This window comes from Sarcophilus harrisii, chromosome 3 (genome assembly GCF_902635505.1).
Source record: "Sarcophilus harrisii chromosome 3, mSarHar1.11, whole genome shotgun sequence".
Lineage (NCBI taxonomy): Eukaryota > Metazoa > Chordata > Mammalia > Dasyuromorphia > Dasyuridae > Sarcophilus > Sarcophilus harrisii.
In genome coordinates, this window is record NC_045428.1 from 237,822,613 (window position 1) to 237,966,791 (window position 144,179).

Below are 144,179 nucleotides of genomic sequence, written 5' to 3' on the forward strand. Positions count from 1 at the left end.
GATCTGTGAATTCTTTTGATTGGCACATTTTGTTCCCTTTTTAAAAGTTCTAGAAAATTTTCTTAGCTTGCTTCTTGCACTATGGTGTTTAAGTTTTTTGATTTGTCATGTTCTTCTAGGAGACTTATGATCCTTAAAGTATCTCTACACATCTTGTTTTTGAGGTCATATGTGCTACTTGTATATAAATCATGATATCTCCTATATATTTACATTTCTAAATATAAATATTATATTCTTTTTTGTTGATATTTGTCACCTATATATTCAAGTTCATCTTCTTTTGCCAGTTATTCCTGTAGGTTATAAATTTTGCTTCCATTAATTCTAATTTCTCTTTTAAACTATTCAGACACATTCTGCTATGGTTCCATATTCTTATTAGAAATTCATTGAGTTTTCTATTTCATCAGGTGTGTTTATCCTTTTTCTTTTTGTCTTTCAATATTTATTCATAAGTGCATGAGCTCTTTTACTTGATTTGAAAGCCATATTCCCTTTTGAAATTATCTTCTCTGTTAATATATCTGCATTTGTTCTTGAGTTTCCTCTCGAGATCTTTCATAATTTCAATATTTTTCTCCTTATTTTTCTTTATTACTTATTTTTAGACTATTTACTCTTTGATGATAATTTTCCCAAGTATTGGATCTCATATATCCTTACTTGGCCTTCTCTAATACTGGGCAGTTCACAGTTCATTCAGCCTCAGTCTCTAAAGCAACTGATTTCTCAGGGGAAAGAACTGGTTCCAGTTGGATATTTGGCACTTTTCCCTTAGGCTTAGTGTAATATCAGTCACACACATTCTTTTACTACTCCCTCTGTTCCTTAGTTTTTCCAATGGTTTAGAGTGTTGTCATGCTGCTATAGCAGCCTGAGCGAAATTATGTCTTTGTAGTTTGGATAGAGATCTAAACATTAGGAGAAGGTGGAAGTTGGGATCAGGGTGTAGAATTGAGTTCTGTTGTAAGCATAGACATGTGTCCTGCCTGACCTGTTCCTTTTATTCTTATTGAACTTTCATGTCCCATGATTCTGATATGCTGTTTTTGAAACTTGAAGAAATTTCTTTTTTTTTTTTTTAATTTAATAGCCTTTTATTTACAGGTTATATGCATGAGTAACTTTACAGCATTAACAATTGCCAAACCTCTTGTTCCAATTTTTCACCTCTTACCCTTCCACCCTCTCCCCTAGATGGCAGGATGACCAGTAGATGTTAAATACATTAAAATATAAATTAGATACACAATAAGTAGCCTTTTATTTACAGGTTATATGCATGAGTAACTTTACAGCATTAACAATTGCCAAACCTCTTGTTCCAATTTTTCACCTCTTACCCTTCCACCCTCTCCCCTAGATGGCAGGATGACCAGTAGATGTTAAATACATTAAAATATAAATTAGATACACAATAAGTATACATGACCAAAATGTTATTTTGCTGTACAAAAAGAATCAGACTTTGAAATATTGTACAATTAGCTTGTGAAGGAAATCAAAAATGCAGGTGGGCATAGATATAGGGATTGGGAATTCAATGTAATGGTTTTTAGTCATCTCCCAGAGTTCTTTCGCTGGGTGTAGCTGGTTCAGTTCATTACTGCTCCATTGGAAATGATTTGGTTGATCTCGTTGCTGAGGATGGCCAGGTCCATCAGAACTGGTCATCATATAATATTGTTGTTGAAATATATAATGATCTCCTGGTTCTGCTCATGAAACTTGAAGAAATTTCTACTCTATCTCCACAGCACTACATGGAAAGGAGTGGGCTAGGGTTTAGTGTTGAATTCTGCTGACTTCTGTTGTATGTGTGTGTGTGTTGGCTTGGGTAGTCCAGCTTCTGGGAATGTGGTGGATAGTGGGATAGACAGCTCTGAGTGAGTGGGAGTTAGAGGTGAGGAATTATTTGTTTTCACTGCATTTAGTTCATTGAGTTTTTACCTTGTTTATGTTCTTGGTGACCTAGATTGAGGGGACAGCTGGAATTGCTTTATCTTGCTATATAATTCTATTTTAGAGTGATTTGAGATATTATGAAGAATGGAAAAAGTGTTTGTTGGTCACATGAACTTGAAGTCTTATATGTACTTTTTTATGCTCATTCAATAATCACCAGATGTATAGCATATCAAAATTTTCTAAAACACCATTCAGGTTCTTAATTTATTTTTGGTTTATTTTGGGGGGAAGACTAAAAGGGGTACAGTGAAATTCTTCACTATTGCAATTTTACTGTTCCTCATAATTCATTTTTTTAAGTCTTTAGATGCTATGCCATTCAGTACATGTATTAAAATTAATTTATTTTTGTGAAACAAATTGGGTAAGCATATTTTGCTAAAATTATTTTTTAGCAAAATATATTTTTCTTCTTAGTTTCTTTTTGCTTTTGCTTTATCTAAAACCATATTTGGTATTCCTGACTTTTCTGTGTGTTAAGCTGAAGCAAAATAGATTTTTGTCCAGTCTTATTTTAACTCTGTGATGGTTTTCATATTTTAAGTATGTTTGTTTAAAAAAATTGTTGCATTTTATTTTCTAATTATGGATGAATTAATCACATTCACAATTGTGATAATTAATTTTCTCTTTCCCTCCCAATTATTCTTGTAAACTTTTTCTTCTCTCTGTTTCATTTTCCCTCTCCACTACAGGTTTTTATTCTCTCTTTCTTTTAAGCTTAAAGTTACCATCTCTTTCACAGAATAAGGCTTATTCTGTGACTTCTCCCTGAATTTACTTTCTGTTTCATAATCTCTTTTTTGCTTCTTCCTTATTCTTTTTGTATGTTTATGGGAATTTGTGTGTGTGTGTTTTATCTTCCCTTGGCCAGTTTAGATGAAAATGAAATTCGGGTGATATCCATCTTCCTTGCTTCTTTCAAGTTTGCATAAATTTCTACTTGTGAACCCTGCTTATGTGCAATAAAAAGCTTTCTTATCCTTCCTGCCATTTCCTTTACTGGTATATCTTCCCCCATTTTGTTTCTTCTTTCAGTATTGTCAAAATCAAACTATTTCTAGGTACGGAGGAGGAAAGAAAGAGAGCCCAGGCAGTTTGACAGTTAATCACTGGCCTTGGAAACAGGATGATATAAACTTAGTGCCAATACACACTAAGGCTTTTGAGACATCCAAGAAAGATCTTGAAATCATCTTTGAACATGAGAACTTATGAAATTACCAGAAGAAATAGTATATAAAGAGAAGAGGCTTGCACTTTTGAGGACTGCATGGCATTCATGGACAGTGACCATGACCTCAATGAAGATCTAGACAAGTAGACTGAGTAGGAACAGATAGAAGGAGAATGAACAAGAAGTGTCATGAAAATCTAGAGAAGACATAGTATGCAGGAAAAAGGATAATCAACAGTGTACAAAGGCTGCAGAAAGTTCAAGAGGGAAAAGACATCTTCTGAAAGATCTATGAAATCAGAGGTCATGGTAAAGGTTGAGGGCTTTGGGAAAGATGGAATGATAAAAGGTTATGATCAGAAACAGCAATTTTAGAATTAGTGGCATTGGAAGGGAAACATTTCCAGTTGATCACAACAGCAAGTGTCTAGCAAGCCCTCTGATATGGAGTAAGAAATGAGTAGATCGATAAATTGGGAAATGTATACATTTAAGGGAATATGTTGGAGGTGGGATTCCAACACAAGTTTCTCTTGGCTCCAAATCAAACATGCTTTACAATATATCATGCTATGGAAAAAGTATATTCTACAGAGAAGATTTTATGATTTTGGATGCATCTCTATAGACTTTTTTAAACCTTCAGATTTTAATATTTTAAATGACTAAATGTAACTTTCAAAATATGAATTTTTAACCTAAACTATATTCTTTGGAAATTAATATTTTGACATGCTAGTCATCATAGAAGTTCCTATTGTAGAACATATCAAAGAAAATTTTATTGCATATATCAAAGGGCAGGTGCCATCATTAAAGGTGTACATTTAACTAAGGTAGATAGGATAGATATCCCCATTTTATAGATAAGAAAACTGAGGCTCAGAGAGGGTGAGTGTTTTGACCAAAGTAACATAATTAGTTGTAAATGATAGGACTGTCACTGAAGACCAAGTCTTTCCCATGAATAAGACATTGAGTGTATTTTGGAAACTGGATTAAGCAATTATACAGATGTCAGAGCAAATAGAACAATTAAGCTTTTATTTTGCTTTTTAGTCCATCAAGGAGAATAAAATTTAAATTAGAAGGGAGAGAACAAAATTGGCTAATTAAGATCCACTAAGAGCATCCAGTCAACAAGGAAGGAAGAACTTTGTATCCTTTCTGCTCCAAGTATTCCCTCTCTCACTTCATATGTAGTTTTCCTGGCAGTTCATGGCCTTTCAGAATATGGTTTTCCTTATAAAACCTATATACTACCTTGAAGGAGAATAAGGCAGAAAAAGTGGCTGCTGCCTCATAATACTCACCTGCTTCTGTAGCTATTGACTCATGTTTTTAGAAATATTTTTCCAGGAATTATTGTTTCTCTCCCTCAAGTAAGCTCTCAATTCTATTAAATATGTGATTCAAACTCCTAATTTGCACTGGCAAGAAAATTTTTAATTGTTTGCAACAACTCAGTAATATAAATCTTGTCTCCTCCAGATTGTGTTCCTTTCTTTGCAGTTTCACCATTTGTAGTAAAGTAAGCAGAATTAGTATAGATTTTTATTACAGTTAAAATGCATAACAGGAAAACCTAAAAAACAATGATTAAAGAATTAATGGGCCTGTTAGTCCTTCAGTTTGTTTTCTTTCTTCTTTACACTTTTCTTTTTTGGAATAGGTAAAACCAGGAAGTAAATAAATGTGCAATTAGCCCAGAAAGATCCCAATTTAGTTTTATCAAGATTCCACCAGGCATAATTAATGCCTTATTGACACTAGAAGTCTCCACACTTTTCCCTTCTGCAATACAAGCCCCCAGTGCTCAGGACTGTTTTTGAACATGTTGAATCAAACTATGGCTTGACTCAGGACTTGTGAAGTTCAGAGGAGGAAAAAATAAGAGAATATCTTTGTTTAAGGAATTAAAATCACCAAATCTGAAGGAACTAAATCAGAGAGTAAGTAAAGAACTGACAGATGTCATTGTTAAACTATTGTTGGTAATTTTTGAAGTATCTCATGGACTTCTTTTAATAAGAACAAAAAATATATTGTGAATCTTCAAGATGACAATATGTTACTCAAAATATTCTTTTAGATTTAAGTGATTATAATAATTGAATAACTTTTGCCTCTAAGATAAAATTTATATCATACAATTATAATTATAAAATATAAAATTTTATTCCAATTATGTTATAAAAACTCCAAATATAAAAATTATATAACTCCAATTATAAAATAATTATAAATGTATCATGTGGGACATTCTGTGTGAATTAGAAGAAATAATCCAGTAAGATCAAAGTCATATGCTTACTTTTATCTGTAAGCCTATATATAAAATTTCTTTATTTTTACAAATTTTATTGAATATAAATAAAGTTCAATTAAATAAGTTACAACTTGGAAGATCTTTTAACATGTTATAACAACCATATATAAACTTAATTTTGATGTTGCACTTTTTTATTTAAACAAAAGCTTGTAATATTTGGTTCAATACCAAACACAGTCTTAAATCTGGTCCCATATGGAATTTATGCCTGCATTTTGATTTAAAACAAGAATAATGTAAAAATGCTTAGATACACAAAGATGCAATAGAAGATGGTAGAAGGATTTTATAAGCTCTCTTGCTGTGAGATAGAAATGATTTTTTTTTTGTTTTGACCAACCCAAGATAGTTTGTTCTGATATAAAATAATTACTTTTCTACTGGCTAATGATAAATGCTGCACTAAATAACAAATATACTTAACATTTAAGTGCAAGTATTGCTTTAAATTTAAAATTAAAGTTGATATATCAACTAACCTTTATCTCAGAGAATCTCCGGAATTCAGGAATTGAGATTCAGGAATCTCAGAGATCTGAGAAAACTGACTAGTGTTATTAATCAATTTGTTTGATTATTTGGTAGATAAAATAGTAACATAAGCAGAATATAGGTTTAAATTGCAAAACAGCCTCAATACTTCAATGAAAGGGAAAAGTAGGTATGTTTCTGAAGAACATTTATGATGGGCATGTTGGTTTTAAAATAATGCATATGACCAGGGATCAGGGTTTTCAAACAATCCAATATTAGCGTTGGAAGAATGCAAATATAACAGGGAAGAATAAAGGAAGTACTCTAGCACACTATACAAAAGGCAAATGAAATTATATGTATATATCTGACCATTTATTGTTAATCAGTTTGAGATTGAATATTGAACCCTTGTGGTACTTTGAAAACAATTTGATGTCATGTCAAAATAAATAAATAAACAAACAAACAACTGCAAGAACATATTGCAGCCAGAAGCAATCATTTTGATTTAACTACTCAGAAATTCCAAAATCACTGTGGATGTGATCACATGATCATGATTTCAAATCACTACATAACTGAATTTAAATGCTTCAAACATATACATGCTTGTCATGTAAGAAAAATATATTTGTTAACATAACTGATTGTGCACTAGTTAAGATATAAAGAATTTTTAGCACCAAAATCTTCAATCATTATTGCAAACCTGAGAGGATCTGCAAACCACTAAATGGGAACCATTGAACTAGACAATGTTATAATTAGTTGAATCAATAATTAGTTGAATAACCATACCCCAAAAGCTGTCATATGATAGCTAATATGGTTTATAACTGAATCAATTCAAAAGCAAGCACGTGGAAGGAAATAGCAAAAAGAGTGGAAAAATAAGACAAGACTAGTTAGGAACAGCTTTAAATATTAAACAAAGGACCTTATATTTGATCTTAGAGGTAATTAGGGAGTGACTAGTTTATTGAATAGGAGTGGAGTATTTAACATAAGAGGTGGCTATAAAGGTAGAAAAGGGCATATATATGATATGATATGATATATATGAAGGGCATATAAGATGATATGAAGGTGGAAGTGATAAGATATGGCATTCTCCCAGTTTCACAGATTTGAAAAAAGTGCAAGGAATATAAGAGGTGTTTTCATTTGAGTTTGTCCTTTTGTAGAAGAGGAACTTGAAATTCAGCAGTGTTGTGACTTGATAGTTGGTTAGTAAAAGAGTTAGGACTAGAACTTAGGTCTTGTGGCTCATAGTCCAGTGATCCTATCACATTCTTATTCTACTTCCTCATACTTTTCCTTTTACTTCTGGTACTGTTTATCTGCTAATTAATGAAGCTTCATTAATTGATTTGATAGTTTAGCTTTACTTCTGGCATAAAACTAAAAAACAGAGATATCACTCTTTCACAAAAGTTTTGATGTAGAAATATAATAATTTATTTAGAACAAAAATTAGTTAATTCACTTTTAAGACTTCTAAACATCTCAATACCATGTAGAATAAGTCAAACATTAATTACAAAGGGCATAATGTATTACTTAATTGACATAAAACTTATTGTAAAACCACTTCAATTTAAAAAAATTATTAGTTTTCCTTGGGCTTTGGCCCTACCGAAAGTTATGGAAGTTAGTTTTCAAGAGTTGGAGTTCAAGTGTTATATACCATAATAATATATCCATATTAACTTAGTAGTTGTAACTTGTTTTAATCGCCTCTCTCCCTTAAATTCTCCTGTTTGAATTCATAGCAACCAACTTTTGCATAGCTCTCAATTCTGTACTCTTGCTTTTCTGGATTTTCAGCTAAACTGCCTTGTACTTTGGAGCAAGGTCTGTTTGTCAGCACATAGTCTAGCCCAAATCTTGTCCTAATTTAATAGCAGCCCCAATTTCTCACTGTGAATCACACATTTTATCTCAGCAGTTCTAACAACCAAATGTAGATTGAAATGAGTTAACCTATTACATACCAAAAAATAATAATAATAAAGAAAGCATAAAACAAGTTTCTTTATATTCTTCTGTCTTAATTGTATGACTCTACTGAGACTTCATAACCTCTGGTATGGATAACTGTAATAATCTTGTAATTCAACTACATGCCTCCAAGTTCCTCCACCTTTTCTTCTTTGTATCAACAAAACATCTTGCTCTTACCATTTTAACCTTCCTGCACCTTCATCGCATCATGTTCCTGATCAAGGAGCCAATGATTGTTTCTCTTGTCTGTTAGATCATCTTATTTATCCACTAATTTCCATTTTTACTTAATTCAATAAGGTTATTCTTATTGTCCCTTATCACAAATACTCATTACATAGGAATGAAAAGAGAATATGGATAATAAGGGAGATTGCCTGCTTAGTAATTTATTCTTACTACATAGAAAATGAATAGGTATATATAACAAAGGTGAATTAGCTGGGCAGTGAATTCTACAAGCCCTCTTTCAATAGTCCATCATGCGTACAATAATTTCTACAAGAACAAATAAAAAATTTGTATGAGCAGGGTGGCCAAACAACAAGTCTTTTCTTTTGATCTCCTATAGAAAATTAGTTATGGAAAGGGCTGTTTTTTAGTTATGAAATAGTGGCAGGGTAATAACATGAATGCATAGGCAATAGAGATGTATAGCAGTTGTTAGTAATATAATTCAGTAGTAGATAAATAGATTTCTTTTTTGTAAACTTTTGACAAAGTTTTGTGCTTATAAAACATCATTACAATAGTGTGCATGCTTACAGATTTGCAACATTTATTAAGTACTTATTGTGCTAAATGCTGGTGATACAAAGAAAAGCAAAAATTGTGTCAAGGTGCTCACATTCTAATGAGTAAGACAAAATGCAAATAACTACACATATTCACTACATATGATGCAAAGGTAGATAACTCCAAAAATGAATATGCAACTCTGTCTTAACCTCAAAATGTACATCTGCCTTTTAAAAATACCTCTCCTTAACCTACAGATTTCTCTTTATCCTAATACTATATAGTTCCCTATATATAGTTTTTCTTCAACTGTTTCTATCCATCTTTCAAGGCTTATTTCATTTATCCCTTCCCTTAACAACTCCAGCATATATTTATCTCACCTTTCTTTGAATTATCATAGAACTATATGACAAACTTTATTACTTAATTAATACTTTCCTATTCTGTTCCTCAGTTTTTTTCATCTGAGTTTTGTCCTATGAAAATGACTCCAATTCTCTGACCACTTAGTATATATAATGTCTATATGGATAATGACCACTTGTCACTATAGTTTTTATAATGTCAAAATCAATAATTGATTTGATAAAATATTTAGTCAATTCAATTTTTTGAAAGTCAAATTCCATAACTAATTTTTTAGTGCTGTTAGGATGTTAGTTTAATTATCTGGTTCACTCTATTTCTAGCAATACAAGTACCATTTTGTCCAACTCAGTAAAATGACCTTTTATAATTTGTCATGATTTTAAACTTAAGATGTATGTGGTATGGGGGGGAAAGCACGATTTTGGTTATAAAATTAATCATAATAACTTTTTATGTTTAAAAAATTCCTTTTGGGAAGTCAAATAATACATGTTATTGAGAAAAAAATATTTCTCCATTTTTTGCCTTTTTTGCTATCCTGTTCCCTTATGAATGTGTGCTTTGATCATTGTTCAGTGTCATTAATTTTATATTCAGAATATTCTTTTTAAATAACACAGGAAGAGAGTACTAAATAACATGTCTTCAGGAGATTTAACTCTTTCAGTACACATTTTTGGATATAGTACACAAAACTGGAATCACAACCCACAGGCATATTATATGTGATTTTCTTAGTTATTTAATTGTTTATTATTTCCATGTAATATAGATATGTAGCAAATGGCATGTATCAAGTGTTTAATTTCATCATGGAAATTAATATATCATTAAAATTATCACTAATAATATTTAAACTAAACTTTTGTAAAGAAAGTAAAATAATATGTCTCAAATGGCTCAGTTCAAATAGATTTTACCTGAAAAACTGATTGTTGAATAGTGCAAACTACATGATAGTGCTTTGCTAATTATTCATATGGGACATAAATTTAAACAGTTTAAAATTTATCAAGAATTATATACCTCTTAATTTTCCAAAGAATTTTGTTGTTGGGTCCTCTTTTTTTGTATTAAGTATAATACACAAATCACAAATAAAAAAGGAAATGTAATTTTCTGAAAGTAGAATATAACGGACTATTACCATTTTGTAACTGAAATGTAATTCTTCAATATTTTATTCTTCTGTGCAAAGAACTTTAAAGATATGTTTTCTCCTCTCATCTTTTAAATCTCAATTTGTGTTTTTTATCTTGTGAATTTAATACAATATGGTACAAAAACAAAATAATAATGTATATAATTTCTTAATTTATTCAAATTGAATCTCATTTTTTGATTTGTTTATATATTGGCAAAGTGTACTAACAAAGTACTTGCATAATTTCTACTATGTAATTTGTATAAATATATGAGCAATATTTTATAATATTAATTTCTAGAAGTGTAAATCATTGAGTTTTCTGTCATGCTTGATAAACATCTTTTCATAGAGAATATGAAGATATTTTGGTATATATTTATACATATAGGCATATATAATTATATAGTCAAATTTCGAAATTACATAAGAACTGATGTGCAATTCTAAATCTATACTGTATTGCCAAAATAAGTAGAAATTCTTTTAATTTTCTGAAATATGTCATGAATGCTAATAAATGATATGTTTAAAATATAGAAGACAAAGTACGCCAACAAATGTATTGTTGTTAATTAAAGGTAGCATTGGAATACATGGATAAATACTTAAATTTTACTCATTGATTATTCTGCTTCTCCAATTTGATCCTCCTAAATTTTCCATTCATCATACATATGTATATCTACAATAACATTTGTCTCATTCTTTAAATAAATAGGAGAAAAATCTTCAGTTATGCATATATTATGATAGCCTTAAGGACACCAATCATAGTTGAAAAGAATGTACTTTGATTAATTATGTTTGAAAAAAATTTTATAGTATCTTACATTTATTCTTACCAAAAAGAGTTATATTTGCTTTTCTTGAGGGATCACTACAAAAAAAAAACCACATATGCACATTATAGACATTTTCACTGAAGAAATCAGTGCCCCTATAAACTTTAAGATTTCTTTGTTTAAATCACAGTCTTCTATCACAGTGTTAGACTTTTGTTTATTCTGATAAGTCTTGAATAACCATGGGTAATGGACTGGAGCAAAGGACTGTTTGGAATGGGGTTGTTTGTTGGTTTTGGTTTTGGTTTGATTTTTCTATATAGTGAAACTGTAAGATTAAGACCACAAGCATTAGTCATGCTTTGTTACGACTGTGCTATTCAGCCACTCATCAATGAATTGAACTGACTTATTAAAAAATTTCATCTCTGACCTCCTCTTATGACAAAATGTTCTTAACTTATACCTAGATTTTCAGCGAGTCTTACATTGAGCATAGCTCAACATAACCAATGCTACATAATATTATTTACTGAATACATTTCCATATTAAATAAACATTTCTACAAAACTGTTTTTGGTTTCCTTATGGATTCTCAGTCAATTTATCATATATACTTAATTGCATGGTGCACAATCTGCCGACACTGGTACTTAACAGGATTATTTTTAAATGACTTTTTTTAACAGGACTATTTTTAAATGAGAAATCATTCTCATAATTAAAGACAATGTAGGGCTACTAAAATGACCATTTAAACTGACTTGAATGGTCAGTTGAGACAAGTAACTTGTCTGAGCAATGTGAACCTAGTCTTGGTGCATTTTTGGAAAATAGCAAAATTTTACATGTTTCTACTTAAATATCTAATCCATTTTGGCTTTTGGACTCGTACACTTATAGTAATCATCTAGGTAGTTATTAACATTTTGTTGACTTTTATTTAGATATGATTGATTAATATTAATAAATATAGCCATGAAGCTATTAAAAAATGTAAGTGATCATGAATCCATAAAGTAGATGGCTTATACCTCATTCCTATAATGTGAAATACTGTTCTATTTTCATTATCTACCTCCCAGGGATGTGATGAGGAAAGCATATTGTAAATCAAAAAGCATTGTAGAAGTAGGAACTAGGGAGGAATTAGAGAATTAACAAAAACTATCTACACCACTAGTACAATACTTCTAGAAAATAATGAAAAGTATTATTAGCTATATCATTACATTCAACTAATAATGAGCAAAGGCCTACTGTGAATTTTTCAGCTCTGAAGAATGTATTTATTAATTTTGATGTGACTGCAATTTGTTTTTGTTTTTTGGTCTGACATAAATTACTCCTACAGGGGTCACTGTATTTGTAAGGCACCATATCCAGGAAGTATATATATACTGTTCCTGATGCTCACCTCTGGAGCCTGTGAAATAATTCTCCCTAGCATTTCCACTCCCAGGACCTTGTCCCCTCATGATAGGCATCCAACATTTTTAGACACTGTGAATGCATTCACTCATGAAATCTGCATGGAAAAGCTCTAAAACATTCTTTTTTAACTCCTCAATAATATGGAACAGTGTTCTGAACATAATAGGTATTTAGTGTCTGTTGAAGTGAAATTAATTTTCTGCATCACATCAATGTAAGGACAACATTTGGTGAATAGTCAATGCATCCTAAGATGAAGTTTATTTAAGAGGAAAGTTTTAAGTCCTGTATTAAAAGGACCGTCATGGTAGAAAGAAAAGATGAATACTATCAATAGTAGAAAGTCAAATTGAAAACTTCTTTTAAAAAAGGAAAGATGCAATATCAGAATATGGATATACATATGTGTATGAATGCATATATATGCATGTATAATTTTTGTTGTTGTTCAGACCTTTAATTTCATCAAAGAAGATTTGATGTAAAAATTCCTTCTAAAAGCACATATCAGAAATTTACCTAGTGTCTATAAGGTCTTCCTGACTTCAAGATCAGGTTTCAATTATATCACATTGCCTTTCTTGTCTATTTTAATATATATGCAAATACATATATGTATAGGTGTGTAATAAAACAATTAAGCTTTTCTATTAAAAATACAAAAGCAATCAATGCAAACTCACAAAAATGTATTTTTACAACACATATAGGAAGCATAACTTTTTAAAAAGGGCATCTAGCAAAACATTATATATAATGTTATATATACATATATATGTATATACATATATACATATAAATTTATATTATATATAAGAACTTTCAAAATTGATATTTTTAATTAAATAAAAATAAATAATTTCATCATACAAGTTCACATACCAGGTGCAAAATAGTAAATTCTCTCTCAGTGCAATATTTTTTTTTATTTTTTGTTATTGAATTCTTATTTTTAAGTGGAATAAAATTATTTTGCTAGAAGAGTAAAGGGACTTGAATTTGCCAAATCCCTAAAACTGTCCTAACAAATACTTTTAAACATGGAAGCAAAATTAATTTAACCATTATTACTATTTTCTCTCATCCTTTTTTCTTCATAAGGAAAGAAATTCTAGGAGTTACTAATTTTCATAAATGAAATTTCATTATCATCAAACCTGAGCATTTGAACTCACCTCAAGTTTATTAGGAGGAAGCAGCCCTGAGCTTTAAGGACCCTAGAATTTTTGAGACATAATGAAACTAAAGCATGTTTATAGGACTATAGAATCAGAATTGGAAGATGCCTTAAAGGTCATCCCCAGTAAACCCTCATATTTTTACAAAATATAATAACAAAATATAGAATTATTTTTTAAAATTGTAACTATCAAATAAGGAATTTGAAACCAGGTTTTCTGGATCAGTACTTTTTCCAATGTATCATGCTGCCTCCCACTTCTAAGCAAAAAAATCCGAAATCTATAAGACTATAGATCTAGGGCTGGAAAGGTCTTCAGAAGATTGAATTGCTTTCTTTTTCACTAATATACATGTTATTCTTTAGAGATATGAAAGTGTCCATTTCTCTGAATTGCATTGTTTAATCGTAGTCATTTCATCCTTGTGCATACATTTTTAGAGTCATTCTACCCCTATCCATCAGTAATAAAAACGGATACTGCTTAGACCAAAGAAACAAGGTCCTTTAAATATAGCAATTACATTAGTGGTTTGTTTTTGACTCTCTATTTCATTAAAGCAATAAATACTAACACTGTATATTAATATTTAAGAGGAATATCTTCCTCAGAAAGAAATTGAAAAGCACCACTTATTTTTTTATATCTACAATATTTTATGGCTCCATCACAGAGAAACAGGAATGCATGCAATGATTTTGACTGAACTCAGGTCTGTTAGGAGGAGGCAGCCTGAGCTTCAAAAACTCTATAATTTTTCAGGCATAATGAAGCTCAAGCATAATGAAAATAAGGCATGTTTATAGGATCACAGACTGAGAATTGAAAGAGGTTACCCTCTTTCAATTCTACCATATGCGTGCAATGATGAACTCAATAGCTATCTTCAACATGATCAAAATCAAATAATGCAAAATTATGAATATATCTACAAAGTATCAAAACAATTAGCTAAAATGTGAGTTTTGGTTATATAAGTGAACAAGTTCAATTAGTAATTTTTTCTCAACCATGTACAATGTGTTTTAATCATGTGAAGAGATTATGTCACATGAAAGGGAATCAAGAAATGTGGTTTGAATAAATACATTGGACATTATATTGGTTGGTCTCTGAGATGCCAGAATAATAAAACAGATATTGTGCTAAAATACAATGCAAATGAAGCAACACACTCTAAGCAACTGGGACAAACAGAAAGACTGTTCAGTGAAAAGACATAAATTGAAAAGAGGAATTTAAACACAGCAGTCACAGTCTGTGTCAGGAAAACAAACTTGTCAGTTAGATTGATACCTGTTGAATGAACTAAATCAAATAAAAAATTTTGTTTTCCTTATGCCAAATTTTAAGTATCTCCAGAGTTAAATACTTCTGAACATCCATTTAAATCAATGGATTATAAGAATGCTTTATGCAAACACAATGCATAAAAATCCAAGTTATACTTCCATAAAATATGTCATAACTATCAGTACTATAACATGAGATATATGTAACTATTATAAAATTAAGATAAAAGGATACTGCGAAATTTCTCCAAATTTAGGTGTCTATGGTTCTTTAAAAAAAAATTGGCATTAGTAGTAAAAGTCTACATATTTTCAGACTTTAAGTTCATGTAACCAAAATTTGGTTAGGGAGGAGAGAAATCTGCTTTTTATGGTTAATATCACAGTTTTTTCCCTAACATAACACTATTACAACAATATGCTTTTCATTTATGTTGATTTGTGTTTGACATACTAATTATTTCTCTCTTTAGAAAAATAAATTATTAATTTCTATGTAGAAAAAGTCTTACTGACATTAATGGCAACCATATCTAGAAGTGGTTAATTTCTGAGTAACAATGTTTTTAGTAAAACAAAATATGTAAGGTAATTCCTTACATTAATTCCTTATATAACATAGTTTTTAACAAAATGAAATAGACAAACAGCCCATTGCATATTTTCTGGTAAGAGAGAGTTTAGGATAAAAGGTGTTAATGTAGAGAGACAATACTATTGGTGTCTTTCCTTATTAAGGAAAATATGACCTCTCCAATAGCTACTTTTAAGCACATCAAACTTTAGGTTTCACTTGCAAACCACTGCAAGAAAACAGTCAAGAATATAGAGCTGGCAATATTATAAAATATTTGATTTTTTTCTAAATGATAAATTTCAGCCCAACCCCTCCCCCACTGAAGTTTTTTTTTTAAAAAAATCCAAATTCTATGGGTATACATACATACAAAATATGTTCTAATCAGTTTGGTTGGCAACCTGAAAAATACAGGTACTAACATATCAGATAAAAAAGCCTTTATATATGTTTATAAGTATTCTGATAATCTCTGCTCAAGAATTTTTAAAAATTACATTGTGTCATAGAGTTAGTTTTTTAAAAATATAATGTCTATTAGCAACAATAAGCTTATTTTTCCAGTAAAATATCCACAGCTCTTTCTGGAAATTTGGTGAAACTGAAAACGGCTGTAGACCTACTTTGGTCAATCACTTTACATATAGAATGAATTCTTTTTAATAGAATCAAGATATATAAAAATTATGTATTTACAAACAGCAAAAATAAATCACGATTGAAAATGATTATGTCTTCAAAGGCATTCTTTAAGAGGTAGGTAATAGAAAGGGAAATAGTTTTGTACTCTTCAAATACCTTATGAGCTTACATTCATTCATTTTTCTAAACCTTTTAGGTTGAAAGGACTTATAACAATTTTCAAGACTGTTTTTGTCATAATCCAATGTTTGAAAAGCAGATTCTGCCCATAATTTGAATCATGAAAGCAATTACAATAAAGTTTATATTTTCCATCCAAGGTATGCCAGTGCTGCATTGCCCAATTATTTTTCTAAACAAAATCATAAACACATGCTAGCATTTTTTTAGGAAACATTGCTTGAATGCTGAGGGTCTCTGTGACAGTAGACATCCTTTTGCTAATTTCTTGTGTCCATCCTGGCATTGCACAGTTCTGGTATGCCAGCCTGTGTCACATGTTCTAGAACAGGAAAGCCATGGACCTGTAACCCACTGTAGCTGTGAGGTTTGTGATCCCATTTTACTGCTTCCATTTTGATTGACTGAGTTTGATTTGAATGTTGACTTTTTGGGAATGAAGAAGCTATAGCGGACATCTACTGTTTTGCTTGGGTCTGTTGCCAGAATCTGAACTATGAGTATCTCTTTTGTAGCTGAATATCCCATCCCATGCAAGAAGTCATCCTTGTGGCTCCAACCACTGTAGTTCATGACAGTCCCATTGATGTCAATGATAGTCTCTGATGTAGATATCATATACTTTCCATTGATCAAGTACTCACCATTTTTCTTTTTCAGGGCTAAATAAGCTGTGAATCTGTTCTGGTCTTTTGGCTTAAATTGTCGGACTTTGATATGGGTGGCGCCTTCAGGTATTCTCACTACATCTGTGTAACCCTTACTAAAAGGCAGAGATAGACAGAGGCAGAAAAAGACAAACAGAAAAGGAGAGAGCAAAACAGAGGTAGAGAGGAAGAGATAAAGAGAAAAAGTACTTGATGAAACAAATGAATATTCTTTAAAAGTTTCATTTTGACTTAGTATTACATGTTCATTTTGTCATGATTTATAGGAGAGGTCATTTAATCTAACCTTATCATTTTATAGAAAAGGAAATTAAACTCAAAGATCTCACAAACTCAAAAATTCTCTAAGATTACCAAAGATTAGGTTTTGAATTCAGATATTGTGAATCCTAGCACAGCACTCTTTCAATCACACTAACTTAGCTTTCTTTAAAACAAATTGATATAAAACCAAAAGGGACTGGTATTTCTTTGGTTTAGAGACCTCTCTGTGAAAAAATGCCCTTTAACAATGCAGGTTGGCAACTTTCTTGAAATATATAATCTTGGACTTGGAAAGTTGACTTGTGTAAGATCACACAGCCATGTGTCATGTGGAACTCAAACCCATATCTGATTTCTAGACAACTCTATCCCCTAAATCATGATGTCTTTCTATAAAATCAGAAACCATATTTCTTTTAAAAATTCATCATTTGAATAAAATATTAATTAGAGCATGCTTCATTATCATATTAACTTTTGTTCATTAAAAACTATTCAATTTTATTTAATATGGGCTATCTATGTGACCTATGTCAATATAAAAATCCTATCAGGTCCTACAAACCTGGAATACCTTTGAATACAATCTTGTAACAGACTGAGACAGATTATCTCAGAATAAGTCTAGCTAACACTGTCTTATACCAGAAAGATGGCTAAGAAATTATGATTTTTTTCCCTACAGCATTTCATGAAATCATCTGTTTCACAAATACTCTAAAGTATCAAATGATATGACAATATGCAATAATACCAAATATTTAGTTCCCACCTTTCCTTATAAAACCTAAAAAATTTAAATGGATTCATCCTTACAATTTCATGTGCTATTTCTATAAGGTAAATAGAGATGAATGCACTTTTTTATAGCTGAATGAATAAAAACACAAGTGGATGAAATGTCTTTCTCCAAATCACAACTATAAAAAAGATGTGAATAGAACCTACCTCAACTTCTAGTGTCTTATTTTGTCAATAGACAATATTGCCATTCTAACAGTGTTGGCAATTGTAAATGCAATAATTTATTCATCATTTTGCTATGAGCTGTCAAAAATAGCAAAGTTGTGCCTCAATTTTACTTTACTATATTTTCTTAGCTACAATTCCTTTTTTAAGATCCATTGTATTGGAAGAGTGGTGGAACTATAGTGGAAAGAACAATAGATTTAGGCTTAAAAACTCTAAGTTTTAATCCTTTCTCTAACAATATTCAATTATGTGACTATGGCCAGGTAATTTTATTACTATGTTCCTGTATAGTAGGAATAGTAAAACCCATACTAAGTACTTTGCATAGTTTTGTGGGAAATGTATATGTTATGAATATTAATGCTCTATAGAAATGTAAGGAGACTTTTTCATAAAAAGGTATTTGTGTAAATCCTAATGTTCCCACAGTAAAATCTCTTTGAAAAAAGGAATTCTCATTTTAAGCATTCTTATTCTGAGTGCCTAGCACATAAAAAATTTCATAATTATTTATTAAAATGAAATCGATGTAGACAATAGTCAAGACAGACTTCTTATATCAACTCTTTTGTCATAACACAGATTGTGATTAGAATCCATTTTATCATAACCTCAGAAATGGATATTTTTATTTGTTAGTCTTTGTTTTTTTTTTCCTACTATGAAATTTTTGCTGACATCAGAGAGTCTACTTGTCATTTTTCTCTTCCATTGTTGGTACTTTGTAATTTTAGCTATTTAATCTTCCAGTAAGTTTTGTTAGACATATTTAGTTTCATGTTATAAATGGTGCCATACATACTCAGATCATATTAATTTTATTAATATCAGAAAGCATAATAGATTATAGGGCTATGATTAAATATACTTTAATTTCCATAGACCCAGCTTGTTTTTTAGTCTAATGAATAAAACTCACTGTGTAATATTTTGTGTTTTAAATATTTTAAAATTTTAGAAAACACATTCTTACATTTTTGTAATTAAAGCAAACATATAATCAAAGATACTGAGAGAGTGGGTTAGAGAATCTTGGATAATAAAAATCATAGACTGTTAGAGTTGAAGGCTCATTGAATACAACTTTCAATTTTACAGACCAAAAAAAAAAAAAACAAAACCCCCCAAAAATTCCAATCCTGGTCCTAAGAAATAATAGGGAATTCAGTCTTTATTCTGTATTGGTACTTTTAACTTAATAACAGAATAATAATTTTAGCTAACTTTATAGTTTACAAAATAATTTATATCATTAAAAATGACAAAACCCCTATTTTGGGGGGATTTGCTTGGGACCCAAGCAAAAATGATTTTGTCATTTTTAATGACATAAATTATTTTGTGATATAACTATGTGATAGTTAATATAAGTATTATTTACAGAATATAGATAAATAAACTATGCCCCAGAGAGATGGTTATTTCTTTGAAGTCACACATCTAGTAAATTTCAGACTAAGGACATGAAATGGGTTTTTCACCTCATCTTCCAGTGTTAACTTTACTAAATTACAGAATACTTGGATAAAAACTAATTTTGTTTCCAGTCAGTTAGCTTAGGTTTAGAGCTGCAGAGGACTTCAGAGTTTCTTTAGTTTAATCCCTTCATTTTACAGATGAGCAAATTGAGGAAGAGTGAAGTGCACACAAGTAGACAGCACCAGAGCTGGGATTTGATTTGGCTCCTTTTGTCCCTAAAACTATTTTACTTTCTCAGTAGACACTACCGTCTTTTAATTTCTAAGTTTCCAAACATGACAATACCTCTCTCAGACTTGCTAAAATTTTCCAGTGGACTTGTTTTTTTTCCCCTGATGCAGTTGGAGTTAAGTGACTTGCCCAGGGTCACACACTTGCTAGGAAGTGTTAAGTGTCTGAAATCACATTTGAACTCAGGTCCACCTGACTTCAGGGCTGGTCCACTGTGTCACCCTAGCTGCCCCTTTCCAATGAACTTTAAAGGTAGAAGATGCATTTAATGTACTCAGGCAACAAGCAGGGTTCCCAATTCTGGATTTACAAAGACTAAATACCCAAGACTCAGGTCTAGGTCTACAATGCTGGACAAACTTCAAATATGGTCCTAGAAAAAGATAGATTCAACTGCTTAGTTAACCAGTATTAATTAAGAATGGAAAGGCTCATTGTGTAAGTGATAATTTATCCATGGCAATTCAAGAAGCTAAAAACAAACAAATAGGGTAAAGGTCTTCACTCTTGTGAGGCATTTTTTCCCCCACTTCCACAATAATGGTAGTTTAGAGATGGAGAACAAGATGAGTAATTAGAATCACAAATATCCGAATTATCTATATTTACTGCAAAGTTACCACTAGAAGAATCTACCCATATCAATATTGATATTATTGTGATAAAGAGAAAAAAATAAACAAAAAGAAATTATATTTAATGGAGGGAAGACTCACAGGTTCTCCTAGGAAAGCCAAGGACACATCCACTAGAGCAATGGCATGCCTTGCTACCTTTTCCATGATTAGCATTCCACTTAAAACTGGAAAAAAAAAAAAAGGAAGACATTCTTCCAACGCTAAAAGTGGCCAACATCAAAGCAAAGATTGAAAGAAATAAGTGGAGATGTATGTTTAGGTCTTCCAATACCTGAGTCAAAGTCTCTGAAAAGAAGTGGTTGTTCTAACCAGAATGAATTGAACTTAGTGACCAAGTTTCACATCGAGTACAAGACATCCAATATAAATAGAATTATAGGAGATACATAGTAATGATGTATATACTTTCAAATTCAAAAATAAATAATAACTTTAATAGGATATGCCATAATTTAATTGAAAATACTAATAAGCAAGAATAAGAGTGGCTAACATAAGAACAAATCTTATGTATAAAAATACATTTAAAAATCTCTCTTTTTAAAAATGTTGGCTTCATCTGAACCCAGAGACAATAATCAACCTCATTTTGTGGGATATTCTATCATCTTATCTCAAAGATCATAATAAATAGAAGAAAAAAATAAATTGTAAAGAGAATGATACCTTATGTATCAAAGTCTATTGCAGAGGTTGAAGAATGTTATGAGACCCACCTCCCTATGTGACTCAATAAATGATACTTGGTGATTTTAATATAAAAACAGTCATATAAAAAGGTTAAAAGCATGTTGCATAAGATTATGTGATGATCAACTATGATAAACTTGGGTGTTTTCAACAATGAGGTGATTGAAGGCAAATCTAATAGGCTTGTGTTGTAAAAAGCTATCTGCATCCAGAGAGAGAACTGTGGGTCAAAGGATAGCATTTTCACCTTTTTTTGTTGTTGCTGTGATTTGTTTGCTTTTTTTTTCTTTTTCATGTTTTTTCCCTTTTGATCTGATTTTTCTTATGCTTCATGATGAATATGAAAATATGTTGAATGCAATTGCACATGTTTAACTTACAGTGGATTTTTTGCTGCCTAGGGGAGGGAAGGAGGGAGAAAAATTTGAAATGCAAGGTTTTGCAAAGGTAAATGTTGAAGACTATCTTTGCATGTATTTGAAAAAACAAAAAGCTGTTTTAAAAATATGTTACAAAATGCAGCTAAGGTTTGAGGAATAAAAAGGACCAAAAGCATGAATGCTACTCAAAATCTTCCCATATATAAACCAAAAAAAATATATATCTTCATGAATTTAATTGGTAGATCCTGGAAATGGTGGGGAACAACAATAGGATAGAAAAAGATACATGACATTGATTATATCTTAATGGAAAAGAAACAACTAATTATTAATGGAAGAGATTTTTAAAATCAAAATCAGCTGTCTCTGAATAGGCAAACTCTCTACTAGTCAAAATCAACATCAAATTAGAGCTAAGAATAAAGATGAGAAGATAATGAGAACTGAAACAGTTTCAACCTGACGTATTCAAATACTTAAAAATGAGAAATGAAAATTCAACCAATATGTATCAACCACTACAACAAAGAAATTGCTTTGTCATTTCTATCATATTGGCATAGTCAATATAAGCAACTAATATCTCTCCAATTATTTAATTGTCTTTATTTTTGAAAAGAGTAGTTTATAGTAAATAAATAATGAAGAAACAAGAAACAAATATTTCTTGTTTACCTCTTCATAGATAGAGTCAAATATTTTATACATTCAGTTATTATTTTGAATGGAATTCTCTTTTCTAATTCTTCTTCCTGAGTTTGTTAGCAATATAAAGAAAGGCTAATAATATATGGGGATTTATTTTATATCCTGTAATTTTGCTGAAGTTATTGTTTTAGTTAATGTTTTGAGTGAATCTCTAGGGTTCTACAAATAAACCACTGTATCAAATGCAAATGTGATATTTCTTTTCTATCTATGCCCATTCCCCCTCCCCTTCTTTATTCTCTTGAAACTAAGAAAGTAACAAAATCTCACCCAGTTCTTGAGTATGTATGTTCCTTAATTCCCACTGTGACTTTTGGAGACAGTTGGATTCAGATGAAATACATGTCTCTTTTTCCTCATTAGATTTCATAGCACTTCATTATTTAGTCATTTCCATACTGATTTGACTTATTAGGTTTCTCTTGTCTCTCGTATAAACATTTCTGGGTCTGCTCAAGTCTGGTTTTTTCATCATGAAAGTTTAAGAGTCCTCTTTCCATTAAAAGGGATAGTTTTCTATTTCACAATTTTGCCTTACTAAGAATGTGTTCTAATAGCCATATGACTACAGAAAAATGATTCACCGGAGACTAATAAAGGAGGTTGGTTGGAGGAGCAAGAGCTTTCCCACATATCAGACCAGGGGCTCTAGAATTACAAATTGTTCTATTTTTATATTTGGAGAGACATTTCATTTCCATATTGCTAGATCCATAAAACTGGAGTTCAGCACTCATTCCCTAAAAAGGGCAGTGTGAGTTTGGAATGATGGAAGGGGGAAAGAGACTAAGAGATTGCAGGCTGGGTGCTTTCTGGCAGATAACGGAAATATCTTTGGGGAAGCCAATTTAGATACACTATACTAATAAGGCAAAGGCATCACTTTGTATATTATACTCTTTTGGTCATTAATTAACAGTGATTAACTACTTTTTCATGGACTTGCAGAAAATAATATAGGAGCCAGGTGGCTCCTATAGGTGGCTAATGCTATTATAATATCTCCAATATAATCTGGATATCCAGGCAGACCATCTGAACTAAAAAGACTATTGAGGTATATAATGGATAGGTTCTATACTTTTTAATACATTTTAAAATTTAATTTAACATATGTTTGTTATAGCTTATTATGGAGTATAGGGAAAAGCTTATAGCACACTTTGGTTGGATTGTAAATTTTATGGAAAATATCATAACATAAACTGAAAATCATGTTGTAGCCAAATTATGGAAGGTTTTAAATGCCAGACTAAGGATTATATTTTATCCTATATAAAGTTGGAAGGTTTTTTGAGCAGAAAAGTAACTTTATCTTTTGAAGATTATTTTGGTATCTGTGAAAAACATTAATTTGGCATGCTAACTTGGTCCAAGTGGAATGAACCTTAATCAGTATTAAGAAAAACATATTTTATGTAAAACTTTATATGGAGATTTGTTTAAAAAAAAAAACATTTTAGGAATTTGATTTGATAAGAGAGTTCTAGCCTGGACCATATGCAAAGAGATTTAGTGAATGAATCCCATTAACAATATTTTATGGGTAACTTAGTTCCATATACATAAAAACAAGCAACAGAGTAACAAACACTGGCAATTTTTATGTAATCATGACTTTGAAGAACTAATACATGGATGACATTGCTTTATACAGATACATTCTAAAGTGAAGTATCAAAAATGTACCATTATGTTATACAATAAGTCACTTTTTTTTTTTTTTTTTTTGCTGAGGCAATTGGAGTTAAGTGATTTGCCCAGAGTCACCGAACCAGGAAGTGTTAAGTGTCTGAGGCCATATTTGAACTCAGATCCTCTGACTTCAGGGCTGGTGCTCTATCCACTACACCAACTAACTGACTCCAATAAGTCACTTTCAGCATATGGTTGTGTCAAATTGCACAACTGGGGATTGAATTTTCAAAATCTTAAATTGATTATTTAAGGGACATCTGAAATACTGTATATGGAAAAGAGCTGTAGGTATAATACTTCCCCTCATACAAGTGAAGGCAGAGAAACTTTCATATAATTTCAAGGTCATGCTTAATGCTACCTATAATGTAAGATAATTAATAAAGGCAATCTTAAATCTAAAAGATGTCATTGAGAAAATATACAAATATGCAAAAGGAGCTCTGTACTGCTACCTATACTTTAGCATACTGAGTTTTGGATTGATAAAAATTGCATGAGATATGAAGGTAATAGGTTATGATTTAGCAGCATTGAGAAAATGCCCACATTAATAACATTACAAACCCATTAAAATATCAATTTTGCTGTTAAGTTTCATTATAAATCAATAAATATTTTGCTCAAAATATAAAATAAAACATACCTCTAAAAATAATTGAGTTGAGAAATTTTATCAAGAAAGTGCCTTGCACTATTCCACTATAATGTAGAATAATGTTGAATCATAGAATCATATTGAAACACAGAACTGAAAGGGGTCTTTTAGAGATTATTCAGTGCAACATACTCATTTTAAAGATATGAGAACCTTAGATCTCATATAATTTATACAAGCTATGAGCTATTATTACTACTGAAGATCAAAAGACTGTCCTAAGAAGTTATGTCAGTGAAGGCAGCTACATGTCACAGTAGATAGAGTACTGGCCCTTAAGTCAGGAGGATCTGAGTTCAAATGCACGCTCAGATACTTAACACATACTAGTTGGGTGATTCTGAGCAAGACACTTAAGCCCAATTGCTTCACAAAAATAAAAATAATAATAATAATAAAAAAAGACCTATGTCAGCTCTTGATGACTCTTACAATTGTGCCCTCAAGGCCAAAGAGTATCCTCTGTGGTATGTGTTCCACATTTACAGCTCTCAGAGCTTTGTGTCCTTTCTTTTTTTGCCTTCATATTTTCAATTTGCTATTAGAACAACAAAATATGTTGCCACCTAATCTCTATTAATTCATTCTTCTTTAATCATAAGTGTATATAAAATTTGTTACTCGTATCTATAGGGAAATTAAAATTTTTGAATACCAAGCTTAATTATAATAAAGGGTACTTGTATCATCACATTACCTTTTTTTGTTAAATGTTCCCATGACCTTTGTACAGCTGGAATTATCTCCTCCACATATACCACACTTATCATATTGGAGCTTTGAACCAATAATGTTGTCACAACCAGTTCTCACACATTTCCCTTGGACACATATTGAATTACTGTATGGTCTACATTCAGTTCCATCCTTTACCTAGGTAATTAAGAAAAAATTAACTTAGAATTTCAATAACTTGGTTAATTTGCTATACCTGTAATTTCTACATTGTAATTTGTTAAAGTTTGCTTAGAAGGGTAGTATGCAATCAAAACATATAGTTTCCTAAAAGCAATGAACTATATAGCTATTTGTATTTTGTTGGGCAATTCCATGTAAAACCTTGAGTTTTATAAATCTAGAAACCTTATTTATAAAAGAATCCAAAGTTCTCAATTCATTTTGTAATGTTCCAGCTAGTTTTCTGAATGTCCTCCGAATGGGCCTTGGTTTCAGCAGAATAATCACAAGAATAGTCAGGAATAAAGTCCAAAGTTTTTATTATCTCCTTCACAGTCTGTCTCCTTCACCTGGGACAGGGCTAGCTTTCTGGGGGACCTTTAGATGGGCCTTGGTCTTAGTGGAGGAATGCAGGAGGCAGGAAAGCTACCAGGATGGTGGGAGATGGAATGTCTCTCTTCCAGTCCTAGTTGGCTCTTATATACCTTATTGTAATTACATCATTACAGCACACTAATTATGTGTGAACTTAGAGAACCATTACATCACCATGCTTATTATTAAGTATATATGTAAACTAGATAGCCATTGTCTCATCAATTCCTCTGAGTTAACACCTTGTTTGAAGCATACTTCTCCAGAGTTTGGCTCTCTACACTTTCTGAAATGCTTTCTTTGTGGTCACTGTGAAAACTGCTTTATCTAGTGATGGGGAGTATCATTTAGCAGATACATATTGTAGGAAGGGAGGATTAGCTGGGGATGTGCTAGTATATGTTTAATAATTGACTGCAGCATGTTTGAATTGGATCCAGCAAATCTCTGGTGATACCTGAGATGTTAGCGTATCATTATCATTAATTTAAAAATAATCACCTCGAAGTTAAAAGTAATATCTCAGTTTTTCAGAAAGATTTATCCATTCCCTATTGAATAGTTCCAAATCTCAGTGGAAATGAACAGATGGAGGTATTCTTGGTCAATCTGAGGAAATAACCTAAAAGATAGACTCTTTATGATCTGATCAAAATACTCAGGAGAATTTGCTTTAGGGCACATTGGCAAGATTCATTAACAATTTTCACGTTATAATTCTACTTAATATATCTTTGTTTTAGTTCATGAACTTTGGGAAAAATTGCTACATTTAAAAATACAATTTAAAACTGAAGAAAATTTGATAGAGATGAATTATTTAAGTTCTCTTAAAGTTTTTTGTCTTCTAAATGGTATTTAAAAAACACAAAAAAAATCTTTGAAACGGATTTTCATATAAATTCCCATGTAATTATTATTTATATGGTTATAGTTTTGGTTTGGCTCTGAAAAAACACGTTTGTGCTCTTAGAGTAGAGGTTCCTCCTTCCAAGATCAGAAACTCATCTGAACCTTAGAGTTTGAGAGAATTGCCTAAGAGCAAATTGAAGAAATTTACCTCTTTCCTCAGGACAAAGAGGCTGAGGATTATTTGGCATGTTATCACTTCATGAGATATTTCTACTTAGCTCAAAGGATATTTTTTCTTTAGAAATGTATAAAGATAAAAGACAACTTAAAATTTTAAAGAGAGTAGCCTGTGGGATGAGAAACTAAGTGACTTGTTCACTATCCATAGCTAATATAATATCAGAAACAAGGCTGAACTCAGATACAGCTAGTTTTACCTAATTTACAATTTTGAAAATCATAATTTTTGATCTGTTAAAAAAAATCTAAACAATTAAAAAATTAGATTGGTATGAAGTTTAACAAGTTTTCCTAGTAATAAAAAGAGGTACATATTTACTGTCAAACTTATAGTTATAAAAGATTTAGAAGCTTTTGGAATAGTTGAGTTGCCATATATATGTGCATTTAAAATTATCATATCATGATACAGCAAAGATCCATAGTGCAGAAATACCTCCACCAAACACAAATTACAATTTGTTTATAATTTAGTAGATAAATGTTGGAACTGCCTATGGTTCATAGAAATTGACTTCATGGTTATAATCCAGTTCTTCATGACTATACATTAAGTGCTCAACAACTATAAAAAGCTTCTTCTAAAGGAGAAATAGATAAATATCAGAGAAAGAAAATTAGAGGTAAAAGTCTTAATCAATGAAGTCGAAAACTTCTCTTGAATATGGATTGAATTACTGTATGATCTACATTTAACTTCAACCTTCATCTAGTTATATTGAATATATTAATTTAGAATTTCAAGAATGAATATCACTTCTATTTATTTGTTATACCTGTAATTTCTTTGTAATTTTAGTTTTCTTGGAAGGGTACCTAAAAACTATGTAGTCAAAGCATATAGTTCATAAAAACAATGAACTGAATTGTTGCTGATATTTTGTTGAGTGATCAAAGCAAGGCTTTAGTTTTATAAAACAAGAAATCTTCTTAAAAGATCTAAAGTCCTTGATTTTCTTTTTGCATGTGTAACTCTTTTCCAAAATATTTTATGTACATTTTATATGTTTATGTTTAAACATTATCATGTACTCAATATTATAAGATACATTTGGTCAAAAGTATAAAGTTGAAGGTAGAGGTAAAAAAGTAAAACTCATTCATTAAGAAAATATTTGGAAAAATATGCAATAAATGGCAGCATTTACTCAATCATATATAAAGGAGAAAAGCTGTTTTATGTTTTTATTAAAATCCTTGGAAAATAGGCATGTTTATTTTCTTTACATATTCCTTAATAAATGTTTCATTATCTAATAATACTAAAGAAGGTATTCTGTGTGGTGTTTGAAACATTTGCTGCTATGAAACTCAAGAAGCAGCCAATTACTTTTTTTAAATAATAATCCCAAACAATTTAAACACAAAGAATAAATAAATGTAATTACCTTTGGGGAAAATACCACATAGTAACCTGTTCCTTTGGCTCGACATGTCAGCTTGCACACATCTGCAGGCAGAACTCCTGCATATTTGGGAACCCACTCCACGAATGTCTTGATCCCTTTTATATCTGACTGAAATCCATTTTTTGCTTCACATTGTTCCTGACGAAAGGCTTTAGCTAGAAAACAAGCATATTAGCATTCATTTCTATCTCTATGTTTTATATAAGTGTCAACATATTGGAAATTTCCTGTTGCTTAAGTCTTAGAACATTTGGAGATTTTATTTTAAGAACAAGATGAAAACATCGGTTTTGATTTTTTTTTCTTTTTCTCCTCTCTAAATAATCAGATTCTTTACTTAAAGCTAAAGATATGGTACTTTTCTCCTGGAACTTTGGCTATCATCTTCATCATTTTTATTAATGCCATGTTATTTAATTTTTATTATAATTAAATTATTTTTCCATACTGTTCAATTATTTGAATACTGCAATAATCAGGTAATCCTAGAATGACATTCCATGGTATCCTATTAGATTAATCCCTGTCTGCTATTTACAACTATTAAAATAAGAAGAATATGAGACAAATATTAAGGAACATACCATATGTTGGACAGGCTGTGACACTGCAGGAACGGTAAATGGCTCTCTTTCCAGTGCAATATCGGCCATTGTTTCTAGGTGCTGGGTTATTACAATGGCGAAAGGCAAATTGAACTCCTCCCCCACATGAACGGGAACATTGTCCCCAGGAACCCCAAGAACCCCAATTGCCGTGGTTTGATGTCTGAAATAGAAAATAGAAGATGTTTCAATGGAGATAAAAATCTTGCTACAATTGGTAATATCTTTGGGGGCAACATTTGGTAATTACTGTTTTAATTTCAGTTTCCAAAGTATTCATAGGATTTGTGGCTGGGTGGGAATTTAAGGTGTCATTTAGTAAACTCTACCTTATTCTACTGATTGGGTAATTGAGGTCAGCAGAGGGCTAGACATATATTCAAGGTCACACAGATAGTGAGCAACCAGGCCAGGATTCAAATGGGTTCTTGGACTTCAAATTTGATTTGCTTTCTACTATATAACTTCACCATGTCAAACTATGAGATGTTGCAGAGACTGCAGAGTCCAGAATGGGTGCAATGATTATCCACAAAGAATTAACTAAATTGTCACTTGATCCTTTCCTAGCACAGCAGGATGCAAGTGATTCATATTATCTAAGTGCTCATTAAAAGGAAGGCATCACCTCATGGGACCTACAGAATATCCTTCTGCCTATGAATTTTAACATAGTGGGCTTTTTTTTTTAAATAGATCAGGCTCAGAGTCATTTTAATCTTTGACAACTAGCGATTTTTTTCTCTCACCAGATTTTCTATTTCATAGCATTTAGGTAAAGCCCTGTTATTAATAATAGATTTACTTTATAGCAGGAAAATCTAAATAATCTGATAATCAAATGCAAAAACTGATTCATAATAATAACTTTAAGATGTAAAACATTTTAAATTCATTTGAGTCACATATCCTTCTAAGTTTTATATATTAAAATACATGTATATATATATATGTATATATGTTCTCTGTGTGTGTATATATATATATGTATATATAATATGTAATTATTTCCCTCATTTCAGAGATGAGATAACTATCTCAAAGATGCAAGTCACACAACTAGAGTAACTGCTAATAATGGGATTGAGTCCATGGCTCTCCTGATGTTAAGTCTTTCTTTCTACTATATTATGCTGCTTTTCTTTGTGACTCATACATTCATTCATAATTACATAATATTAAAGCTGAGCAGGATAATGAAGAAACTGAATCCTTCCTGGAAAAAATGCAATATCTACCTGTCTAGTGATACACTAAAAAATTAATAATTTCATCAGTATGAATATCACCACCATTGCAACAGATCAAAGCCACTTCATCTTTAGCATTTACCTTGGTAGTCAATCTGCTAGTGATAAGCCTCTCTATGCTTAGCCAGGCTATTCTTTGAATGACTGCTAGATGGCAAATATTGATAGGCTATTCTTATAGCATTTTAACTCAGTGAGATATGCTTTACTCTCAAAAACTATATACAAGATGTAACATAAGAGCAGGACTTTCATAGTGAGTTAAAAATGCAGACAAAAGTAAAGGCTTTCAGAAAAGAAAGAGACCCCATGGAACAGTTTAGGTTTTTTTGTTGTTGTTCTGTAACGAAGTCTGGCAATAGTCCAAATTCCTTTGATTAGTGACTTTTGTAGAAGGCTTGTAACAACTATAGAAATAACCCAGAGTGTTTCTAAATAGACATATAGATAGGTTGCATGCCTCATTGCCTCATAAAACAAAACAAAAATAAAATGCAAAATGTGATGTGTCTACCCTGTTGTGCTGAAGGATCCTAGGAGTAGATATGAGAAATAGAATACTTTGCTTCATTCCTGCAACCAAGAGTAACAAGTGTTGACCTGAACTCAGGAGGAGTACAGATAACTCTCCACTGGGAATCCTTAATTGTTTTGCTGTCACAGATTCTTCTGGAAGTCTGACTAAGTTTATGGACCCCTTCTAAGTATCTTTTGTGGCTTCTACTCATATTGCAAAGAAATGTTTTTAGTTACAGGTTTGTTAGACACATTTTTTCCCATGTAAGTTCAAACAGCTCTTGAAATCTATTTATGGGCCTCCTAAGGGGTTCATGAGCCACAGGTTAAATAAGAACTTCTGTCCTAGACTCTGTGGTTAGGACAAATCACTACTTGGAAAAAAAATAATAAACAAGAGCACCCACACTGGTGCTACCATGATTTGTAGAGAGTAAAATTTTTAGAAAGAAAAGCACTAGATTTGAGTCCTGGTCTTGTCAGATTACATCAATTGTGTGACTCCGGACTTCTCTAATATGAACTTTTAAGATTCTTGATTCATAAAGTGGGGGAGGGAGTTGGAATAGCTTTAATTTTTTTTTTTTAAACATTCTGTGATTCTGGTCTCTTAATGGCAACTCTTAAACTACCCTCAAAAAAATTTAGTTCTGTCCTGAATCTGGCTTTTAGTCTGCCTCTAACTGTGTGACCCAAGGCAAGCCATTTAATTTCTTAAGAGTTCAATAAATTATTTCATTTTAAAAATTAGGGAGTTCGACTTCAGGATATTTATAGTTCCTTCCAATTCTAAAATGCTTTGAAATGCTAATATTAAAATGTTGAAGTATACACAAAACAGGTTTCCATGTAATACTAATTGTCAATCCCAATTCCCCAGTAGTTTATTTCATTCAACAAGCATTTGCTAAGCATTTATTATGTGTAAGACACTATGCTAGACATTACATAAATAAATAAATTATCATTATGGTTTAAAATGAGCAATAGAAGATAAAATACAAATTTCCAAATTGAAAACACTTTCTTCACTGACTATTTTTGAAGATTTCTCACAGCAATCCTAGCACATGCCAAATAAATCAACATCATATTTGAACTTCTGGATGTTGTACAATATAGAAATGATGTACCAAATAATATTTTTTCTTGGTTTTGTCGACGCACTTGCCCTGAAGGCAAATCCTTCCTTTCCCACATGGCGTCCCCTCCACAGCTGGAAGCTTCTTGGTCAGACACACCATTTGGCCCTGTCGAACAACTGCACACCACAGGCGAACACAGACATCCATGCCAGGACATACTGTGTACTCAGGCCCAAATGCCAGCTTGCATTGATGGATAGCATCATATGTCTGTCCTGGGAGCTCTTCAGGGCCCAGGATCTGCTTTCTTGGTAAGTCCAGCAAACAGTTACCTGAAGGGATAATCCAGGTTTTGTTATTACATTGTTTCTAGGCGTTATGCTAAGTTAAATCATGACCTCAAAAATAAATACACAGGCAACAGCTAAACTGAAGTATGATTTTGCACCCAATAATTATATTTTGTGACTTGCAGGAGAAGCAGTCTAGAGAAAATGACTAAGGGGCTGGTTCTTCTGAACATGCTCTTGTATCTTCAAGTGCATTAAAAAGTCATCCAGTTTTTCTGGGCCTCGGTTTCCTTACTTGTAAAATAAAGGAATGGAAAAAGGCATCTGAAGTCCCTCTCTAGGTCTAAGCTTCTATAGCTATATATTTAAGAGGATTTGAATTTTAATAGGAAATTTATACAAAAAAACTTCAAGATATATAGGAACGAGAGAAGAATTAGTAATTGGGGACAAAGGTAGGCACTGATTTGGAGGCATTGAGCTGAATGGGTACTGCTTACTTATTAGCGTGACCTTTTCTCTTCTTTCTCTTTCTCTTTCTCTTCTTTCAATATCCTTTGGGTTCAACTTTTACAGGAATTTATACTTATTACACATTATTGCAAAAATAGCAAGGCCTGGATTATAATCTTGAATACAGGACCAGCTGAGGCACTTTAGCTAACTCTCAATCACTGACTGCTTTAACTTCTCCATTTCTATAATAATGACTATTGTTACATCCCTGAAATATTTTGAGGATAAAATAAATATTAAATATTCAGGGAGAAGATAAAATTACTATTCATATGGTAGATTACAAGTAACCCATTAAAATGTATTAGTAAACAATTATTAATAAAATTGACAAAGTTAGTGTTTAGTACTAATATATTAGTAATAAAATTACTAATATCCAGTTAAAAATGACACAATTTTAAGACTGCAAAGGATCTGAGAATTTGCTAGTCCAAGTCCCTAATCAATGAATGAATCTCTTTTACAGGATCCCTGACAATTAATTATCCAATCTCATCTTGGATTTGTCCTTTGATAAGGAACTCACTACACTAGTGATGTTCACACATATGGCAAGTCAAAAATAGGTTAAAAACCATCATTTTCATGTTTAAATTCAGGAAAAATCAGGAATTATTCATGTGTTTCTAGGGAAGGAAGGGAACATCCCAGCTTCCAGTCCATCTATTGAATTCCTTGCATCTTTTCCAGCAGCCTTCACACTGTTTGCTTTGCTCCAGGAAGTTTAGTTCCCTGACTTCTACCTTCCAGCTAGCAAGGCCAAATCTTTAGATAGATAGATAACAAACCTGAACTTATTCCTAAATAATTAACATACTCCCACCCCATTAAATCCTCTCTAATAGTCTGGTAGCTGTTATCTACAGACTTCCAAGAAACTGCCCTCTTCTTTAATGAGTCTAGTGCCTGGCTCTTCTTCTCTTCTCCACATATGTAATAAGGAACTTAAATCCTGATATTCTCTCAAATGCCCTAAGTTGCCAGTTTCTCAATTTACTCATTTTCCATGATCTATCCCTAACCCCTCTCTGCTACTCACAGAAATCATCATACCATCATCTAAAAAGTATTTTACCACCAGGTTTATGAACCCAGAAATTCCTTTATCTGAAAATAATCGGTTGCCCTTCCATTTCTTCTTCTGCCTTGCAACATCTAATTCTATTCTTTGTTTTCATTGTAACTTTCAAGGCTTAAGTTCTTTGCCAGACTTTCACTCCTATGTTGGCTATATTTTCCTCCCTTTCCTATACTGACCCCGATTCGAGGTCAGTATAGGACATGATCATTCCTGTCACTGATCTTTCCCAGTCAAGCCTGAACCTGAGATTGTTCTCACCATCTATTGCTTAAATTTCTATTCACATGCTGTTGAATAAGAGAATAATTAAAACATATAAAAACTATGTATACTGGGTCCACAACAACTTTGTTACATATTATCAACTAGATACTGTAGCAATCCTTTTACCCCTTCCTCATCATAGAGGCTTTCAAATCTTTTTATACCTCTTCAAAGCTCTCATGGCTCACCTTGTTTACTCATTCAGGTTAAAAACTTCATTTCATATGTGGCTGGAAAAAAAATGAAGTTATTCATCAAGAACTCCCTTTTCTCCTCTTCTCCCCATTTCATTCAGATTCCTTTGACTATTATCTGCTTCTTTATTCTTTTCTCTCAGGAAGAGATAAAACTTCTCCCAGGTAAAACTAACTCCTTGACATGCACAGTAATCCCATTCCATCCCATCTTCATCAGATTGACTCCTCTTGAGATGCATGATTTTAATGAGGTTCCTAAGTTATTCCTGTTTTAATCCAATCATTATTAATCAGTTTGGTATTATTCCATACAGTAGTGATTATAGTGATGAAGCTATCTACAAAATGCCTGCAGTCTCTTTCTTCTCACCACTTTCCAACTCTCTGCAGTCTGGCTTCTAATTTTATTAATCAACTGAAGCAAGTCTCTCCAAGGTTACCAGTGATTTCTTAATTGCCAAATATAAAAATCTTTTTTTAAATTTTCATCCTTCTTGAATTTTCTAAATCCTCTCATAGTATGAAAGAAAGACTTTTCTGGCTAAAAACCCAAAGAAGACAATTGATCCCTGCAACTTCCTTTCTTCTTACTCATTCCTATCTTTCTGTTATTCTAACTCATTACATTTCTTACCACTACTCCCTTTCAAAACACTCTGCTATCCAGTTACACTGGCCTCCTGTTATTCCTCAAACAACTCTAAGCTCTTAATTCTGCATTTTTACTGAATGTTCCCCATCATGGAACTATCTCCCTCTTCATTTCTCTTCTAACTAGCTTTCCTGACTTCCTTCAGGTCTCAGCCAAATTTCCACCATCTACAAGAAGCCTTTACAAATCCCTTTTCATGTTAATGTCTTCTTTTTGTTGATTAGGTATATCCATCCTTGTTTGTACAACATTGTTTTTATATTGCCTCCCATTATACTGTGAGCTCTTTGAGTGCAGACTTTTTTTCAATTTTAACTTTAATTTATTTTTATTTTTTTACTGAGATAGTTGGGATTAAGTGACTTGCCCAGGGTCACACAGCTAGGAAGTGTTAAGTATCTGAGACCAAATTTGAACTCAGGTCCTCCTGACTTTAGGGCTGATGTTCTACCCACTGCACCACCTAGCTGCCCCGACTTTTTTTTTTTGTATTGCATTTTGGGTTTTATTTATTTATTTATTTTTGGCCTTTCTTTTTCCTCAAATACTAGGTATAGTTCATCATACATAGTAATACATACTAAAAAATACTTAATAATATTTTTTATTTGACTTGACTTGAAATGTTTTAACTTTATTTAAATTTCTTCAGATCACATATCCATGTATTTCTGAAACTGTAATTGTAGCAATATATAAAAAATGTACAAAGAGAAAACAGTTATTCTTATGTTCTGAGCCAGAGTGTTTGAAGTAGAAAAGGTTCTTAAGGGATACCAGGAAAAGTATTAAAAATTGATATGTAGAACAAAATGAAGAATGGGACTTTGCTCCAGTTCCCATTAACTCTCAAAAGGACTCAAAAATAAATTATTATCAGATAACAGAGCAATTATAGTTTAATTCATAGGACATGAAAGAGAGAAACTTGTTGTCTAGAAGCCTGATGAGTTGACTCAACACCAGTTCCCCACCAGACTCCATATTCTCAAAAGGTATACACAAATTCATGAGCTTTTGTTTATGGGCCATATAGTGTCTCCATATGGTGTAAAGATTTTGCTTGAATATATCACTGGCACCTACTTATCACTCAAAAGGTAGACCATGATTCTTCCCAACTATGTCAGGAGAGCAGAGAATAAATATATTGCCTTATACCTGCAGTGGCCCTTAGAATACAGATTCCCAAGGCTGTAGATTTTCTTTCAAGATTATCCTTATTATATTTCCTTAACCTTTCAAAACGTAACAGTTGATGATTCATTCGGACCAGAAAAAGAAGAGATTTTTAGAAAAAAACTGGGATAGGTGAATAAGTATGAATAGATGCATCATGTCTGAAAGAAAGCATACTGAAATGTAGTTTGGGACAGCTCCTTTTTTCAGGATACTTAGGGCAAGGTTATTGGTCAATGAACCATAAATCCCCTAGCAGGAGAGGAATTTGAGGAAGTTTTCATTGTGAACTATTTGATGAAGGTATATCCACCAAAAAGTAAAATATGTGGAAATATAAAGAAAAATATAAAGATGCCAAAAATTCAAAAGAAAGAATATTCAACAACAACATAGAGCATAAGTAATTAAATTAACAGAGTGTGCTAAAACTAAAACTAGAAGGAAAGATGAGTACTAAGACCTCAAGTCGACTATGAAGCTCACTTAACAAATAAAAGAAAAATGAACCAATACCTCATGAAATTCAAAAACTTGAATGATTTTAAGAGAACTTACAACCAACAAAAAAAAAAAATTTCATAATTGTCTAAAAGAAATAGAATCTGTAGGAGAAAAATTTAGGAATGAGCAACTGTTAAGAAATTTTTAAGCCTCCAAACAGAAATAAAAGACTCAATTAGCAGCTTAGAAAAACAAATGAATCTACTGTGGAGATTCATTGAAGCAAAAGGGTAATTAATGACAGACTTGTAATACAAAAATAGCAAGTGGAGGAAAATTTCACAAAAGAGAAACAAAAGGCAATAATATTAAGGGAACAATGATTTTTAATACAAATCAAATCCATTGACCTCAAAGACAGGATATGCAGAGACAACTTAAGAATCATAATTATTTCAGAAAAAAATTATAACATTATAATGCATAATAAAAGACTTCCCAGAACTTCTGCATATAGAAAACAACGCACCAATTGAAAGAATCCATTAATTGCTTTTTAAAAAAACCTCATTCATCCAATTGCAAGATATAGTAATTAAATCTAACAATTCCAATAAGAAATAAATTCTACAAGTACCAAGGAGAAAGATCCCAATATAGAAAAGAAAGAAAATAAAATTTGAATAAAACAACACTAATAAGCTAAAACAAAAAAAACAGAAAGGAGTGAAATAACATTTTCAGAAAATAAATGTGTTCAATAAGAAATCAAAAATGAACACAATGAAGAGAACAATATATATTTTAACAGCATTATTGCTTTATGAACAATTTTGGCACACCAGCCCTAAAGTCAGGAAGATCTGAGTTCAAATTTGGCCTCAGACACTTAATACTTCCTAACTTTGTGACCCTGGACAAGTCACTTAACCCCAATTGCCTTAGCAAAAAAAAAAAAAAAAAAAGAATTTTGATCAATTAAGTCATTTTCATTATCATAATCACCCAAATTAACTACAGAACACCTATAAAGGAAGACTCTATCCACATCAAGAGAAAAAAAAAACTAATGAGTAGAAGTATATATTAAAATGATTTTACACATACACACACACATTTGCCTCTAGTAGCCATCTTGAGAGAGGGAGAGGGAAGAAAGGAAAACAGGAAAAAAGAAAGTTGCTTGATAATTTTGTTATATATTTAAAAGGAATACCAAATTACACACAATAGATGCTCAGTTTCATGTGCAATCCCCTTTCTTATTCTACAATACTATGGAAATACTTGTTTTATGTCACAAATTAAAAATAAAATATATAATTTTTAAAATGACATGCTCTGTAAATCTGAGACTAACAAAGAAATACAATAGACATTGAACAACAACCAGCAACATATTTGAACAGAATATTCAGTTTGTAAATATGTTGAATTTAGATACATAATGACTAAAAAAAAAATCATCAATGGAATAAATTACCCCAAATTTATAGCATTTTTTAAGACAAAGAAAAAGAATGATTTACAGGGTAAAAAAAATTTTTTTCCTGAGGCAATTGGGGTTAAGTGACTTGAACTGTGTCACAAAGCTAGGAAGTGTTAAGTGTCTGGGGTCTGATTTGAACACAGGTCCTCCTGACTTCAGGGCGGGTCTTCTATTCACTGTACCAACTAAAAGTAGATAAAAATCAGATAAAAAAGTATACAGGGAAATAAAGTTGTAGATGAAATTTAAAGAAATGGCAAAGTGAAAGTATAGAAGTAAAATGGAAGCAAGAGGGACTAAATTTCACAATCCCACTGCAGGTGAATCAATGCAGCTGGTGAGATGAATTTATAGAATGGAACGGGTACATAAATAAGATGGAGGTGAGAGAAAAATGAGTGAATAGTGAAAACAAGGCAACTTCGATAGTCTCCCCACAAGAAGGGGCCTCTGGGAGAATAGGCACAAGGGAAGGAATTATCCACAACTGGTGGAATTAGAAGAGTTTTGGGGAGTTGTCCCACTTGCCCCCATGGCAATTTTGGGGAAAATATGAATACATGTAATGGGAGATGGAGATTTTTTAAATGGGTTTAGGAGAGGGTATAGTGTCTTCAAGGTTAATATCCTGTCCTAGATGCAGCTGATATCCAAAGGGATGGGAGGGGACTTGAATTCAGAGATAAAATAGGTGCCTTGGCCAAAGATATAAAGAATGATCACCCACATTTAGGGTGGACAATGGTTTCACAAATGAAACCATTAACAACTCAATTAACAAAATAGCAAATAAAGATTTTAAATAATCCAATATCTGAAGACAAAATTGAATTGTAAAGAAACTACCAAAGAAAAAAATTGGAGTCCAGAATAATTTCCAGAAGAATTCTATCAAACATTTACACAGTCAATAGCCATATGATATATATGTTTTTTTAATTCTTGAAAATTGAGAAAGAAAGTACATTAGTACATTCAGAAAATCCATTCTGTCCCTGAGGCTTTCTCAGCCCTGGGCTTCTCACAGTGAAGTAAACTCATCCACTGTGGCCCTTTCCTCTGAATAGTCAGTTCTTCCCATAATTTCCCTTTTAAGGAAAGTACCAGACCAGTAATGTAATCATTATCCTTTAGGCTCCACTCACACATCTTGGATTTTTTTTCCTCTCTCACTTCTACTTTTCAGCTTCTTTTTGAATGTTTTTATCCCCCATTATAATATAATATAAACTCTTTAAGAGAAGAGAGATTCATCTTTTTTTTCTACTTGCATTTGTATTATCAATACTTAACATTTTCTGCCTATCACATAAGAAGTACTGAATAAATGTTTATTTATAGACTAAAGAAAAATATATAGACCAAAATCTTCCATAAATGATGAAACAAACTTAAATAAAATCATGCCAGACTACAGCAATTTATTTTTTAAAAAGTAATATGATCGAGTTGGATTTGCACCAGAAATGCAAGAATGATTCCATATTAAGAAAATAATTGGCATAAGCATACTAAAGAACTAAATGATTCAAAATGTCATGTTCACATTAGTAGATGAAGAAAAGGCCATTGACAAAATACAACACTCCTTTATGCTAAAAATGCTACAGCATATAGGCACTTTTTCTAATGTGATAAAAAGTAGCTAGCTGAAACAAAAAGCTGCCTTTGTGAGCATTAGGAAACACTAGAAGCTTCTCAATAAATACAGACATGAAGTAATGATGTCTCTCTGTCCCACTACTGTTTGATATAGCTCTTGAAATGCTAGCAATAGCAAGAAAAGAAAAAAGAAATTAAGAATACAATTAACAGGCAAAGAAGTCAAAATTAAATAACATTTTCTGTTAAAATGTTTTACTTAGAAAATTCTAGGAAATAAGCAAAAAAATAGTTAATTCAATTAATATTTTCAATAAAGTTGTAGGCTATAAAATAAAAACAGAAAAATCAATACCATATCATACAATATCATATTAATAACAAAATCCAGGAAGCAATAATAGAAAAGGAAGCCTAATTCAAAATAAAATGTTTGGGAGTCAATATTTACCTAGATTCAATTACAAAATATTCTTTAAAGAAAGAAAGGACAACTTAAATAGTGGGAAGAAAATTCAGTACCTCACATAGCTGGACCATATCAATGTAATAAAGATAATAATAATACTAAAGGTACTTTTTGTACTATTGTGAACACCTAATGGATAATTTACAGAATTATACAAAATCATAATGGAATTTATTGAGAAATATAAGGAAAAACAGGAAAGGGGAATACTTCCAGACCTCAACCTATTATATATATATATATATATTTTGGATACATGCATCTATAGCGTATTTATTTTCAGCAAGATTCTCTTTTTTTTTTTTTTTTTTTTATTTAATAGCGTTTTATTTACAGGTTATATGCATGGGTAACTTTACAGCATTAACAATTGCCAAACCTCTTGTTCCAGTTTTTCACCTCTTACCCCCTACCCCTTCCCCTAGATGGCAGGATGACCAGTAGATTCAACTTATATTATAAAGTAGAAATTAACAAACCCTTTTAGTACTTATTTTTTAAAAATTGAAAATTAGGCCAACATACAAGAAAGAATCAGATAATACTTGACCTTAATAATTTCACGTTTAATAAATTTAAAACAAAAACCAAAAACTGCCTAGGAAAGTACTATTTATTTGACAAGAATTTATAGGAAAAATGGAAAGCAGCTGCCAGAAATTAGGCTTATGTCAATATCTTATACCATATGCCATAAAAATTCAAAATAATTATGTGACCAAAACATTAAAAAGCATATCATAAAAAAATTAGAAGAGTACACGGGTTAATTGTACATTATTTCAAAGTCCGGTTTTTCTTATGCAGCAAAATAATTGCATGGATATGTATACATATATTGTATTTAACATATACTTTAACATATTTAACATGTATTGGTCTACCTGCCATCTGGGGAAGAAAATGGGGGGAAGGAGGGGAAAAATTGGAACAAAAGATTTTGCACCTGTCAATGCTGAAAAATTACCCATGCATATATCTTGTAAATAAGAAACTAGAATAAAAAAAATTTAGAAGAGTAGTAGATCACATATCTTTTCACAGCATTAGATAAGGAATGAATTCTTATCCAAACATTTAAAAGATAATTTTGAGAACATGAAATTGAAAAAAAAATGTTCTGAACAAAATTAATGTAACAAGAAAAGAAAAATCAACTAAAAACAAAATAAGAAGGGAAAACATTTATTTCAAGAATTTGTGATAACTTTCCTCTATATACAATCTATACTGACAATGAATAGAAAATATATATATATGACCAAAAAACTTTCATCTATGAAATCATCAAAAGATAATTTGCAAATTAACAGCCATATGAAAGAATATGCTAAGCCTAAATCACAAATAATAAGAGAAATATACATCAAAGTAACCTTGAGGTTTCACATCATATTTGGTAAATCTACAAGTATGGCAAAAGAAGTAGTTAATGTTAAAGGGTGCTGGAAAGACAATCTAATCTTCATTGCTGTTAGAGTTGTGAATTGGTAGTATTATTCTACAAAACAATTTGAAATTAAGTAAAGTAACTAAAATGTTCATGTCTTTTAACCCAGAGATTGACTCCAAGGAAGTCAATGACCAAAAAAAAAAAAAAAAAAAAAAAAAGAAAAGCCCATATATGCCAAATACTTATTTTAGCAAGCCATTCTCCAATTGATAAATGGTCAAAGGACATGAACAGACAATTTTCAGATGATGAAATTGAAACTATTTCCACTCATATCAAAGAGTGTTCCAAATCACTATTGATCAGAGAAATGCAAATTAAGACAACTCTGAGATACCACTACATACCTGTCAGATTGGCTAAGATGACAGGAAAAAATAATGATGAATGTTGGAGGGGATGTGGGAAAACTGGGACACTGATGCATTGTTGGTGGAGTTGTGAACAAATCCAACCCTGGAGAGCAATCTGGAACTGTGCATACCCTTTGATCCAGCAGTGTTACTACTGGGCTTATACCCCAAAGAGATCTTAAAGAAGAGAAAGGGACCTATATGTGCAAGAATATTTGTGGCAGCCCTGTTTGTAGTGTCTAGAAACTGGAAAATGAATGGATGCCCATCAATTGGAGGATGGTTGGGTAAATTGTGGTATATGAATGTTATGGAATATTATTGTTCTGTAAGAAATGACCAGCAGGATGAATACAGAAAGGATTGGAGAGACTTACATGAACTGATGCTGAGTGAAATGAGCAGAATCAGGAGATCATTATATACTTCAATAATGATACTGAATGAGGATGTATTCTGACAGAAGTGGATTTCTTCAACAAAGAGAAGATCTAATTCAGTTTCAATTGATCAATGATGGACAGAAGCAGCTACACCCAAAGAAAGAACACTGGGAAATGAATGCAAACTGTTTGCATTTTTGTTTTTCTTTCCAGGTTATTTTTACCTTCTGAATCCAATTCTTCCTGTCCAACAAGAGAACTGTTCGATTTTGCACACATATATTGTATCTAGGATATACTGTAACATATTTAATATGTATAGGACTGCTTGCCATCTGAGGGAGGGGTGGAGGGAGGGAGGGAAAAAGTCGGAACAGAAGTGAGTGCAAGGGAAATGTAAAGAAATTTTTTTCAAAATAAAAAAAAGAGAAAAAGAGAAAAAATTTATATTAGCACTTTTATGATAGGAAAAAAATTACAGAAATAAAGGGAATGACTGCACAAATTGTGATGCATGAATCTAAGGGAATACTATTATAATATAAAAATGATGAGCATTTTTATTTAGAGAAGCATGGGGAAAGGCCTTTCCAATAAGATTGGGGCAAAGGAATCAATAAAATTCAGGAAATAAAATTCAGGAAATAAGCATAGGCAAAGAAGAAACAAATTTATCACTCTTTTTGAATGACTACTCCTCTCAAGAGGTAAGATGTGGTGTGATGACCTCTCAGATTGGCTAAAATGACAGGAAAAAATACAAATTTTGGAGGGGATGTGGGAAAACTGGGATACTAATACATTTCTTGGTGGAATTGTGAACTGAATTCAACCATTCTGGAGGTCAATTTGGAACTATGCCCAAAGAGCTATCAAACTGTGCATACCCTTTGATCTAGCAGTGTTTTTACTGGGTTTGTATCCTAAAAATATCATAAAGGAAGGTGCAAAAATGTTTGTGGCAGCCCCTTTTGTAGTGGCAAGAAACTGGAAACTGAATGGATGCCCATCAATTGGAGAATGGCTGAATAAATTGTGGTATATGAATGTTATGGAATATTATTGTTCTGCAAGAAATGACCAGCAGGATGAATCCAGAGAGGTTTGGAGAGACTTACATGATGTGATGCTAAGTGAAATGAGCAGAGCCAGGAGATCATTATACACAGCAACAGCTAGATTATACGATGATCAATTCTGATAGACATGGCTCTTATCATCAATAAGATGATTCAGACCAGTTCCAATGATCCTGTGACGAAGAAAGCCATTTGCACCCATAGACAGGAGAGTGGGAACTGAATGTGGACCACAACATAGTATTTTCACTCTTTTTGTTGTTGTTTGCTTATATTTTGTTTTCTTTCCCATTTATTTTTCCTTTTTGATCTGATTTTTCTTGTGCAGCATGATATTTGTGGAAATATGAATAGAGAAATTGCATATTTAACATATATTAGATTACTTGCCAATTGGGGGAGAGAGTGAGGGTAAGAGAGGGAAAAAATTAGAGCACAGGGTTTTGTCTGGTGGAATATTGAAAATTATCAATGTATATATTTTGAAAATAAAAATAAAAAAATATTTTGACATCTTTTGAAAAAAAATAATTAAAAAAAAGAAAAAAGGAATTCATAACTGAACATAAATTTTAATTTAATAAAAAAAGATGTGGTATGGTGCTATATGTTAATAAGCCCTCTGGATTCATGCCTCTTCTTACTTGCTGATCCTTTATATAAATGCAACAGTTTTTCTACTCAAGGTGCACCCAAATCTGAAGCTCTTAAGTACTAATGCTAATAACATGAAATATCACAGAGCTGAAGTTTTTTTTTTTTTAACTTTGCTTTTCTGGAAAGCAAGTTGATATTGTGTTTAAAAAAAGAAAAGGAAATGAAATTGGAGAAAAACCTATATTTTTGATCCAGCAATCCTAATGCCAGGTATATGCGCTTAAAAACTTAATAAAAAAAAAAAAAAAAAAAAAAGAATTTTCACCAAAAGGTTCATAGCACCATTCTATGTGGTATCTAAGAACAAAAAACAAAATAGAAGTTCACAAAATGGAATAGCTGAAGAAAGTACAGGATATTAACATAACAAAATATTACTGTGCCATGAGAAAAGATGAATATGATGAACTCAGAGAAATATGTGTGTAGAGCTAACATTTACTAACATTTCCCTGATTCAACTTCTTTCCTCCCATGACAATATGGGGAGGCTAAGGCCCTTCCTCATTTCATAATCTTTAGAGATTATCTCTCTTTAAAATAAGAAAAAGCTGTCCAGAGGTCTGATTGTTTCTGGTTTTCCAAATTAGCTTCAAGGTCACAGAAAGGCATGAAAAAAATCCCAGCCATTTTTGAAGACTGAATTATCATGTCTTTTATCATAGTCTAATATGATGAATAGATTTGTTTCAGTGTAGTGATAGGTGAGAGGTTAGAAGGAGAGAAGGAAAGTCAAAGAAGTTAAATGCCACTTTAATTCTTGTAGCATTATCCTTGCTTTGTTAGAATGTCTTTTTGCCCCTCCAATAACAGAGTTGTTAGCATCAGAGTTAGAGAAGATTCACACAAACTTAGATAGAATGAAATAAGAAAAACCAAAAATATAGATATATATATACAAAATATAAAAACAACATACAAAATAATTATCAACAGGATAAACAGAAAAAATGAAACCAAGAAATCATTTTCTACTAGGCTGATCATCTGATTTTATCACTTTTTCTCTGATAACTCACCTTCCTACAAGACTGAATCAATTCTGAAACTGAGACCTCCTTTGTACCCCCTGGTTTTAAGATACCTCTCTCTGATTGGAGAGGCTGGAGGATGGACATTCCAGATCCTCAATTTAAGGAAGCAACCCACTATAGCCTCCTCACCTTTCTCACTCAGCTGCAGGTTTTTTTTGTTCCATGACTGTTTCTCCTCCTGCTTCCCCAATTAAGTACTCTTTTTCCTCTACTCTGTTTAGCTTCATTTTATATGTTGTCTTCCCTCATTAGGCTGTGAGCTCCTTGAAGACAGAGACAAATCCCTAACACAGATCACAGTATGTGGCACATAATATATTCTTAATAACTGTTTATTGACTGTGTAATTACAATGACCAAGTTTAGACCTAGAGAAAACATTCTAAAATGCACATTATTTTCTTTTTTTATGCCACAAAAGTGGACAGTTTTGGGTGTGGAATAATCACTATGTTAATGAATCAATCAATAAACATTTAGGCAATGCTTACTACTCTCTAGTCAGATAGTTGAAGTGTTGGTTGGTTTTGCTGAATTGCTTTTTTCCTACTCTATTCCCCACTCCACCTCTATTATAGTGAATGACTCAATAGGTAGAAAAAGGGAAAAGCATATACTTTGAAATGAAGTTAATGTAGAAATATTATAAATAAAAAGTGGATGAAAAAGAAAGTAACAAGGAGAGAAAAATATTAGTTGCAAGAGAATTGATTATAACAAACATTAAAAGACATAAATGTTCCTCTCTTAGAACTCCATAAATCCAACAACAAGCTAAATTAAAAGGACAATATTCCATTGCAAACTGTTAAACAGATTAGATTTGGATGCATTTGTGGTGACTTCTAAATTGGATTTTTAAAGAATACACTTATATCCCAGGATTCAATGGTAGATTTATTTTTTTTAATGAATAGATACTATGGTTTAAGGGAACCATAACAACGTATAAACTATACACACAATAAATAATTATATTAAGAGAATAATAACAGTGACACAGCATACCAAAGTTGCAACTAAAGCAATTGGATGAAAGTTTATCTCTAAAAAAAATAATAAAGTAGAAAAAGAGATCAATGAATATAACATTCAACCATAAAAATTAGGTAACAGACATTAAAATTACCAAACAATTTTAAAAGAAATATTTGAAATTGTAAAATCAAAATATGACAGAATTGACAAACAAAACTAAAATTTTCAAAGAATAACAAAATCAATAAGTAATTAATCTGGTGAAGAAAAAAAGAATATTAAAATTTATCAAAATTAAAGATGAACAAGATTAATTTATATCAAGTAAACAGAAAACATAAAGAATTATTAGGCATAATGCCTTGCCCATTTTAAGCACTTAAATGATTATTGACTGATCAAAACAAAATGCAACTATGTGCCAGTGATACTTAGAATTCAAAAGAAGGTGACACATATCAATTAAATGAAGAATATCAGAGTTAACCAATAAACAAAGGTCTTGAACTGTGTCAAAAAAAAAAAATCAGTCAAGCAAAGATGGGAAGAAATCCTGAGCTAGATGGATTTGCAGTTAAATTCTATCAGTACTTAAAAAGTTTCTCACTCTGCATCTCATCTTTGCTGCATTTGATACTATAGAACTCCCTCTCCAATTAGGCCCTTTCTTTTTCCTGGCTTTTCATGATATTACTTTCTCCTAACTGTCCTTTTGTCTGTCTGGCCATTCCTCAGTTTCTTTTGATGGATAATTATCCAGGACCCTGTCCTGGATTTTCTCTTTTGATAACTTCTCTCTGGATAGCATCAGCTTCCATGAATTCAACTATAATCTGCATATAACTGGCTTGCAGATCTTTATGTCCAGTCCAAGTATCTCATTTGCACTCTAGTACAATATTAACAATTCTCTCTTGGATATTCTCCCTAATTTCTCTATTTCTGTTGAGGCTATTAACATTCTTTCGAGCATCAAAGTTTGAAAACACTCTTCAATCATATGTAATTACTTGCCAAATCTTGTAAGTCAACACTCTCAATTGTCCTCTTCTCTCTACTAACATAGTAATCACTTTTTTTTTTGAGGCCATTCTTCTCCCTATATCCTTTTCTCTTCCTCTCCAATCTATCCTTCATACAGCTGCCATGTCATTTTCCTGCTCAGTAAACTCCAATGGCTTTCTCTTCCACCTAAGATAATACAAACTCTTAGTTTGGCTTTTTAAAGCCCTCTGCAATTTTGCAACAGCCCTTCTGTTCAGATTTGCCTTTAATTCCCCTTATACCTAGACCTTCTAGTCAAATAGTCCTACTTTCTGCTCCTAGTACAAAATATTTGATGTCCTACCACTATACCTTTGTACAGACTAGTACCCCTTGTCTAGAAGCCTCCTTTACCTCCTTATCTCTGCTTCATGGAAACCTTAATTTTCCTCAAGGTACCATTCCTCTGACACCATTTTTAACAGGAAGTTTATCTTGGAATTCTCAGTTTCTAGTCTTTCCTCCCCCAGATTACTTTGAAACTATATTGTATATATGTTTATTTAATTTTCTATGGACACATTATTACTCTCCTGTAGAATATGAGGGCAAATGGTTTTTTAAAATTTCTTTTTGTATTTCTACTGCCTATCACTATGCCTTGCACATTATTATTCAGGCATTGAGCCATGCCCCCATTTGGAGTTCTCAAATGTGGAGTTCTCTCTCTCATCCCTATTTCCAATGGTTTACCAACTCCTGTTTATTTTTCCTTTAAAACATATCGTATATACACTTTCCTCTCCCCTGACACTGCTGCCACCCTAGTATAATCAATTAGTCAACAAAGATTTATGAAGTACCTAATATATGTCAGGTACTGTGCTAAGTGCTGGAGATGCAAATAGGAAAAAGAAAGGCAGTACCTATGTATAAGACTCTTAAAATCTAATGGCAGAGGATAGTGGCGGAAGGAGGGAAGATAAAGAAGTTCAAGTCCCAGGGAGTGTAACCAGGTGAGAAAGGAAGAAATATAAATCATCATCATCATCTCTTGCTTGGACTATTGCAATAGTATGCTGATTGGTCTGATCTACCTGGCAAAGCGACCTTGATCCTAAAGCACAGGTTTGATTATGTCATCCCTCTAGTTCAGTAAACTTCAATGGCTCCCTATAACTTCCAGGATAAAAAATTAAATCCTTTATTTGGCATTTTATACCTTTCACATAATCTGCCTTTTTAGTCTTTACACACTTTATATACTATCATAGATCCAGTCATTCTTTGCTTCCTTGCTCTTCCCTCACACAGGGATACTCTACCTTCCAACTCTGGGGATTTCTCCTGGCTCTTCCCTATGTCTGGGAAGTTATCCTTCCTCATCTCCATCATCTGGCTTCCCTGGCTTCCTTCATGTCACAGCTAAAATCCTGTTTTTTACAGGAAGCTAATACTTTATCCCCATTAATTCTAGTATCTTCCTTTTGTCCATTATTTCTAATTTATCTGGTTTTTAATCTTGTTTCTGTGTAATTATTTGCTTCTTGTCTCTTACATTAGACTATGAAGTCCTTTCGAGCACTTGGCATGGTACATCAAAGGGACTTAATAAATGTTCATTTATTGACTTTCTGAAATCATTAATAGTGAAAGAAAAAATAATAACTTTTTTGAGATTTAATTTTTATTCCATAAGTTGGTAAAGATGACCAGAAAATGAGAATAGCTAGTCTTCTCGTAATCAATTTGGAATTGTGCAATAAAAATTACTATTCATGCCCTTTGCACCAATGATTCCATTACTGCACCTGTATCTAAAAGAAGTCAAAGACAGAAACAAAAAGCACCAAAATATTCATAGTAGCACCTTTTATGGCAGCAAAGATCTGAAAACAAGTTAGTTTCCCACCAATTGGGAATTATTGTGAGGAAGCTGTGTAGGAATGTGAGGAAATATTATTGGATAGAAATATATTACCTCTGAATAATTTAAATAAATATGAGAAGATTTGTAGGAACTAATCCAGTTGAAATAAGTGGAAAACAGAAGAACAACATACAAAACAACAACTATGTAAATTAAAAGATCAGATCATTAGGAGAAGCTAGGTGGCACAGTAGATAGAGAACCCGTGCTGAAGTCAGGAGGATCCAAGTTCAAATGTGGTCTCTGTGACCCTGGGCAAATCACTTACCCCCCAATTGCCTCAGAAAAAAAAAAAAGAAAAAAGATCAGATCATTTAAAAGGAAGTCAAACTCCCAGGAACTAAAAAACTAATAACAGTTTAGGAGTCTCTATAATGAAATTCATTTCCCTAATCTCTGGAGAACAAATGGCAATACTAGAGCAAGATTTTTTAATAATTTGTCAGACACAGTCATTGAATTAGGCTCAGAATCCAGTATCTGCCCTCAATAAATGAAGGCATTGATAGGAGTTTGCCACTCTTTAGTTCTCTAATCAGCAGGGAGAGGAGGTTGAAGAAGGTAATGTCAAGCAAAACTTGAGTTTACTGCATGGTGATGAGATTAGAATTGACAAGTTTATTCTGGGAGGGGTCATTTGTTCCTTGGAGCTAAAACTGGGTAGAACCAGTAAATGCAAAATTGAATAGTTTACTAGATTTTAATGAAGTGACATGATATGACTTTGCATCAATTTGCCTCAAGAATTTCATATTTAGCTACTAATATTTCATCATAATAATTTTTATTAACCATAGAACTTTCAGAGATCTTTTTCTTCTTCTAAATTGAGTTTGTAACTACTTTAAAAAAATTAACTAGAAGTATATTCCATACAGTGACCAAACTTGACAATGTAAACAAAATTCTGACCCATAAAGTTCCTACTTCTGTCTAAAAAGTAGAGAGTTATATTTCATTATGTTTTCTCCAATATCAAATTATTGGTTTTTCCATTGCTCAGATACTGTCTATTGTTTCCTCAAGTTAATTTGTGATAAAAAATAAATTATGAGTGAAAGCCTAAAGAGTTTTGTTTGAATAAAGCAGATGAATCTTAGTACATGGATGTTATGACACCTGTTAAAATCCTAGATGAGGTTCATTTATCATAAAAATAAAGTTTTAATATACCTCAGGACATAAATGTTTTTACACATAAATTGATCTATAAAGTATTTTTGTTTCATTTTACAAATTAATTGAAGAGAATAGTGAGTAATGGCATCAGGAATATGTCTGTTACTTTAAAATGTAAGAACACTGTATTGTGGCTATATAACTTAAAATAGACTCTGTTGCATTTCAAAATCCCTGCTTGGAATCCATTCTGAATTCATCTCACTAAATATAGCTAGTATTCAAATTAAGGTATACAAATTAGTCTTCAAATTACAATATAGTCTTCAGATTAAATCTATATAGTTAACCTGACACCTGACTATTTAAATATCATAGACTTATTAAGACCATTTTCTGAGAAACTTGTGGCAAAGTTTTTCCCCTTATTTAACTACTTCTCTTTTAATTTTAATTTCATTGATATAGTTTAACAAAAACTAATTTTAACTAATAAAAGTTATCCATTGCAATTTTTGTGAACTTCATCATTTGTTTGGTCATGGACTTTTCTCTTATCCATATGTCTGACAGGTAATTTCTTTGTTGCTCCTCTAATTTGATTGTAATATCCCCCTTCATGTAAGTCAACTACCCATTTGGAACTTATTTTGGTATACAGTGTGAGAAGTTGTTCTGAATCTAATTTCTGCCAGACTACTATCCAGTTTTCTTAATAGTTATTAAATGGTGAATTCTTATATCAAAAGTTGGGATCTTTGAATTTATTCAACACAAGCTCTTGGGCTCATTTGCCTCTATAAATTTTGTGCCTAATATATTCCACTGATTGTTTTTGATAATTATTACTTTTTAGTAGTAATTTTTTGTCAAGGCAATTGGGTTAAGTGACTTGCCCAGGGTCACATAGTTAGGAAGTGTTAAGTGTCTGAGACTGAATTTGAACTCGGGTCTTCCTGACTCCAGGACCAGTGTTCTATCCAACTAGCTTCCTTTCCTTACCACTTTAAAGATAGATAGATAGATAGATAGATAGATAGATAGATGACAGATAGATAGTTAGTTATTTCCCTTGAGATTCTTGACCTTGTCTTCATATAGGTGAACTTTATTTTTTTTAGCACTATAAAGTCATAATTTGGTAATTTCATTAGTATGGTATTAAATAAGAATTTAGATAATGGCATTTTTATTAAACTGGCTCAGTCTTTGCATAAGCAATTCATATTTCTCCAATTATTTCATTGGTCTGTATTTTTGAAATTATTTAATTTTTGAAATCAGTTTGTAGTTATAATTGTATTCTGGCAGTTCCTGGTGTCTTGGCTCGTAAACACTCAAGTATTTTATACTTCCTATAATTATTTTAGATGAAACTTAAATTCTATTTCTCATTGCTGGATTTTGTTGATAATACACAGTCAATTAATAAGTATTCATTAAATGCATCTACAGAAATAATGATTTGTATGTATTTATTTTAGATCTTGCAACTTTGTGGAAGTTTTTTATAGTTGACTCTCCATGGTTCTGAAAATAAACTATCCTATAATCAGCACCAAAAAAAAAAAAATCATTTTGTGTCACATACTCTTTCTCCTGTCTTGTTTCTAGATCTAGCCTTACTAATGCAGGTTCTTAATTTTAGATTAAGTTTTCGAAGAGGACCAATAACATCATGAGGCTATGTCTTAACTTGAGCATGAATTGCAGTAAAGGGAGTCAGTTGCACAAAGTCATCAGCCTCACCCTCTGTTCCAGAGTCATTAAAATCCAGTTGCAAGACAAGCATGATATCTATTCCTCTTTTGTTTTCTTTTTTTTTTTTTTTTTTTTTTTTTTTTTTTGCTGAGGCAATTGGGATTAAGTGACTTGCCCAGGGTCACACAGCTGGGAAGTGTTAAGTATCTGAGACCACATTTGAACTTGGGTCCTCCTGATTGAGACTGGTACTGAATCTATTGCACCACCTACCTGCCTTATCTGTTCCTCTTTTCCAAACAACTTACATAATATTGGGATTAAATGTTATTTGAATTTTTGATAGACTTCACTTTTCAATTCATCTGGTAACAGATTTTTTTTGAAGGGGAAAGGAAAAAAAATAGAGCTTTACTTATGGTTTATTAATTTTTTTTTCTGAGATTGGGTTGTTCTCTATTTTTTGTTTAGCTTATTTGGACATTTTATATTTTCATAAATACTCATTCTTTTCATATAGATTATCATTTTAATTAGCATGGAATTGATCAAAATTGTTTCTAATTGTTCTTTTTATCTTTTCTTCAGTTTCTAATTCATCTTTTTCATTTTTGATTCTGGAAATTTGATTTTCTTCCTTTCTTTTTAAAAAAGTCCAGTTAGTTGATAGTTATGTACTTTATTGAGCTTTAAAAAATTTTAAAAATACTTCTGTTAATTCAATATGGATTTTTTCCTTTCAATTTTGTTTATATCTTCTTTGACTTTCAGTATTTCTATTTGGGTTTTTAATTTGTTGACTTTTCTTAGTTGCATGCAGTTTGTTAAGCTGTTCTTTCTTTCATTGATGAAAAAGTTTAGTCATGTACATTTTTCCCTAAAGACTGGTTTACCTATATTCCCCCAATTTAGTATGTTCTCTCAGTATTTTAATAATCTTTAATGAAATTATGGTTTCTGTGATTCCCTCTCTACTCCATTCTTTAGGATGAAGTTTATTTTCCAGTTAATTGTAAATATTTGCTTTAGTAATCCTTCATTGAAAAGAACTTTATTAAATTATGATCTATAAAATGTGTTTAAATTTTCTGCTCTTCAGCACTGTCATAAAATGTTTATGACTACGTATGGTCAGTCTTTGGGAAGGCACCTTGCATAACAAAAAATATATGACTATATGATTTTTATTACCATTCCATTTTTACAGGCTTGTCATTATTAACTTTTATTTTAAATTCTATTCAGTTCTTTCTTTTCTCTTGTTCATTTTTTTTGTTAGATCTATCTTGCTCCAAAAGAGGTATGATGAGGACCTCCACTACTATATTTTTCCTAAAAGTCATTTAACTTTTCCTTTAAGAATTGAGATGCTATATTATTTGGTTTACAAATGCCCAGTGTTAATCTTCATTTTTTGTCTATAGTACCTTTCAGGAAAATATATTTCCCAGTTTATCATTTTTGTTAACTCTATTTTTGCTTTGCTTTATTTGACAATGATTGCTTTCCTGCTTTTAAAAAAATTATTCTGAAGCATAATAGATTTTCTAACAGGCCTTTATTTTAAATCCATGTAAATTTTTTTGTTTCAAATATATTTCTTTAAATAACATTTTTGGATTCTGGTTTCTAATCCATCCTGATATCTTCTGTTTCAGAGATGCAGTCATTCCATTGGTATTCATAATAATTATTGTTAATGAGATCTTTCTATCATCCTCTCATATTTTTGTCGTTAGCCTAGGTTTTGAACTTCTTTGCCAAGTTTATAATTATCTTTATATATCTTTTGTCCATTGCTCCCCTTTCTCTTTTCAAATCTATTGTTTTCCTTTGATTTGTAAATCATTTTTAGCTTTAAAAAATTGTTTCTACATCTCTTCCAGCGATTCTAATTGAATCTGAGAATAATCTATGTTTTTCTTTATGCCTTTCTTGTAGATGTTTTGGAGTCTTTCTCTTCTTCTAGCATTATATGGACCATTTCTGCCTTTTTAATAGTACTTCATATTGAGATTTACTTCCTGACTTTAGACTTTATGTTAGTGCTAGATTTTAAGCATTTCAGGAAGCAATGTTTTTGCTGAGCTTGTGTTTTGTTCACTCCTTTTGCAGCGTTCTTGGAGTATTGAGTGTTTTTCTTTAAATTTTGGATCTCAAAAATAGCTTAGGATATGGACCTGCAAATTTTCAGTGATTCCAAAGTGGTTTGATTCAAGGAAAAATCTGATCACTGACTTACTGGTCTGAGTTTTGCATATTCCTGATCCGGGTTTAGGAAATGAAGAACAAACCTATGGGCTTGTCCTCGGTTTTATTTTCAATACATTGCTGCTGATCTCACCCATAATTAGCCAACTTGAAAGATCTGGTTCAAAATCACATAACTACAACCTGGTGTGGAATACTTAATCTGGTTAGATTTCAGGTTCAGGTTAGGTTTCAGATAGACTCAGGGCTAGTACCAAGACCTTGCTCCATTGACCTGTTACACTTTCTTTGTCTAATATTCATCCTGGATCCTGCAAATTCTCACCTGAAACTTTTAAGTGTAGATTTTTTCCTGAGTCCACCCTGAATATATGAAATGGAATTGGATAGAGAGCCATAGAGTCAGTAACTGACATTTGTTCCTGTATTCTGAGTTGGGTTCCACTGTGGTTCTGGGACCATCTCTTTTTCTTGGTACGTAGTCTTGGTCCTCTTTCAGCTGCTTCAATGAAAAGCTATTAATGGTGTACTCCTTTGTAAATCTACGTCTCCAATGTCTGCAAATCTCTTTTTCTCCCTTTGTTTATCTAGCCTGGAAATATGATTCACTGTGACTTTTTTTAAATTTCCCAATCAGGTAGGTTTGTTGGCTATTATCTTTATAGTTGTGTTGGCAACCTGGACTATAGTATTTCCTGATGCTCTTGATCTTGGTTCCACTATCTTCCACTACATATTTGATCTTATTGAGTTGTTTACAGATTTTTTTCTCCTTCTTTATATAATATGTAAAAAATATTGATATATAAACTGTAATAATTTTCATGATAGTCTTCTTGAAAATGTGTATTATGGTAGTGTAATACAAAATGATCAAGTATCCACTGAAATATTTTTTTTTCTTTTTGTAATATGACAAAAAAAAAATCACACAATTCTGCCAAATCCTTTATTTGCCTCCTCGAGACTTTCTTCCTTTTAGCTATAGCTTTCTTTTGTCTTCTGGCTTCAGTTAGAGATAATGCTAAAATTGGTATGATTCAATTACTCTACTATACAAGGATCTTACATTTAAAATACCAATAATTAAGCTGACAAGAGAAACAGATTTTGAATACCTGGTATGAAAGAAAGAACTTCCATGTCCTGTCAAACAAGGAGTTCTGATCATCCTTTGCCATATGTATCCTTCACTATTGCTCTAAGTTTGAATACACTTTCCCCATAGTTTTATGTATTTGTAGGAGAAGGAACTCAAGGTTTATGAGGAAATTTTTTTTTTTAAATTCTTATGATTCTTCTTAGAACCTGCCTTTGTTGAGGCTCTTGGGAGTTATAATATTAGGAATAATTGATACAATATTCCCTCTAGAAATGAAAGATGTCATATGCCTTCAGACAATATATGATTTAGATAAAAGAAGTAACATTAAAAAAATTTTTAAAGAAGTAACAATATATTCACACATACATATATGTATTTATGTATATATATATATACACATACACAAGCATATAATGAGTAAAGAACTTAAAAATAATAAGAATAAATAATATAATTAGAGAAGTATGATTTTTTAAAAGAACATTGGGCTTAGGACAAAGGACCTCAAGCTGAGTTCAGGAGAGGATGTAGATAAAAGTACCAGAGAATGGGTAAGCAAACTGCATTGTTGAAGTGACCATCAACCTCACATATCCATGCAAGTATTTTAAAAAATGATTTCCAATAACACTTAAATTTTAAATGTTATTTTCTTAATATACTGTAATGGTTATTCATCAATTTATAACATATTAATAAAATGTTTTCTGCCTTTGTACTCAACAAGACAAACACAATTTGTTTAGAAAACTTGAAGTATTTACAATCATTCTATCTATGGATTATTGTTTTTTCCATTTCTATTCTTTAAAGCCCACAAACTTTGGAGAAGAAAATCTTTCATTTTATTTTTTATATGGATAGGACAGGAAAGAAGCTAATTCATCACTCTACAAGCATACCTGTAAGTGATTTTCTTACTAGAGTTACTGATAGAGATACTGATACTAATAATAAATGACCAGAGAAGCTAAATTGTTTCCTATTTGTAACTATAATATATGCAACAAATAGCTTTGTCATAGCAGTAACATAGCAATGTTTGCTTAGATTTTTAGATAGTATGCTTAGATTTTTCCAAAGTATTTGCCAAAGCTTCTAATGCTATCTCTATGGACTAGATGGTGTAAAAGACAGAGCTTTACTGAGCTGATCTTAATTAATCAATCTCATTTAAAGTAAGTGATAAAATATGTATCTTGATACATTTATTGGATGAGAACCTATCTTTTTTGTTCACTAGTCTTGAATAATCCCTTCCCCCCTTCCTACCTAATAAATAAAAAACAGGTAAGACAGAAAGTCTGTTCTAATTTAGTAAGATACAAAACCTCAGAGATTCAAGCAAATGAAGAAGTATTTCTAATTAAACCTGAGGAAAAAAATGATTCCTCTCAGAGGCCCAGGCTCTTCCCCTTTTCTTCCTGCTATTTCCTTGACTAGAATAGGATTTTTTAAACTCTGGGAGTCTGGAGGATATCACTTTCTTATTGATGTCTTATCAGAGTCACTGGACCATATCAGCAGATAGCAATGTCTGCATCAGCAGTCAAGGACATAGTGGATGTAGATTCAAGCCTCTGAAAAGAGCTGATACAGAAAATCTATTTTGAGGACTCCAGCAAAAGGACTTCTAGGAGCTGTGTTACCCTTTTGCTTGATGTATACTCCAAGCTCAATTCTACTTTCTCCTAGACACAGTATGTATTTGTGAGAGAATATGTTACAGACTTTTTTGGGAGAAGAGTAGGGGAATTTTTTTAAAAGTAATACTCTTGCTATATCATCTTAGTAAATATCTCTTTATAAAAAGCTAATTAAATTAAATTGAATGCTGATTATAGACATAAGTACATAGGTGAGAACTTGAACTGTATAGCATTAGAAAACATATCCTATAACCTTTCAAAAGTATCCCTTGAGTTTTGAGACTGCATTCATTATTTGAGATAGCAGCTTCAAAGCATATTTAATAATGGGTAGATGTGGTATCAGTGACAAGTATACTTAAGTAGATTCAGAACTGTTGAGAGACCATACCTAAAACATAGTTATTGATGGATTAATTACTTCAGTTCAATTGAATGAATTTATATTAAGTGCCTCATTGGAACTCTTCAAACAAAGACTAAATGTCCACTTATCTGTCATGCAATAAAATGGATCATTACTTAGAAATAGGTAGAGCTACATAGTTTTGAAAGTCCCTAGCAACTTTTAGTTTATGTGATTCTCTGATATCTGCAAAAAGTCTCAAAGGAAGACAGTGGTGAAGATGAGAATAAAATCCAATCTTTTAAAGTAATATTGAGGTATTTACTGATTACTTTCAAATTTTTCAACCCAAAAGTAAAATTATCATCATTATATAACTAATGAAGTTAGTATTTTATGTTTCCTCCATTATCCTCTTTTGTAATGATTAACTCAAATTGAATTTATTGAAAATTTTAAATTACATGGACATAAAATAATAAATATTAATTGGAACTAAATGGGTTTAATTGAAACAATACATACCATGACCATCATCCAAGAATTCTGTAATGGTTGCTGAGGTACATTTGGACCAGGGTTTGGAAGCATCAATACTAGTTAGAATAGAAGACATTAAGCGTTTATCTTCCATGGAACCATAGTTGTCTTCACAGAATTTAGAATCATCATGAGATAGTCCAAGTAGGTGGCCTATGAGAATAAAAAATAATGATAAATTCATTTTATAGATTCTGAAAGTATAGGAAATATGTGTGATAGTTTATTTATTTTTATGAAGCTTTTTATTTTCAAAACATGTTCATTGTTTCCAAAATATCATCTCATTCTCTGTTGTCTCTTTTTTTTTTCTTTTGCCTTCAATATTTCCTAATAAGATCTTTTTCAAAGAGTGCCATCCTCTCCTTATGTGTCCAAAGTGTTTAAGCTTCGGCTTCAGCATTTGATTTTTTCAATTAATTGCCTGCATTAATTTTTTAATTCTTTAATTTAATTTAATTCTTTAGGTATTGACTGACGATCTCTTTGCTGTCTGTGCAAAGGACACCAAAATTTTAAAGTGTTGATTCTGCATAGTAAGGACTTAATAAATACTTTTCCACTTATTCAATCACAAATCATAAATAGTGTAATTTTAAAAATAGCTGGATACAAAATTAGGTTACAACTCAACTAAAAAAAAAACCAATTGTTAATTACTTTGTTATGGACACTATGCTAAACGCTGGAGATACAAAGAGAGATAAAAACTAGTCCTTCAAGGAGTTTACAAACCAGTGGGGGGCATATTTGTAAATAACTAGGTATATGTATATAGTTAATGTGACATAGGGGAAGGCATCAGTAGTTGAAAAACCTGGAAAAATCCTAATATAGCACTTGAGATTTGAACTAAAACTTGAGAGAAGTAGAGAAACTAAAAGGCATAGGCAAAGAGAGAGAGAGCTTTCTGAGTATTGGCTGGGAGGCAGAAGATAAATAAATAAATATATGTATGCATATGTATATATATTGATATATATAAATAATACTCCATTGTTTATCTGTATATATTGATATATATCAATATTGTTTATCTGTATATATTGATATACATACATACATGTATGTATGTATACACACACACACACACAGATAAACAATGGAGTATTGTGCTGAGAGGAGCAAATAAGCCACTAGACCTGGATTTTAAAATGTATGGAGCGAAAAATAAGAAAATAGAAAAGATAGGAGGACACTAGATCATTAAGAATTTTAAATGTTAAACCAGGGACTTTGCATTTGATCCTAGAGGCAAGAGGGAGATGCTAGAGTTTCTTGAGAATGATAAACATGGCTTTTAGTCAGCGTTTGATGATGTGAAGAAATTAATCAGTCATGAGTCACTGAACATTTAACAATGATCCCTAACAGAGCAAGGACATTCAGTGGTAAATAACTTCTCTGGACACAATACTCCTCATCTATATCTGGAAACCTATCTAGTCAGTCAGTCAACAAGTATTGTGACTTGCATGATCTTGGGTCACATCTGAGAGACCCAAATAGAACATGATTTAAGTTTTTATTGGCTCTAAGTGAGGAAGCTAAATCAGAGAAGCTGGAACTGATCAGATTTTGTGAGGAAGGAAGCTTTATCCAAAAGATTATTAAGGAAGAAAATGTGTGGGGTTTGTGTGTGATAAGAAAGCTATGTCAGGGTAAAAGAAGCTGCTTCAGGAAACTGATGTCATACCACAGAAAGGAAGTCATCAAACCTATGCTTTCAGAATGTCAGCAGGGCAGTAGATTGGAGGATTTTTTGAAGTAAGGAAAAACTTGTGGCACATACATCAACTGGTAAGCCATTGCAATAATTGAGAGAGAGGTGATAAAAACTTGAAGTGGGGTGGTAGTTATGGTAGTATATATGTGTGTATATATACACACATATATAGAAGTATATATATATATATATATATATACTTCTACTTATATAACTACCACCCCACTTCAAGTATATGTATATATGCATGTATGTGTAGATATGTATAGATATATGTGAGATGTTGTAAAAATAGAAATAATAAGATTTGTCAATGGATTGGACATGTGGGGTGACAGTGGAAAATGGCACCAAGTTAACATTCTAGGTGAACAGTAAGATAGTGATGCTCTAAACAGTAAAATATAGATGTTTAGGAGAGGGGGAAATTGAGTGTGTGTGTGTGTGTGTTTGTGTGTGTGTGTGTGTATAAATGATGAATTCTGTTAGAGATATATTAAGTTTGAGAAAATGTTATAGGGCATTTATTTTAAAATGTCTGATGAGCAATTTATGATTCAGGATTTTAGTTCCATATATATGTATGGGTACATGTCTATGTGTTTACACACACACACACACACACACACACATACACATATATAGGTCAAGATCAAGATTAATAAAAAGTCATTCAATTCAGTAAATAAGAGATCCTTGGTAATTTTGGATAGATGAGTTTTGGTTGAATAATGAGGTTAGAAGTCAGACAGCAGATGATTTACAATGAGGGGTCGGTCCATAAAATTTTTTGTGCCATAGATTTCTTTAGCTATGAAGCATATGGATGCCTTCACAAAATAATGTTTTGAAATGTATAAAATGAAATATGTAGGACTAAAAGAGAAATTCATTATATTGAGATAGTGATCAAAATGTTAAAAAGAAAACCAAGTTCATGGACTCCAGTTTAAGAATTACTGGTTTGAGAAGAAAAAGTGGAGAGGAAATAAAGGCATCTAGTTTGACTGCTTTTTGTTTTTCCACTACCACTATTAGATTGTGAAATTCTTGCGAATATGGACTATCTTTGCCTTTCTTTTTATCTTCAATGTTTAACATGTCATACATGGCAATTCATAAAATCTTAGTCATGGAGTATAACTTAGAAATGGAGAAGACATACGAGGGCAATGGGACTGGTAGGATCAATTGATGAAATCAGGAAGATATAATGAAGGCAGAGGAAACTATGCTGAGGTGGGTGTGGGAAAATATGTACATTAGTGCACTGCTGGTGAAATTATAAATTTATATGCTCATTTTGGAAAGTAATTTGGAATTCTTTCAAAAAGTTGATCAAAATGTTCGTACCCTTTAACCAAGAGTATCCACTAACAGCTTATATCTCCATATGCACTAAAATATTTATAGCATTATTTTGCCTTATAGCCAAGAATTGGAAACAAAATAAATACCTATTGATTGAGAAATGGTTAAAAATTACATGAATTCAGAGGGGGGTGAATCCAATGACTGAAAGTAGACAGGTCTTTATTTGTGTTCTTCCTGATTTCTCTCAGATCAATACCAGAACAAACTTCTGAACTGGTTTTGGATTAAAAGAACCCACAAATATTTGGAATGTAACAAATTTCCAGCAGAAGATATTTTGGAAGAATCGAGGGGGATAGGAGGAAGTGGCCAAGTACAGGCTCAATGAAGGGACCCAGGGCGGTGAGTCTTCCCTGCACTAGGGAATCTACCAGGAGGAGCTTAGCTAACATACAAGGGCTATTGGCTATGCTATCCTGGTTAGAAGTCAGTGGATCGGTAAATTAGCTGTGAGACAACCAACACAAATACAAAAAGCAAATAGTGAATCTCTGAACCCCAGAATAACACAGGACTAGGCCACACCCACTCAGGGCTGGAAGGAAGTCAGCATCACTGGTCCAGGGCAGTGTAAAGCCACTATCTCCTTTACAGGCAGCTTGGGACAATGTAATGTCTGGACTAGCTTTCTGGAGGATCTCTAGACAAGCATTGGTCTTAAGTGGAGAAGTGATGAAGGTAGGAGAGCCACCATGAGGCTAGTCAAGGATGGAGTCTGGAGTCTGAGAGGATGAGAGTGTGGAGCATGAGATCAAACTCAAGTATACATTGATCTCAAGTCCTCTAAGCCCTTAAAAACCTTAGTATGGTTATATCACTACGGCACACTGAGCATGTGCCAACTGTAGAACCATTACATCAACATACCATACTGAGTATATGCCAACTAGAGTGATTACATCATTACATCACACTAAGTATATGTTTACTAGAGAACCATTATCTCATCAATCACACTGAGGAAACTTCCTGCTGTAAGTATCTTTGCTTCAAGTATAACTTTCCCAGAGTTCCCCACTATCTGTGGTCCTCTACAGGACAATCTCCCCTATACCCTAAGAGCAGACCTCAACCTTTAAAAAAGTAAGCAAAAAAGCAAAAATAACTCTGACCTTAGATAGCTTTTAAGGAGACAGAGAACAGACCTCAAATCCTGAAGATACTAAAGGCAAATCATCTCCAGATGAAGCCTCAATGGGTGAAATGAATTGGTCCTCCTTTCACAAGGTTCTCTTAGAAGAATTCAAAAAGGATATTGAAAGCGAGTTAGAAGAAAAATAGGAAAAGGAAATGAAAACTTTGCAAGAGATTTTGGAAAAGGAAAGAGAATAAAGCTCCTTAAAAATTTTAAAGCTCCTTAAAAATAGACTTAATGAGATGAAAAAATCATATAATTTTTTACAAAATAGATTTGAAAAAGAAACCAATTCATTGTAAAACAGAATTTGTAAAGTGGAAAAAAATCCAATGAACAAAACACCTCATTTAAAAGTTCAATTGGACAAATGCAAAAGGAGGTTCAAAAAAAACTAACTGAAGAAAACAATTCACTAAAAATGGAAGTGGATGACTCAATGAGACTTCTCTCAACCTTGCTTTCTCAGAACTAGGTAAATCAAACCACAAAATAAATCAGAAAGAAATTAAGGAAGTAGAATTTTAGAAAAGTTAGGTATGATAAACCTTTGGATAAAATTGAATGGAGACAGAAAGGAATATACTTTTTCTCAGAAGTACATGGAATCTATACAAAAATTGATGATATATTAAGGCATAAAAACCTCAAAATCAAATGTAGAAAGGAGGAAATAGTAAATGCATTTTTTCAGATCATAATGCAATAAAAATTACATGTAATAAAAGGCCAGGAGAAAATAGACCAAAAATTAATTGGAAACTAAACAATCAAATCCTAAAGAATGTGTGGGTGAAACAACAAATCATAGACATTCATCCAAGAGAATGACAATAATGAGACAATATACCAAAATTTATGCGATGCAGTGAAAGCAGTTCTTAGGGGGAGTTTTATATCTCTAAATCCTTACTTGCATAAAATAGAGAAAAGAAGATCAATGAATTGGGCATTCACCTAAAAAAAGTTAGAAAAAGGACAAATTAAGCCCCCCCTCTTAATTATCAAATTTGAAATTCTAAAAATAAAAGGGGAGATTAATAAAATTGAATGTAAGAAAACTATTGAATTAATAAATAAAACTAAGATTGGTTTTATAAAAAAAACAACAAAATAGATAAACCTTTAGTTAATTGATTAGAAAAAGGAAAGAAGAAAGTCAAATTGTTAGCATCAAAAATGAAAAGAGAGAACTTTCCATCAATGAAGAGGAAATTAGAGCAATAATTAGGAGTTATTTTGCCCAACTGTATGTAAATAAAGCTGATAATCTAAGTGAAATGGAGGAATGCTTAGAAAAATATAGATTGCCCAGATTAACAGAAGAGGAAATAAATTACTTAAATAGTCCCATTTTAGAAAAAAGAAATTGAAAAAGCTATTAATCAACTCCCTAAGAAAAAATCTCCAGGACCAGATGGATTTACATGTGAATTATATTGAACAATTAATTCCAATACTATGCAAACTATTTGAAAAAAATTAGGGAAAGAAGAAGTCCTACCAAATTCTTTTTATGAAACAGATACGGTGCTGATACTAAACCAGGTAGGGTCAAAAAAGAAGAAAAAAATATAAACCAATTTCTCTAATGAATATTGATGCAAAAATATTAAATAAAATATTAGCAAAAAGATTACAGCAAGTTATCCCCAGGATTATACAACATGACCAAGTAGATTGAATACCAGGAATGCAGGGCTGATTCAATATTAGGAAAACTATTAGCATAATTGACTATATCAATAATCAAACTAACAAAAATCATATGTATTTCAATAGATGCAGAAAAAGCATTTGGCAAAATCCAACACCTATTCCTATTAAAAACATTAGAGAGTATAGGAATAAATGGAGTTTTCCTTTAAAATGATCACTAGCATCTATTTAAAACCATCAGCAAGCATCATATGTAATGAGAATAAACTAGAACCATTCCCAATAAGATGAGGGATGAAACAAGGTTATCTATTATCATTATTACTATTCAATGTTGTATTAGAAATGTTAGCTTTGGCAATAATAGAAGAAAAAGAGATTAAAGGGATTAGAGCAGGGGATGAGGAACCCAAATTATCGCTCTTTGCAGATGATGTGATGGAATACTTTGAGAATCTTAGAAAATCAACTAGGATTCACTACTTTAGCAAAGTTGCAGGATACAAAATTAATCCATGTAAATCATCAGAATTTTTATATATTGCCAACAAAGTCCAGCAACAAGAGATACAAAGAGAAATTTGATTTAAAATAACTGCCAATAATATAAAATATTTGGGAGTCTACCTGCCAAGGAAAAATCAGGAACTATATGAACACAACACTTTCCACACAAATAAAGTCAGATCTAATAATGGGAAAATTCTATCTAATCAATGTGTCTGTATCCCAAAGAGATCATGAAGGAGGGAAAGGGACCCACATGTGTAAAAATGTTTAGAGAATGGCTGAATAAGTTATGATATATGAATGTTATGGAATACTACTGTTCTACAAGAAATGATCGGTAGGATTTTTTCAGAGAGGCCTGGAGAGACTTACATGAACTGATGCTAAGTGAAGTGAGCAGAACCAGGAGATCATTGTATACAGCAATAGCAAGATTATATAATAATCAATTCTGATGGACATGGCTCTTTTAAACAATGAAGTGATTCAGGCCAGTTCTAATGGTCTTGTGATGAAGAAAGCCATTTGCACCCAGAGAAATGACTGTAGAAACTGAGTGTTGATCACAACATAGTATTTTCATTCTTTTTGTTGTTGTTTGCTTACATTTTGTTTCTTTCTCATTTTTTCCCTTTGTGATCTGAATTTTCTTATGTGGCTTGATAATTGTGGAAATATGTATAGAAGAATTGCACATGTTCAACATATATTAATTACTTGAAAGGAGACAGGGTGGGAGAAAGGGAGGGAAAAAAATTGGAACACAAGATTTTGCAAGGGTAAATGTTGAAAATTGTCTATGCATGCATTTTGAAAATAAAAAGCTTTAATAAAAAAGGATAAAAAATCCAGAATTGCCTAATTAAAAATTACATGAATTCCATTTATTCCTTTAGAATATCACTATGTTGTAAGAAATTATGAATGTGATGAATATGGAGAAGCATAAGAATATTTACATGAATTGATGCAGAGTGAAGAAAGCAGAGCCCAATACACACACACACACATGCACACACACACACTGACTTAAGAACAATCCAAATAGAAAAAGACACACACAAATAAATAAAAAGTGGATATTGCAAAATTGCAAAGAACATTCATGGGTCAAAAAAAAAAAATGAGAAGGCATTCTGAATAACATCCCCTTGCATAGGTGAAAGGTCCACAAGGCTGGTACATTGCATATATTTTCAGACTTTTCTGATATATTGACCTGAAATGCTATTCTTGTTCTCTTCTCTTTTTTCTTTAACTGTATTATGGTTTGAGTCAAAGCCAAGATGGTGAAATAAAGGCAGAAACTCAGCTAAACTCTTCCAAGTTTTCTCTAAATAAAAATCCTTTAAAATAACAGCTCAAATCAAATTTTGGATTGGCAGAGCCAATAAAAGGTCAGAGTGAAACATTTTTCTACTGTAATACAATTTAAAAGGTTGTAAAGGGAAGTCTGTTAAACCAGAGTGGAGGCCTGTCTGGAGCACATGCATGTAGCAGCAGCAACAGAGGCAGGCCTTGAAGGCAGTTATAGCAACAGTAGAAGCTTTGGTAGCTCTCAGCCTACAGATGGTAAGGAGGTCACTGATCAGAAAGAGATTACAAGTAATCCTTTGTTGGCACTGAAAGTAGCTGGCACTGATTGACTTCTCTATTGACCATAAGCTGTTGTAGGTTATCATTCCAGGGTAGATAGGAGTGCTTATGATCATTTGCAAGGGAGAAAGAACTCTAGTCAAACTTTCAAGGTAAAGAGGAACACTAGCACTTGTAACTAAAAGGGAGAAAGGGCCCTTCCTGGGTAAGGCCAAAGGAAAGATAAGGAAAGCAGTTAGCACACCTCTCTCCATATCACACCATATTGGAAGCGCTGAAAATTTGCAGAATCCCAGATCTACCTTTGAAAAGAGATAGCTTTGAAAACAAAAAAGTCTGAAGCTTGGCACAATGTTCCCCCACAGCCAGGTAAGTAGAGCCCAAGAAAAATCAGCTCAGAAGCCCAACATAAAGTTCAAGGTCAAGAAATAGGCTGGAAAACTGAGCAAACAACAATAAAAGAACTAGATTATAAAAATCTACTATGATGGCAGAAAAGACCAAGCCATGAATTCCTAAAATAACATAAAAATATCTACAACCAAAGCAGTCAAGAAAAATTCTGATTGAACCCAAGCCCACTAAGAATTTTTGGGAGAGTTAAAAGAAGGAATATTAATGATTGATCTATTATAATAGATATTTTACTAAAGTAACTAAAGTCTTGGCACTATTTCTTGATGCCTTTCAGGTTGATTGCTTAAAAGAACTAGTTTTAATTTATCAACTAGCAAATAAATGATCTTTTTCTTATTTTATATTCAGGTCCAGCCCCTTCTGCCACTGAGGAATTAAGAAAAACAAAAATCAATACAAACATACAAAGTCAAGCAAAACAAATTCCCCTATTGGCCATGTCCTCCCCTCCCCATATATATATATATATATATATATATATATATATATGTATATATATGTATGTATATGTATATGTATATATGTGTAAATTTCTGTGTATGTATGTATACATACATGTTTATGGGTGTATATGTATCTTCTTGAGTGCATATCTGGTCTCAGATACTTATTAGCTGTGTGACCCTGATCAAGTCACAGAACCCTGTTTGCTTCAATTCCTCATCTATAAAACAATCTGGAAAAAGAAAATGATAAACTACTTCAGTATCTTTGCCAAGAAAAGCCAAAATGGGGTCACGAGGAGTAGGATACAATTGAAACTACTGAACAAGAACGATAATAACACCATAGGAATTGGGAATCTTGACCAAAAAAGCTGTTAGATTGGGTACACTTTTATTTTTGTAATTATTAGTGATTTGGAGGGTTTTTTAAAATAGTGTTATTGATACTTTGGATTTTTTACTCTGAAAACTATTTTTCACATATTTTGATATGCTTAATGTTGTAAAATGTTGGGGGATTTTTCCAGTTACATATAAAAACTTTTTTTTTAATTTGAGTTCCAAATTCTCTCCTTTCTTCCTTTCCCTCCCTCTCTGGTCTTTGAGAAGGCAAGCAATTTGATATAGGTTATTGATATGATTAATATTTCTGCTTTTTTAACTTGTTTGTGAAGATTTTATGGATCAATATATGCTCAATTTTTGTACAGGTGCTATGCATGGCAGAGAAAAGACATATTGCTTTCAATTTTCATTCAATATTTTCCAGAGATCTATCATATCTAACTTTTAAAAAATTCTGTTGACCTTTGTTTTATTTTTAGTTAGATTTATCTATGTCTCACAAGAAGTAAATTGAAGTCTCCTACTACATTAGTTTTACCATCTATTTCTCCCTGTAATTCATTTACATTTTTCTTAAAAAAAATTTAAATCATTTAATTTTACATATGTTTAGTGTGGCTATTAATTTATTATCAATGGTACTATTCTGAAAAATATAGTGCCCATTTATATTTTTAATTAGGCCTACTTTTACTCTTTCTTTATCTAAAGTCAAATTGCTATCCTAGCCTTTTTGTAAAAAACTTCAGTTAAAACATGAAAAGTATAATTTTTTGTTTGAGCCCTTTTATTTTATTTCTATATGACTCTGTTTCAAGTGTGCTTCTTGTAAATAACTTTGTTGAATTCTGGTTTCCAATTCATTTTACTATTATCTTCCATTTTATGAATGAGAATGTGACTATATTGAAGATGTTATTGAATAAGCTTTGCACCATGCTGAAAACATGTTGAGCTATGTAACATATCAGCCAAGGAAAGAGGAAGAATAATGATATTATCTATGCTTCCCAAAACAGTGATACAATCTAACATTAACACAAAAGCAACTTTTTTTTGTTTAGAAATCTTTTGTTCCTTGACTAATGATTTCCTTCAACTGATGAGTTACAGATATGACAAACATCAGGAATGAGAATTGTAAGTGATTATTGAAATCCTTAGAGGTTGGATAAATATAACAATTTTTTTTAATTTTTGAAAGTGCTGGATAGCCAGTTTGGCAATGTAAAAAGTACTTATGTGAAATGGCTCTCCCTGAGCAAGAGGGTATGATGATCTTTAATTTTGTGTTAAGTTTGGAGAAGCTACTACAAAGGAAAATGCAGTGCATGTAGAAGGCATGTGCCATGTCAAGGTGATTCAAGTATTTATGGAGACTGTGTATTATGGTATATGATACTAAAAGCACAATAAAGTTCATTCCTTTCTTTCCCCCTGACTTTTCATAAGATCTAAGAAATCATATTTTTTCAGTCCTTGATGTCATATGAAGAAAAACCATCTTTACTTTATAATTCTGAAGAAACACTGCCCTACACTGAAGTCTTTTTGCTTCATCCTTTTTTTTTTTTAAATTATTATTTAATAGCCTTTTATTTACAGGTTATATGCATGGGTAACTTTACAGCATTAACAATTGCCAAACCTCTTGTTCCAATTTTTCACCTCTTACCCTCCCACCCCCTCCCCTAGATGGCAGGATGACCAGTAGATGTTAAATATATTAAAATATAAATTAGATACACAATAAGTATACATGACCAAAACGTTATTTTGCTGTACAAAAAGAATCAGACTCTGAAATATTGTACAATTAGCTTGTGAAGGAAATCAAAAATGCAGGTGTGCATAAATATAGGGATTGGGAATTCAATGTAATAGTTTTTAGTCATCTCCCAGAGTTCTTTTTCTGGGCATAGCTGGTTCAGTTCATTACTGCTCCATTAGAAATGATTTGGTTGATCTTGTTGCTGAGGATGGCCTGGTCCATCAGAACTGGTCATCATATATATATAATAATGATGATTGTTAGAGGGGATGCGGGAAAACTGGGACATTGATGCATTGTTGGTGGAGTTGTGAATGAATCCAACCATTTTGGTGAGTAGTTTGGAACTATGCTCAAAAAGTTATCAAACTGTGCATACCCTTTGATCCAGCAGTGTTACTACTGGGATTATATCCCAAAGAGATTATAAAGAAGGGAAAGGGACCTGTATGTGCACGAATGTTTGTGGCAGCCCTTTTTGTAGTGGCTAAAAACTGGAAACTGAATGGATGTCCATCAGTTGGAGAATGGCTGAATAAATTGTGGTATTTGAATATTATGGAATATTACTGTTCTGTAAGAAATGACCAACAGGATAATTTCAGAAAGGCCTGGAGAGACTTACACGAACCAATGCTGAGTGAAATGAGCAGGACCAGGAGATCATTATATACTTCAACAACAATACTATTTTTGCTTCATCCTTAATGAAAGCTTTTCCAAAAAAGGTTTGATCAGTCCAAGAAGCCATCCTAACAACTGCTCTAAGTTAATCCAACAAAGAGTGGTTGTTCTTTCTTTGCAACATACTCTTCAATGCAATGACAAGGGCCTTCTTGTTTTCCCATGAACAAGGCACCCCAACTCTTACCTTTGAATATTCTGTCTGTTCCCATACTTAGAATGATTTCCCTCCTCATCTCTGCCTACTTACTGGCTTCCCTTAAGTCTTGACTAAAATCTCATCTTCTACAGGAAGACTATTCCTATCTCTTAATTCTAGTGCCCCCCATTTCAGTTATTTAATTTTTATCCTACATGTAACTTGTTTGTCCATATTTTTGCTTGCTATTATATTTCTTATTATATTTATATATATTATGTTATTATATATTATATTTCCTAATTTCCTCCATTATATTTGTGAGATCCTAGAGGACAAGGACTGTCTTTTGCCTCTTTTCATATCCCTAGCACTTAACACAATGCCTGGCACATTGCAGGCACTTTATAAATGTTTATTGATTGAGTTTCCCCAACTTTAACCAGATTGAATAGTTTTAGGAAAATAATTCTTCAGAGTTAACTGAATGTTTGAATTTTTCTGTTTGATGAATCTAAACTGATATCTAACTTTGTAACTCCTTTAAATTTTGATTGTGCAATTTTATACATAATTCATATGGAGTCACATAAATTATTACTGGGCAATGGTTTGCAAGGGTCAAAGAAAGTTTCAAAAACAGAACATATTTCTGATCTTTTGAATCTCTTTTTTCTAAGTAGAGATGCTTAAAATATTATAAATTTTTCTCTAATGAATTTCTAGCTTCAAAATACTGAATACTTTCACTCCACAATGTCTTGTTACCAATGCAGCTGTAGCTTTGCCAGATGAAGGACTAATCCCACCAGTAAAATAACTAATATAACTGATTTGGCAGAGAGATTACTAACAACAAGAGGATCATTCTGAAGTAAAATAAAACAATCTCCTAAGATTCCAAGAGTATGGAACTATAAGCCTAGTCTTCCTAAGTATGAGCCTCTGAAGTCAAATGAAAGGATACCCTGACCACTAAGACTCTACTTCAGAAGTTTTATTCAGGTCTTCTATAAAATGGACTTGTGGGCAAATCTTCCCTTCCAGAAATGGGAAATAGGCTTAGAAGTTGAGGTCAAAGCACCCTCAATTCAAAATAACTATTACAGAGCCCATAAAAGAATTACCTTTTGATGGCTACATAGGTGACTTGAATAATTACAACACATTACACATCCTTGATTAGGCAATCCCACTATAGTTCCTTTATCAACTCACTATTTTAACTTTCCATAGTGGCTATTCCAAACCTTTTCATTTTTGCCTAATACTTTACAAAAAAAAAAATTGAGGACATTCAATATGAGCTCTCTCTTCATCTATCACTTAGATGATTTTTGCCAATTCATCCACTTTCACTCTTTCTCATATGATGAAGTGGCCTTATTCCTCATCAAAGCTAACCCCTCTACTTGTTCAAGTGAAACATTTGCATCCTGTCTCTTCCAACAGATTGTCCCTTCCACAATTTCACTTATTTTCAACCTCTTCCTGTCTAATTATTCATTCCCTCTTGCTTAGAAACATGCTCAGGTCTTTCCTGTCCTCACTGTATATTTCTATCCCCTTTAACTATTGTCTTACGTCTCTTCTGGCTTTTGTAGCTAAACTACTTAAAAATATTGTCTAAAATAGGTACCACCACTTTTTACTCTCTTCTTAACCCTTACAATATGGCTACTGACTTTATCATTTCATTAAAATTGCTTTCCTCAACAGTACTATTGATCTCTTAGTTGCCAAATCCATTGGCCTTTTCTTTATTCACATTTTCCTTGACCTTTCTGAAATCTTTAAGACTGTCAATCAGTCTCTTCTTCTTGATGTTCTCTCCCTTTCTTTTAAGTTTTTAGACATCATTGTCTCCTGGTTCTTTTCCTATCTACCTGACTACTACTTCTCTCTCCTTTGCTGGATCCTCCTTTACATCACACCCTCTTATCATAGGTGTGTCTCAATATCTTTCCCTAGTCAACAATTCCCAGTCAAATGAAAAGTAAGTCTATTTCAGAAGATACAAAAACTCTGATACAAAAGACCTCAGAAATCCTTTGAAACAATTAATAAATGGCAGCATCAGAGTTGAAAAGTCTACATGTCCTACCTCAGTGGTTTTACTAAAGAAGTTTAGTGAAGCCTGAGCAACTAGAATGTACCCGTACAATGTGCCATGATTCAGGATCTGTTTGGATCAAGTACTTCGCAGACAATAGTTTCCAGTACTGGACTTATAAAGTCCTACAATGTCTTAAAGGCAGAAGACAAAGACAACTTTATCTGGCTAATCTGGTTCTCTCATTTTAAAAATATACCTCAAAGAATCTCAAAGGCACCAAAAGACATTTCAATTACTTATGGAGAAAGTGGTGGCAAATATGCCACCATATTAGAAGTGCTGGTGTATTTAAATGACCTCATTATATTAAAAAAATTTTTTTTAATTTCTTACATATATTCCCTGTTTTCTCTGACACTGTCAACCACCCTGCTGCTGCAGGTCCTTGTCACCTTACTCCTGGACTATTTCAGCAACCTTCTAATTAGCTTCCCTGATTTAATTCTCTTTTCATTCAGCTATAATATTTATCTTCCTAAAATGCAGATATTATGTCACCTTTTCCCCCCAGTCAATAAACTCTAGTGGCTCCTTATTATTCTAGGAACAATATAAAATTCTCCTTTTGACTTTTTAAAGTCTTTCATAATCTGACTCTTATCTACTTTTTCAGTCCTATTATGCCTTGCTGTAAGTATGAGTAAGAATCTATATAAAGACTCAAGCACAGAAATGAAATGTTATGGCTGGTGGAAAGCAAGTGGTCCAATTTACCAAGAAATAGAGTGTATGAAGGAGATTAATGTTTAATAAGCATGAAAGGATAAATTGCATGTGAATTGTGAAGGCTTATGGTAGTCAAAATATTTAATGCAACATTAGACTACCAGTAATTATATATTTTGTTTAGTTCTAAATATCAGATATTAGGAAGGATATTGAATTTTGGACATCAGATATTAGGAAGAGCATTGAATGTTATCCAGAGGAGGGAAAGCAGGATTATGAGAATCTCTTAAGTTTCCTTGGCGGCATCTTCCCCTGGTCATATGCAGCCAAAGATACATAGCAGGCTCTAGATAACAGGTTTTCTAGTGGTTAAAATTGTAATGATAAAAATAGAGGTATTTGTCAGCTTGCCAACTAATATTTCCTTTTTTAAAAAATCTTATTTTTATTGATTATTTGTTTCCTTATCATCTTCAATTCCAAATATGTCTCTTCTCTCACCCCTCTCCAGAAAGCCATTCACAGTAGTAAATATTTAAAACAAAACACAACCCAAGGCTCTCGGACCCTTTTCTCTTCCCCCTTTATAATATTTTGTTTAGTGAGCTCATCAGTTTCCATAGATTCAATTAGTATTTCTATGCAGATTATTCTCAAATCTATTTATTCAACCCAACTTCCAGCCTGCACCACCATCTGCTTATTTGATATTTCAAACTGAATGTTCCACAGATAACTTAAACCTGACTTGTTCAAAACAGAACTCTAACTTTCCCCTTCCCGATCCTCCTTTCCTCCCTACTTCTAGTTATTATTCACAGTACTACCAGCCTCCCAAGATTATGATGTGATACTTTCATCCTCTATGGTTTATTCCTACTCACTCCTCAATCCAATCTGTTGCCAGATACTACCATGTCTACCTTTGAAGCAGGTTAATATGTGTATTTTCTCTTCATTCACATATTCACTTATGATAGATTCTTATCACATTATAATTTGGCTATTACAATAGTCTTTTGGTTGGCTTCCTTTATTCAAGTCTTTCAATTGAATAGATTCAAGTCTATTCAAGAAACAACCCACTGCTTTTAGGACCAAATATAAAATCCTATGATTGCCATTCCAATCATTTGATAACCTGACCCCTTCTCTCATTTCATATGATCTCTCACCTACATATTCTATGATTTAAACACTGGTCTATTTGTTTTTTATCAGAAGAGAGTCCATCTATTGGTTGTAATTGTACTGACTCTCCTCTATTCCTGAATATTTTTTCTCCTCATTTCTTTTCCTATATTCCCTAAAGTCCTAATTAAAACCTTATTTTCTGCAAGAAGTTTTTGCTCATCCTCCTAAATAAGATCATCTACAATTTATCCTGTATATATCTTTGTTGTACACAGTTGTTTGCATATTGTCTTCCTCATCTATATGACAAACTCCTTAAAGGAAGGGACTTTTATTCTGGCCTTTCTTTGTATCTTCAGTGCTTAGTATAGTACCTGACACATTTACTAAAAGCTTATATTTTTGACTTTACTTTCATTTTGGAGCATTTCTATACACATAGACAAACACAAAAAAAGAAGATTGTATATTAGACTATGCAATTTTGTTTCCTAATAATTGCTTTTTTTTAAAGGTATTTAAGAATTCCACATATTACTTTCAAACCTGTCCTGTTTGTGTTTCCCTTTGAATTTCTTCTTTTCCTTTCTGTGGATTTTAAAAATACTTTAATTGCTCTCTTTTTGCTGGCATCATTAAGTCTAACCTTTTCATATCTTTAAATTCCTTCCCCATAAATAAAAGCTAAAAGAAAGAAAATAATTTAAAACAAATATATATAGAAGCTATAGTCAAAAATATATTTCTCTTTCTATACCTTGAGTCTTTTGCTTCTCTGTCAGAGGGCCTCTGGAAATGTGGTTGGTTATTACATTGATCAGAGTTTGTAAATAGATCCATCCCAGGTATTCTGCTTTCAGTGTTTACCCTTCTTGATATCTTTTGAAGGAACATTTCTTCTTTCTTTGCTTATCTGAATGTTAACATTATGTCATCCTACAACTCTTGCCAATTTCTCAAATAAATATACATTGATGGATTCTTTTGACTCCTGAGTTTGTATTTCAATATCTTATTCAGCTCTGGTCTTTTTTTGTCAGAAATGTTTGAATGTCTTTTTCTCTATTAAAGGTCTATTTTTTGTACATGCACATATGTGTGCACATACACACACATACACACAATTAGCTTTACAGGTTGGTTATTTATGATTGTGAGCATACATCTTTTGGCTTTCTGACTATTGTATTCCAAGATCTCTCATTCACTGTAAATTCCACAGTTCTGTCAAAAGTAATGTGATACTTACTGTGATTTCTTGGTACTCAAACTGCTTCATTCTGGGACTGTAGCAATTTTTTTTTTGACATGAGGCCTCTGGACTTTGGCTTCTACATTGCTAGTTCTTCTCCTTTCCTTTTATTTCTTAAAAGTGAAAATAATCAACAAATTCTCTCTACATTCACTTTGCTTTTTGTTTTTAATAGATCTGAACAGTTTTCATTGGTTATTTCTTGAAATAAAATACATAGCTTTTAAAAAATTATTGTTTTCAGAAATCCAGTACTTTCAAAATTATTTCTTCTTGAATTGTTTTCTGAACCAATTTTTAAAAATTAATTATCTTAATATTTTCTTTCTCTACAATCTTTTGATTTTGTGCTAGTATTTTTTTTCTGTATCATGAAGTTGTTGATTCCCTCCCATTTTTATTTAAGGGCCTCAACATCAACAACAATTTGTTCACACCGTTTGGTGTTTTCTTACATTTACTCATTTCTTGCTTTAACTTCTAAATTGAGGCTTTTTATCAAGATGGGGATCCACCCCCTACTGAACTTTGGGTGGGCTTATTTGTCCTATTGGTCTCACCCTGGATTCCCCTGAGTTTTGTATTAATTTTCACTCCCAAAGTTAACCCCTTTTAGATCTTTGAGGTTCAGACTATTGGATCTTCAGGATCTTGTACAACATCTTAATACAAATGACCAGGGACTTCATATGTATTAGGAACCTGAGATGTCTTTGTTTGTTGTCAGAGTTTTCAATATCCACCCTTTGGGGCTTTCTCAGGGGTCCCTCTGCTCTTGCTCCCTCTAATCATAAAACCTTGCAGAGTCTTTGGGACAGCATTGGGTACAATGGTAAGCTAGTCTTGTTTACCTGTGCTGACATTATCTTTGCTGTGACACCGTTTTCTTTTGCCCAATGGCTCCTGATTGACTTTTTGTACAGTTTTGGACTGGAAGAAGTCATATATTCTAGTTTTTCAATATATATCTTACTCATTAATCGATCTGGCGTGAATTTCAGGCTTTTCTTGGAGTTGGTATGTGGGAGTCATATCATCTGTCTTCATTCAGGCAACCATATCAGCCAGAAGTTCCCATTGTCTATTGAAAGACCTTGGAAGAACATGAGGAAAAACTAATCAAAGTGTTTGGTTGGCTAGAAGAACCTGGTCTGAAACTGTCAATTAGCATATGCTGGTTTGGCAAAGTTTCTTTCTGGTATTTGCATCAGTGTCTTAATAGATAGTGAGTATTGATCTGGAGAAAGACTATTTGTTTATATCCAAAGAACCTCAATGAACTATATTTTTGAGGGTGTAGTTGCTACAAAAAATATAAAGAATTTTGTGATCTTTGCTATGACACTTCATCTTGTTTATCAATATGTAATTGGGAAGAGCCAATGGCAGAAAGACAAAAAAGGTTAAATTGATCTGACCCTTTTAGTGCCATTTGGAGTTCACTGGAGTTAGGAGTATGAAAGACTTCCAAATAATTTGTTAATTGCTTCATTCACAAAGCAATGTTGACCCCTATGGAACTGAGTAAACCCTTTGTTCTATGTACTCATAACTAACCTAAAATACTTGGTAACAATCTTGTATTTGAAGCATGAATGTAATCAGAAATCTAATGAATTTTCTAATCAAGGAGTTATTAACAAAACTCAGTATAAAACTATAGTCCTTGGCTTTGAATTGGGCTATCAATAGAGTTCAAAGACTATGTATATGAAGATAAATTAAGGTATTGAGAAGCAATTATCTCTTGACCTCCATTTTGACCAATGCCAAGCTAGATATGACTGTCAGAGACATGGAGCAGCATTAGCCAATTAGTAATTCAGATATCCATCTCATATTAAATAGTTTAAAGACTTAGCAATGTGCCAATTAAAATAGTAAAGAAAGTACTCGGAGCCCTTTAAAGAAAATATATCATCTTGATTGTTGGGGAGTTAACTGATCTCTCCTGACTCATAGTGGGCCTTTCGCACACATGTTGTGCATATTATATATAAAATACATAGATTTAGACTTAAATGCAATAGAAATTTTAAAAATTATTTAATATTTTCACATTGCAAGGAAGTGACAAATTTACTATAGCCTTAATATCATATGTATTTATATAGACATAATGCATACCTGTTTTTAGTCATTTAAAACACAGAAGGAATTTAAAGAAGAATCTCAGAAAGAGAGCAAGCAAAACAAGATCATCTGAAATAATGATGAGAAGGTAAGGATTAAAATAATTTATTCTAAAATGGAGGACATAAAAGAATATTAAAGAAGGTGATTCCCACAACATCCTTGACTGTGAGAGAAAAGAAAAGAAAAAGTTATACCAGTAAAAGTGGAATCCCAGGATCTAGCTGTCTTTGCTAGGAGAGGTAATGGGTATTGTGATTCAGATTAGATTATTATGTGTAATATTATTGCGGGGACCTCACAATATGATCTCTTTCTCCACAAATAAAACAAAACAAAACACTGCACTATGATTCCAATACTCTTTAGGTCAGAACCTATCCAAATTCATATAATGTTCTGTTTCAACAGATAAAATCAGATTATTCATGAATTTAAAGCAAAATTTAATTTCATTAATAGAAAAACCAAGCAAATATCGAGTAACATTTTTCCTGCCTCACAATATCCATTATATGTAGGGGTACACATCCTAAATGGAAAAGAGCACTCTCCTTTCCAGACCATTCATGCTCTCAGTCACATCCTAACTGAAAATTACTAAGCCACTAAGGCTAAGCTGCTTTTCCCTGACAAGCAGGGCAAAATGATGTTTTCACTATTTGAAGCCATCCCATACCACAGGCTATTTTAGGTCTTATCAGGCAGCTACATGGTACAATGAATAAAACCCCAAACTTGAGGTCAAGAAGACTTGAATTTGAATACTGCCATAGCACATGGCCCTAAGCAAGTCACTTAACCTTTCTCGATCTCAGTTTCCTCTTCTGTAAAATGGGGGTACTAAAGAGTACTTGTATTACAGAATTTTGTGGGTCAAATGAGCATTTTATATTTATATATACATATACATAAATAATTTAATGGCATATATATATTTAATGGTATACATACATCTATGTTGTATGTATATATATACATACACACATATATACACACATATACACTGTATGTATACACACACACACACACACACACACACACACTAGGTCCTATTATTTTGTGAATTAGAATCACAACCATATATACCTAATAAACACAGCAAAAAGTAATATCTATGTTTTCTTTTTTCTTTCTTTTTTTTCTTTTTTTGCTGAGGTAATTGGGGTTAAGTGACTTGCCCAGGGGCACACAGCTAGGAAGTATTAAGTGTCTGAGGTAAGATTTGAACTCAGGTCCTCCTGACTTAAGTGCTGGTACTCTCTCCATGATGCCATCTAGCTGCCCCAACATTTATCTTTTTTTAAAAAACAAACTGAGTGGAAACTCCTCTATACTCACATCATATTTGGGTTAGAGTGAATAATTTTGTTTCTCTTTGTATCGTGCCTGTGCTACTTTCACCATCATCAGACAAATTTATTCTATAGCTTTGCTAAGTACCACTAGAAGAGTGGATGAAGTTTGACACATTTACTCTGAACTGCTATGATTCAACTAATGTCATTACACTTCTTTATACTTACAAAATACAATGTTTCATCTTTTAACAGGTGATGGTCTGCTAATTGCAGGATTATTTGTCATTTCCTGGTACCAGGTAAGAAATAGAAAAATTAAAAATACTGAAGAAAATAACAACTTAATAAACTGACTAAGCCAAATGATAAAGGAGGTATAAAAATCCAATGAGGAGAAGAATACCTTAAAAAGCAGAAGTGAGCAAATTTTTAAAAAGGCACAAAAATTCACTGAAGAAAAAAAAAGCACCTTAAAAAATAGAATTGACCAAATCGAAAAGGAGATACAAAAAGCACACTGAAGAAAATAATTTCTTAAAAATTAGAATTGAGCAAAGGAAAGCTAATGACTTTATGAAAAATCATGAAACAATAAAACAAAAAAAATTAGAAAACAACATGAAATATTTCATTGAAAAAACAAACTGACCTGGAAAATAGATCTAGGAAAGCTAATTTTAAAATTATTGGACTACCTGAAAGCCATGATTTTAAAAAAAAGAACTTAGACATCATCTTTCAAGAAATTATCAAGGAAAACTGCCTTGATATTCTAGAACCAGCAGGTAAAATAGAAATTGAAAGAATCCACCCATCAGCTGCTGAAATAAATCTGAAATAAAAACTCCTAGGAATATTATAGTCAAATTTCAGAACTTCCAGTTCAAGGAGAAAATATTGCAAGCAGTCAAAAAGAAATCATTCAAGTATCATGGAGCAACAGTCAGAATAAAACAAGCATTAACAGCTTCTACATTAAAAGATAAGGCTTGGAATATAATATTCTGGAGTACCAAGGAACAAGGATTACAACCAAAAATAACCTACTCAGAAAAAATGAATACAATGCTTCAAAGAAAAAAGTGGAAATTCAATGAAACAAAGGACTTTCAAGCATTCTTGATGAAAAGACCAAAGCTGAATTTTTAAAAAATGAGTTTCAAATATAAGACCCAAGAGAAGTATAAAAAAGTAAACAGGAAAAGGGAACTAAAGGGATTTAATAATGTTAAACTTTTGCATTCCTATATGGGAGGATGATACTTGTAACTCATAAAGAATTTTCTCATTATTAGGACAATGAAAAGTACATATAGGCAGAGAACACAGGTGTGAGTTGATTATGAAGGGGAAATGTCTAAAATAATAAAAAGTAAGAGGTGAGAGAGAAATAAACTTGGAGAAATAGAAAGGAAGAAGTGGAATGGAATGAATTATGAAAAGGCTTTTACAGAGGAGGGGAAAAGAGGAAGGTAAGGATGAGTTAGTAAACCTTATTCTCAAAGGAATTGGTCCAAAGAGATAATAACATACACAGTCAACTGGGTATAGAAATCTATCTTGTTCTATAGGAAAATAAAAGAATAAAGGGAAAAGGGAAGGGGAGGTGATAGAAGAGAAGACAGAATTGGAGAGGAGGTGCTCAGAAGCAAAATAGTTTTGAAGAGGGACAGTGCAAAAGGAGAGAAAGAATATAATCAATGAGGTAGAAGAGGAATATGATAGAGGAAAATACAGTAACTGGGGAAAAAATTGAGTTTCTCTGATAAAGGTCTCATTTACTGCTGGTTTTTCTGGTAAATACCTCATTTCCCATGTATATAGAGAACTGAGTTAGATTTACAAAAATGGGTCATTCTCCCCTTCATAAATGATCAAAAGATATGAAGTTTTCAGATTAAATAATTAAAGCTATCTATAGCCATATTTTTAAAAAATGCCTTAAATCCACTGTTAATTGAAGTGAAAATTAAGACAATTCTGAGGTACTACTTTATACATATTAGATTAGCTGATAGGACAGAAAAGGAAAGTAACAAATGATGGAGGGGTTGTGGGGAAAATGAAACATTAATGCACTATTGGTGGAGTTGTGAATTGATACAATTGATGCAATTTTAGAGCAATTTGGAACTATGCCCAAAGTACTACAAAACCATGCATGCCATTTCATCTAGTAATACCACTACTAGGTCTGTATCACAAAAGAGATTTCAAAACAGAAAAAAGATCTATATGTACAAAAAGATTTACGGCAACTTTTTTCTGGTAGCAAAGAATTAGAAATTAAGGGGAGATTCATTAATTGCAGAATAGCTGGGCAAGTTATGGTATGTGATTATGATCGAATATTATTGTGCTATAAGAAATGATGTGCAGTATACTCTCAGAAAAATCTGGAAAAGATTTAGCATGAGCTGAAGTAAAGTGAGATATACTGTGTACAAAGTTACAACAATATTGTAAGATGATCAGTTGTACATGACTTAGCTATTCTCATCAATACAATGATCTGAAACAATCTAAAGGACTTAGCATGAACAATGCTCTCCATTCCCAGAGAAAAACTGATGGTATCTGAATACAGATTAAAACATCCTTTAAAAATTTTTTTCTTGATAATTTTTTTCTCTATGTTTTCTTTCACATGACTATTATGAAAATATTTGGTGGGGAAGAAGGAAAGGAGAGAATTTAGAACTCAAAATTTTAAAAATGAATGTTAAAAATTATTTTAAATGTAACTGGGAATACTAAATTAATTTAATTTAAAAAAAAAGAAATAGAAAAGTTAGTCAATGGAAGAGATTAGATAAACAAGACCTATGAGGAAAAGTGTAAATGATGTGCAGTCTAAAATTATAAACTCAAGAACAAAAAATCTTGGGAAAGTAACTTTTCAATAAAAGCTGTTGGAGAAACAGGATAGCAAATTGACAAAGAATGGGTTTTTGCAGTCCTTGAACCACACATCATGACATGTTATAATTGTATAAACAATCTAAACAGAAAAATTTCATCATTAATAAGGGGACTCCAGAAAATCATATTTTTGAGACTATAAATAAGAAAAAAAATTTATAACCAGTCACTAGTTTCATTTCTAAGTGTGGGATTTTATGATTAACTTTTCATTTTAAAATTTTGATATATACAGTGGAAAAAAGAAAAAAAGGAAAACACAAACAACATTAATAATTTTCCCCTCATGACGACAAAGAAAAAGACAAAGTGTCTGAAGCTTTCAGTATTCCAGTCATCAGCTAAACTCAAATGTTCATTATCATTAGTAGCTTATGAAAACAAATAAATCGGTAGTAGTATTCATGAATAGGGGTTTATTTTATTGCCTTATGCATTGTGTCTTCAGTAAAAAAATATTCTTGTCATACATTTTTCGAAAGTTGTTTCTGCATAATAGCAAATAATCAAGCAAGTGATATTTGAAATCAAATTTTGTTTAAATTGTTTAATTTCACTCACTTCTTTTATAAAGAAATAAGGCATGACAAGTTTTTAACTTCAGCAATATAATAGATAATGATCATTATCTATGACAAAGGTTTTGCTGCCATTTCTGATTATATGAAGAAGTGGTTCAATATGAGTTTTGATGAAATCATTAACAAAATGTATACATGGAAATATGTTATAGTAAACTTCTAAATTTCATCTGAAGTAGTACATTTTGATGCTATAAAATTAGAACAACTGACTTCTCCCTTTGACTACTTATTTAAAATGATATTTTTAAAAAAATAAACATCTATTGTCTGCCTTCCCCTCTCTTCTGCTCCCTTATCAGAAAGATAACACATACACATAGCTATAATCTGCAAGTGGATAACTGAACCAGGGAAAATCTGGAATTAATTATAAAGTGTTTTTGGTTTCTAATGCAGCTGTTGCAAGTGTTTGATTTGGCAAATGATCTTAAAAGGCAATGCATACCAATTTCATGAGCAACTGTAAAAGCTGCATGGAGGCCATCATCCTCAATCACTGCACAGCTGCGTTCAGGAGAGCATATGGTTCCAACATCTGCCATTCCAAGAGTATCACATGAATGATGCCCACATAAATCCTGAAGAGAAGAAAAAAAAAGTAATCATTAAAATCAATTTACATGCAGGAAAAGCCACTATGTATAGTTACTTAGTCTCCCGAACAGCATAAATGGAAAAATGTAAATGTCACCTGTTCCTTCATGGCAGTTTTCCAAGGAGAGTCTAGGACTATCATGATTTCAAAACTATTCTGGGCTACTGAAGCACAGAAGTTATATAATGAGGCTCAATTATATTTTTTAAATTATGTTAAGAATTGGAAAATGAATAATGCCCATTGAAAAACTAAATGAGTTATGCTATATGAAAATAATGGAATATTATTGTTCTATAAAAATGATGAACAGGATGAGTTTAGAAAGCTCTGGAAAGATTTATATGAACTGAAACTTAGTGAAACAAGCAGAACCAAGAAAACATTGTACACACCAAAAGTAGAATTGGGTGATTTTCAACTATGACAGACTTGGTTCTTCTCCATGGGTCAGTGATTCAAGACAATCCTAATAAACTTTGGATGGAAAATGCCATTATTTTCATCTTTTTTTCTCATTGTTTTCCCTTTTGTTCTTATTTTTTTCTCTCAACATGATTCATATGGAAAATGAAAAAAAAATGAATGTACATGTATAACCAAAAAAGTATTTTCATGTGTAACCAGAAAAAATAAAATAAATTAATCAAAATAAATAAATAAGGAAATACCTTAAGTTGTACTTTCTATTTTACAATAATAACATCAGTAAAGACATAATGCATGCTTTAATTAAAATCATTTTGGAATGGCCCCTACATTCAACTTTATATTCAATCTAATCAATTTTTCAAAGGATTTATCACTACAGGTATAAACTACAATATATCTTAGAATGTAAATATCCTAGGAGGTTAGAAAAAAATCCAACCTTATTTATTCTACATGTGCATCAATAAACAGTTCAATGAATGACCATTTGTAAAAGGAAGTTGCAATTTCATAAGGAACCATTAATTGGGTGATGTTTGTAAATAAATAATATGCTCTTTCATTCAGTCAAAACATCAGTTAGAAAAATCTTGTCTCCAAATGGGGGGAGGGAGAACAGAAGTAAAAGTACTAAAATGGGAATCTTAAAGAAAAGGAAATGTTAGGAATTAGCAGTAGCAGTCAAAACTCAGTTTGTACATATATAAAGTTCTAAATCACAATCATACTAAAGTGATGATTTTTAAATAATCTATTTTTAATTGCCATATTTTTATTTTGAGAAGAATCTCTTTTAATAGTTCTAGCATTTTAAAGTGGTAGTAGAAACAGAAACAAACAGGCTTTGAAATCAGAAGATTACTTGATTCTCATACTGGGTCGCCTTTGGTCAAGTGATTAATTCCTTTTTCTCAGTTTCTTAAAGGGATAAAAATGGGAATTGAATTAGGTGACATTTAAGATCCTTTCCAGTACTATAAACTAAGGTACTAAATTATACAGTAGTATTTTTAGTGATTTGTAGAATATTCAGGAATTACATTATAAACATAACATTGCTTAAATATTACCATATGCTTTTATTAAACTGATATCAATATGGAAAATATTGTAAATAATGGAAACTACTCACACTAAGAGGGAGCCTCCTTCTAAAAATTTAAAACCTGGGAAATTTTAAAATAAAAGCAAATGATTGCAATTTATGGAGAACTCATAATACTATACCTGAAACATAATAGGCACTTAATATTTAACATAAAAGACTAGGGGTCTGGTCTGAGTCAAATCTAGCTCAGAACAACTTCAAAATTTCAAACTTTTTGAAGTCCTCAGACATGTTTTTGGAATTCAAAGTTATATTCTCTCTCTCCTTGACAAAATTATAAGCTATTTGAAGGCAGGAACTCTGCTTTCTTACCTTTGTATTCTCTCAATACTGAGTCCAGTGCTTTATCCACAGTAGTTGCTTAATAAATGTTGGTTGAACTGAATTGGATTAATATGGTATTATGAAATAATAATGAGGCAATATTGTATAGTGGACATAGAATGCATTAGTTTGGAAATCAGAAAGTCTATGTTCTGGTCAATTCTGCCACTAATTGGGTGTGTGACTTTAAACAAGACATTTTATCTTTCTTACTTTTACTTTTTTCATATATAAAATAATACTAGATTACATTATGCATAAGGTTCCCTACAGCTTTAACTTTTTTGTGCTTTTGACTAATATATATACATATATATATATATACAGATATTTATACATATTTATATATTGGACATAGTATAGACTTTTCCTCCAAATATTTCCAGATTCACTCTCTTCTTGGGTTCTCTCTTGTGGGTTATTCACTCACCTGACTTACACCCAATACAGATAGATGTCAAAGGGATTTCCAGTAGGGGTAGCCATGTAGCTATTACTCTCTCTGGGTCCCTTGTGAGTTGTTCTTGTTCTCTTCTCCATCTTTGTCTTCTCAGCAACAAGTCAAAATAGAGAGCAAAGAACATTTTTCTCTATTCTTTCTTCACGTTGAAGTAGAAAACCCTCTAGCCTCTCACTGACCAAACTGCCCAACAAATGACAGGCCAGAGAAAAAGTTACATTCTCATTTAGCACAAAGTTCTTAAATCTGTCCTTTCACCTCCTGCAATCTGCAGCTGGATCTTCTCTGCAACTTCACTTTAACTTAATAACTAAATTCTTAGAGTCTGTTTTTAATCAGATAAAATATATTTGTCCCATAATCATAGAAATATTTATGTCCATATTTCTCCAGTTATTAACCTAAAAGTTCTCTAATATTTCATACACAAATCATTTATGAAAACTGCATGCTCCATTCACTTCAAAGTTCTACAACTCATCACATGTAAACTGCCATATCAATACTCAAAGTCAGACAATTTAGCAATTGTTTCTCTGGAATGTTAAGTACTTGGCCCAAATAAATGAAGGATCATTTCCTTACACTAAAATCACCAAGCAATCAATCATGAAGATATAGTTGTTCTGCAGCACTCCCTAAAATTTAATAACAGCTCATTATTTTAGAATGTTTGACATTACCCTACAAAATAATTTAATCTTACATGTTGGTGATGAAGGATAACTAGTTAAGGTCAGCAATTCTTGTATTAAAGTTATGACAATAAAAATAAATCAATTTTAAAGGTACCAAAATATTCTTAATTATTTAAACAACTGATTAGCAATTAGTCACAACATTGCAAATTACCAGTGTTTAAACTGGCGATCATCCTTGTTTTATAACATGTTGAAACCAAACCATGTGTGTAGGAAAAATTCCAATCTTATGAAGGCCTTATTCAATACAGAGTTCATTTAGACCAGAATTATATAGCACAATCCTTTTAGACATGAAAAAGATATCATCAGATCTACCTATCTAATAAAGATATTTAATGTTTTATAAGCTTTAATGTGCCAAATAAATGTATTATATAATTATTGTTATCATTACTTATGAATCTGAGGTTTCATCAGTATAGGGAAATCCAGATGATAAGACTCCCTCCATCAATGAAGATACACAATTGTTTTTCAATTTATAATCAAAGAATAAAGTTATAGTATAAAATATTTCTACATGCAGATGAATAGTCAAAATGAAAGTCAAATTGACAAAATTAAAAATAGTATGGTTATTCTATTTTCCTTCTTGCTTTTATTTTTTTTAAAGTATAACTTGCAAAGCTTCATAAAAATAAAATGTTAACTATTCATAAACAATTTAGAAATATATAGAATTGCAGGCTTGTGTTAAAGAGTTTCCTGGAAACTCTGAAAGTTAAATGATTTTTTCCCACAGGTCCAAAACCAAGTATTGGAATTTTTGAATTCCCTGTCCAGTTTGTTATCCCTTCTGTCTTGTTATATTTCATTAATAATATCACTGACAGTGGTTCAATGGATAGAGCTCTAGCCCTGAAGTCTGGAGGATCTGAGTTCAAATCTGACCTCAAACATTTAATACTTCCTAGCTGTGTGACCCTAGGCAAGTCACTTAATCCCAAAAGCTTCAGGAAAAAATAATAATATTACTGACAATAACCACTAATACAGAAGATGTGTTGACATCTTATTCCTGACACATATCCTATCTACAGACTGAGTTGAGACCTGCTATGATTTGTGCTCACAAACCAATTTTTCTCTGGTTCATCTTCATAGCATTATTAGGGATAGAGATGAATTTTTCTAATCCTTATACAACATTCTCCATAAACTTCCTACTTCACCAGGATTTTTATTCTAAGATTGACTTTTTAGTGTGGTGTATTGTTTATTATAAGATTTACATAAGAGGACAGAGGATAGAGTCAGAAGACCTGTATTCAAATCTTGATTTTTAGCATACCATTTGTGTGATTATAGGCACATTACTTAACTTCTCAGTGCTTCAGACAGCTCTTTAAAGTTCTAGGTTTACAAACAAGCAAGCAATCTGCATCAATGGAAGGGTTCCATATGGAGACTTTTGGAATACTAATGAAATAACAGATCTGGACTCCTCAATAAAGTTTAAATAATTTTTTTAAAAATAGTCCTCAAATTCTGATTCTATTGGATGTAGTTTAATCCAATTAAAATTATCTAGCATAGTGTTAAGTATCATAAAAAGATCACAATATTTATTCTATTTGCCAAAATAATACTGGAGCTGCCATCTGAATTTTTAGACCAGTAGTACAACAAAAGAATTCATCAGAAAAATTTTAGGTAAAATTAATAGTTATCTTTAAAATATGGATAAAGAAAACCACATTGAAATTATAAAATACTCTGGAGAAGAAAATTGGATGAAGAAAAAATGTAACTGTTAGGAAAATTTAATAGTGAAATGAAAGAAAAATGTATATTAAAAATTCTTTTCTTTGGGGAATTATATTGTTTCATAAAATGTTAACAGTTCAGTCTTAAACTCTGAACTATGATTAGTTAATATGTTTACAATTTGTGTGTGTGTGTGTGTGTGTTTTTGAATTGGGGATCAAAATGAAGGCTGTAACCACATGATAAGGTTCACTTTAGACCCAGATGATCTTTGAACACAAAAACTTAGTGAATGATAATTAATGAATGTAAATTAATTTTTTATCCTACTTAACCTCTTACTTAAGAGGCTTGGTTTACAATATCTATAGTATACAAATAGTTTTTGATAAAATATCCATTAGAATTTGTACGGTGAAAAAAGACAAATAATTTTCTGTTTTGTAAATAGATATTTTGCTTCTAAAGAACAATGGATGACATACTATGGGGGTGGAAACCAAGAACAAAGAAATGATTCTGGAAGGCAAAATTTGATTTTAAAGAAATCATGTTTCTGTTATTTTAGGGCAAAAGTGATATGTATTTTGGCAAAATATACTATTTGAGAAAGAAAATATTCTTTATTTCAGAAAATGGTATGTATTTTAATGTAGATACTTAGTACTTTAACAGAAGTACTAATACATTCAGAGTAATACAATGTGCTAGTTTAATAGATTAATTGCTAATCTTCATTCTTGTTTAACATAATGACAGAAAATCCATAGTCATTCCAGCAAATAAACAAGCATAGAAAATATAACCTCAAATTTTGTTTCATGCTGGAAAAACAATCATTTAAAAGAAATCTGAAATTATAAAATTCAAGTAGTGTGATGACCGCGTTAGCACCCAGGACACCCCAGAATCAGCCAGAGTCAGGATAAGCAAAAGTCCTTAGTCTTTATTCTTGGTCCTCAGATACAGGATTGAACAAGATGGAAGCAGAATCTCTGCAACCACCCTCTCCCTCGTCTACAGCCAAAGTGACTCTGGCTAGTCTTACTCCACCCCCTAATCCCTCCTACAATCTTCTGTATACACCAATCATTGAGCCAGCACAGGATAGTGGGAAGGATCATTTCCCAAGCATATGCCCATAGAGTATTGTCCAATCAGTAATTAGCCCTAAGTCCTTGAACTGACCTCAGTGCAATAACTTAAGAGAACCTCTACAAAGCAGTATTTACGACCCATCAAACTATGTACTTAACTGCTAGACAACCTTTTTCAAACATCCCATTGCTCTCCCCTCTCTCCCCTTTGAATAAGACATTTACCTTGTATTTTACTTTTTAAAAATTTGATGCCATTCATTGAGGGTTCTCTCTTCTCCCCTCCTCATTTCATATTGCTCAGGACTTTCTGCTACTATTTTCTCCTTCCCCTCTATCTCACATGAAGAAGTGGTCCTTCTCCTTGGAAAGGCAAACCTTCTACATCCATAAATGATACCATCCCATTCCTTCCCTTCCCACAGATCATCCACTCTAGTACCCCCATTCTCTCACTTATAATCAGTCTCTGTTGACTGCTTCTCTACTAACTATAAATATATCCATGTCTTTCCCATCTTCAAAAAATAAACCACAAAAAATCATATCCCTCATATGGTCATTCTGTTTCTGCTATCATTCCATATTTCTTCTTCATTTTGTGACTTGATTCTTTGAGAAGATCAACTATAGAACATATTTTCATTTATTTTCCCTCTCATTTTCCTCATCTCTATAATTCCAATCTTGTCATTTAATGGAAATCACTCTCTCCAATGATCTGATTTCCAAATCCAGTGGCCTTTTCTCGGTCCTAATCCTCCTTGACTTCTCTGCAGCCTTCAGCATTCTCAATCAATTTCTTCTTCTTGATACTCTCTTCTTTCTAGATTTTTGGTACATTACTCTCTCTTGGGTCTTCTTACTAATATATTCACTCCTTCTCAAGATTCTTTGCTGAATCTTCATCCATGTTATGCCTGCTAACTAATGCATGTCCCACAGAACTCTGTCCTAGATTTCTCTTCCTGGTGATTTCATTAGTTCCCAAAGATTCAAATAACATCTTCATGCTGATGATTTTCAAATCTGATCATAAAGTCTGAACTTTTCTGTTAAACGCCATTCTTGCAGCTTCAACTATCTACTATACATCTCCATCTCGATGTCAAGTAAACACCTTCAGCTCACTATTTCCAAAACTGAACTCATTTTCCTTTCTCCAAACCCTTCCCACTTCCAAACTTTCCCCTAATTGCTGAAGACACCACCATCCTTCCAGTACCCAGGCTCTCAATCTAGATGTCATCCTGGACTCTTCTGACAGCTCACCATCTAATTTGTCACAAAGATCTATTGATTTTCCCTTTGCAACATCTCTCTAATGCACAGTCTTTCCCCCTCTGATACAATCACCATCTGGGTGTAAGCTTTCAGCAACTTACACTTGGACAGCTACAATAGTTTGCTGGTCACAATAGTCTATCACAAGTCTCTCCACACAACAGCCCATCCTCTATTGAGCTGACAAAGTGATTTTCCTGAAGTAAGTCTTACCATGTCAACCTTCCCCATAAACTACAGTGACTTCCTATTATTTTCAAGGTATAAAATCCTTTGACATTAAAAGTTGCTTATAACTTGCCCCCACACACGCACACAGCTTGCCAATCTTCTTACACTTTACATTCTCTCACACACCCCCTCCCCTAAATGAAGCTTTAGTAATGCTTTGGATATTTTTCTCAATTCTTAACTAAAATTAAACCATATACAAACTGAACTCATCAGTAGTTTGAATGTGGTTTTCAAATAAGTACATGTGGTTTTTGAATTTTTTTGCCATATTACATAGTAAATAAATTCCAGAAAACCAATTTCCTCCTAAAAGTATGCTTTTGCTTAGTAAGGACTGATATAAATTTTCTCTTGTGGATAAATACAGTATATTGTTTCAGTAATTATTAAAGTCAAATTGAAAATGTCAAGAATCCTAAAAAATTATTATATTTTCATGCTTTCATCTTTTAAAATGTGCTTTCACTGTTTCAAAAAATAAAATAAAACAGCATATAGAGTCAATTAGAGTCAAAAAGAGTAAAAAATGTGTATCAGTCTACTCATTTTCAGTTAGCATAATGATAGTTTTTAAAAGAACAAACAAAAATTTCAAAGCTTAAATAATTTTTTCTTAAAAATGTTAATAAGGAAGTTACATTTGAATTTGAGAATCAAAAGGAAACTCAAAATAAAAATCAATTGCCTTTAGTAGTTTAGCAACAGAACTGACTTAGATAGCTTTAGTGTAGCTTCTTAAAATATAGCAAAGAAAGAATTCATGAGAAGTTATAAATTGTTTTAAAAAATGCCAGAAGAGTGAAAAATTCTCCCTAAACTTGAACCCCATGTTAGAAAAAGACAAAATATTTTATTTCAAAAAGATAGCCACAGAACTACTGTGGCAGGGTTACATAAACTAATATCCTTCAAGATGAAATTCCAGAGGATTGTCTCACTAAAGGAAAGATTTTTCATTGTGTACAAAGAAATATGTTGTCCATTCTCATCTAAAATTGCTGTCTTTAACACCTGTCTCTTTGTTTACATTTAATTTGCATTTATGCTTAGCCCTTGAACAACCAGTGATCCCTCACTGCAAATTTATCAGCCGTTTCTTTTCAAACCAGAAGTGTCTTCTGAATAAGGAGAAAGAATGGAAAAGAGTAGAAGAAAGTGAGAAATAAAGACAGAGGAGTGAGAATGTGGGAGGAATAATTATCTGATTCTGAATGTCCTGAAATACTTCATTTAGTTTCCTCCTAAATGACTTAGTTTTCTCTTTTCTGTGCCTTACATGTTATTTTTTATTTTTTTAAATAATAACAAACAAAAACTCATTTCAGACATTTTTCTCAGACATTTAGAGAATGGGTTTATAAGTCAATTCTCACTTCTCATCTGAGATCAAATATCAACAATATCAATTTATATATGTAAAACCTGAATCTCTAGCAAATTGTGAATTAATTAAAAAGTTTTGTATTGTTTTTCTTCCAGTGAAGAGTTCTGATATCATTTAAATGTTTATATGCTGTTTTCCCTCTAACCCAATAAAACCAAAGCCCATTTTCTTGCTGTAGAATTAAAGGACTATGAGAGCAAGATGGTTTTAAAGAATTAGTCCAAATATCTTCTTCAAAGATGAGAAAATCTAGGCTCAGAGATATGAAGTAGCATAATCAAAGTAAAACAGCTAGTGAAGAAAGTCAGGATTAGAATTCAGAGGTTACTAAGGCCACCATCATCATTTTAGAAATGAGAAAATTTTCTAGAAATTAAGGCTTGCTTAACTAGGAGGCATCTGAAGGAGGATTTGAATACAAGTTTTTCTAATTCCAAGTCCAGCCTTCCAATTACTCCACCACATTGACACTAGAAAGTTCTCTTATCAAGAACATTTCATTACACACTTTTGTCAAATAATTCTTCAATACAGAAGATACTCTGAAATGAAATGGGATATATAGTTTAATTCCATTCAGCATTGGAATTTCTAAAACACTCTCTTACTACATCAAAAACTATATAAATAAGCTGTATTTTTTAAAAGGAGGTCAAACACAAATTACATAGATATATGATTAAATTGTTTTTTAAACAACACTAGAATACCCAGAATATTTATTTCTTCACTGGCTTTTAATATCTATTAAATGATTCTTCAATCATCTCAATTCTCTTATATTTATTTGTCTTATTAAACAAGTATTAACTGAATAAGAGAAGGGCTTATTATCAGGAAATATTTAGCTGAGACGACAGCTGCATAAATGGTACCATATGTAGGATTCTCCAGTATGTTTAAGAGTATTTATATAAATATGTAACTATTTATATAGAACTGGACACATGTCACTATAGAATCATATAAGGTAAAATTTGAATAGGAATTCAGTCCCTCTAGACCAATTCCATCATTCCACACATAAGAAAAGCAAAGGTCCAAGGTTGTTAGATGTATGCTCATTAGATTCAGGATCTGAATTAAAAACCAAATCTCTGGACTGCCAGCACTGAACTGAAACTTCTTCACCATTAGGTATACAAAGGATAGTAGGGAAGAAAACAGTTTTGTTTGTTTTGTTTTATTTTTGGTCCAGACCTGTTATATTTCCTCAGTGTAGGGAACTCAGAGTAAGGATATTTTTACCAATTTGGAGCAGTAATTCATGCAATTTATAGGGAACTGCCTGGGATACAGAAAGATTAAATAACTTTCCCAGAGTCATAGCCGAATATTTGTTCAGTTAGGCCTTGATCTAGGTCTTTAAAACTCTGAAGCCAGATTTCTACAAATTATAATCTGCTGCCTCTCCAAAAAAGCAAAAGGTATCCCCTGATCTGGGAATGCTCTCCATTCTCACTTCTCTGTCTCTTAGTTTTCCTTTCTGAGTCCTTCCTCCCCCTAACTATTAGATCCTTTCCCTTTATGGAATGTGCTTATATCTATCTATTATGCTTATATCTGTAAGCACCTTGTCATTTTTTGGTACTCTCCTTCATGAGAATGGGAGCTTCTTGAGGTCAGCTTCCTTTCTTAATACTTATTTACATAAGTAAATAAGATGTTATTTGATAGACAGATGTTAAGCAAAAGAGTGGAGAGAAATGAAAGCTTAAGAAATATAAATTATGGAGCTAATGCAATCATATGGGCAAGTAGTTGCCCTCGGTTTCTTGGCAGAAAGATTTTAAAATTAAAATGTTTTTATCTTTCCATTCAAACTAAATACTTGCATATACATAGCATAGAGCCTCTAATAGATCTAGCTATTATTTATATTAGCAATTAGCTCTATCTATCCCTAAATGTTAGAATACCTGAGATTTCCTCAGATGGTCCCAGGCCAGAAAGTGTGTGAAAGAGATCACAAGTTAATAATTGCATCAGACTAATTAGATGAGTGATCTCATTGGTACTGGGAACTCCTTGCATGTGAAAATTATCTTTACCAATGTAAATCCCACCTTCTCAGCTATTTAAAGTCAAAATTTTCAAAGTCTAGTACCTAATCCAAGGTCAGTATTTATTTGTTTCCAGCTGTAAATCTGATGCATTAATGAAATAAGATTAAATTCCATGAAGTCTCAAAACAAGTTGGCTTTTTTGATGGGGGGGAAGAAAGTCAGTAAGCTACCTCAGTCTCTCTAGAGCTTCCCAAACTTTCCCAAGTGTAAATCACACCACAGATAGACTACTATATAGATGCTCAGAAGATAATCATCTTTTTGATGGTGACCTGGTTTGACTTCAAACTTACCTCCCGGGTGAAGAGAATAGCTGCATCATAATGCTCCTCATGATCATCTCCCAATTGGTTGTGTTGGTGTTGCCACTTGCAAAAGTTCTTGAGGGTAGTAGCCGCGTTCTTGTTTATCTCCAACCCTTTCTCCTTGTCATCCAGCACCACTACCTTCACCACCACTAGGCGGATGTGGTTCTCAATGCTTGGGTGACTGTAAAGCCGGGAAGCGATGGAAGCCAAAGTCAACAGGTAATGCTGCAAGTCCCGGCCATACTTCTTGGCCATAGATACATCCGCCACAAGCAGCAGCTCCACCTGCCTGGCCCTGGAGATGGAGCGCCGCTGACGTCGCCAGCCCTTCTGTGGTTCGGAAGCTGATGCTGCAAAGGACTGCTGAGAAGGCATGATCTGGGATGTTAGATTATCCCGTGTATGGAGTGCTTCTGGTTGTCTATGTCCTGTCCTGGGAGAGCTAGGGGTCTCGCAACTGCTGCGAACCTTCAGTGTTTTGAAACTGAAGCGCTCTCTGACGAAAACGTGCAGCAAGCGAAGAGAGCGGTCCCCAAACAGCCTCCCCTCTTCAGCCTCCCTCTTCCCCAAGAACAACGGCTTTATGGTATAACGAGTATGTTTAACAGCGAAGACGCCCTTCATCCCCCCACAGAGGTTAAAGAGGGCCAGGGAGCTAGAACTCCCGTCCACAGTGCCTCGGTAGAAGCAATGATCCCGGTAGCGCTGAGATGGAGGCAATGTCCCCTGATGACTGCTTTGGTCAGAATCAGGATACAAAAACTCCGGGAAGCCCACTGGTCCATCTTGCTCCAAATCTAAGAGAAATTTTTTGCCCTCTACATATAAGAGGTATCCCACTTTACCTCCTCCAGAGTAAAGTTGGTCAATGTTTTGCACTAGACCTCTAGTCTTGCGGTTGATAGGGGGAATGTAGGGGGACTGCTGAAGGGACTTTTGCTGTTCTTGCTCCTGCAGCAACTCCTTCTGCTGTTGGTAATGAAGATGAGCTTCTGCCGTCTCTACTGCAATTGGTGAAAGTTGATGGATTTGACTGTGTTTGGGTGCTGGCGGAGCCCAGACTCCAGCAGAAGCAAAGTGAAATTCGAAAGCCAACAGGAGCAAAGAAACCAACTTCAAGACCATATTGCTCTCTCAGAGAGTCGGAATTGATGAAGAAGGGAGAAAAACAATTGGAAGGAGAGGAAGATTTTTGGTTTTTAAAATAAGCAGTAATGCAAATTACCATGGATTAAAATAAACATCTATACACATATATTATATCTACATCTTTCTATACATACATACATGTATATTTAACATATACATATGTATGTGTGCGTATGTGTTGTCTGTAATATTGAATGAAGTGTAAGGAGGGAAGCAGAAAGTGCTGTCAACAAAGCGTAAGGATGGCCAAAGCTAAGGTCCTAATGTGCAACTTTTCTTTGCCGCTTTCTTAAAAAAAAATAGTTTGGATTCTGGCTAAGGAAAAGGTGGAAGAGGAGAATCAGCATAAGTACAAAAAGTAGAGAAAGCATAAAATCCCAAAGCCATACATAGCAAACAGCTGCACAGCAAGAAATAAGATTCAGACTAAAGACAACTTTTCAGCCTTTCCTCTCTCCTCCTATCTCTTTTCCGATCTGGATCATCGATGACAAGAATGATCACTTTCTGAACTAAGCTCCAGCAGTTCTTTTTAATTTGTTGGATCCATTTGGTCTCTTGAGAACCTGAGGTGATTGAGGAAAACCCAGATCGCTTTTGGTGAGATGGCAAGATGTCCTCACTTTATCCCCCGTGGCTCTGTATTTTCATTTTTGTTGTTATCCCCAGTTGGTCGATACAAGCAAGGAGAGAAGAGAGAAATGTGAAGATGAGAGGAGGTCGAACAATGAATTTATAGTGGAATGCCATCCTGCAAGGGCAATTTCAAGAATTCGTCACTGCAGGCTGCCTCTTAAAGGGAGAGCTTCAAAACCACCACTCCCACACTCCCATCTCATTTAATCAGATAGAGAGGAGGGGAAAAAGAGAACAGGATGGGTGGGGTGAAGAGTGACGATTGGAGAATGAGCAAGGGGAGAGAAAAGGAGAGGAAAGAAAGAGGAAAGACGAGGGGTGGAGAGATAGAGAAGGGAGGGAGCAAATGAAAATATTTTGGTAAGAAAAACTAAATTTCCTTTCAATCATAGTGTTCCCAGGATTATTTTATATTTCGCAACCAATCGGGATGGCTTGGTCTTTGCTTACCTCATCTCCTGCAGGGATGTTTTGGTGAATGCTTGAGATAGTTATTAGTATGTTTTTAAGTTGAGCTTTTCCTCTCTCCTCCTTCTTCCTTCTTTCCCTCCCTCCACCCTTTTGTAGGCGATTGCTGCTGCAGAACTTTTTGTCTGTGCGTCCAGTAACCCTTTTGATCTCCTGCTTGAGTAGAATTGTAAAATCCGCACAAAGGATTGGAGTTTTTTTTTTTTTTCTATTTAACACGTAAAATTCCTTTCTCCCTCCCCTCCTTTTTACTTTCTCCATTCCCCACTTCCCTTTCCTTCTCTTTCCCCTCAAGCCACACTCTCAGTCAAATTACTTGTTTGGGATTTTTACAAGGGGTTTCCTGGCACATTAATTGGCTGTACAGAGTATATTCCACCTCTGACCGCAGCTCCCTTCCCACCGGCTCAAGGCAGTACATGCCACATTTGCCAGGCAGCTGAAGAGTCTGGGAACTCTGTCCCTTTGTGTGGGAACTTAGGTTCCTCCTTTTCTCAAATAAGCCTTTCATTATTCCGTACAATCTGTCATTTAGTTCACGGTGTCTGCAATTTCCTTTCTTTTCAGAGGGCAGGGTGGTGAAGACTTAACTCTTTAAATATACTTGTTTTTCGTAATTTCGAAATACTCTTTGTTTTCATACTTTCTTCCTTTTCCTACTACGGCTGGGGGAGGGGGAGCGCAGAAGAGCAAAATTATTCTTTTATTTTTAAAGGCAAAGGAAATATCTTTTCTATCTTAGCAGTTTTTCCACATGATGCATGGCAAATGGTTCCTCCCCCTTTTGCCTTTACTCCCTAGCTTCTAATTGTCAACTCTATGAACAGTGAAGCATATTTTTTTTAGATAATAGAGAAGAGGTACCAAAGGAATGAGATTCCAAGATGGTTCTGAAAATCAGAGAACTGAATGAGAGTAAAACAAAGAAATAAAACTTCAGTGAAAAACTTCACTTTGCTTTGACAGAAATTTAGTGGACCCCACGAAAAATGGATCCCAAACTGGAAGGGGAAAGACCATGAGTTTCTGAATCCTCTCGGGAGAATTAAACCATTTAGAAGAAAGGAAATGATATAGATTTTAAACTATTGCTATAGTTTTTAAGGTTTGAAAAGTATTTTATATAGATGCTGTTATTATTCCCAATTTACAGATAAGAAAATTGAGGCTGAGAGAAACTAAGCGACTTGCTCAGGATCCCAAAGCTAATAAAGATCTGTGGCAGACTTTTGAAATCAGGTCTTCCAATTATACTACTTAATTGCTTAAAAAAATACTGCTTTCGTCTGAATCTTTCTGACTGACCTGAAAAATAGCTCTCAAGAATATCAGTATCTTTTCGTCTTCATGAGGTCATTATCATTAAGACCAGACCATGCCAAGAAAAGACTTGCTTAAGTTTTTTAAGGGGCATTGTTGCTATCAGGTTCTATAGAATATTCCAATACTTACTTTAACAGTTGGGTAAATATTACTCATGCTGTAAGAAAAGGCATAGATGAAACCTGCTACTTTAGTTTCACCGCATCCTCCTAGATGATTCTCCTTTCACCCAATTCTCCACTACTCCCCATATCAATGACATTGGGAGGGCAGCCCTAATGATGATGGAATAGCAGAAAGTATGGGAGATGGGTCTCATAGAAATAAACATCCCTAAATATTCTCTAGTTTTCCTTCTTTCTATGAGCAATAATCATAAATTTAGAGGCAGATAGGCATTTCAGTACATCTGTTCCAATGCTTTAATTTTACAAATGAGGAAACCAAGGCCCAGAGAAATAATCTTCTTTTAAAAAATGTTTTACTGATGCTTTTTCAATCAATCAACCAGCATTGTGCTAAATGTTGAGGATACAAGATTATAAATTAAAATCTGTAAAGAATCTCAGAGTCATCTAATTCAACTTCCTCATTTCACAGATGAGAAAACTGAGGTTACTCTGGTACTAAGCTCCACACATATTTGAACATGTAACTCCTTTAGTTTCAAAGGTATTCTTCTTTCCCTTGTGACATATTGCTTCCTACCAAAGTCATAGCTATGACCTCAAAGAATTTATATTCTAATGTTCATAATAAGTAAAGACAGAATAAATTTATAAAACAAAAACAAGTTACTGCCTCTTTAAGAGAGAGAACTTAGAAATAGAGTTTTAACTATCTTTCTATGAGATATTTCTCCACATAGAATCAAGAAGAATATGTTTTCTTAACTTTGAACTATTTGATATATGAGAGGTTTGTGGAGAAAAGAGAGAAAAAGGAGATAAGGAGAAGCTTATTTTATCTTAAATGTCAGCTCCTATTTTATGAAGAAAAAATTTTACAAGGAGTATCTAGAAAAATACTATTAATAGTCATGACTTTAGATACTCTGAATACTGTTTTCCTGTAATGTTGGAAGATAAATTAGAGAAGAAAAAGAGAAAGAAGTTGAAGATATCATCTTACTTTATGAAACTATTGACTTTTGCATTGCAAAGAAGATTACAGAATATTTTATTTGTTAGAAGAAATGGGGGGGAGTTATCTGCAGTTATAATAAGGGGTTGAGGGTTGCTCTGACTGATTGCTCTCAAAACTAAAATAATGTAACTAATTATTCAATTTTTATTTATTGATTTCATTATTAATAAATTGTATATTCAGCAACTTTAAATTTTATAGTCCTTGAGAATTAAAGGACTGAATCTATAGAGATGAGTAACTTACCACATTTGCTACCACTCTTACTTGTGTAAGAAGAATGCAGTCCCATTCCCATCCCAGATATTTTTGATATTACCTTGAAGAAGAGTGCTGTCATCCATACTGTGTACTGCATTTGAAAAGGACAGCATGAATAGGAGCTCACAAATGTGAAGGAAAACATGCTTTTTGATTTCCAATGATTTCCAATTTTCCCAGAGACTACAAAAAGCAAACATCTTGGATGAAACAGTTCTCTCTTTGGTTGAGTTTAGATTTCATCTCAATTCAGAGTCAATCACAGTCTTAATTTTCTATCACTTAACATATGTTTTATATGTACATATACACATATATTTGCACATATGTGTCTGTGTTTTTATCTTTCATAATTTGTTTCCTTTGTAATGTTTTCTTTGATATCTGTGATTGTCTTTTGTGTACTATTGGTGGAAGGGGGAAAGTAAACTGGCTAAGATTAAGCTAACCGTGACCCTCTCAATACATGTGGGGCTACTGATTCAGAAAATAAATTTCTCCAGTTTATTAAATAAATACTATTTTATGAACTGGAGAGGGGTCCAAACATAGTTTATTATTTGAGAGATCTGTGGATACTATACTGATTAATGGGGAAATATTTTTAAATGCCCTGGGATTTCTCTAGAGCTCAGGATGATAAAATTCAATATGAGAATGAGCCAAGTAAGTTGGTTTGTCCAAGGGATAGCAATGTGCAATCTGCCTTGTAGGATAGGTTGAAAATTAGAAATAATGCTTTTTAAAAGTTACTAACATGTTTATACTTTTTGATTCAGAGAATCACCCTTCCTTCAATACTAGCAGTGTACCCTAGTGATCAAAGACCAAAATAATCCCAAGCAACAAAATACTCATAACACTTCTTTTATGGTAGCAAAGAACTATATACAATATAAGTACCCTTTAATCAAGAAATGGCTAAACAAAGTATGATATATAAATATAAGATAATATTATACAGTATTATGAGAAATTAAAAAAATAACTTGAAGAAATTTGGAAAGAAATAAATTAACAAGGAATGAAATAGAACTATGAAAAACCACGCACAATGACTATTTCCAATATACATGTAAAGAATAACAAAACTCAAACTGAATGACGTGTAATTATCATGACCAAGATTGTCCCCAAGGGATGAGAAAATTTGACCTTTCTCTTCTTTGAAGAGATGGAAGACTATGTGATGGAACTTTTTACAGACTGTGTTGATATATTAGCTTTGTTGAACATTTTTTCTTTTTCAGGGTAACTTTTATTGATATTTTTTATATCACCAAAATTTTACTGTCTTCTTTACCTTTCTCTTCTAGAGAGCTAATTTATACAACAAATAATATTTTAAAAACAAAAAGAAAGAGAAAAAATCACCAAGACTAGGAAAAGCCTGAAAACATGTGTAATATATCACCACATTTATGGACTTTCCATTTCTGCAAAGGAGTGTGATGGGGGGATGTTTTTTTCATGTCTCATTTTTGGAGCCATACTTATTTTTTGTAATTTTTTAGCATTCACTTTTGATTTTTGGATGTGTGTGGTAGCAGTTCTTTATGGTTACCTTGCACATCCAAAACTAAGGTCATTATCTTTTCCCCAAAATCTTTTCCTCTTTCTAACATTCCTATTACCAGTGAAAGTACCCTCATCCTCCTAGTCATCTCACTTCAGAATATGCAAGTAGTTCTCATACTTAATTCTTTATTACTCTTTCTCATTCTGTCCAAATCCAATCAATCTACAATGTTTTGTTTCTCTTCCCTCCTCTTAAACTTCAAACACTCTTAGTTCTCATCACTTCATAGCTGCAGTGATCCAAGAGACTTTTGTTTGGTGTCTGCCTTATCCCTTCCCATTCCAATCCATCCTCGACGCAGCTACCAAACTGATCTCCTTAAAACATAAATTTGAGTATATCACTCTCCTCCCTATTCAATAAACTCCAGTGATTCCCTGTCAATTCTAGGATCAAATATAAATTTCCCTGGCCTTTAAATCCTTTCATAACCTAGCCCTTTTCTGTGAATATAATAATATTGGCATCCTTTGCTTTTCCTCATACTCTACATTCCATTTCTTGACTGAACATTTTTATTGGTTGCCCTCATATTCAGAATGGTTTCCCTCCTAATCCCTGCCGATTTGGTTCCATAGATTCCTTCTTTTTAGTCTCAGCTAAAGTCTTACAATCTGTTTTGTTTCCAACTCTTTGCTGTCACAAAAAAAGTGCTATTATAAATATTTTGATGTACAGCCTTTTAAACAATGTCTTCTTTGGAATGTAAACCTAATAGTGAAATGAATCACTGGATTAAGAAGTTATGAACATTTTAGTCACTTTATTGCATAATGCCAAATTGCTTTCCAAAAAGACTGTATTGATTCACAATTAAGTAGTTTAGGATAAGAAGACAAGGGATTGATTGATTAACAGAATTCCTTCAAAAATATAAAAGTTTAAAAAAGTGTAAGAAGACTGTTCTCAATTCTTTGTTATCTTAGTGTCTTCATTTTGAGATGACACTCAGTTTATCCTGTGTATGTCTTCTCTGTACATAATTATTTATATGTTGTCTACTCCATTAGACTATGGAGTTCCTTGAGAAAAGGAAATATATATTTGCCTTTCTCTATACCAGTAGTCCTTAGCATAATACCCAGCAGAGGGTAGGTTATTGATAAATGCTATCTAATTATCTGATTATAATCCTTGTATGTATAATCACTTTACTTACTTCACACTGAATCAATACATGTAAATATTTCCATTTTCTCTGTATTCATTACATTTATAATTTATTACATCACAGAAATGTTGTTAATATATACAGATTTGTTTAGCCATTCTCAATCAATGACAATTTTCTCTGTTTCTAGTTCTTTATTGTCACAAATAGTGCTGCTATAACTATTTTAGTGTATAGTCTTATCAATATCTTCTTTGGGGTATAAAGCTAGTAATATTGAATTATAATCTTCATGTGGTGTGGACGTTTAGTCACTTCATTTGAATAATTGTAAATTGCTTTCCAAAATTCATATAATGACTCAAAACTTCACCAAAAAAAAAAAAAAATGTAGTAGAGTGCTTATCTTTCCACAATCCCTCCATCATTGACCATTCTTATTTTTTGTTATATTTGCCAATTTATAGGATTTAAGTGAAAACCTCAGGGTTATTTTGATTTATATTTGTTTTGTTATTTTTAGTTATTCTTGAGTATTCTTTTATATGATTGTTAATAGTTTGCAAGTTTTTTCTGAGATTGTAGAGGCTCTTGCTTTATTAGAAAATGTTTTTTGGATATACATCACATATAAATATGTTATTTGTTATATATATGTTAATTATATATATAATATATATTTGTATACCAAGCCCCATCAAAGAAATTAAAAATGCTTTAAAATCATTCAACCCTTCTTCCTTATCTAAGATTTATTAATTTGTATGGAAGTTTTCCATTTTATGTAATCAAAGTTATCATTTTAGTTGGCTCTATTCCTTGTCTGGTTAATAATACCACTTTACTCAAAGAATGATAAAATTGTGCATACTTTTTTAAACCAATAATACTACTATTAAGTTTGTAACCCAAAGAGATTTTTAGATAATGAAAAGAACCCATGAATGCAAAAATATTTATAACAGCTGTTTTTTAAAAATTGAAGATATGTCCATAAATTGGGGAATGGCAAAGCAAGTTTTGACTTGTAATGGAATTGCATTGTGCTATAAAAAATGATGAGCAGGATGCTTTCAGAAAAACCTAGAAATACACACATGAATCAATGCAGAGTAAAATGATATGAATAGAACCAGAAGAACACTGCACACAGTAAAACAACATTCTATTATAGTCAACTGTGAATGACTTAGCTATTCTCAGCAATATGATTATCCAAGGTAATTCCAAAGAACTCATAAAAAATAATATCCACTTCCAAGGAAAGAATTTATAAAGTCTGAATGTAGATTGAGGCATACTATTTTTAATTTTCTTTATTTTTTGTGGAGATTTTTTGATCTGTATTTTCTTTCACAACATGACCAATATGGAAATATGTTTTGCATGATTACACAAAGATAACCTATATCAAATTGTTTGACATCTCAGTTAAGGAAGAGAAAAGAGAGGGAGAGAATTTGGGGATCAAACTTGGCAATTCCTTTAAACTTATTTTCATATTTGTCATGTTGTGTAAGAAAAATCAGATCAAAGGGGGAAAACCATGAACAAAGAAAGAGGAAAAAAAAACAAAATTAAAAAGAAACTTTGTTTGATTCACTCTTGGTCTCCATAGTTCTCTCTCCAGATGTGGATGGCATTTTTTATCCTAAATCTATAGAAATTGTTTTGAATCAGCATATTGCTAAGACGAGTCAATTCCCTCACAGTTGATCATCATATAATCTTGCTAGTTTGTGTACAATATTTTCCTGGTTCTGCTCACTTGATTAAGCATTTGTTCATGTAAGTCTTTCAAGTTTTTCTGAAATCAATCTGTTCATCATCATTATAAAATAATAATATTTCATTACATTTATATAGCATAACATATCCAGTCATTCCCCAACTGATGGACATCCACTCAATTTCCAATTCCTTGCCATTACAAAAAAAGCTGCCACAAAAATTTTTGCACATGTGGATTCTTTTTCTTCTTTTATGATCTTTTTGGTATATAGATCCAATAGTGATACTGCTGGATCAAAGGATATGCACAGCTTTATAGACTCTGGATATAAATTGGTCTCCAGAATTGATTAGTTCACAATTCCACTAACAATGCCTTAGTGTCCCAGTATTCCAAATCCCCTCCACATTTATCATTATCTTTTTCTCTTATCTTAGCCATTCTGAGAGGTGTGAAGTAAAATATCTTAATTTCAATTTTTCTTAATCAATAGTAATATAGATAATTTTTTCATGTGATTAGAAATGGCTTTAATTTCTTCATTTGAAAATTGTCTGATTATATCCTTTGATCATTTATTAATATGGGAATGGCTTGTATTCTTATGAATTTGACTCCGATCTTTATATATTTAAGAAATGAAGCAGCTATTAGAAACACTGGCTGTAAAAATTGTGTTCCAGTTTTCTGCTTCCCTTCTAATATTGGCAGCACTGGTTTTGTTTGTGAAAAAACTTTTTTTTAAAATTTTAATGTAATCAAAATGATCCATTTTGCATTTCATAATGTTCTCTGGTTCTTCTTTGATCATAAATTCCTCCCTTCTCCATAATTTGACAGGTAGACTATCTTTTATCCTATTCATTTGCTTATAGTATCACCTTTTATGTCAAAATCATGAATCCATTTTGACCTTATCTTGGTATAGATGTGAGATGTTGGACTATACTTAGTTTCTGCCATATTATTTTTCCAGTTTTCACAGCAATTTTTGTCAAATAGTGTATTCTTATTCCAGAAACTAAAATCTTTGGGTTCATCAAACAATAGATTACTATAGTCATTGACTATTGTGCCTTATGTACCTAACTTATTCCCTGATCCATCACTATTTTTTAGCCATTATCAAATGATTTTGAGGACTGCTGCTTTACAATATATTTTTAGGTCTGTTATGGCTAGGTCACCTTCTTTTGCTTTTTTTCTCCATTAATTCCATTAATATTCTTGACCTTTTGTTATTTTGAGATGAATTTTGTTATTTTTTCTAACTCTGTAAAAATCTTTTTTGGCAGTTTGATTGGTATGGCACTGAATACATAAATTAATTTAGGTAGAACTGTCATTTTTATTGTATTAGCTCAGTTTACCCATGAGCACTTAATATATTTCCAATTCTTTAGATCTAACTTTATTTGTGTAGAAAGTGTTTTGTAATTGTGTCCATGCAATTCCTGACTTTGTCTTGGCAGATAGACTTCCAGATATTTTATATTATCTATAGCTATTTTAAATAGGATTTTTCTTTCAAATTCTTGCTGCTGGACTTTGTTGGTAATATACTGAAATACCAAAGATTTCCATAAGTTTATTTATTATCCTGCAACTTTGTTAAAGCTGTTAATCTTTTCTAGTAGTTTTATAGTTGATTTTCTATATTTGGTAGAATTCAATGATAAATCCATCTGGCCTGAGAGACTTTTTTCTTAAGGAACTCATTGATGAGAGCTCAAAATCTTTTAAAATGAATGTTAAAATTGTTTTTATATATCATTAGAAAAAGAAAATATTATTTAAAAAAATAAAGTCTAAAACCCACAGTTGGGAAATGCATATGATATTTTCCTTCTAATTTTTATGGCATTATCTTTAATGTTAATGTTATATATCAATTCAGAATAATGTAGCCTAGCTTCTGCTAGACTATTTTTCCATTTTCCCAGAAGTTTTTATCAAAAAGAGAGTAATTTATGTTTTACAACTTATTTCTGAGTTCTATTGTTTCTGATTGTCCCTTGTCTAATCTGCACCATTGACCTATCTTTGTGGTTAGTTAAAAAAATATATCAATACCAGATGATTTTGGTGAATGCTGCTAGGTAACAAGATCTGATGTCTGGACTCCTTTCTACCTCTTCCCCCATTATATTATTATTATTATATCTGCTATTAATAAACATGAATTTAAGAATTTGATTCCCCTAGTATTAAAAATATAAATAACTTTGATACTATTGCCATTTTATATATTGATACAGTCTAGACAGTGAATGCTGATTATTCCTCTAGCATTTAAATTGTTCTTTATTACAAAGTGTTCATTAAAGAACACTTTGTTAGTTGCATTCATATATAAGCATTTTGAGTGCTTTGGCAAAATAGTCCCCAAATGCCACTTTGTAGCCACTTTGAATTTTGCTTTTGTTGTATTGCTTTTTGGACTTTGTGATTATATAGAATTGCTGTAGATTTTTGAGTTTCTTTTGTAGCCTAAAACTTTACCAAAGTGATTATCACATTGTGTCTTTGTTCATTCCCTAGAATTTTCTATGTAAACCATAATGCCATCACCAAGTAGGTATAGTGTTATCTCCTCTTTACTTATCTTTATTCCCTTAATTTCTTTCTTTTGTCGTGTTCATGTTAGTGGAATTTCTAGATTTATATGAAATAATAGTGATAAGAGTGAGCATCTCTTATTTATCAATTGGGGAATGACTGAAGTGACTTTGATGGAAAACTATTGTGCTCTAAGAAATGATGATCAGGATGCTCTCAGAAAAACCTAGAAAGACTTAAAGAAACTTACAAAGTGAGTGTATGTATTGGGAAATGTGTACAATGTAAAACAATATTGTAAGCTAATCAGTTGTGAATGACTTAGCTATTTTCAGCAATACAGTGATCCAAGACAGTTCTGAAGGGCTTATGATGAAAAATGCTATCCATCACAATATGGCATTTTCACTCTTTTTGTTGTTTTTAGCTTGCATTTTATTTTCTTTGTCATTTTTTCCTTTTTTATCTGATTTTTCTTGTCCAGCATGATAATTGTGAATATATGTATAGAAGAACTGTACTTGTTTAACATATTGGGTTACTTGACATCTAGAGGAGGGGAAAGGAAGAAGGAAGGGAAAAGTTTTGAAACACAAAGTTTTGCAAGGATGAATGTTGAAAATTATCTATGCACATGTTTTGAAAATAAAAAGCTTTATTTAAAAAAAAACTAAAAAAAAAAGGAAAATGTTATCCATCCTCAGAGAAAGAACTAATATTGTCTAAATAGAGATTGAAGCATACTTTTTTTACTTTCTTTATTTTTCTTTAGAAAACAAAATGTTTTACAACATGACTAATATGAAATATTTTGCAAGACTACACATGTAGAATCTATATCAAATTGCCAGCCTGAAGGGAGTGGAGAGGGAAGAAGGGAAAGAATTTGGAACTCAAAGTTTTGAAAAAAAACAAATGCTAAGAATTGTTTTTATACATAACTAGGGGAAAAGAAAATGCTAGGTAATTTTTTTTAATAAAGGCAACAAAGAGGTAAACATTCTTGTTCCATTACTGGATGTACAAGAGAATATTCTAGCATAACTTCATAGAATATATTTGCATTTTGTTTTAGATAGATACTTTTTGGATATGTGTATAAAAATGTACCTCTATGTTTATACTTTCTTTGTTTTTTTTGTTTTTTTTTAGCATCAATCAAAGTCCAAGGCTTCTTCTGCATCTATTGAAATAATCAAGTGGTTTCAAATATTTTTGGTTTTTGTATGACTAATAATGTTAATAATTTCCTGATTGTTGAATTGCATCCCTAATATAAAAGATGAATTGTTATAGTATATATGACATGATTTTATTTTATTTAAATATTTAAATAGATCTTCACTAAAGAAATTAGATTATTGCTCTTTCTTAAAGTATCATCTTTTCATGATTTAGATTTTAGAACCATGTCTCATAAAAATTGTGTGATGCCTAAAACTAATTTTAAAAGCTTGCTAGAAATTGTCTATGAATCAATTAAGACCAGAAGTTTCCTAATTTCACACCCTTTGGTATTCCCATTTCAGTTCTAGATTTTGTTTTCTGAAACTAGATTAGTTATTTTTTCTTTTTTTGATGGGTATTTTAAATATTTTAAATGTATTCCTCTCTATATTCATGATAGGTTCTAAATTTTTGTTTTTACTCCATCTGAATGTATTGTTATTTCATCTTGGATTTTTTTATTTTTAATGTGAATTTTTTTCTCTTTTTAATCAAATTAATTAAATGTTTATAAATTTTAGTGGTTGAAACCACCTTCGAGTTTTATTTATCATTTGTGTGAGGGATTTTTTTTTTTAGTTTATTTCTCCTCTAATTTTAATGTCTCCTCCTCTTTAAAACAAATTTTAAATTTGTTTGTTGTTAGTTTCCTAATTCTTGAAAATGTTTATTTAGTTCATTAATTTTTTTTTGCAATTTTGCTAATGACTATTTGGGGGAGATATGCTATTCCCATGAGAACTACTTTCATTGCTTCCAAGAAACTTCAGTATATTGTTTTACAGAATCATTTTCTTTCACATAATTATTAATTATTTTTATTTTCTCACCCCCCAAAAAATTTTGGTTCATTTATCTGGGATTTCATTATTGTCTCTGTTTGGAAGTTTTTTATATTTCCTGAACTGATTATCATTTTATTGTGTTATGGTCTATGAAAGATACATCTGAGATTTCGGACACAAAATCATTTGCATTATGCATTATACTTTATACCTTAATTTTTTAAGGTCCATATGGTATTGTGAAGTTTACATATTCTTTAGCATATCCATTTAAAAATAAGTTTTTAGTCTAGTTTTTCCAGCAATTTGTTTAATTACATAGCTTTATTTTTATTTATTCTTCTGATATATTTGTATAAATTAAAAGAGAGACATTGGTGGCTGTCTTTACATTGTTATTTTTAATCTTATATGTGCTTGGCCTACACAATAATAATTAATATTTTTCCATTATTTAGATTCATCTTTGTGTAGAGTGTTTTATGAGAGTTCTTATAATTCTTGTGGCTATCTTGGAAAATTGACATCTAAGTATTTTATGATATTTGTAATCATTTTAAATAGAATTTCTATTTCCTTACTTGTATTTTGTAGATAATATATAGAAATGAGGTGGAGCCAAAATGGTGGAGTGAAGCCAGGAAGCTGTTCCATCTTTCTCAGTTTCCATCAAAAAGCCACATGAAACCAAGTTTCTGAACAGAATCTGATGTAATGAAACCACTCTCCAATTCAAGATAGATTGGAAGGACTTCAAGAAAGGTCAGTCTCCCTGGGGTGAAAGAGATGCTCAGCCCAGTTCAGATGATGTCTGAAGAAAAAACAGTGAGAGGGTCTTAATCACAGCAAATCAGCAAGTGAGACCCTCAGTCATGGCCCAATAGTAGAGAAGACCAGAAGGGCAGCAGACTGCCAGCTTCTGAAACTAAGCTGTTTCCTACAGAGAGCAGGTAGGGCTATCCCCTGCTGGGAGCAATACACCAATTATAAGAAACTCCTGTACTCAAAGTCAAGGCTCAGATCTATACAAGAAGCTTGGGACAGCACCCTCTGTGACCCAGGAGCAGACATCAGCCTTTAAGTCACAAAATGGGGGGGGGGGGGGGGGAGAGAAAATGGGCAAGAAACTGAAAAGAACTTTAACATAGGAAGCTACTATGGTGATAGAGAAAACCAAAACACCAAGGACAAAATGCCACAGTGAAACTCTCAAAGAGTAATATGAATTGGTCTCAAGCCCAAAGAGGTTTCTTGGAAGCACTCATAAAAGATTTTTTTTTAAAAAATAAGAGAGAGGAAAAAAAAGTGGGAAAAGAGAAGAGAGGTATGCAAGAGGGCATCAATAGCTTGGGGGGGAAAGGACAAAAAATGACTGAAGAAAACAATTTCTTAAAAAAATACAATTGATCAAATGCAAAAAAAAAAAAATCAACTGAAGAAATCAATTCTGTTAAACAAAAACAACAACAACACAATTGGCCAAATGAAAAAATAAATCCACTGAAGAAAACAACACCTTGAAAAGTTAAATTAATCAAATGGAAAAAGAGATGCAAAAACCAACTAAAGAAAACCATACTAAAAATTAGAACCCGGTAAATGGAACCTATTGAGACATCAAGAATCAATGAAACAACCTAAAAAGAATTTTTAAAAATGGAAGAAAATATAAAATACTTCATTGGAAAAACAACCAACCTGTACAATAGAACCAGGAAAGACAATTTAAAAAATTTTGTTCTACATGAAAGCCATGACCCAAAAAAGGAGCCTAGATAACATTCTTCAAGAGATCATCAAGGAAAACTGCTCTGATATGGTTGATCCAGAGGGCAAAATAGTCATTGAAAGAATACATTGATCATCTCCAGTGAAAGCCCCAAGGAACATTGCTGCAAAACTCCAGAACCATAATCTCAAGGAAATAATACTTCAAGCTGCTAAACAAAAACAATTCAAATATAAAGAAGCAATAGTCATAATTCCCCAGGATCTGAAATTTCTATAATAAAAGATGGGAAGACCTGGAATACCATATTCCGGAGGGCAAAGGATCTAGGATTACAGCCAAGAATTAACTATCCAATGAGACTAAGCATCATCTTTCAGGTGAGGAGATGAATCTTCAATGAAGTAAGAGACTTTCAACAATTTCTATTCAAAAAAACAGAATTGAACAGAAAATTTGATCTCTAAACACAGTACTCAAAAGAAGCATAAAAAGATAAGCAGGGGGAAATATATATATCATTTAAAGCTTAAACTGCTTACATCTATAGATGGGAAAATGATATTTGTAGCTCTTAAGAACTGAGGAGCAATTCAAGGAGGCATATATAGATAGAGGGTGTGAATATGAATGTGATGATGTGAAAGAAAAAGACATTCAGAGGTAGAAAAAAGATTGTACTTGGAAAAGAGAAAAGGGGAAGTAAAATGGGACAAATTAGATCACATGAAGAGGCACAAAAGACCTATTACAATAGAGGGAAAGAAAGGATGGGGATGAGCATTGTCTGAAACTTAATCTCATCAATTTTAGCTAAAAGAGGGAATAACATTTTCAGATGACTGGGTATAGAAACTTATCTTACCCTATAAAAAAAAGTAGGAGGAGAAAGGGGAAAGAAAAGAGAAGGGCTAGATAGAAGGAGGATAGAAACACTAAGAGAAAGGGGTAAGAAAAGAGGAATTTGGGCAGGTTGAGGGCAGGGTGAGTTAGAAACAAAACACGATTAAGGAGTGATAGAATGGAAAGAGAAAACAAAAGTATACAGAGGAGAAAATAGGATGGAGGGAAATAAACAACTAGTAATCATAACTGTGAACATAAATGGGATGAATTCTATAAAATGGAAGTGAATAGCAGAATGGAATCCTATAATATGTTGTTTACAAGAAACTCATTTGACACAGAGAGATACATACAGAGTAAGGGTAAAAGGCTAGTACAGAATTTATTATACTTCAGCTGAAGCTAAAAAAGTAGGAGTAGTGATTCTGATCTCAGATAAAGCAAAAATAAAAATACATCTAATTAAAAGATATAAGACAATATAAGAAATGACAATGCTTTAGATGAACTTCTTTTAAACCCTGAAATTTTCCTGAAGTTGTAAATTGTTTCAATTAGGTTTTTAGCTTGATTTTCTAGAATTAAGTAAACAATCATACCATCTTGGGAGAAGGGGGAAATAATGATTTTATTTCTTCTTTGCTTAAGCATACTTTTTCAATTTTTTTATTGTCTTATTGTTATATCTAGAATTTCTAGTAATATATTGAAAAGTAATAGTGATAGTGGCTATCCTTCCTTTATCTCTGATTTTATTGGAAAGACCCATAGCTTATTCCCATTACATCTAATGGAAGTTCTTAGTTTACACAGATACTATTTACCAGATTAATTAGAATTTTATTTATTCATGAGTTTTAATGTTTTTAACAGTAACGAGTGGTGTATCTTGTAAAAAAATCTTTTTGCATCTACAAATATAAGCATATGATTTGTAGGGATTTTTTGTTATTAATATGGTCAATTGTTTATACTTTTCCTAATGTTGAACCAGTACTGCATTCCTTGAATTAATTCAATTTAGTCACAATGTATGATCTTTGTGATATATTGTCATAGTCTCCTATGATTATACTATACGCTTTACATCTTTATGACTCTGAATTCTAACAGATCATCATTCACACTGTCCATATCTTGGCTCCAGATCCCATTCCCAGAATGGACTCCATTTTTCACTCTGTTGACTTCTCCAGTTTTCTTTAATCTCAACTAAATTTCAATTCTACTCCATTTGACTTCAGCTTCTACAGGAAACCTTCCCCAACCCTTGTTAATTCCTGCACTTTCCTTTTACTGTGTCCTATCCTTTATATATCTTATTTTGTATATATTTGTTTGCACGTTGTTTCTCCATGGCAACTTCCCCACCCCTTTGAAGTATTATCTCTTTGAGAACACAGACTATATTTTGTCTCTTTTTGTATCCCCAGTACAATTCCTGGCATATAGAAGGCACTTAATAAGTGTTTATTGATTGATTGATTTGATTTAACATTTTGCATCAATATTTGTTAGGGATTTTGGTCTTAAGTTCTTTGTTTTAACTTTCACTGATTTTGGTATTAAGATCATATTTATGTAGAAACAATTTAATATGGCCTTTCCCCCCATTTTGTCAGTTTGTGTCAGATTGGAATTCATTATTCTTGAAATGTTTGATAGAATTTGCTTATAAATTGATCTGGTCCTGGATTTTTTTTTCTGGTTACTCATTTATGGTTATTTAAATTTTTTGTGAGAATAGAGTTTTTAAAAATATTTTATTCCCTGCTTTATTAATCTGGACTATTTGTATTTTGTAAATAAAATTCACTTTCATTTATATTGTCAGTTTTATTTTAATTTAATGCAGTGAAATAGCTCATAATAGTTTCTTTTTTTGTCATTGGCTATAGTTTCACCTTCTTCCTTTTTGATATTGGTAATTTTGGTTGTGTTCATCCTTTAAAAAAATCAAAATTGTTAATAGATTTTTTATTTTCTTATTTTCATCCAAAGAACTATATATATATATATATATATATTTTATAAAAATGGTCTAGTTTTATTTATTTATTCAATGGTTTTCCTCTTTTAATTTTGCTAATCTCTTCTTTGATTTTCATTTTGGAATTTCATTAATAGTTTCTAATTTATTGATGCTATAATTAAAAAAAAACTTCCATGTCCAATTTTTTATTTTTTTATTTTATTTTATTTTTTATTTAATAGCCTTTTATTTACAGGTTATATGTATGGGTAACTTTACAGCATTAACAATTGCCAAACTTCTTGTTCCAATTTTTCACCTCTTACCCCCCCACCCCCTCCCCCAGATGGCAGGATGACCAGTAGATGTTAAATATATTAAAATATAAATTAGATACACAATAAGTATATATGACCAAACCATTATTTTGCTGTACAAAAAGAATCAGACTCTGAAATATTGTACAATTAGCTTGTGAAGGAAATAAAAAATGCAGGTGGGCATAAATATAGGGATTGGGAATTCAATGTAATGGTTTTTAGTCATCTCCCAGAGTTCTTTCTCTGGGCGTAGCTAGTTCAGTTCATTAGTGCTCCATTAGAAATGATTTGGTTGATCTCGTTGCTGAGGATGGCCTGGTCCATCAGAACTGGTCATCATATAGTATTGTTGTAGAAGTATATAATGATCTCCTGGTCCTGCTCATTTCACTCAGCATCAGTTCATATAAGTCTCTCCAGGCCTTTCTGAAATCATCCTGTTGGTCATTTCTTACAGAATAATAGTATTCCATAATATTGATATACCACAATTTATTCAGCCATTCTCCAACTGATGGGCATCCACTCAGTTTCCAGTTTCTAGCCACTACAAAGAGGGCTGCTACAAATATTCGTGCACATACAGGTCCCTTTCCCTTCTTTATGATCTCTTTGGGATATAAGCCCAGTAGTAACACTGATGGATCAAAGGGTATGCACAGTTTGATAACTTTTTGAGCATAGTTCCAAACTACTCTCCAGAATGGTTGGATTCGTTCACAACTCCACCAACAATGCATCAATGTCCCAGTTTTCCCACATCCCCTCCAACAGTCATCGTTATTTTTTCCTGTCATCTTAGCCAATCTGACAGGTGTGTAGTGGTATCTTAGAGTTGTCTTAATTTGCATTTCTCTAATTAATAATGACTTGGAGCATCTTTTCATATGCATGTCCAATTTTTTAATGTGATGTTTCTTTTATGGTGTATTAGAAACGCAAATATTTGCCTAAGTATTGGCTTGACTCCATATCAAAAATTTTAGTATAATTTCTCATTCTTGTAATTATCTTTAATGAAATTTTGATTGTTTCTATTATATGTTCTTTGACTCACACATTGTATAGTTATTTCATTTCCACTTTGTTTTATCTTTGTTTCAAAGGTTCTTCATTGAATTTAGTATTATTATATCATTGTCAGTAAAATATGCATTTAATGTTTCTGTTTGTTTGTATTTGTTTATGAGACTTTTAATACCCTAATTCATGGTAAACTTTTTAATGAAAGTTAGCTATCTGAGAAATAGTCTACTCATTTCTGTTTTTATTTAATAATTTCCACATGCCAATTATACCTAACATTTCTAAAATTTCTATTCAGGTTCTTTATTTTTTTTTCTGTTAAATTAAACTAGGTTTGAAAAGGTTATTTGCTCACTGAGATTCATCACCATTGAAGTTTTAGTCTCTTTGTCCCTGTGATTCATTTACCTTTCCCTTTAAGAATTTAGATGTCATGCCACTTTTTTACATATATGTTTAGTTTTCATATTAATTCTATCATATCTTTAAACAAAATGTAGTTTCTTTGTTATTTTTTGGTCAGGATTTTTTTTTGTCTGTTTCAAAAATCTTTCCCTATTATTTTTAACTAGGTATATTTTTGCTATTATTTTATCTGATTTACTGCCACTATTTTTTTTTCTTCAGCTAAAATATTATAGAGTTTGGTATCTATATTAAGAGTTCAAGCTCCTTATTTTAACCAGAAACCTAGAGGAGGAAAGGGGACTACAGGAAAGGAAGAAATAGGAGGAGGGTAGATTAAGAAAGAAATTAATCATAATCAAAACAAACTCTTAAAGAAGGTGAGAGAAAAATAAAGAACAAACAGGATGGGCTTCTACATGCAAAAATCATAACTGTGAGTATAAATAGGATTAATTCACTATACAAATAAAAGAGAATAACAGAATGGATTATAAACCATATTCTTAAAATATGTTGTTTACAAGAAATACATCTGAGACAGAAAGATAGACAATTAATATTTTAGTCAGTGACCACTCGGGCAGTCTCTTTTGCTGCTGGTATTGCAAAAGTAAATCCTGAAAAGGTACGTACTACAACATGGAAAAAAGACAGACAATCAAAAGATTTATAATGGGTCACATCCACTTGCCAAATTTCATTGGCTTTCAAACCATGAGGGTTCTTCCCTAGAGGGAACATAGGAGCATAGAAAGGAAGGCAAGCTGTACAGGCTTGTACTATGCTCCTAGCTTCCTCTTTTGTTATCCCAAATTGCAAACACAAAGCTTGAGCAGCCTGATGATATTTAGAATGAGATTCTTGGGCTGCCTGAAATAAAGGAGTATTGGCTAACATAGTTAGAAGGAAATCTGCCTTTGAATTTCCATTTTAAAAGTAGGATCTGGAAGTCCACTATGAGAGTGAACATGCAAGATCTAACACTTACCTGGATCCTTTCTCACTTGCTCTTGAAGTTTCTTAAAGAGCTGGTATATATTAGAAGCTACAGATTTTATTTGAGCTGTGGCAATTCTTCATATCACACTTACTGAATAAGCCAAATCAGATATTGTATTTATATCTCCTGTATAATAAGTAAGAGCTAGCATAATTGCATACAATTCATTCTGCTGAGTGGACTGAAAGGAAGTTCCCACTATTTTCTGTAGAGTTAAGTCATGAGAGTATACTTCACAAATGTTATGTTTGGATGCATCTGTAAAGGTAGTTGGTCCTTTAAGAGGAACCTTGGAAACCTATTCTTCAAGAATCCATTGCCAATTATATAACAGCCGGGTTATCTTTAATGGAGATCCATGCGCAAGATTTGGAGCCATGGCCAATAAAATTTGCCGCTCTGGGATGGTTTCACAGCATACATTAATTTGTGCATGAGTATAAAAGGTATATATATATTGTCAGGTCTTATCTCAAATAATTGTACTACTTGCTTAATGGCCTTTAATAAGATTCTAGCCACAAGCACTGGGTAAGGAATAAAGCTTTGTTCTAGTTGAGCTGGGAGGTTCACCCCATCTCTCACACTATCTCCTTGATGAAGGACTGCTGTAGGTGCCTCTTTTGTAGCAAAAACTGATATTTCCAAGGGTTTTTAAGTGACTCTTTCAACCACATTGGATAAAGCCAGTTCAAGTTCTCTCAAAGTCTCTTGAGCTTCTTTTGTAAGCTGGAGTGGTAAGTTTAAAGCACTGTCTCCCCTTAAAATGTCATATAATGTTTGTAATTGATAGGTGGCTAAGCCTAATACTGGACACATCCATTGGATATCTCCTATCAATTTTTTAAAAGTCATTTAAGGTGTTCAATTTCTCTGTTCTTAAAGAACGTTTTTGTACTTTAAGCATCTTAGGATAATATTGAATATTGAAAATATTGATAATATTCAATAAATATTGAAAAGGAACATGCCTTTGTGGGGATATATACAATTGGCAGTTCCTTAGTGTTTCTATGTTCTTTTGTAGACATGCTTCTAACATTTGCTCCTCATGTGCACACCCCAAGATATTATCCATGTAATGTAATAACAACTTTTGAAAATGCTTTTCTTACAGGAATAAAAGAAGCAGCCACATACATTTGACAAATAGTAGGGCTATTTTTCATTCCCTGTGGCAAAATTGTCCATTAAAATCTATTATAAGGCTCAGCTAAATTAACACTGGGCACTGAAAAGGCAAATTGTTTCATATCCTCATTATCTGGAGGGGTAGAATAGAAACAATCCTTAATGTCTATAATCCAAAGAGGCCATTTTCCTAGGGAACTGAGAAGGAGATGGAAGTTCAGTTTGAAGAGTTCTCATAGTTTCCATCTCTTCATTTACTTTTCTCAAATCAGTCAACAGCTTCCATCTTTCAGATTTCTCTCTCTCTCTTTTTTTTTTTTTTAAATAATAAATACAGGGAAATTCCAAGGACTTAGAGAAGATTGTAAGTTTCCTTGGTCAAGTTGCTCCTGTACAATATCTAATAAGGCCTGAATTTTTTCACTTGTTAAGGGTCACTGTTCCACCCACACTGGTGTATTAGTTTTCCATTGAATGGGAACAGGTGAGAATCTGGAAGACCTTCAACAGCAGCCCTGCCTAAAAAGCCAAAGTATTCAATTATAAGCCTAACTGTTGTAAGATGTGTCTTCCCCACAGATTGATGGGGATTTTTTTTAAACTACAAAAGGATTAAAAACTCCTGTTTTATCTTCAAATTCTCATCTCAAGTGGGTAGCACCAATTTCAGCTGTTATTGATCCTCCTATGCCAGACATATGGGTATCTGCTGTAATCTTTGGCCAATGACTGGGCCAACTGGTACCTCTAATGACTGATCTGCACCCCTGTTTACAAACCCTTCTAATGATATGCCATTTACATAGATAGTTAGCATAGGATGGTCAGCTGTAACAGCTGCAGTCCAGAATATTACTGGATTCTATTGCTGGAATTCAAAATCTCGGTAAATATCACCAAATTGCCTATCAGGAGTGGGTATCAGTAGGCCTAATGCTACTACTTCTCCTGGGTGATAGATCACACATTGTCTACCTGTATTAGTGACTGGGATATTAGCTACACATTCCCCAGTTTCCCAAATCAGTGTATGGATAGACACTGTTTTGTAAGCAGGAGGTGAAATAGTCAGAGGCAAGGGATCTATAGGCCAGACAGGGATAGATTTCACCTCTCCAGGGAATATCTCAGTAGTCCTAGTGGCATACAGCTCTATTCTCCTTAATTGCAGTCCCTTTCCCCCATCGGGTTGCTTCTCAGCTGATTGATCATGCTGGAATACTGAACTCCATACACTGATTTGGGAAACTGTGGAATGTGTAGCTAATATCCCAGTCACTAATAAGGATCTCCACTTCTTTATAGCAGAGCTTGCTATATTTCATATGTTCCTGATAATGACTTCTTGCCACATGAATTATTTTTTTCTGGCTGTTTACATCACTTTTTCCAGACCTTTCCCAGAAAATTTCCCAGAAAATCCCTGGGAATTTTCATTTGGGAGTTTCTTTTTTTGTTTTCTTTCAGGAGGTGACTGGTCGTTTTTGTCAATTCCCACTTTGCCTCTTCATTCTAAGAAATGTGGGAAGTTATTTTAGTGATTTTTTTGAAATATGATATGCAGGCTCTTTTATGTTTATGGATTTTAGGGAGCCCAACGATTCTTAACATCTTTCATTTATGTTTTCAAATCAATCAATTTTGCTATGAAATACCTTACATCTTCTATTTTTCAGACTTTTAAATTCAGACTAATTAAATTTTAAATTTAGTATTTCATGATGTCTTATGGAATAGTTACTTTCTATTTGGCCAGTTCTAATTTTATGGACAGCTACATGATACAATTGTTAGGGTGTCAAGCCTGAAGTCAGAAATTTTCATCTTTCCTGAGTTAAAATTTGGCCACGGACATTTTAATTTTTGTCCAGTTTTAGATCTTTGTGGAGTATAGATGTGATGTGAAATTGAGTATACTTTTTCCTGCTACTATGCTATCTTAAAAGTTTTGTATTGCATACAATTTGTATGTTATTGATTATATATATTGTCTCTAATAATAAATAGGGAGATATTGCGGATAAGTAAGAGAAATTGATAGAGAAGACAATCTGTTGAAGAAAACAGTGTAATAAGGAAAAGAAAATGCAAACAACTATCTACAAATAAGCTTTTTCTAGGATAAATTGGAAATAATCAACAGAAGTAAAGCATTAGTATAAAAGGGATAGGGGAAAACTTTCAATAAAATATGGAATTTTAGTTATGACTCAAAGAAATCCAGGGAAGCAAAAAGGTAGAAATGAGGAAGAAGAGAATTCTAAGCATAGGGCACAGCCAATTAAAATACATGAAGATGGGTAATAAAATATCTTGTTTAAGGAATAGTGTGGAAGCCAGTGTCACCAGATAACAGAGTACATAAGGAGGTATAAAAGAAGACTGGAAGAAGGAGGCAGGTTATTAAGGACTTTGAATACCAACCATGATTTTTATTTGATCTTGGAGATGATTGAAGGAGGAAAATCAAAAATGTTTCAAAAAAACTGGAAAGAAGAATATCAAATAGATTGGGGTATCTACCATGTGAAAAGCTACTGAGAAGTCAAGGGGGATGGAAGATTAAGAAAAGGACATTCAATTTGGTAATGAAGAGATCATTGATAACTTTAAAGACAGTAATTTTAATTAAATAATAAAGCTGGAAGCCAGATTATAGAGTTAAAAAGTGAAGAAAATAATTAGAAATATTGATTGTAGATCACCTTCTCAAGAAGTTTAGATGCAAGAAGGAGATATATAAAGTCATAGCCATTCAGAATGAATGAATCATAAGAATTCTTTGAAGGGGGGAGAACATAGGCATGTTTTTAGGCAGTGATGAAGCAGCCAGTCATTAGTGAGAGACTGCAGATAAGTGAAAGGAGTTGATGGAGGAGGCAATCCGTTGAAGAAAACAAGAGGTAATGAGATCACATGTGCACAAAGAGGGGTTTTCCTTGGCAAGGAGAAAAGCCCTCTCTGCATGTGAGAGAGAAGTAAGCAGGAAATTGTTGCAGAAGGATCTGAGTGGCATAAGATGAGGATAGAAGAGGTGGTCTTAGTGAATAGCTTCATTTTTTTTCAGTGAAGTAAGAGGTAAGGTTCTCAGCTGAAAGAGTAAAGAATTAGAAGAGCTATGAAGGGTTTGAAAAGGGTTGAAAAGTTGCTGAGAGATTAAGTTACAGATTAGAGATTAACTTTCTCTGCTATTATTTCACTGATTTGTTCTAGATGTCAAACTATGAAGAGGGTGGAAAATGCTTTATCTTTTGCACATAGTTCTTATTTTAGAGTTTTGAGAGATTATGAAGATCAGAGATAATGTCTAGTCAGGGTTTTTTTTTTTACCAACCAGTTCCAGGGACAGCAGGAGGAGAGACAAATATTCATGACACGTTAAAAATTTAACATGAAACAGTAATGTTTTCCATCAGTTTCTTAAGTCTATACAATCAATAAAACAATAAATTTAGAAGTAATTTGTAGTGTTTGATGATTTCTAAGCTATAAACACACATTAACATTTTAATAATTCTCATAAGCAGGTAGAATCTGGCTTAGGAAAACTCTTGACAGTCCTTAATTATCTCAGTTATTTTGTTCTATTTCTTTTTTATTCTTTTTAAAAGAGATGGTGTACTTGAAGAAGGGTGAGGAAAGTTATTGTTGCAAGTATAAATCAAATCTAGCATGATTAAACACTTGGAGGCAGGAGACCTCTCAAGTTCTGAGGATCTAAAGAAGAGCAATTAGGGTTTTATACTACTCAAAAATACATGATGCCCTATATGATATCTTCAATCAAGCCTTTAATAATCTCCCTAGAAGTACCTTAATCAGTCCATGCTTTCAGTGATATGTTTATTATATAATTCAGTCATATGACAGAAGAGGATACTTGAATGTATTAAAAAGCAAAATATTCTGTTTAAAAGTAAGCAATTAAAACATAAAGATTCACATAGACTTAAATGAGGGTCTAAAAAATATATAATTTATTTGTTGTTACAGGTGAGCTAAAAAAAAATCAAAGGTAGCAACCATGATCTTAGATAAGACAAAAAAAAAAAAAAAAAAAAAAAAAAAAAACCTGACAATTAAAAGAGATAAACAAGGAAACTACATGATACATAAAGACACCACTGGCAATGAATTAACATCAATACTTAATCTAGGGGTCCTCAAACTTTTTAAATAGGGGGCCAGTTCACTGTCCCTCAGACTGTTGGAGGGCCGAACTATATTAAACAAACCACCATGACCTTTTAGAGGTTTTTACAGTTTTTATTTTTACTGAACTAAATATTTCCCTTTTTGCTCCAGTGAAAAGCTGAGTAGTCTTCAGAGATGGTCTTCTGTAAAATCTGCAAATCTCCATCAACCAATCCAATCAGCACTGCCCTCAAGCCACATGGATTTGCTGGAATATCAAGTGTGGGGAACATCAAAGCCAGATCTAGCTAGGAACAGGCTTATGGCAGATGAGTTGTTATGCTATTTTTTAAAAATTAAATAGCTTTTTATTTACAAGTTATATGCATGGGTAATTTTACAGCATTGACAACTGCCAAATCTTTTGTTCCAATTTTTCCCCTCCTTTCCCCCATCCCCTTCCCTAGATGGCAGGATGACCAGTAGATGTTAAAGTGTAAATTAAATACACAATAAGTATACATGACCAAACTGTTATTTTGCTGTACAAAAAGAATCAGACTCTGAAATACTGTACAGTTAGCTTGTGAAGGAAATCCAAAATGCAGACAGGCAAAAATATAGAGATTGGGAATTCTATGTAATGGTTCTTAGTCATCTCCCAGAATTCTTTCGCTGGGAGTAGCTGGTTCAGTTCATTACTGCTCCATTGGAACTGATTTGGTTCATCTCATTGCTAAAACTGGCCAGGTCCATCAGAATTGATAATCATATGGTATTGTTGTTGAAGTATATAATGATCTCCTGGCCCTACTCGTTTCACTCAGCATCAGTTCGTGTAAGTCTCTCCAGGCCTTTCTGAAATCATCCTGTTGGTCATTTCTTACCAAACAATAATATTCCATAATATTCATATACTACAATTTATTCAGCCATTCTCCAATTGATGGGCATCTACTCAGTTTCCAGTTTCTGGCCACTACAAAGAGGGCTGCCACAAACATTCGTGCATATACAAGTCCCTTTCCCTTCTTTATGATCTCTTTGGGGTATAAGCCCAGTAGTAACACTGCTGGATCAAAGTATATGCACAGTTTGATAACTTTTTGAGCATAGCTCCAAATTGCTCTCCAGAATGATTGGATGTATTCACAATTCCACCAATAATGTATTAGTGTCGCTGTTTTCCCACATCCCCTCAGTTGTTATGCTTTTAACTAAAATGTTTAGCACATAATTTGACTGATAATTTACTTCAAAATTTCTGATAATCTATAATTTTTCTCCTAGGCGATCTGTTTTATCTTGAGGTATACACATGTTTATCAGTTATTTTTAATAATACACATTATTATAACAGCATACCACACAGTGCTCTTCTTATTTTTGAAAAATAACTTATTCAAGATAGCTCAATCAATAAACATTTATTAAGTGCTTAATGCCAGGCATTGTGCTAAGACTTGGAACACAAAATGGAGGTTTAAAACAAAATATATTAAGTTATGCTAAATTGTCAAATAATCTTATTAAGACTTTATTCTCATTATGTTTACAATTATATTAAATTGCCATTTACTCATACTATCTTATTGAGATAGGATATTACAGTCTGTGAGATATGCAATTCAAAGTTTTAATAGGTGGTTTAGAAGGTAGTACTGGAATTCAACAGAGATTTGAGATGATATATAGGTCTAAAAATAATATTCAAATGAATCTATGATCTCATCAATTTAGTATTTTTCTACAGTGATAAGATTGTAACACATTCATGTCTATCTTTTCTGTACAATTCTTACACACATGCTCACAATGATAGTTCACCATGAGGAGCTCACCCAACACACTATAAAAGTTCCTTTCTTATTTATCCCCAATATCAGGAAGATACAAGTGGGGCACTCTGGATGTCCACTTGTTATCTCTTGCTCTTGACAAATTATTAGTACTTTTTATCTTCCCGTTATCTAATTACATGAAATTTTCAAAGATTTTATTAACCCCCCCCCAAAAAAAAAATCCAAAAAGCTAAGATTAAAAGGGAAATAATTAACTGGAGAAAATATTTGGAATAAACTTCTCTGATAAAGCTCTCATGTACAAGATACAATAATTAACTCAAATATATAAGAAAAAGATCCTTTCTTCAATTGATAAATTATCTGAGGATATTAAACAACCATTCTACTTTTAAGGGAAAATACCAGGTTATTTATTGTCAGCCATATAAAAAAATCTCAAAATCACTATTTATTTATTTTGATACAATTTTATGAATATTTTCTGTTTCTTATACCATCACAGTATCCTACACATCTCTTTTCTCCTTCTTCTAGAGATATGCATCACATACGGCAAATATGTTTAGAGGAAAAAAGAAATCAGCACAACTGATCAATATATTGAAAAAGTCCAAAAAGACGGGCAATGTATAACCCCTGTACACTTTCACTTCTACAAAGGAATAGGTTGAGGGTGTCTTTTCATATATCTTCATTCTAACTACCTAATCCTTATAGTTTTGTTACACTTACTTTTTTTGATGTGTCATTATTATTTAAGCTTACATCATAGTTACAATGTATATTGTTTTCTTAGTTCAGTTTATGTCAATCTACATCAGTTCATATAGATCTTTACATGGTTCATTATATTCATCACACATTATTTCTTATAGCACAATAATATTCCATTGAATTCATGTCCCACAATTTGTTTAGCCATTCTCTAATTTATGGGTATCTGCTTAATTTCCAATTCTTAGTTATCAAAATAAGTACTAATAAAACATTTTGGAGTATGTAAGACTTTCTTCTTATTGGTAACTCCCTTGGGGTATTAGTCCAATAATGGACTCTCTGATTCAAAAGTTATGGACATTTTAGTCCTTTTATTGACATAATTTTAAATTACTTTCCAAAGTGGTTTTGTCATTTACAGCTCCATGAATGATGTATTAGTATAGCTATCTTTCCACAACTCCTCTAATCTTGCCTATTGCTATTCTTGGTCATTTTTGAGCATTTGCAGGACATGAAGTGAAATGTCAGGGTTATTTTGATTTGTAATTCCTTTATTACTAGGGATTTGGTACATTTTTCATGTGGTTTTGAAAACTTTGTAGTAATTCCTTTGAAAACTGTTCATTTCTTTTGACTATGTATTGAGCAATGGGTATTAGTCATATATACATATACATAAATATGTAATGTGCATGTATGTATTATGTGTGTGTGTGCATGTTGTTGTTGTTCAGTTGTTTCAGTTATGTCTGACTCTTCATGACCCCCTTTGGGGTTTTCTTGGCAAAGATACTGGAATGGTTTTCCATTTCCTTCTCCAGTTCATTTTACAGATGAGGAAACCAAATCATATTACCCTATTAGGGTAAGGGAATTGTCCAGGGTCACAAAGCCAGTGTTTGAATGTTTGAAGTTATATTTGAACTCAGGTCCTTCTGACTTCAGATCTGGTGCTCTCTCCACTGTATTAGCTAGTATACATATATGAGTATGTGTGTGTGTGTGTTATATATATGCATATACATACACACATTTATACCACACTTACATACATATGCATAAATTATTTATATACCTTGGCTATCAAGCACTTATCAGAGAAATTTGACATAAAAATTTTTTTATTTCACTACTTCTCTTATACTAATGTTGCTTGTGCAGAAATATTTTTAGTTTCAAGTACTCAATGTTATCTATTTTATCTTTTATAATTGCTGCTATTTTTTGTTTGGTAAAGAGTACATCTCCTGTCCATAAATGAGAAAGGTATATAATTTTTTCTCTTCTAATATTTTATAGTGTGATCTTTGATATTAAAGTCCCCTATCAATTTAGAATATTCTGTGGAATGTGGTGTAAAATGTTAGTTTAAGCTTAATATCTCCCACACAACTTTCCAGTTTTCCCAAAAGTTTTTTTTTTTTTTTTATCAAATAAAGTGTTTTTCCCTAGGTCATTAATTTGTTTTCTACTTTATCAAAAAATGAGCTGAATTCTATTAATTCTGAATCTCCTTTGCCTAGGCTGTTCCACTAATCTAATTCTGGATTCTTTAACCAATACCAAAAGATTTTGATGACTGCTGGTTTAAAATGTAGTTTAAGATCTGAAAGGACTATTCCTCCATTCTTCTTACTTTTTTTATCATTCCCCTTTATACTCTAGATCTGAAATTTGCTATTTTTTTTATCAAACATTGTAAAATATCCTCCTAGTAATTTGATTGGTATAGCAATAAAAATGCAAATTAATTTTTGTAGCATTGTCATTTTATTATGTTAGCATGGCCTCACCACAAGCACTGAATAGTCTTTCAGTGCTTTTAGATTTTCTTTTTATAAATTATTGCTTTGAAATTGAATGTAAACAATTATTTTGTGTGGTTATTTGAAAAGTTGATTCCCAGATATTTTTATGCATTTTGTAGTAATTTGGAATGGGATTTTCCTTTCTATTTTTGTATCTTGTGTTTTGTTATTATTATAGAGAAATGTGATTGATTTTTAAGGTTAATTTCATAATCTAAAAGTTGGCTGAAGCTATCAATTGCCTCAATTAGTATCTTGACTAATTATCTGGGATTTTCCAAGTAAACCATGATATCATCAACAGATAAGGACAGTTTTCTCTGCTCTTTTTCTTTCTTTTCTTTTGTCTTATTGCCTTGGCTAGCATTTCCAGAAATATATTAAATAATAGTGGGCATCCTTGCTTGACTTCTTTATTTATTGGAAACGGTTCTATTGTATCTTTATTGCATATGATGCTTGCTTTGGTTATAAATAGATGTTTTTATGATATTAAAATGTTTCTCTATGCCTATATTTTTTAGGGTTTTTAGAATAAAAGACTGACGTACTTTGTCAAAGGCATTTTCTTCTACTGAGATGATTATGAGGTTTAGAATTACTTGGTTTTTGATGATTAATTATATTCTTTTCCAAATGCTTACATTTCTAATACAATCCTATTTGATCATAGTGAATGATTTCTTGGATAAATATCATAGTCTGTTTGACACATTTTTGTCCAACATTCTTGAGTCAGTGTTCTTCAATAATATTGGCCTATAATTTTTTTTTCCATGTTACATCTTTTCTTGATTAAGGTATTAGGACTTTCAAAGAAGAATTCTGGTAAAGTTCTATTTTTTTCTAATTTAAAAAAAATGAGATTGATAATTTATTCCAAGTTAATATATCTTAGCCCTCTGGCAATGCTTTAAAACACTTCATATTCTCAACTATCCAATTAAAAGAGTATGATGGAAGTATTTTTTATTTTTTATATTTATTTAATAATTTATTTTCCCCAATTACTTGCAAAAACAATATTGTTATTTAAATGTACAATTTCTCCTGGTCCTATGGATTTCACTTTGCATTAACTTAAGTCTTTCCAAGTTTTTTCTAAAAGATTCCTATTCATCATTTCTTATGCTACAATAGTATTCTATCACAACATATATGACATCTAATTGAAATACAGACCTCATAGTGGTATTACTGAGTCAAAGGGAATGCATGGCTTTTTAACCTTTTAGACTATAGTTCCAAATTGCTCTCCAAAATGATTGAATCAGTTTACAACTCTACCAATAGTACTTAGTATTTCAATTTTCCCACATCCACTCCATCATTTTCATTTTTCCTTTTATACCATATTAGTCAATATGATGGGTGTGGGGGGGTATCTCAGACCTGTTTTAATTTGCATTTCTCTAATCAATAGTGATTTAGAACACTTTTCATATGACTATAGATGGTTTTGATTACTTAATCTGAAAACTACCTGATCATCTTCTTGCACCATTTAACAATTGGGCAATAGTACTTATTTTTATAAATTCAACTCAATTCTCTTTATATTTTAGAAATAAGGCCTTTATTAGAGAAACTTGCTATAAATTTTTTTTACAATTATGATTGTGTATTTCTCTTCATCCCATTTCACCCATTTATTCTACTCTTTCTCCTTTTACCCTATCTGTTCTCTAAAGTGTTTTGCTTTTCCCAATTCACCATCCCTTTTATCAACCTCTTTGTTTTTATTATTGCCTTCCCCTCCTAATTCTCTGTAGGCTGATAGATTTCTACATCTAGCTGAGTATATATGTTATTCACTTTTTGAGACAATTCTGATAAGAGTAAAGTTCAAGCACTCCTCCTTTTCACTTCCCCCATCTTCTCCTCCACTGTAAAATCTCTTTCATGTCTTTTGTGTGAGATAATTTGTCCCATTCTACTTCTCACTTTCCCCTTCTCCCAGTGCATTACTGTTTCTCACCCTGTATTTTTTTTAGCTATAATCCCATCATCTTCAAGTCAATCCCTCCCACCCTGTGCCCTTTGTCTATGTATACTCCTTCTAAGTGCCCAAATAATTATAAAGTTCTTAAAAGTTGCAAATATCACACTGTAATGTAAACAGTTTCAACCTTATTGAGTTCTTTATCTTTTCTCTTTTTTGCCTGGATGCTTCTCATGAGTGTTATATTTGAAAGACAAATTTCTATTCAGTTTTGTTCTTTTCATCAGGAATACTCCTTTATTTTTTGAATGTCCATTTCCTCACACTGCAGCCCCCCTCATACTCAGTTTTGCCAGGAAAGTGATTCTTAATTGTAACCCTAGTTCCTATTTCCCTCTAGAATACCATATTTCAAGCCCACCAATCTTTTAGTGTAGAAAAATCTTGTGTTATACTGACTGTGGCTCCACAATACTTGATTTTTTTTTCATATCTATTAGGAGATGATCAGTGAATCCTTTCAATTTTTATTTTACCCTCTAGATCTAATATATAGGGGGAGTATTCCTTTGTGATTTCTTGAAATAGTATGTCTAGGATTTTTTTAAATCATGGCTTTCAGGTAATCCAATAATTCTTAAATTATCTCTCCTCAATTCATTTTTGTTTTTTCAGTGAAATAATTCTCATCTTTTTCTTATTTTTTCATTCTTTTGATTTTATTTTATTATTTCTTGTTGTCACATGGAATCATTAGCTTCTGCTTTGAACTTCTAATTTTTAAGGAATTATTTTCTTCAGTGAGCTTTTATTATTCATGTTTCCATTTGTCCAATTCCATTTTTGTACTCTTTTCTTCAGTGGATTTTTGTACATCTTTTTCTATTTAGTCAATTCTGCTTTTTAAGGAATTCTCTTCAAGGGATTTTCATGACTCTTTTGCCATTTGGCCTATTCTGTTTTTTTAAAGTATTATTTCCTTATGTATTTTTTGTGCCTCCTTTAACAAACTCTTGACTCTGCTTTGATAATTTTTTTTGCATCACTCTTATGTTTTCCCAACTTTTCCTCTATCTTCTTTCTATTTTCAAAAGCTTTTTTGGTCTCTTCCAGGAATTATTTTTGGGCTGGAGACCAATTACTATTTTTTGAAGCTTTGAATATAATAGTTTTTGATTTTGTTGTCTTCTGAGTTTGCAATTTGATCTTTCTTGTCACCATAGTAAAATTTTTTGTTTAGTTTTTTTTTAAGGAGGAAATGGGGTTTGTTTTGTTTTGTTTTGTTTTGTTTTTTTGGTGTTTCCTCGTTTTCCTAGCCTATTTCTTGATTTTTAATTTTACATTAAAATTGGGCTCTGCTCTCAGGATGAAGGATGCACTGTTCCAAGCTCCCAGTGTTTTGTGCAGCTTTCTTCAGAGATAGTTCTGGGCTCTATAAATTTTCAGTTCTTCTTTAAGATAAACAATCTAAAGAGAGGTGTCTTTGTTATTCTCCTGGCCTGTGAATGATCACAAATATTTTTTCTGCCCTGGAATTGTGATTAGATTTCCTGATCCTTTGGTGCCATCACTCTTATGTGCTAGTACTCCTTCTCAGCCTGGGACTGCAACTCAGATACAAATATGAATAATGCAAAAGAATCCTACACCCTGTGTCAACAAAGAGATTCCTGTAATCCCCTGATCAGTTTTCAGATTCCCTTCCCATCTGAGGGCTGAGAGCTCTGGAACTCTCTGGTGCTAATTCAGTTGCCCTCAGGTTGTCTTAGGCTAAGTTCTTTCACCTCATTTTTTGTTGGCTTTGCTGTTCCAGAATTCATTTTGAGGTGTTGTCTAAAGTTGTTTGGAGGTGAATTTAGGAAATCTCAGGCAAAACTCTTGTCTTTTCTCCATCTTTTTCAGTTTGTTAAGTATGGGTATAAGTGGTCCTTTAAAAGTTTTATATAATTCATATGTGAATCCATCTGTTACAAGGACTTTTTTTCCTTTTATAGTTCCATCTATTAAATTTTCATGAGTTTAGATTATTTAATATCTCTTTGCAAATGTCTTTTTAATTTTTAAAAATAGCTTATTCATTCATTCCAACATAGATGATTTGATTGTTTAAAATTGATGTTTCAATTTTGTTAATGTATGATTTTAAGGATATTATTCCCTGCCCCCATCCCAAAAGGATTACATCAATTGCATCCTAGACATTTTGGTTTATTGTTTCATCATTATCATTTTCTTTTACACAATTATTCTTCTTTTGAGTTCATCTAAACATAACAGGAGCACATCTAAGCCTTTTATCTAATCAGGTTCTCTCCACGACTCCTGGTATTGTTAAAGTTCTGAGGGGTTATATGTATCATGTTTTCATAAAAGAATATAAACAATTTAACCTTGACTAGTGTCTTACAATTGTTCAATCATGTTTATCTTTTTATGCTTCTCTTGAGTCCTGTGTTTCAATATCAAAATATCCATTTTTTTCTTTTATAGGAATATATTGTTTTCTTGATGGGTTTTTCTTGGTCATACTCTTAGCTCCTTTGCATATTCTAAGCCCTCTGCTCATGATTTACAGTTAAAACTTGTGAGAGCCTGATTATGGCATTATGGTATTTAAATTGTTTCTTTTTGGATGCTTTTAATATTTTCTCCTTGACCTGGAAGCTCTGGAATTTGTCAATACTACCACGGGAATTTTTAATTATGGGATCTTTATTAAAAGGTAATTGGTGAATTTTTTTCTATTTCTATTTTGCCTTCTGGTTTTAAGATATCTTGGCAATTTATTTTCTGACTTCTGAAATATTAAATCTAAGCTTTTTTTGTCCTTGGTTTTCAAGTAGCCCAGTGATTCTTGTATTATGTCTCCTCAATCTATTTTCTACATCAAATGTTTTTCCTATGACATATTTCACATTTTCTTCTTTTTATCAAGCTTTGACTTTATGATTCCATGATGCTTCAGGGAGTCATTAACTCATTTGGCCAATTCTAATTTTAAATAAGCTATTTATATAATATATTGCATTTAATATATATATAATATAATATTTAAATAAATTATACATATCAGTGTGGTTTTGAGCCTCTTTTGTTGATGTTGTTGTTGAGGTGTTTTCAGTCATGTCAGGCTTTTGTGACCCCATTTGGGGTTTTCTTTTTTTCATTCACTATTATGGTTAATTTTTCTGGATGTGATATTTTTGGTCACAGGCTTAGTTCTTTATATTGTCTTTATGTATTATTCCAAGATCTGTGGTCTTTTAATGTGGCTGCTAATAAACCCTTTATAATTTTAATTGTTGCTCCAGCATATTTTGGGGGTTTTTTGTTTGTTTCTTGTAGAATTTTATTTTTGATCTCAGAGTTTTAAAATTTAGCAATAATATTCTTATGTGTTTTCCTTGGAGAATTTCTTTGAGATGGTGATTGGTGGCTTTTTTAATTTCTATTTTCCATTTCTTGTTCTATCACTCCAGGACAATTTTCTTGAATTATTTTTCGTACTATTGTATTAAGGTTCTTTTTTTGATCACAGCTATCAGGTAGTCCAATTATTCTTATGTTTTTTTTCTTGATCTATTTTCTAAATCTGTTGGAGTTTTTTTCTTATAAGATTTTTCATTCTCCTCTATTTTTCATTCTTTATATTTTATTATTTCCTGGTCTCTTAGAGGTTCATTGGCTTCTCCTAGACCAATTCTAAACTTGAAAGATTTATTTTCTTCTTTAAAAGAATTGTCTTCCTTGATTCAGGTCTGTTCCAGTGATCTTGTGATGATGAGAGCCACTTACACCAAAGAGAGGACTGTGAGAACTGAGGGTGGATTATAACATAGCATTTTCACTTTTTTTGTTTTGATTTGCTTGAATTTTTTTTTCTAATTTTTTTTAACTTTTTGATCTTTTTTTTCTTGTACAGCAAGATAATTGTATAAATATGTATGCCTATGTTGATTTAACATATATTTTTACTATTTTTAACATATATTAGATTACATGCCATCTAGGGAAAGTGATGGGGGGAGGGGGAAAATTGGAACACAAGGTTTTTCAAGGGTCAATGTTGAAAAAGTTATCCTTGCATATGTTTTTAAAATAAAAACTTCAATAAAAATAAAAATAAATAAAAATTCTTTCAAGATCTAAAAAAGAGAAATGTGCAGATTATGTAAGTCAAAGAAATATAATTATATTTATTTAATTATTCAATAAACTTTTAACTTCAAAAAAATGAAAGTATTTCCTTTTCTACTTAGTTAATTTTTTTTCATAATGTTTTTGGTTTTCTTAGATAATCTTTGTTTTTTTTTCCCCCAATTTCTCTCATTTTATGTTTAAAGTCTTTTTAAAATTCTTCTGTAAATTCTTTCTGAGCAGATAACCATTTTACATTATTCTTTGGGGTAAAATAGACTTTTTTTTACTTCATTATCCTTCTCTAAAGATGAACTCTGGTCTTCCTTATTCCCACAGTTAGGTTTCTATGGTTGAGTTTTTTCTTCTTTGTTCACTTTTTTTAAAAATGAAAATTATTAGTGTAAGCACCTTTTATTGGGGGCAGGGGAGTGGTGATAGTTCCTTGTTTCACTTTAGCTCCCCCCTTTGACCTAGAAACCTAAACCAAAAGCTCCACTCTCCTGCAAGTGCCCACAGCCAGCAACATCCTTGCCCCACTGCTTCTGAACTCAGAGGGTGTGCTGGTTCCTTCTCACCCAAGAACCCTGTCTCAGCAGCACAGCTGGGCCTGATGTTCTTTATCAGCTGTAGTTCCTTCAGTTTTCTCAGACTCAGACCCTCCTCCCCCAATTCTCCTGCTATCCAAGAAGTGAAAGTTCCTGTTTTGACTGGAGCTCTCTCCAACCTCAACTAGGCCAGAACTCCTGCTTGCTGTTTCTTTGGTGCTTACACTTCATATTTGGGTACTGTGAGCTTTCTTCCCATCTTCTCAAATGGTCTCAGGAGAACTCTTGTTCTGCCCGAAGACTTATTTGTTTTTCAACAGTCTAAGTTCACCCTGAGATGCAATTTTGTCTTGTTTAGGGCTGCTGGAGAGCTTGGAATTTTTGGGGACACTGCCAACTTCCCAAAATACTCCCCATTTGGAGTTTTCTTGGCAAAGATACTAGAGGGGTTTGCCATTTCCTTCTCCAACCTATTTTATAGTTGAGGAACTGAGGCAAACAGAATTAAGTGACTTGCCTGGGGATCATAGAGCTAGTAAATATCTCTGGCCAGATTTAAATTTAGGAAGATTAGTCATCCTGACTTCAGACCTGTTACACTACCTGCTGTGTTACCAAGCTGCCCTTTGTACTTCTACATGCTTTCATTGCTCCCAAAGTGGTTTTATCCAAGAAGAGATCTGTTCATTGCTCTCCTCATTAGAGCTTTACAAGGCCCAGCTCCAGATTTGTGTCTGTTGGATTTTGTGTGATTGAATTTCAGTAGATTGTTGCTGGACTTAGTCACTGTTAGCCCCTGGGAGGTTTTACAGGTTCAGAGCAACTGAACATCATTTCTCTGTTCTTTAAAGTTCTTTCTCCTTTAGTCTAAAACTCCTTACCTGCTTGTTCTACTGCAGGATTATGTACAAGGCTAAAGATTAGAACTGTGTCCTTTATGCTTTACCACTATGCTCAGAGTCATTTTGATATTTCTGGCACTTGTTTTGTTCTCAGTACTCAGGACTCATCCTTCACTTCCTTTTGGATCTATGATTCAAAATTAGGCAATGGATAATAGAGTTGCCAGATTGCACCCACTCCTGTACCCAGTGCTTGCTCATTGAACTCCTGCAATCCTTCTGCCCACTGCTTTTTGCCCTAGTGCTCTTTCTTGGACCTCTTTCTGTCCCTGATTGTTGGAGTGTTCCCTGCCATCACTACACACTCCTGCCCAATCTTTGCCTCAGAGTCAGTACATCTCTCTTTCTCCTTAAGCTTACTTGGACTTGAAAATGACTCACTGTAATATTTTCTTGGCATTCTCAATCAGAATTCAGATTGGCATATTCTCGATTGTTGTGGAAGAAGTGGGCTAGGCAAACTAGGCAAAAATGCTTCCTCTAATTTCTCAGTCTCAACTCGTCTTGTTAACCAGATGCTGTTCTTTCCACTAAATAACAATGAAAAAAAGCACCTAAGATAGATGCCAAGAATATTACTAAGAGAGGGAAAGATTACAGAAAGAGAGCTCTGAATAAATCAAAGTTAATCAAATATGAATATACAAATTAGAGTACACTGAATATAAAAGAGCCTTGATTAGGAAACTTTCTTAAACTGAACACCACAAACTGCTCAGGAACATATAATCTTAGAAAATTGCTTGGGACATTGAGAAGTTAGTTGTCCAAAGTCTCACAACCAATGCATGTCATGCATAGGATTTAAATTCAAGGTCTTGTTTACTCTCAGATCAGTTCCTTATCCATTATGCCATATGTTTTTTTCAGAGTATAAATTATCATTTAATAAACATATAATCAATGCAGCAACATTGGTACCAGACAACAGAGGAGGAATAAGATGGAAAAGCAATTGAAGAAACTTTTTTTATATTTTATCTCTTTTATAGGATTTACCATTTCAGCTTTCCATTTAAGTCTCAGCAAGAAATTTTCCAAGTAATATGCTGGGGATATGAAAAGGGAATAATAAAGTATAATATAATAATAAAGTTCATATATTCATAGAATGTTAAGGTTTATAGTATTGTCCTCAGAATAATTCTGTAAGGTAAGCAATGCTGATTTTAGAGAAACTTTATAGAAACTAAGGTTAAGTTTTGACTTCCATGTGGCTACATAGCTAGTAAATATCAAACCAAGGATCTGAATCCAAATAAGGCTCTTTCCATGATGCTAATCTGTTTCCTGCCCACTTCTTGCCCAACTTTTTGGGAAATGCAAAATACAGGTCATTAATCACGGAATTTTAAAAATAAAACATCCTTAAAAATTGTCCCTGTCCCAAGCAGCCTACAGCCTCAAAGGAAAGAAAAAAAACATATTCATAAATCTAACAAATTCATGTCATTAAATAATACAATATGCCAAAATTAGAACAAAGAAAAAGTGCCATGTAGTTTGAACGGAAAAGGCTTTAAAGACAAGATGAATTTTGAACTGAATCTTAAAAATAGAATTTAGACTATTAAAGAGGAGGGGAAAAGGGATGAGGAACTTTATTTTTTTTCTTATTCTACTATGACCATATTTCAGAACTCCAATAATTTATTAATTTATACAATTGTGATTACAAAATAGCCAAATATTTTACTATGACCCCATCTCAGTGGATACCAAGGGTTTGGTCTGTTTTTGTTTTTCCTGTAAAGATCCCTGAGTAACATGAAGTAAAGCAGCTGACTAAAAATGTTGAGTTGTACTTTAAAAAATGTGCTAGACAGGCAATTCTGGCCAAAGTCCTAAATTCCATGGAATCCACTTATTACTTACAGCTGTGTTGGTTTGCCTTTTATAATGCATTCTCAGCATTCTCATTTATGTGAAATATCCTAAAGTGCACAAACACAAATATGATTGACTTACTTTTGTATGCTAGATATATCTACATTACTACATAAACACTGCCCTCCCCATCACACACAAAAGGAACTTTGTGCTTAAAGGAATCTGGTTGTTTTTCTTAAATATAAAATCTTTTGCAATTGTATATCTATCTTCTCCAAAAGTCTCTAACTTCAGTTTGGATGCTTTTATACAGTGTAACCTTGTGTAATCATCTGTCATATTACATGAAGGACGCTAGTACATTGCATCATATTGTTACTGCCCTTCACAGAAAGTCTGGGAAATTTGTTGTATGGCATCATCTAGTTATAAACTTTCACCAACTTCCTTTCAAGTATTCATGAAACTTAAGGAAGCAAAGTTTTATTTACAGGTCAATGAAAACAAATTAAATTTAAACAGTGCCCATGGCAAATAACATCATCTGCCAATGAGAAACATATAGGCTCAGTAAAATTACATTCAAATACTACATAGGAATCCACAGCCAGCATAGTCTCCTAATTCCTCCACAATGGTTTCTTCTGTGGTTTGGGCAGCTCCCAGTAGATGGCATCAATACTACTTCCCCATCATAACTTATCCTGTGTTTCTGGTCCTACTACTCAATTGTGGTTCCTCTGGTATTTATGTAGCTCATTAGGTGTTGCTAGCCTTTTGTCAGTGAGATTCTTTCACTCCTGGGGGCTCTATGCCAGCATTGCAGAGAGGAATGCTCCAGAATTTCCCAGTTTTGCCAGGGGACTCAGTTTTCCCTGGGTTACTATGCTAGTAACTTCCAGAAAAACAGATCATCATTTGAGCTCAAGTTTACAAAATTCTCCATGCTTCTAGTAGCTAATCCCTGAGATGAGGAACCAACTTTCTCATCTCCAATCAGATTCAGATACAATTACTTCAAAATCAGATATAGTTATTCTCTTTACCAGTTTAGAAACTTAGCACTCCAGTTTCTCACCAGTTATCTTTCACTTCATTTTCTCTGAGAATAATTAACCCTTCTTAATCAAAAAATAAGAAGTTATTACCCTGGAGAATTGGACTCTAAAGGTAACATAAAATTCAAGGTTAGGTGGAAAGGAGATGGGAAGAATCTTTATGACACTGAAAAAAATCCCCTTTCCCTCCATCTACCACAGCTTAAAAATGGTAAAGTTTAAAATAGCTTTGAAGTCATTGAGTAAATCTGTCCAGACAACCAGACTTTCCTCGCCTTAGTCAATTCACTTCAGTGACTCAAGTTTTCTTGGTTAATGAACCATTCCCCCCTTCTGCCATGCTTCTATTTTTTTATGCTCCAAATATAAGGTACAGCCTGGGAAAATCTTCTGAAAGTCAGAGGCTCAAAATGTCTAGGAAGTTGAGAGAAATAAGTGCCAAATTGTAATGATGGGCTGTTTGAACAACTAGATGAAGAAGGTTATTTCTTATCCAGTAAGTTGGAAGTAGCCAGCTTAGTCTAGGGAGAAAAAAACTGCTGTTAAGTTTCTTAATAGAAATCATTTACAGTATCCTACCAAACTGAACCCCCCCCCGAAAAGCTCAAATATTCTCCTCTGACCAAAGGAATAGAAAATTTTTTAAATATTTACTTCTCTTTCAATCCTCTCCAAACTTTCTATCTTAGCTCCTTTTCCCAAAGTTGAGTTTAATAGTGATGGCTGGTTTTGCCATCTGAAACAAATACATCATCCTATATTAGCCTCTCTGGAAACCATGTAGCCTGAGTCCAGAAGATAAGTCTTGAATATTCATCTTACCCCAAGCCTTAATTCCCCATGATGATTCCAGTTTAAGCTACACTTCCAGATTGAAATGCCTTTCTTTTTTGTACCCTGTGCCCTTGAATGGACTTCTTCAAATTCATTGACAAAGCTGATCTAACAGACACACAGTAAACATTTAATACCTTCTCTTGACCTGACTTTTGGCTGTAACCATCTCCTTGCATTAGATTTCTGAATAATGGCTCTGGTGCAAGGGAATTGTTTTTAGAATCCTGATATATCTATCACTAAAGAAATGCCTAAACATATAGTTATAAGAATAACAGAACATTTCCCAACAAAACAACCAGCACAAATAATGATAAACTATAGTGCTACAGTCAATATACAGGATTTGTTATTTTAATTATGATTTCTAGTAATTCATCAGATTGGGTTGGTACTTCATGAAATAGGATAAGGCTGAGGCTAGGGAGGGTAGTAATTCTGCATTTAACTCCATGTCTTAACAAAGTTTTTACAGCCACAATATGTCTAGTACTTAGAATTGGATAAATATGACTTGGCTGCTGTAAGTGTTTGGGGAAAACTTGGCAGAGCATACTTTGGCTCTTTGGATCTCCCTTTCAGTTTGAATCAGTTTTTTCAATTCACATGATTAACGACACGCCCACAAAGCTAGTTCCATTGCTTCACCACTTCTGATTATTTATTCTTATCTGAAATAGGTTTATTGTAGTTTAAATTATTTTCCTCAAAAGTAGAGTTAACACTTTATAAAGAAGCAAATTGAGTAGAGATAGGAACCCCGTTAATATTTGGTAAGTGGTAAACTAATGATAATAATGAGAAAGGAATAATGATTGTATTGCTTTGATTTCGTGTTCCAATAGTGTCTTTGACCAAACTAGATATATTACCACGAGCAAGTCACTTAACCTCTCAATCTAGATAACATACTAAGATTTTAAGTTATAGATGAACTTTCCTGAATCAGTTGAGGAAGTTTCTATACCAAGAAATTTTTTTACTCTGGTGAAATCACGGGTACCACACACACAAAATAGGTAAATCTGCCAGTTTAACCCTAATTAGTAAATTAGAATTAAAAGTTTGTGAACTATTAATTTGCAGACACTTTTTGTAATTGCTAATTTTTTTCATTTAAATTATTGCTTTTATTTACATCAAATAAGAATAATATTCTTATCTACTACTTACATAGCAGTTTAAGACCTAAGCAATTTACAAATATTTCATTTTATCTTCACAACCAATCCTCACAAATAGGTGCTATTGTTATCCTTTTTTCTCAGATTGGAGGCAACAGCTATTTTTACTTGCACCAGGGCACACAATTATTAAGTATCTGAGGCTAAATTTGAACCCAAGTCCTCCTGAATGTGTCCAATTCTCTATGTACTATGCCACCTCTAGCTTAAGGATCCAATTTTTATTATGTATATATATATGTTCTGTTATTCATTGGCCTAAGTTCAATTTTAAAGCATGCTAATGGTTTATGTCTGGGAACTTCATTATTTGCCTTATTTTAGCTATTTCCTAAAGATAAACATTTTCTTCTTCTAAGCAAGAGAGGCTAAATCAGATATCAATATAGATTGGATCATTTCAGGATATATAAAAAATGCAGAAGTGAAAGGTTATAAATCATACCTAGCTTTCTACATATTACTTGCTCTTGCAGTCCAGGTCAAAATTTTCACAAAACCAATTAGAGAAGTTCTTATATTCTCAATGTAGAAACAAGGGTCAATTCAGTGTCATATGTTCTCCATTTTTCTCCTGCAGTCAATACTACTTTTACTCTAGTGTAAGCTGTCTTTATTTAGTTCTAATCTGTATGAAGCTGTCACTACTACTACTATCACTTATTTTGCATTCTGGCTTGTCTTAGATACTTTTCCCACCAGTCTTTCAGAAGTAATCTCTGTTCTCTATGGATGGGTTTTTTTTTTTCCTTCATCACTGCCTCTACCTTGCTTGCATATATGAATTTTTTCCTTCTCTAGCAGTCCCTGCTAGGCCCTTTTTGGGCATGCATTCTCAGTTATCATAGAGTGAATTCTTTAGGAAGAAATTGACTTCTCTTTCAGTCAGAAAGGGAGAGGCTAGTCATAACTTTCTTATTTCATAAAGGAAATCAATATTTCTCTCCTATATATATTTAGGCCAAACTGGAACTGCCATTGCTTCCAAAAAAGGGAGAGAGCACAAACAAAACATGACTATCCCAAACCCCTTTCATATTCCTGTTATTTCAATTTTGGACCATCCAAATGAAAACTCCCTTAGTCTACTACTTACTACTCTATCTTCCTTAACTTTAACTAACTAACTCAGCCTTATTCATTTTGAGTTCTTATCATTCCTTTCTCTTTCCTTCCCTATAGAATCTCTATTTATGAAAAGAAGTTAAACTTCCCTTTATATGAAATCTCCTTTATTCATATTCCTCCTGTGTGTTGAGAGAGGTAGAGGGCAAACTTTGGAGTCAAAGAAACCCAAAAAAGATATTGTATCTCTGTATGTACTTCACTATACTGACTGTACATTCTCTAATGCCCCTTATCACTTGTTTGGTTTTAGTTTTTTATTTTCAAAATACATGCATAGATAGTTTTCAACATTCATCATTGTAAAACCTTGTATTCTAGATTTTTTCTCCCTTCCTTACTCCCATTCCCTCCCTTAGACAGCAAATAAACCAATATTTGTTAAATGTGCAATTCTTCTACACGTTTTCACAATTATCATACTGCACAAATAAAATCAGATCAAAATTGGAAAAAAAAACCTCATTGTTACTCAATGTCATTGTTAGTCTCTTTCTGTCACATAACAACCTTTTATGTTTTGGGGTTCTCTCAATCCATCTATGTTACTTCTGGTAAATGGAATATCTACAAGAGTCCTGCACTAAGTGGACAAAGCTAGTTCTTTTCTTTAGAAAGTCCTAATACTGTCATCAACATAATTGGTATAAGGGACCATTTTTGTGTCTTTGACACAAACCTCCTCACTGCTTGTTACCTGAGTACAAAAAGTTTTAGAAACTCCAACTCCTTAAAGCTTGACTGGTGGACTATCATGGATGGCTAAAGAAGCAAAAAAGTCATGCTGAACCACATCAAGGAGATGACTTTGCTGTATATCTTTGTTGAGTATCTATTCCTTACTGTGATCACTTAATCTAATCTGGTCAGCCCTGGCCTATAACATCTATCCATATTTGCCTTAAGGCCTTTTTTCTCTCCTTCTCCAGGAATTTAGCATCTGTATTTCACCAAAAAACCCATCCTTATTCTTGAAACTTCTAAATGCATGTCTGTCTCCTCAAAACTCTAGGTTCATCTGTCTCAATTCATATAATCTGCACCTTCATTCTAATTTAGCCACATTCAGGAATAGTCATATGCCATATTTCCACTGCATCTCACTGAGATCAAAACCATGAATAAGGAGAATATGAATAAAAATGAGGGTTTAACTTGGGAACTTTGACCAGTGATTAGAGGGCGATTTATTGCTCCTAAGAAAGCATGATGTCTTTTATTCTTACTAGGCTACACTAAACTTCTCTACTATACCAGGTACTTTTATGGTACATTTTTTCTTTTCCAGATTTCTTCAATGTGTTGCCTTCCCTGATTAGAATGTAAACTCTCAAAGAAAAGAGACTGTCTTTCTTTTTGCTTCTTTTGTATTTCAAGCACTTAGTATAAGCACTTAATAAATCCTTATTGGCTGGTTAAAACCCCCAGATCTTTTTTGAGATGATTTGCTGTCAATTATTCAATCAGTTATTAAAAATTTATTAAGCACCTATGTGCCAAGTACTGTGCTAAGCACTGGAGATACAGTCCCTGCCCTCAAGGAGCTCAAAATCTATTGGAGGAATAAATAAATTAATATTAATATGTACAAACAAGCAATGCACAGATAAATAAGAAATAACAGAAAGCACAAAATCAGTAGGTGTTGGGTTGTTGTTCATTCATGCTTTTCCATCTTACATTTACATTTATTTCTATTTAATTTCATTTTATCACTTCATCTTATTTAGTACATTTTTCTACCCTTTCAAGATCCTTTTGGATTTTTATCCTATTATCTACTATGTTAGCTTTTTGTCATCTAATAATTTGTTAAAACGCAAAGAAGTTTATGACTTACACAAGCTTATATGTATAGAAAGTTTCAGATATATTTTTTGAAGCTGGGTTCTCTGGCTCTTGAACACACCTATATTTCCTCTATGTCACATAGCCTTTATTTATTTATTTTTTTTGGTTTTTATTTAATAGCCTTTTATTTACAGGATATATGCATGGGTAACTTTACAGCATTAACAATTGCCAAACCTCTTGTTCCAATTTTTTACCTCTTACCCCCCCACCCCCTCCCCCAGATGGCAGGATGACCAGTAGATGTTAAATATATTAAAATATAAATTAGATACACAATAAGTATACATGACCAAAACGTTATTTTGCTGTACAAAAAGAATCAGACTCTGAAATATTGTACAATTAGCTTGTGAAGGAAATAAAAAATGCAGGTGTGCATAAATATAGGGATTGGGAATTCAATGTAATGGTTTTTAGTCATCTCCCAGAGTTCTTTTTCTGGGCATAGCTGGTTCAGTTCATTACTGCTCCATTGGAAATGATTTGGTTGATCTCGTTGCTGAGGATGGCCTGATCCATCAGAACTGGTCATCATCTAGTATTGTTGTTGAAGTATATAATGATCTCCTGGTCCTGCTCATTTCACTCAGCATCAGTTCGTGTAAGTCTCTCCAGGCCTTTCTGAAATCATCCTGTTGGTCATTTCTTACAGAACAGTAATATTCCATAATTTTCATACACCACAATTTATTCAGCCATTCTCCAACTGATGGACATCCATTCAGTTTCCAGTTTCTAGCCACTACAAAAAGGGCTGCCACAAACATTCGTGCACATACAGGTCCCTTTCCCTTCTTTATAATCTCTTTGGGATATAATCCCAGTAGTAACACTGCTGGATCAAAGGGTATGCACAGTTTGATAACTTTTTGAGCATAGTTCCAAACTACTCTCCAAAATGGTTGAATTCGTTCACAACCCCAAACAAACAATGTCCCCAGTTTTCCCCATCCCTCCAACAATTATCAAATTTTCCATTCATCTTTAAAATCGACGGGTGGTTATCTTAGAGTTGTCTTAATTTGCATTTCTCTGATTAATAAGACTTGGAGCATCTTTTCATATGACTAGAAATAGTTTCAATTTCTTATCTGAAATTGTCTGTTCATATCCTTTGTTTTTTCAATTGGAGAAGGATTTTTTAAAATTAGAAAATTCATATATTTTGGAAATGAGGCCTTTATCAGAACCTTTGCATGTAAAAATATTTTCCCAGTTTATTGCTTCCCTTCTAATCTTGTCTGCATTAGTTTTGTTTGTACAAAAACTTTTCAGTTTGGTATAATCGAAATTTTCTATTTTGTGATCAGTAATGATCTCTAGGTCACATAGCCTTTAAAAAGAAATGGCACTAAACGATTCTACAAAGAAAGAAATAATAGCATAATACCCTTTGATCCAGCAGTGTTTCTATTGGGCCTGTATACTAAAGAGATCTTAAAGGAAGGAAAGGGACCCACATGTGCAAAAATGTTTGTGGCAGCCCTTTTTGTAGTGGCAAGGAACTGGAAACTGAGTGGACACTCATCAGTGGGAGAATGGCGAAAATTTTATATGAATATTGTGGGAAATTTTTTCATAAAAATGATCAGGAGGATGATTTTGAAAACTTAGAGAATTTGCGAGGCTAAAATAAAAAACAAGAAATCATTGTACATGGCAATAGCAAGATTATACAACAAACAATTCTGATGAACATCACTTGTTCCAACAATGAGATGATTGATGCCAGTTCCAATGATCTTGTGATAAAGAGAGCCACCCAGAGAGAGGACTATGGGAAGTGAATGTGGATCACAACATAACATTCTCACTTTTTTTGTTGTTCACTTGCATTTTGTTTTCTTACTCATTTACTTTCTTTTTTTTTTAATCTGATTTTTCTTGTGCCCCAAGAGAATTGTATAATGTTTATACATATTGGATTTAACATGTTTATTTTTATTTAAACATGTTTAACATATATTTGATTGCTTGCCATCTAGGAGAAGGAGTTGGGGGGAAAGAGGAGAAAATCTGAAACGCAAAGCTATGCAAGGGTCAATGTTGTCAAATTATCCATGCATATGTTTTGAAAATAAAACGCTTTTTAAAAAAAGAAATATTAGCATAAACTGTGCAGCAGAATTAAAAGAAGTGAATAAGCACATATGTAATGCCTACTAGGTGCAAGACACTTCATTATATTCAGTCATTTTTTTTTTCAGTCACATCTGTTCATAGCCCCATTTGTTATTTTCTTGGCAAAGATACTAGATCAATTTACCATTTCCTTTTCCAAATCATTTTACAGATGAAAATAAAAACAGGTCCGTAACCCAAGGTTATTTAGGGTTTGGAAGGGAAGATGAGTCTTCCCCTCAAAGCCATGGGTATCAATGATAATGAAGTATGAGTACACGCTAAAGACCTTTCCATTTATCACAATCCCACCAAATTAGCCCCAGCCAATTCCTACTATTAGGGTAACAATATGTTCCAAACCCACCAATTCCACCACCCTAATTTAATTCCTAACTTACCTCTCCTCAATCTCTTTTCCAGGTCAGGTATTTTTCTTCATGGGATATTAGACATATTTTTCTTTTTTTTTTCATCCTTTTGACTTTGTTTTATTGTTTCTTTTTTTTTTTTTTAATTTAATAGCCTTTTATTTACAGGATATATACATGGGTAACTTTACAGCATTAACAATTGCCAAACCTCTTGTTCCAATTTTTCACTTCACCCCCACCCCTCCCTAGATGCAGGATGACAGTAGATTTAAATATATTAAATATAAATTAATACAAAAAGTAATGACCAAAACATTATTTGCTGTACAAAGAATCAGACTCTGAAAATTGTACAATTAGCTTGGAAAACAAAAATGAGGGGCAAAAAAGAAAAATTCAATTAATGGTTTTAGTCATCCCCAGGTTCTTTTTTCTGGGCATAGCTAGTTCAGTTCATTACTGCTCCATTAAAGTTTGGTTGATCCGGCCGGATGGCCTAATCCATCAGAACTTTATAATATATTGTTGTTGAAGTATAAATGATCTCCTGGTCCGCTCATTTCCTCAATCAGTTCGTTAATCTCCGGCCTTTCGAAATCATCCTGTTGGTCATTTCTTTAAGAACAGTAATATTCCAAATATTCATATACCACAATTTATTCAGCCATTCTCAACTGATGGAATCCATTCAGTTTCCAGTTTTAACCACTACAAAAGGGCTGCCCAAACATTCGTGCACATACAGGTCCCTTTCCTTCATAATCTCTTTGGGATATAATCCCAGTAGTAACACTAAAGTAGGATCTGTGAATTGGAAAAAAAATAATTCACTAAAAAAATTATGAAATGGAAAAATTCCACAGACCAAAACAATACATTCAAAACTCAATTGGTATACAGAAAGAAGTAAAAAAAGCTATTGAAGAAAATAATTCTTTAAAAATTAGAACTGAACAAATTGAAACTAATGATTCATTGAGACAAAGAGTCATCAAGAAAAAACAAAAATGACAAACTGGAAAACACAATTATCTACTTGCAAAAACACAGACTTGGAAAATAGATTAGGAGATAATCTGAGGATTATTGGACTTTCTAAAACTATGATGAAAAAAGAGCCTAGATATATTTTACAAGAAATCATCAAAGAGAATGGATGTAATAGAATCAGAAGGTAAAATAGGATTGAAAGAATTTTTAACACCTTCTGAAAGAAACCCCAAAAATAAAAACCCCAAAAATTTGTGGCAAAATTTCAGAACTATAAGATTAAGGAAAAATTTTACAAAGCCAAAAAAAAAACCATTTAAATCCGGTGCCACAATAAGGATCACCCAAGATCCTGCCTCACATTAAAGGAAAGAAAGGGCCGGAATATGATATTCAAAAACAAAGAACTTGAGATCGCCAAGAATAAACTACCCCAGCTAAGTGAGCATTTCTTCAGGGAAGAAGATGGAATTAATAAAAAAATTCCATTTGTTTCTGAAGAAAAAAACCAAACTAAAAAAAAATTTGATCTCAAGAATAGAACTCAAGAGAACAGAAAATAAAATAACCTTGAGTTGATTTTTTGTGGATATACAAAAAAGAATAATTATAATTTGATTGTATGATATAACATGGAAGTAGATATGGAAAAGGATGATGGCAGAATAATGGGAAGGAGGGATAAAAAAGAAAACCACATACAAAGAGGTAAAGAAACTTATCATATCTGAGGAAACTTTTAGAAGTTCAAAACCTCCAAAATGGTTGGTTTTACAACTACCAAAATGCATCAATTCCCAGTTTTCTCATCCCCCTCCAAATCATCATTATTTTTTCCGTCATCTTAAATCTGACAGGTTTGTAGTGGTATCTTAGAGTTGTCTTAATTTGCATTTTTATTAAAATGACTTGGAGCATTTTCATATGACTAGAAAAGTTTCAATTTCTTCATCTGAAATTGCTGTTCTATCCTTTGACCATTTTTTCAATTGGAGAATGGCTTGATTTTTATAAATTGAGTTAATTCTATATTTTTGGAAATGAGGCCTTTACAGAACCATGTAAAAATATTTTCCCAGTTTATTTTCCTTTAATCTTTCTGCATTGTTTTGTTTTTACAAAAACTTTTTCAGTTTGGTATAATCAAAATTTT

General features: G+C 32.5%; 1 protein-coding gene across 3 annotated transcripts; it reads right to left on the reverse strand.

Annotated features, from left to right (window-relative positions):
* Window positions 1–16,292: 16,292 nt before the first annotated feature.
* ADAMTS5 (ADAM metallopeptidase with thrombospondin type 1 motif 5) lies at window positions 16,293–95,619 on the reverse strand. 3 transcript variants are annotated; one of them, XM_031959245.1, is made up of 9 exons: window positions 95,485–95,619; window positions 93,235–95,149; window positions 81,992–82,124; window positions 57,619–57,786; window positions 31,974–32,257; window positions 29,054–29,237; window positions 28,449–28,624; window positions 25,394–25,569; window positions 16,293–17,070 (listed from the first exon to the last, which is right to left on the reverse strand). In XM_031959245.1, exons 2-9 carry the CDS (start codon window positions 94,372–94,374, stop codon window positions 16,503–16,505), a joined length of 2,829 nt encoding a protein of 942 aa, XP_031815105.1. In that variant the 5' UTR covers window positions 94,375–95,149; window positions 95,485–95,619; the 3' UTR covers window positions 16,293–16,502. The 3 variants fall into 3 exon arrangements, with proteins under 3 accessions (XP_031815105.1, XP_003763421.1, XP_031815106.1); XM_031959246.1 differs by lacking the exon at window positions 95,485–95,619 and adding an exon at window positions 20,638–20,723 and having other exon boundaries at window positions 16,978–17,070; window positions 93,235–95,242; XM_003763373.3 differs by lacking the exon at window positions 95,485–95,619 and having other exon boundaries at window positions 93,235–95,241.
* Between the last annotated feature and the right edge of the window lie 48,560 nt (window positions 95,620–144,179).

Coding starts and splice junctions, on each gene's coding strand:
- ADAMTS5 (XM_031959245.1), bottom strand. CDS start 94,374: ATGGTCTTGAAGTTGGTTTCTTTGCTCCTGTTGGCTTTCGAATTTCAC. Junction 82,125..93,234: donor CTATTCTCTTCACCCGGGAG/GTAAGTTTGAAG, acceptor TCTTCTCTTCAG/GATTTATGTGGGCATCATTC. Junction 25,570..28,448: donor ATGTGGTATTTTCCCCAAAG/GTAATTACATTT, acceptor TTAATTACCTAG/GTAAAGGATGGAACTGAATG.